The sequence below is a fragment of the Dysidea avara genome, chromosome 1 (assembly GCF_963678975.1).
Source record: "Dysidea avara chromosome 1, odDysAvar1.4, whole genome shotgun sequence".
Lineage (NCBI taxonomy): Eukaryota > Metazoa > Porifera > Demospongiae > Dictyoceratida > Dysideidae > Dysidea > Dysidea avara.
Window position 1 is genome coordinate 63,761,380 of NC_089272.1, and position 121,896 is coordinate 63,883,275.

General features: G+C 38.9%; 3 protein-coding genes and 4 long non-coding RNA genes across 8 annotated transcripts; 3 read left to right on the forward strand and 4 right to left on the reverse strand.

Moving 5' to 3' along the window:
• Positions 1 to 1,755: 1,755 nt before the first annotated feature.
• Positions 1,756 to 9,831, reverse strand: LOC136251607 (uncharacterized). The gene is made up of 3 exons (XR_010699129.1): positions 9,629 to 9,831; positions 9,540 to 9,572; positions 1,756 to 1,899 (listed from the first exon to the last, which is right to left on the reverse strand). It is a non-coding gene; the product is annotated as an uncharacterized lncRNA (long non-coding RNA).
• A 10,897-nt stretch (positions 9,832 to 20,728) lies between these two features.
• LOC136240789 (uncharacterized) lies at positions 20,729 to 22,724 on the reverse strand. The gene is made up of 5 exons (XM_066031838.1): positions 22,641 to 22,724; positions 21,910 to 22,141; positions 21,673 to 21,858; positions 21,493 to 21,612; positions 20,729 to 21,375 (listed from the first exon to the last, which is right to left on the reverse strand). Exons 2-5 carry the CDS (start codon positions 22,139 to 22,141, stop codon positions 20,729 to 20,731), a joined length of 1,185 nt encoding a protein of 394 aa, XP_065887910.1. The 5' UTR covers positions 22,641 to 22,724.
• An 8,596-nt stretch (positions 22,725 to 31,320) lies between these two features.
• On the forward strand, positions 31,321 to 36,763 carry LOC136251614 (uncharacterized). The gene is made up of 3 exons (XR_010699130.1): positions 31,321 to 33,024; positions 35,586 to 35,744; positions 36,135 to 36,763. It is a non-coding gene; the product is annotated as an uncharacterized lncRNA (long non-coding RNA).
• A 22,249-nt stretch (positions 36,764 to 59,012) lies between these two features.
• LOC136240808 (uncharacterized) lies at positions 59,013 to 61,148 on the reverse strand. The gene is made up of 2 exons (XR_010693982.1): positions 59,829 to 61,148; positions 59,013 to 59,411 (listed from the first exon to the last, which is right to left on the reverse strand). It is a non-coding gene; the product is annotated as an uncharacterized lncRNA (long non-coding RNA).
• Positions 61,149 to 61,703: 555 nt separating this feature from the next.
• Positions 61,704 to 96,274, forward strand: LOC136240800 (uncharacterized). 2 transcript variants are annotated; one of them, XM_066031848.1, is made up of 5 exons: positions 61,704 to 61,844; positions 76,759 to 77,242; positions 84,866 to 84,988; positions 85,695 to 85,994; positions 95,861 to 96,274. In XM_066031848.1, the coding sequence occupies exons 1-5, from the start codon at positions 61,800 to 61,802 to the stop codon at positions 96,148 to 96,150; spliced, it is 1,242 nt and encodes a 413-aa protein (XP_065887920.1). In that variant the 5' UTR covers positions 61,704 to 61,799; the 3' UTR covers positions 96,151 to 96,274. The 2 variants fall into 2 exon arrangements, with proteins under 2 accessions (XP_065887920.1, XP_065887931.1); XM_066031859.1 differs by lacking the exon at positions 84,866 to 84,988.
• A 10,296-nt stretch (positions 96,275 to 106,570) lies between these two features.
• Positions 106,571 to 117,328, forward strand: LOC136251634 (uncharacterized). The gene is made up of 3 exons (XM_066044092.1): positions 106,571 to 107,639; positions 107,704 to 107,802; positions 116,132 to 117,328. The coding sequence occupies exons 1-3, from the start codon at positions 106,599 to 106,601 to the stop codon at positions 117,122 to 117,124; spliced, it is 2,133 nt and encodes a 710-aa protein (XP_065900164.1). The 5' UTR covers positions 106,571 to 106,598; the 3' UTR covers positions 117,125 to 117,328.
• A 1,258-nt stretch (positions 117,329 to 118,586) lies between these two features.
• LOC136251728 (uncharacterized) lies at positions 118,587 to 119,846 on the reverse strand. The gene is made up of 3 exons (XR_010699178.1): positions 119,668 to 119,846; positions 119,471 to 119,606; positions 118,587 to 118,717 (listed from the first exon to the last, which is right to left on the reverse strand). It is a non-coding gene; the product is annotated as an uncharacterized lncRNA (long non-coding RNA).
• Positions 119,847 to 121,896: the final 2,050 nt, after the last annotated feature.

Below are 121,896 nucleotides of genomic sequence, written 5' to 3' on the forward strand. Positions count from 1 at the left end.
AAGTTGTTTTGTGATGTCTTGAAGGAGAATTGGCTAATCAGTGTGAATAGCGTTTAGTTACAACCACACTCCCTTCACCATTTTGCTCTAATTAGTGTACACTTAACACAGCCAATGTGGCCAACTATTACCAGGATGATCAATGTTGGCTGTTATACACAGTTGAAACAGATTCAGCGATCTAATTTTATAAACTGTTCAACGAATTGGAAACAATCAGATTGTTACTGTCACAGAACCTTATTATTCTGCACATACTGGCTAACATAATAGCTATACACAATTACACATGCAAACTTTGCTAGCAAGCTAGCTTGCAGATTTTGTCAAAGAAGTAAAGGACACTAACAAATTAAACTGGTAGTCAGGAGGCCGCACGTCCCTACCCAACTGTAGTTATGTAGCTAGTCATCTGGATAACAGGTTCCTACATGTGTGAGCCATTCTTCAGTACAGCCAAATAATTAATAATTAGCAGGTCCAATTCAATTAGTTAATACATGCTTAAGGAGTAGTTTATTGTATTGAGATGTTCCATTAGGTATCATTCTGGGAAAGAGGGAGAATTTGTAAATATCACAGGTCAGACAGAGGATTGAATGTACTTGTGGTAAAAGGATGATTTGGTCCAGTTGGTCACACCTCCAGTCCATAACGATGTGAATGTCATATCACATGTTATTGTATCATGTGATATTTGATAACATTGTATGTAGTTGTTTGGATCAGTGGTGACCTATAGAGTATAGAGATATATGTGGAGGATCGGTTGGAGTTCCATGTTCCATTGCATAATGGAGTGAATTACTATTATGCCAGGTGTTATGACAGTTGAACCTGTTAATCAGGACGCTTGAAAATGAAATAATCTGGACACAAAGTATCCCTTAGCATGTAAACTGACCTGGAAAGTCAGGACACCTTAATAATCAGGACACTTTTGGTTGGTCCCAAGGTGTTTGGGGCCCGTTAATGTGGACACTTGAGAATACCTATATATACATAATCCAGACATTTAGTTAAAGTCCCAAAGTACTGTACGTACTTAAAATTGACTAAATTTCCTATGATAGAAAAAAAATAATGTGATAGCTAGCTATGTTTTAGGATGTGTATGTTAGCTACATGCAGTGCTATTTCCATATTTAGCATATTTTCCACCCAACATCCTATACCACTTCACACACACGCACACCTATCTTGCTTACGCACCACAATTTCGTGTGCATGCATATAAATTGGTTATCTATACTTTTCAAGCAATATAATTTTTTTTTGTTTATACAGTGCTGCCTGAAAAATTTCAGCATAAAATTATTTTTATGCTAACCTCAGTAATTATAACATCAGACAGTTTTAATGAAATTGTAACATCTGTTGATTCAGAACAGCAGTGTTGTGTTGATAGAGATGTTTGAATTCCTTCTTGCATCACCAACCAATATATTTATCACACATTAATGAAAAATGTCATGTGGCATTACAGACACATACACATCCTACACGTGGCTAAGACTTTGCTTCTGTTGACAAGTGAACAGTTGAGACTCTAGAGTTGAGACACTAGAGCAGATCAGAGCAATATGAATGTTGGAGTTCCACTTAACACACTTCAACCATATTATAATATTACGTTCTGGTGTTATGTGGAAATGTCTTATAATCCCATTAGTGTTACTAATTAGCCCTCTAGTGCCTAACTGGTAAAGCAGATAAAAACAAACAAAAAAACCAACATAATTATTATATGGCATAATATAAACTTTTGAAAATAGCTGACAACAGTGTTCATTTATTTACGTAGCATGCAACTAGTTTCCACTGGAGTATCTTGAGGTGCATACATGAGCTGCTGGTTTTCAAAATTTTATTCATTTACAGGGTGACCTGTGTCCCTACCTATACAGTGACACATAGAAGATTTGTAAACATATCAAATTTGTTGCCTTGGCTGTGGAGAAAATGTTACTTCAATTCAATGCATTGTTCCTGTTGTTACTACTGATCGATTTTGGGCAGGGAGTTTGTAGGACCATAAATACCAGAAACACAACTTCGTGTGACCTTATGAATTTTTATTGGAGAGTATATAGGGGAACATGGCCTGTCTGAACCATGCCACTACAGAAAATGTGTACATTAGACCTACAAGATAGCACACTATATTATAAGAATAATATAAATATCTCTAATTGAACAGTCATTACAATCACAGTTGGGTCATTGTATCAACCACTTCAGAAATAGGATTTTAGAAAAAGGTCTGAGTGTTCACTGTATCAACATCATAATCAACATACCCAGGACCACACTGGATCTGTTAACAGGGCTGCCCAGAGAAATTAAGGAGCCCAGGGCAAAGAGTTAATGTGGGGCCCCTATATAATATTATCATGTTTTAATTTTATACACATGAATGGTCATGCCCAAGTCTGAACATTCCATATGCACACTTGGCATGCTCTATCTAGGGGGTCTGGGTCAAAAGCAGTGCAGTGAGATTGAATTTTAGGGGTATTTCAGGGACTCAATTTGTTTATATTCAAGAAGATTCATAAAGTTATAAATGTTAGTAGCTAATTACTGCAGCTATACAGCTATGTTTGTTTTGCTTTAAACTGCAAACTATGTGGTGTGTGTTTGTTTTTTCCCCTGCACAAAAATCATGCAGCACTATAGGTAGCTACAATAGCACTCTCTTAGTACATTCTGTATATATACAGGGACTGTGGTATTTTTTTCTATAAAGTCTCAGGTATAACGAAAGGTCATATTATGCATTAAAGTTTTTTGCAGTACATTTATCACATCATATTATGGCATCTACATAATTCAGCTATTTATCAGTAGTTAAGATGCATAGGATCTTTCATTGTACTTGTGCAAATTAAAAGCAACTTACAGTTTATTATTGTGGCACAAATTATTATCAAAGATTGTAGAAAACCAACATTTCAAGCATGTTATGATCACAATTGTTGCCACAATATAAGCTGCTCTCTTCATTTGTTTCATTAATTAGCCACAAGTGCAATGAAAGGTCCTATACATCTTAACTAGATCATGACTGATAAATAGCCGAATTAGATGCCATATAATATGGGATAAGATGAAGCTTACCTTTTGATTAAATGTATACGATCTTTTATTATACCTGTGACTTTGTGGAAAAAGTACTAACAGCTTGTGATTCGTTATTTTATAGTATTGCTCATGTTTATGTATGTGTACAGCATTGTACTACAGCATTGTACAGTTACATGAAATATTTTATTTTGATAGCTTCCTTGCCATGCCTGTACTGTGCTTTTTGCACATCAGTCATAGCACATGATGTCTCTGAAGTGTGTTTAATTGTGTGTTTTTGAACATTTTAATGTTTATTTGTGACCGGATTTCACATAACAAGGCTTCCACACACACAAAATCAAACTTACGTTTTTACCAGAAATGGATTGCTGGCCTAATACACTATTACATTCCACACTGTACTTCCTTCAGGACTGGCAAGTCTGGTTTCTGTGGCAGCTTTCTTCCGACCCTGTCAAAGCCACGAGTGGGAGATTGGCGCCATTGAATGGCCATGGCTTTGTGATAATGGTGCGTAGTGAGCTGGGACTTCACAGAGAGCTCACCAATAGTGCTCTCGGTCAATTTGGAGTGATTTGAGGGCCATGGAGAGCTCAAACTTGGCCTCTGGATTCCAATCGTCTTCTTACTCCATTTTATACCCGCATATTAAGACCACCATCCACCCCCACCCTCCCACCCTATTACTATCACCTGTGATATTATTACTCACTCGAGAAAAGCTGCCCAAAACAGGGCTGATTTTGGGTATCAGAAATGTATACACCCACTCAGTGATAGCTAGTAAATAGATGCATACTTGGTGCAAATTTTGTTTGCACGGCTGTAGGCACTGGGAAGTTATTACACAATGATTACTTAAAATCGCCATATCTCCTAACGAAGTTTTGTGCGTCGAAGCCGGGTTTTGTCAAATTCAGTCACATTTTCTCTTTTGTGACACTAACAACTAAAGATAGCAGAAATACAGTTTTCTGCTGAGTGTATCAGCACTATGGAGCTCCACCCACAATTGATTTATATTCCTTTATGATATCTATAGTTTTTAAAATTGAAGTGAAGTGTGGTATATAGGGGTAGTAAATACATTCCATAAATCCAGCAGCTATCTTCTCTTGGCATCACCAATGCTGAACACAAACACATACCTCTTAATACACTAACCACAAAAAGTGTATTAACCATTGAATTATAGACATTAAAGCCAAGAAAATATCATGTGAATGAACCAAATTGTCAAATGATACTTTTCTACTGTGACTGCTTAAAAAAGGCTACATATGTGTATTGTCTCAAATACAACATAGATATACCTCTTGTAGTATCCTGTGAGTATGCAAGATGTATGCTTAACAGTATTCTTAATTTTAGTTAGAACCCATAGAGTATATATATAGTAAGACCAGTGTAAAAATGCAATGTGTATTTGAGACAATAGTATCTTCATTGCCAAAAAACACAGACTATAATATAACACCAGTGGTGTAGCTACCATTGAGGCAACCAAGGCAGCAAAAATACTCAACAATCCAGGCTGAGCAGGTCTGAGTTTTGGTAGCCGAATTTTCTACTCAAACGTTACTAAACAGCATTACTGCACCACACATGATAGAATCTATGGTTGTAGTGTTGGAGCCCACAGTGACATGGTCTGGCATTGGTTGGACCACTTTTCAGCTACTTGAATTTGTATGAATAAAATCGAGATACTCCAATAGAGCAGTCATGTTCTCATTACACTGCCTTGGACTAAATCATCTACATTTATATTGTCTTTAAATTACTTTTCAAAAGTTCCAGTGAGTCAACTGCATGACATTGCATTGAGCTAATTGATCATGTGTATTATGTATTGGCAGTTACAATCAAAAAATAGCCTCCATGTGTCATGTATATTTTCAAAATTTTCCTTGGAGGAGCATACTCCCAGACACCCTAGTTTGATATGCTTAGCACATGCAGTTGAGCATCACATGAAAGAGATAATCTCTGACTTTATATCAGATCAATAAACAAGTATATGTGCATGACTATGACCTCTGTTTCAGTTAATGGATGGCTTGACCACTCAAAATATCTCCGGAGTAAGTCAGTTTTTGTGTTGAGTACAATTAAACTAGTCTAGTAATTGCAGCATGGTATACTCTAGCATTGTCTAAGCTGGAGCATTACTTGACATGTAGAAAAATGCTCAGAGTCTTCTAAAACAGTTTCTTCCATCCAACCAGAGAGTCAACCTGTAAATACTGTACCACCCATACTTGAAAGTGTTTGTGAGTCGGTTGAGTCAGAAGCAGGCCCTTTCAATTAGGTCAATGTATAAACTTTGCCTCGGTAAAAAATTTTTAAGAGACTTATGGTCTAGTGTTGGCGGGGGTTCAGTGGACACAATGCCTTGTCTATCTGGATGATGTGATTATTATTGGCTGGGATTTCGAGGAGCACCTGTATAACTTAAGCAGCGTCCTACAGAAGTTGAGAGAGGCTGGGTTACGTCTAAAACCAAGCAAATGCTCATTTTGTAGAGAATCAGTTTCCTACTTAGGACACATTGTGTCAAGAGAAGGGGTCACAACTGACCCTGCCAAGGTGACCAGCTGGCCTACTCCTAAGTCAGTTCAGGAAGTTCAGCAGTTTCTAGGTTTATCTTCATATTGTCGCAGGTTTGTCCGAAACTTTGTGGAAATTGCCCATCCTTTACATAGGCTGACAGAGCATGGTAGGAAATTTGCTTGGACATTGGAATGTGAAACAGATTTTGCCACACTTTAAAACCATTTAGCTAGTGCTCCAATCCTATCATTCCCAGATTTTTCTAAGCCATTTCTATTAGACACCGATGCCAGTTGAGGAGGGATTGGTGCAGTACTGTCTCAAATTAGTGAGGGAGAGGAGAAAGTCATAGCTTATGCAAGCAGAACACTGAGTAAAGCTGAATGAAAATACAGTGTTACCAGAAAGGAGCTATTGGCAGTTGTGACATTCACCAATCACTTTTGTCCTTACCACTTGGGCCGAAATTTTGCCCTATGGACAGACCACAGTTCCTGACCTGGTTGCACAACTTTAAAGAGCCAGATGGGCAGTTGGCACGGTGGATAGAGAAACTCCAAGAGTACAACTTTGCCATCATTCACCGACAAGGCAAGCGACACCAAAATGCTGACACACTATCAAGGAGACCAGATGACAAGGAATCAGGGAAATGCAACTCAGATGGTCTGGAACCACAAGTATCAGTGATAGCACTTTCTGGTGAACCAACAACTGCAGTTAGAGATAGCCACTTCAGAACAAAACAGTTAGACGATGATATAGTTGGTCCCATTTAAGGGCACTGGAAACAAGGAATAAGCCAGATGTGCAGACATTGAAAGGAAAACCAAGAGAAACTTACCTGCTTGCTCAACTGTGGGACCAGTTGGTTTTGAAGGAGGGGATTCTTCACTGGAAGTTTGAAGAAAATAATGGAAGAAACTCCTATATAATTTTGAGAATATTATGTTTATGGTTCTTTGAAAATCAGTTTTAGGCGCGGACGGGTGGAATTCAGCAACAATGAAGTGACTGCTCAATTGGAGTACTTTTTGTGATTTACTGACTGTTCTATTAGAGTATATCGATCTGTACTATGCACTATGTCCATTTCTTGCAGGTTTTCACAGATAAAATACAAATTACATCACTTAGATAGTTTGATTTAGAATACTTGTTGCAGCCCAATGGCATTATTTTACCTATGTATTTCTGAAATTTCACATTTCTCCAAAAAAGGATGCGGGCGGTGGGCCAGAAACATAATTACCAATTGGAGTGGCCTAAGCTACTAAGAATGATGTATAGCTGACATTATTATAGGAGTGCTACAAAGTGCTGGCTGAAAAGCTTCTAAAAGATCGATCTACTTTAATAAAACGTTCAAATACTCTAATAGAGCAGTCAGGTCATTTCAAGTTAACAATCTGCAGTTACTATCAGGGATTTAACTGGATGATTATCTACAACTCTGAAGCTTGTACATCTTATACTAGTGTATCTTCTTCAAGTCTTTGAGTATATTGATTGATATCATTATCTCAGTATGTAGCTATAGCTACAGTTTAAATACACTAACAGCCAATAATTGACAGCACTTGAATTATTACTACCAGTTTATATTATTATGAACTCTTGTTACTGCACATAGTTTTTCTAAGTTTTCTGTAACTACATAGATATATGGTTACAAAAACGATGTGTAAGATGGAATGCTTCATATAATGAATATTAATTAATTCTTGGCAAAACTCCTTATGAGCATCTTGAAAACTAAGTGACTAGCCACAGAAACAGAGAATTATTATGGAATAATAGGCTAGATACAAGAATAAAAAAAGAATAATAGGAGAAATTTTGAGAAATTCTGGAAAGCATAATAGGTAAAATTTTGAGCACATTAGGCTCAGGCCTAGTTAGTAGTACCCAGAAGTTTGAGGGAAGAAGTAATAGAGGAATCACATACAGGAAGTTTGAGTGGAGAAGATAAAACCCTAGCAAGAGTTAGAGAAAAGTTCTTTTGGCCGGGTTATTCAAGTGCAGTCAAGGAATGGTGTAAAACCTGTGTTAACTGTGCCACTAGAAAGGCCCCTCCTCAAAAACGTCGAGCCCAACTTAAAAAAAATATTGACAGGGTATCCTATGCAGAAGAGACATCATGGGACCATTCAATTAAGTACATTTTAGTTGCATCTGATTATTTTACCAGATGGGTTGAAGTCTATGCCATTCCTAATCAGGAAGCATTGACTGTAGCCAGAAAATTGGTTGACAACATGTTTTGTCATCTTGGCCTCCCTGAACAGCTTTACTCTGACATGGGGGCACAATTCGAGCCCAGGGTAGTCAAGGGGGTGTGTAACATGCTGCATATCAAAAAGACACATACCACACCTTACCACTCACAGAGCGATGGTCTGGTTGAATGGCCCAATTGCACAATTCAGACAACAGCCATTAATAGTTAGTCTGAAGACTGGGAATGTTATTTACCTAAAGTGTGCCTTGCATACAATACCAGCGGACGTGCATCAACTGGCTACACTCCATTTTATTTGATGTTTGGCCGCCAGCCATATATGCCATTGGATATCATTTATGGAACTCCACCTAACTACACCCAGAAGCACTGTCAGTATGCAGCAAAGTTAAGAACAACAATGGAAACTGCATATCACCTTGACAGGGAAGATATGCAGACTGCAGTTGTTCGGCAAAAGGAGCACTATGACCTCAAAGTGCATGGAGATAAGTTTACATTAGGCCAACTTGTGTGGTTGTGCAATCCTATGGAAATTCCAAGAAGCTGCTAGCTCCCTGGGTTGGACCATATAAAGTAATTAAATGCCTTTCAGACACTGTTTATAGAATTCAAGACACACAGGCAAGCAGGAGAAGACAAGTGGTACAATTTGATCGTCTTAAGCCCTGCCATCAAGAAGTTCAAATCCAAGAGAAAGAGAATCACCCACAAAAACAGGTCAACCCATTGTCACCTCCAGGTCAGAGTAAACTGCAACCCCCTGGCACAACACTACAACTTGTGGAAGATGATGACACTGGGCCTGCTCAAGAGGAAATTAACACACCTGAAATCTCAAATCAGAGACAGCATAGATAACCACAAAGATTGAACCGACAGAGACCTGCAAGATATGATGACTAGACATGGGACATGTCTCTTCCAAAGAGGGGGTAATGTAGAAATACCTGTAATAAGCTTAACTTGTATGAAATATATTGGATGTATCCACATAGCTAGTTATTAACACACACACACGCACGCATTTAATGTAATACGAAACCTGTAAAGAGGGACACAAATCACACAATAGATATAGTTTTGGAGTGTGTGTTGTAAAGAGTTGTTTGTTTGAGAACTACTGATATCAGTGCTGTCAGATCTGATAACGATAAGGCCCCTATTTGGTGATTATTAGTTTCTCATCCACCGCCCGTATCCTTCTTAGGCTACTGCATGGTAAGCCATTACTTACTCTGTGCATGGTCAGAAGAACACGTGATACCAAACCATCATAGTTTGCATTGAAACATGGCGGTATTTTTAAAATTAACGATACAGTACACTATACATATCCAGGTTTCCTTGGCAAATTACTGCAGTGGATTCTATTTTCGACAGTTTTGCAACATTCAACTGAAATCCCACTATGATGAAGTCGATAGAGCCCAATTACAACTGTTAACTTGTGAGAGGAAAGAAAAAGAAAATTTGGACATCAGTGTATTAATATTATAATGGCCTAATGATAATGCCCTCCCGCCAGCATAATAATTAGAAAGACTGGATGAGAAACTAATAATTACCAAATAGGGGCCTAACTAGCTATTGCTACAATATGACGCCAAACATTGGAATTGTCCGGAGTTAGGAACTGTCAACTGTAACTTACCTGTTGTTTAGAGCTCGATATCTTCTTTCCTGGCTGAAATATGAACAATTACAATATTTTCTCCATAGGCGCTTTAATATGTAACTTACTAAGTTACAGAGGCTCCAACTCTCACGCCCTAGGCGTGATTCTCACGATTTGGCCTTCAATCTCACGCTCTCACTCCCAACACTTGTATTCTCACGCCTACAAGCAATCCTCACTCCCCGAATTTTCCAATGCAGACTGCTTCACTCGAGCAAGGGGGTGACACACAGGCAAGATCAATTGCCCGTTAGTACCAAAGGTTGAGCGACTGTCGATTGCCATCATAAAATTTTAAATTTTGCGGGTTTAATGTTTACTAATACGCCGTTTATGTCGAGTTCATGTATGATGTGGACTCGTGTATGTGTCGACGTGACAAGTTATGCATGTCGACATGAGAAGTGATGTTGACATGAGAAGTCATGCATGTTGACATGAGAAGTCATGCATGTTGACATGAGAAGTCATGCATGTTGACATGAGAAGTCATGTTGATATAAAAATCATGTTGACATAAGACTACAAACAATCAACACCACATTAGTTAGTATATAATTGTACCTAATACTGTGATTCCCTTTTTTTTTCCTGGGTGCACACCAGCTGTGCTGACTGCCCAGTAATCATAAATAAATAAATAAATAAAGACTGAGACATGTCAACATGAGAAGTCATGTCATGTCGACATTAAAAGTCATGTCGTGTCAACATTAAAAGTCATGTCGACATAAGACTGAGACATGTTGGCAGGAAAAGTTATGTTGACATAAGAGGGAGTTATGTCGACATGAGTGATTGCCATGTCGACATGTAGGGGCTGGGAGACTGGGGCCGGATTGAATGGAATCCCCAGAATGGGATCTGGGACAATATACCCTAATTGAGCATTCATGTTTTATTGCAGTATTGGCCACAGCAGAGAGCCGCTTACCTATTGACATAAGGACTGTGTATCTTTCCACTGTAGCAGACTTACCTATAAGTGTCCATGGACTCTTCTGTACTGTTTATAGCTGGGTGTTGTCAGATAGTCAGTGGCGGATCTAGAAATTTTCAGAGGGGGTTTTAGATTCCACTCAACTTCAGCCTAGCTGAAAGTTGAAGACCAAAAAAAAAAAAGTCAACCTGCTATTGAACGCCATAATTGTGATTTCAAAGGCAAAAGTATGGAGTTTCGCCAGTAGAAAGTCCTTCTATATAACACACAATGTATGATTGTGCATGGCGATTTTATCACCCACACGATGGGGCGTGTGCTATTTCAGAGGGGGTTTCAGCTGAAACCATTGCAACCCCCCTGTATTCGCCACTGATAGTTTATACAGAAGTACTTAGACTACAGATATAGCTCTCTATTTTAAAAATAAATTTGCTGGGAGAATGCATTGTTGGTGTCATTTAACATACTGCCTGCACTATATGATGACACTTGCAAATAAAAATATTCTACCAGAACACTCTAATAGAGCAGTCATGTATAATTCTGGGTATGTTAGTACTTTACAGTTAATACATGAGAAGCAGTGAAATAAGTGTGTCCTTGTAATTGCATGTATCAAAAAGTCAATTAGTATTTGACATTCATGAACTTTCACTTATTACTCAAGACTGTAGCTGTATACATAGCATTTCTCAAGGTTTTAGGGGTAAGCAATCACAGCAGTAGAAATCTGGGGATATCTTCCCAAATACTGTCAACACTCTTGTATTCCATCTCTCCTTGCTGGCCTTACATTGAATGTACACTAACAACTACAAAGTGTTAGTATGTGAATGTACTGTATCAGTATCTGGAGTAATTATTAGTTTAATTAATCTTATGATGGATCTCACAAGAAAGATAATTGTGTGACATTGCCGAGACTGAGCTAAATTTATTTATTTATTTAGTAAAGCTTTTCAGTGCAAAAATGTACAGAGGGGTGTGCATGTATATATTACAGTGACAAAAAATTGCACTGATGGCACATTGGCATCCTGTGCCAGTGCCCAAAAATAAAAGTAATTATAATAATTAAAATTAGTTCTATTTACTTAAGAATTACAGTAAGTAAACCTATTAAATAAATTAGATTATAAGTTACTAATATAACTACAGGTAATCAAAGTTCATGACAGGTTGACTGTTGACACAACTGCCACAAGGACAAAGGTAATGGAATTTATGTGGGTAATCGGAACTGAAGTGTGTGATAAAATCAAGAGTACATAATATTTATATGGGGGAGAGTATCTAACTTGAATACATTCCCCAAACACCCTGGGTAAAGTAACAGCTCAGCATTTTGTGAGAACAAAGGCTTACCCTCATCAACATAAATCAACACCAATCAACAGTTCTCTATTTCCAGTGAAGGTGATGATTTGATGAAAGGTGAACTTTGGTGAACTTTAAACAGGGTTTTTGTATATACAGGCCATACTGAGAGTTAGATACTCTCCTCCATATACATATTATGTACTCTTGATAAAATGGTTCCAGAAAAAAGTTTTCAATCGTCTTTTAATAGTGTCTGCAGGTATTGATGATTGGCAGGGAGTTCCAAAGTCGACAAATTCAATAAAAATAAAAATGATGCTCTCTGTTGGTAAAGGATATGTTATGGTGTAGCTTGACTGAGTTAGATCTTGTAATACTCTTGGAGAAAGACACATAAGAATTGATGTCAAAGCTTGGGGTTGGATTTTTCAGACAGTTGATGTAAACATTATATCTGATATTTCAAAGGTATACATTAAGGGAAGTAAATTTAGGTTTATTAGCTGTGTTTTGTAATCTGAGGTGAAGTCGTATTTGGTTGCCCTACGTTGGAGCTGTTCATTTTAGAGATGTCCTTCAAAAGGTAAGGTCACCATACAGGTGCACAATACATAAGCTGTGATCTAACTAAGGATATATATAGCTTGACTGTAACTGATGGAACAATGGTTTTACTAAAAGTTCTTCGAACAAGTCCCAGGGTTTTATAAGCTTTCTTTAGGATGTAGTCATGATGTTCATTCCAATTAAGATTATCACTGATCAAAACACCCAGGTTTTTGTGTAAATGGGAGGAGTTTATAGGATTGCCATTGATGCTATATAAGTTGTAAATTTACATTTAAATGAGAGATGAGTACTTTTGGAGGAATGAAATGATAGAAGGGATGTTGTGCTCCAACTTGACAAGCAATTTAGATCGTGTTGTAGAAGTTGCATATCACTAGGTACTTTAATGTGTCTAAAGCATTTTGTGTCATCCGCAAACAAAAAAAACACTTTACTATGAGCAACGTAGGGGATATCATTCATGTAAACAATGAGGTCCAAGAATACTACCTTGAGGTACTCCTGATTCTACAGGAAGAAGATGGGAATTACAACCACTGATTGATACAAATTGAGATCTGTTAGTTACATATGCCAGAAACCACGCCCAAAGCTCACCGCCAATGTTAAATGTAGTAAGTTTGTGAAGAAGAGAATTTGCAGTGCTGGATTTCAGAAAGTAAGTTGAAGTTGAATGTGAAGAAGTCTATGATTTAAACCAAAGTCTGTTAGAGATGATGAATCACCTCCAGTGTTTTCTGTTAATGATGATGTACGAGATATTACCAATCAGAAATATTCTAGGAATTGTGTTTGATAAAAAGCTAAATTGGAGAGATCAGATATCTCGCGTATGTAACAAAAAATGTCTTATTATCTAATAGAAAATCGCTTTCAACTACCATCATTAAAATGCTTATTAACTCTCTTGTGATATCACATCTAGATTATGCACTCCCCGTGTGGCGACCACCACTCACACAGAATCTAGTAGATAGATTACAGCGCCTGCAGAACTGGGACATACATATAGTTTACTCTTTACGTAAGCTATCATGGCTACCAATTAAAAGTCATATTTGTTATTGTTGTCTCTGTGCTAAGCACCATTATCACTATTCTTAGGAGACAATGTTATTCCTCTAGATCCTCCTATCTTATTTGGTTCACTTCATAATCATAATACACAGCACCCTACAACTTATGCAAACACTGAAAGATGTCATTTAACAACTACACAATGATATTTTAGAATTCAAGCAATTAAATGGTGGAATCAATTATCTAACAAATTATTTATCAATACCTATCAAGAATTTACTTCCACTTTACATCACCATTTACTTACTGATTTTAAGACTATGTATGTACTGTGTATACTCCTATATGGAAGAATGGCTATGCCGAATATAGGAGTTTAAATTCAAATTCAAATTCAATTCAATTAGGCCAGGAAAACTTGATTGCTTGTTTCTCACCCCAGTCTAAAGCCCCCCCCCCCCCAACTTTCAAAAAGCAGAGGACAGAGCCCCCCCAACAAATGTGTTTTGCGACGTCATAAGACGTATCACATGATCAACACTGTATACGTTTGTAAGCGTGCTTACAGGGCTAATAGCTCAAGTATTTGTAATGCTGAATTGTAGCAATGCTTATTTACTTTACGACTATTTATCTAGCATTACTGTGATTAAAATTATTGGCTAAAACTGCCTCCAGATTCAATCTCATAGCACTTAATTTTCAAAATTTTTCTGACGGGGGCATGCCCCTAGAAGGAGTGCGCTTCATGCATTGTGCATGTATAGCCACAATAGCTATACTCAGCCCCCCCAACTTTTCATACCTTCCTCCACCACTGCATCCACAAAAACTAAGCCAGCCTTCTTAGCATCAAAAGAGAGAGACGTCTTATTTGTTAAGACAATATATAACATAATTACAGGGGTCTAGACTCAGGGGTACCATGCACTGGGTGGACAGTACAGGAGCTTACACTATTATATTACAATACAAAAACAATATTTATGGCATGCAGAAAAGTTCGGTTTAGGCAAACTGATAGATCCTAGTCTGGGAAGGCTCTAGAATTAAAAATCTTGTATGAGCAGGAGACAGCAATGCAAGCAGCCTGCTCAAACAGGGATCTTACAGTCTTCTTCATCATTTCACAAGTATTGGCCACTTGGGAAATTGTGTCTGGCATAAAGTGGCCTAAACAACTAATCTCAATGGAAATGACTGAGATTAACAGATAAGCCAGAAAGCTGAAGGTCATATTGTAAACAGCCATACAGATCTTCTGTTAAGTGTGCACGTGATTGATAACAGCAATAATGAAATTAGAGGCGGTGGGGTAAAAAGGGGTGCGGGCGGGGATGAGAAACAATTAATCAAGTTTGTCTGGCCTTATGTACATGTATTACATTTTATTCATCCTAATAATGTTAGTTTATCAGTTTTTGCGAGGAAGCGGGCGGCGCCAGACCATGCAGGCCCTAATTCTGGCAATTCGGGCGGGCGGTGTGAGACTGCACGCAACCACTTGCCAGTGCATGCATGCACTCTCGGAAGCAGATACTATAGCAGGGGCGGATCCAGGGGGGGGGGGGGCTTTGGGGGCTGAAGCTCCCCCCTTCATATTTAATCTTTACTTGATCAATATGCTGAGTATTATAATGAAATTTTGTCTTAGCATAATTATATGATCACTAATAATACAAATACTCATCAAACCACCTTATAAACGTCTTTCCAAGGTATTATCAGTGGATTTATGCTAAAATTTAGGCAACAAGGACCCGAATCAGCATTGGAGGTTTACAAGATCGAGATACTCTAATAGAGCAGTCAGCTAACTACTCTAATAGAACATTCACTGGAAACATGTAGTTGGTTCTGCTATGGAATTTTTCCAAATCTGCCTGCACCTATACATGCAATGAAGTGAATTGGTCTGTTTAAAGGACTTCATTCATCTACTTGTGTAGTTAATATGTATGACAATACTTAATTCAGGTTCACAATTTCCATTGAAAATGGTCTCAGATTCAATCTTGTATTGTTCAAATTTCAAAATTTTCCATTTTCAACATTATTATTCTAACATGCACCTATTCAGTGCTGAGCAATTGTGAGAGGGGTGCATCATGTACTTGGTTGTCTGTACCTACCCAAACTTTTCCATTAGCAAAATGCTTCAGAGAGCCATACCTATAATCTAAAGGCAGTATATAAAATATCTACAGGCAGAAAATATTATGAATTTTATGTGGAAATGTCTCCAAATTGCAGTGTTTTAGCATCTATTTTTCAAAATTTTCCTGGGGGGGCATGCCCCCAGACCCCCCTAGTTCCAGCTGCTGGGAAGTGTGCTTCACTACCTCTACCCAAGAGATTAGTACCTTGAGTTAGCCCCCCCCTTTTATAAATCCTAGATCCGCCCCTGCTATAGTCTAGGTATATAAACAGAGAGTAACGCTCTCTAGCCAAGCATCGGACGAAAATGGCAGAATATGGTGAAGAGCCGTCTTACATGGATGTATTCATCAGGTATTACCGTGACTTGGTTAGAGGCCTGCCAGCTAGTCGTATGCGGGAGGATTTCATTCATAGAGGACTACTGGGTGATGTGTCACTACTTGCTGACATAGATGCTGAGCGAACTGACCAGGCTAAGATACGAATCTTGCTAGAGTCGATCCGAAAAGGAGTGTCTATTTGCGTAAATAACTCGTTCCTGAAGTTCTTGGAAGCAGTATGCAAGATTACGGTACAGAAAGTAATAACAACAAGGATCAAAATGACACCTGACGCATTAGTTGCAGACGTAACAGCCATGCCAGGATAGATAATCCTGACCACATCACGATTGTGGCTACACATTAGTTGCGTTATTTGTACCTGCACCATTGACAGATCTTACAAATAGTAACAGCACAGGGCAGCTATGAGCTTTCTCACCTGACTGCATCACTATCACTCAGTATCAGTCACAGTGGGTGAGACAACTATGTCAGTAATGCAGTACAGTGGCCATAGCAATCACATGAGGTTGGGCTTTGGTCTCTGCAAAATCTTACATACTTAGCATGTCCATAGATAATATATACCTTACCCGGGATTGGAAACGGAGGCAATCAACACCTATCAACAAGTTCACTCAGCGTTGTAGTATCGCGAGTTTAGTGTAACGTAATTCCGTAATTCAGTCCGTGTTTTATAAAATGGCGAATGCTGGAACTCGTAAAAGAACTCGTGCTAGAAAGAAGAGCTCGAAGCGGAAGAGCGGAGAATCCGATGGAAATGACGATGCTGGTTCGTTGTCATTATAGCTAACAATAAACAACCAGCGCTGGTAGCAAAATTTGGGCATTTTTACAGCTTAAACATTCAATCACTGATGTGCCTGGCCTGGCCTTGTGTGCAAGTTATGTTGATGTAGCCATTCATTAGCTATACCCATAGATAATATATACCTTACTATGCTATACCATACCTGTCTTTTTCTTTCAATGCAGGTCCCAAAGCAAAAGATGCTTTTGTGGAAGCACTCAGAAGCGTATTGAATGATGATTCATTTAAAATAATGTCCTCAGAAGCAATTGAAGCAAGAAAAGCGGCACAGATTCTGTTGGACTGGTGTCTTGATGCTGCCAACAATAACTGTTTTACAACATTTGTTTTGAAATTGTCAGAAGACCTGAAACAGGCAATGAGCTCTTGTAAGAAGAAATCATGCAATCGTGAGAAACTTTGGAGAAACTTTTTTCTGTTGCGCTCTTCAGAGAAATTTCGAGAGGACTGGGTAAATTTTTTGGACTCCGCTAATGTGGCTGCTACACCTATCCTGTATCAGCATTTAACTGATATTTTGTTCAGGGGATACATTGGTGATCATGTGACAGGGTGTACAGCTGAAACCAAGGTTGATCCAGCACCAGCTGTAACAAAACGCGAAGGGAATGCTCTTCGTTATGCTGCTGGCTATGTTTGTAGACATTTACGTAAGAAAATCGAACGCAGTAAACATGAGCTTAAGGAAGAGATGGTATTGTGCCTGATGGCTTTAACAAAGGACACACCCGAAGAACATAGTGAATGTGGCAGTTCTGAAGAATGGACATTAGCACTAGATAGAGGTGGGCTATGGTATGTTAAAGAAACAACATTTATATTGTTTATTGCAATAGAAGAAGAAGTGAGAGAATGCCTAAAAATGTTACTTGGTAGCAACCCAGCAGCTGGAAAAAAAAAGAGGAGATTGTTGAAAAAGTTATCTCCAGTGATGATGTTGAATTTTATTGGCTGATTTCCACTGCAGATTTCGAGATTGGTGAGAAGGAGGTACATAGTGCACTTCTTAAGGAAATAGTGCAGCTTTATGTGACTATCCGTGGATTTTCATATGCGAGCTTTTAGATGGAGAAATTTAAGCAGTCAGCAAAAAAGAGTACACAGCAGTCAAAAAGCTTACGTAGAGACTTGTATGATAGCAGCTTATAGTATATTATATTATTAACATTTGCAATGCTATGCATAACACAACTTTATTTTGTGATTACAACAACACAGTAAATGATACAAGCAAAATATTAATTAATTGATAATAAAAATGGAATTTAAGGCAACAGCTTTTGCAGAAGTAATTCTAATACCATTTGTCGCCTAATGCTAGTCATATCACATTGACTAAAGTTGAAAGAAGTTTTGTTAGCCAGGCACTGAGCAATTCTGCATACAAACACACCACAGTCTGAATTATTTGTCTGTTGTGGAACACCTTGCGAAGTAGAACAATTCCATTCCGTGGTAGAGGCACAGTTGGATGATTTCTCTAAAATATATGATTTTAATGCTTCCAAACATGCTGGATTTGGTTCATGCAACGAGTCATAATAAACAATCTGTAGGTCAGCTGTGCTTATGCTTGCTAAACACCAGTGTGCTCCAAGGTGCACTGGAACCAACAACAACCTCTTGCTAAATAAATCAGTTTCCTTTGTCCACCGGCACACTGCCTGGGAACCAAAACGTACAAGCTTTGGATAGAAAAATGTGCTGTATACGTAGACATCTGTGTTGGCCTCAGCTACTAATTTCATGTAGCAGTTTATCACCTAGCAAAAGAAAATGGCAACACATAAAAAATAAGTACTACATCACGAATAGCCTTACTTGGTCATTTAACTATCCGGTATCTTTTAAAGTCCAGAAGTCATGACGTGTTAAAGTAATGGTACAACACCTTGATAATTCTTCCTCCGCAGGTCCTGGTCCTAGTGCCTCACTAATCATATCATCATCAGTAGAATGGGCCTTCTGCTCAAATGATATGTCCATTTCTGTCACATCATTTCTATCGTGACTGCCAGCAAGTGTATCCTTTTCATCCATTTCAACAATGTCTACTTCTGCAGAAGTTTGCTGATGCTTATGACTTTTCACCTGATCATTCGAGCAAGATTCATGGGAGGCTTCTGTCACATCTGATGTTGCTTTTTCATTAAGTACTGGTGCTGGCACATCATTACTGTTAGGGTTATCGCTTGAACTGGCAGGCATATCAACAGTAACAACTTTCTGTACAGGAATATCCAAATATTTTGAAGCTGTAAACAATACTTTTCTTGGAGCAAATGACTTTTTTTTAACCTTTTTGGCTGCCAGTAACTTCAATTTGCTTTTGAACACTCTTGGTGGCTTTATAAGCTTAGAATAAGATTTGTCCCTACATTTAGCCTTGCACCGTTTCTTAAGTGGCCTGCTCTCCTACTCTATATCTATAGACTGCTTCTTGCCACGGCAATTTCCTTTTGAAATGCTTCCACAAACAGAATTGATTACTTTCAGTGCCTGACTATTCTTACAAAAATCATTGACATTTGGGTTTTCATGTCTCCCTCCACGTTGCCTTTGGCAGCCAAAGTAATTTTCAAGAGGATCTTGACAAAGCCTCTCACTCAAGAAGATTTTAACTCCTGGTATGGTGAATATGTATTTAACCAGTTCCACAAATGATTTAACTAAAAAAGATTAATTGATAATTAAAATAATATATTATTACTGCATGCAAGACCTGTGACAGTGATGCCAAGACGAGTTTCCCTAGGCATTAACATCATTTCCTTTTGTTTTGGAGAAAATCCTTCCCTTTCATAGACACTTTTCTCCCAGTTCTCCAAGTAAGGCAAAAATTCTTCTTCAAGCCACTGCAGTGCATAAGCAAACAATAAAGTACAACATCTACTAAGTAGTTCTCTAAAATGGTCTACTGTCTACAAACAATGTCACACCCCAATGCATACATTATAATAATACCAATAACATACTTGCAAACGAAAATCCTTTTTAGAAGTGTAGGGATCTTTGAATGATTCCCTGCTGTGGTATCCAGTAACAGCATTGGATACGTTGAAGCAATCAAAAAACTTATCAATCATTTTAACAAACTTGACTGTTTCCTGTACTTCTTCACCATAATTCTCTTCAAGCGACTTAGCCACTGTCTCACTAAGAGCCTACACATGTATAATGCATTATACAGCATGCTAATCACATTCTTGTGAACTTACTTGTGCAGCTAAATCCACTCTCATCTTCGAAAACGTCGTTAAATAAACATGCTCGTACCTCAGCTTTTTCACTTGTCTAATAACTCCTCCTTGTTGGGGTACTGCTTGTGGTCCTCCTGTATCATCAAGGTAAAGTTGTTCTAAGTGCCCCCATGATATTTCTTTACCATTGCACTAAATGTAAAAGGAAAAATAACGTACTCTCATTGTAGCTATAGCTATCAACTTACCCATAATTTTCGTTTGTTACTGTTCCAGCTATTTCTAATTGTTTTTAGCAAATGAGGAGGATCAGATATGAAATGCAAGTCACGTGGTCCCTCTCGTGCAAAAGGGTTGGGTACTTTGTAGACCATTTCATCTTTGGCATTGTGGAGTTTCCACAATCGACGATTTGGTGATGCACCATCACACGTAATTCCTAAAACACGGAAGCCCATTCTCTCAAGCCTTGATATTGCCTCCCACACAGGGTCAAACATCAACTCTCCACTGAGGTTGTTACAAGCAAACTGCGCATATGGGTAGTTCAACTTCTGAAAAATGCCTCTCACCATTAGCACCAACATTGAACTTGCGAGTTGTTGTTCATGTTGTGTCTCACCTAAAGCATTCTCAAATTCAAGCAGTCTATTGTTAGTGTTGCCTAGATTGACAAAGCCGATTAAAGAACCCTGGTGTTTATCATATACAAGGTCAGTCTTGATATGAACTTCATCCATGACTAAGAAGACATATCTGTTAAGCTCGTTACTCAAAAAAGCAATGTCGTAAAGCTCTCAATCTGTTTCTGCAGAGAAGCCGATGGTAGTTGATGTATAGTGGGTGTAATCACGCAGTGTTCTTTGTGAAGGCAGTTTGATGCACCCTGTTTTCCGCAGTAGTTCATATGATTTTCCAGATAAATGTCTGAGATACAAGCTCCACTTAAAGACTAGTGGGTGCCACTTCATTGACCGAGAGTCCTTTATAGAGCATGCTGTTTGCTGTTGGTCCCAAAAAAGGCGTTGAAAAGATCCTTCTGGATACATAGAATGTACTTGCTTTGTGGTTGCATCCATCATAGCCTTCATATCATCATGCAGATCAACATTTAAGGTTACACCGTCTTGGGTAGCTGCAGTTGAAATCTTCTCTTGTAATCGACAAACACGAAGCTTTGCTTTTTTGCTCTCCTGGTGTAGATTTCTCAAGCGCTCATCTTTTTCAGACGCACTCAAATTCGCATAAGTTGTATGACTGCTGGGATGAGTCTTCTGATCTTTTCGACGACGTGACAGCATAGCTGATAGTGTTTTCTTGTATTTCTTACAACATATGCACAGCCTGGACTCTTCTGTACTGTTCATCAATATATCACACTCAACATGATAGATGGATAAGCTACCAGTCCTTGCGGTGTCCAGTGCTGCCACAGTGCTGGTTCCTACAAAAGTTATTCACATCAAAGTATCGTGAACACAACAAAGGTATGCACACATAAAACTTGTCATGCTCTATTGACTTTACATACAGTTAAATGTATGCAGAAAGGACAGCTTACTTGAATTATCTTTGAGTTCGCCATTCTGAATGTTTGGGAGCTTCAAGAATGCATCATCACAGTTGCCTTCGCAAACCTTGCTTGTACGTAGAATGTTGATAAAGTTTGATACATGTGAAACTACAGTAAACATAAAATTTCCATTGCATGTTTAATATCGTACAGCAATCCAACCAATACCTGAATTAAGAGATGTCGGAATGTCTTTCAAAAGAGCAGATGAGGGCTTCAGAGTTTCTCTTTTATAATTCACAATCCATGAGAAGTCTTCCTTAATGGCTAACGATCTTAAAACCTCAGTGCCAGACTCAAAATAACCCAGTTGGAATATTCTCAATTCTGCATTTTGGATTGTATCAATCCACCCTGTAAAAGGAACGATTTAGCTAAGCATCTGCACACACTGTGTCACTATACCTGAAGGAATGCCATTACACTGTTTCAGTCTACTGTGCAAAATATCCAAAGACCTGACTGGTGCATCAACAAATGAGCACAAAGGCAGAGACACTTGAAATGACAGTGGCAGAGACACCTTCAGCACTGACATATCTCTCAAAGGAATTGAAACTGGTAGCCTCTTAGGTTTAGGCTGCCAGTGTTTGTTACTATGAAGTCTAAGCTTTCTGTGACCTCTCCTATCATTCATCTGTAAAAAAATCCAGTGCAAACTATAGCTATATGCATAATAATAAAGCAACAGTTCTGAAAAGGAAATACTTGCATTCACTTGAAGATTCAAGGATTTCGCCTACATCAGTACAAGTCAGCAGCCTTAAAACTATCCTATTTTGTTTGTATACATATGAATTACAGGAAATACTTAAGAAAGAAAGTTAGTAGCCTTTAGAAAATGACCTGTAGGCCTCAAAACTTAATACCTCAAAATCGCTTGTTTCGCAGTTGCGCTGCAATTTGATGGCATAAACGGTAAAACTAAGGGTTTTAAGTTGCATGATTTTGTCCGCTAATGTCTCAGCTTTCAAACAGTGTAGTTTACATCGAAATATATCGCTCCCACACTGCTCTACGAACCCCAAAAGTCGAGGGTACGACTAAAAAGCCATTTTTTGCATAAACCGCGTCAAACGCTATTTGTTCAAAATTTTGACGATTGTATGCAAGTAATACAACAGTATTGTTCTTACCACCACGGTAAATCCTCTTCATGTTCACAACTAGTAGCTTATCTACCCGTTCTTTCCTTTCTTCCGTCGGCGAGGTGAACCTTACATATCAAAGCGAAAGTGTTAATTATTACAATGCTGACGGCTCGCGATTTTTGTATTGAAGTGTGTCCGGTTTCCAATCCCGGGTAAGGTATATGTTATCTATGGCATGTCCAACCATGTGCTCTAAAGACTCCTCTTCACCCACACTGATCATAAAGGCCTATTTATTTATTTATTTACCTATACTGTACAACTTCAGAAATGAAGAAAAATGTACAGACAAATCACAAAAAAAAAATAATAATAATAATTCAATACAATAAGTAAATTATAATTTAATTATAGATTTAAATACTTCAAGTGAATTAGAGTCTTTAGCTAGGTTAGGTAAATCATTCCAAAGTGAAATTGTTGCTGGAAAAAATGAGGACTGATATGAGGTCTTTGATGCTTGCAATGATAGGAGGTTAAAAGGATGATAATTTCTTGTACTGGAATATGTTGCAAAGTTAGTATACAAATCAAATGGGATATCAATTTCATTGTGGATAATTTTGTACATCATGGATAATCTTAATTTTAATCGTCTGCTTTCAAGTGATTCCCAGTCCAGCTGGTCCATAAGGTTAGTTACGCTAACAGTAGGGTCACGTGTGTATGTATTGGTCACAAACCGGGCTGCTCTTCGTTGTATCTGCTCTAACCGGGATATTAAGGTAGACTGCCAGGGTGCCCACACTGTTGCAGCATATTCGAGTTGGGAACGAATAAATACGGTGTATGCTAATTTCTTAGCATGGATTGAGGCACATGAGATATTACGTTTGAGAAATCCCAATGTTTTGTTGGCTTTAGCTGTTATGTAGTTGACATGCATGTTCCATTTTAGGTCTGATTGGATGATGACACCTAAGTACTTGCAACTGTCAACTTGGGACAAGGGAGAGTTATCCATGTAATAGGTTCTTGAGATAATATAAAGCTTACTTAGGGTTACACTCATGCTGTGACATTTATCTACGTTGAGTTTCATTTGCCATATCGAGGCCCATTCCATAAAGGAGTTAATGTCGCTTTGGAGTAAAATAGCATCTTCTGTACATTTAATTTGTCTGTATAATATGCAGTCATCAGCAAATAGTCTTATTGTGGAGTGTTTGATGACTTCTGGTAGATCATTTATGTATATTGAAAACAGTATGGGACCTAGGACTGTGCCTTGTGGAACTCCGGAAGTAACTGGAATTGGAGAAGAAATTGAGCCATCTATGATTACTTGTTGATGACGATTTGTTAGAAAAGATTTAATCCACTGATAAAATCTTTTCCTGCTTCAGCTATAACGATAGCACCTAGTTCCTAGTTCCTAGGAACTAGGTGTAGTGAATAGCGCCTAGTTCCTAGGAACTAGGCGCTATTCACTACTAGCTGGATATAGAATAGCGCCTAGTTCCTGCTTCAGCTATAACGATACATATCTGTAGTTCCGCTCAAGCTATAACGATACATATCTGTAGTTCCGCTCAAGCTATAACGATACATATCTGTAGTTCCATATCTGTAGTGAATAGCGCCTAGTTCCTGCTTCAGCTATAACGATAGCACCCGCAGGCTGACAGTGTCGTTTGACAGTTATACAGTGGTATAGCACAGTTCACTACAGATATGTACATGACAACATCGATGGCAGTAAACAAAATGGCTACTCAGTTTCCTATACAGTAGCATATCAGTTACTGCACTTAACTGAATGACAGGACAGCTACATTTGTAGCATGGTACAGTGACACATCAGCTGATCACTACCACTAAATGGCAGGACTTGCAGCAGCTGTGGCCACAGTTTAAGCACACTTCAGTTACACCGAGAGCATATGACTATACCTGCTAAGTGACCAGCACAGTGTAGTCAGTCATCAACTTGAGCGTTAGCACCAGACTATATTATTTGCTGTAGCTAGATGTGGCAGCGATGTTCAGTAGCACATGTACAGTACACAAATATCGGCTAAATCAATAACCAATAATCAAGATGACCAGCTGCGACTAGTACAGCTCACTTGCTGGGAACACCTTGACTAGAACTCCTAGCAATCAAAAAAAAAACAGACTAGAATATTCTATATCCAGCTAGTCAGGATGTGACAGATAAGCAGCACACTATAACAGCTATGGTGACCACTGAACAAACAACCGAGTGAGTCTAGATCTAGTAGCACTACTTCAGGCAACAAGACAAAGTTGTACTAAGGTAGTTGATCATTACCACATGCCAGCGGTATCATGCACTAGTTTATTGAAATCACACCAGGCATGGTTAACACACATACCTACACTATAAATAGAGATGTGAGATTGCCCTAAGCAATATCAGATTAGTGACACATAGACACATCAGACTGGGCTGTGCCTCAATTCTCCGGATACGGGGGACACGTCAATTATGATTGTGTCAAGAGTGCACAAATAGGTGAGTCAATATTACTCACTATGACTTCACTGCGAGCTGGGGACAGAGCGCAACTGCACATCAGCTAGATCATCACATGACTACAGTGCAAAAATCCAACAGGCCATGCAGCCACTAAAACGCACTTGCATACACACGTACATTATAGATTAATAACAAGCTATAGCTACGGCTACTGATACTGCCAACTTTGCACCACGCTGGTGACACACCTATAGCAAGCAGTCTTAGCATAAGTCATAACTATGACCGTAAAACTTCAATCAAACAAAGGCTGTAGTGTCAAGCAGCTAAGTATTGATGAAGCTGGGGTAGTCCGCTGACAGTGGATTGCTCGCCAGACCAGGGCATGACACTGATACAACATCACTCACTTAACGTTTTGAAATATATTCCTTTCTATACCGGCCAGTATCAACAACCAATAGCAATTTGCAGCTCCTAAACTGCGCTGCTGGCACGGTTTACATAGAGGTGGCCAGGTAGCCATGAATAGGCAGACACACGTGCCGCTAACGCTTAACAGTGCCTATCAAAGGCGACTCGGGACAAGACCTCATCTGGGCGATAGGAAAACCAAGCTCAAACATGATGATCATTTTTGACAAGGTTTAAACTACTCCAACTAGCCACTTAGAACCCCCTGCTACCCCATTATGGGCTTTCTTTGGGCTATGGAACTCTCGTCCAGATCGAGGGGTCCGACACTCTTGAAATCTCGTACGCTTCGTCATAAAATCACATTTGAAATCATGAAATCACACACTCAAAAGAAATCAGAAATCACACTTTTTGAAAATGAAAATCGTAAAACTCCGTATATTTCCGTAAATTACGGACGCATTGAATTACGCGATATTATTAATTGGAACATAACAGAAGTGATTTAAGGCCCGAATCACTTGATCTGGCACTGGTTCGGCTGCCAATCTTTAGAATTTTACAGCCCAAGCTGAGTCCACTAATGGTCAAAAGCTTCCATCACTGGAGCCATAGATTTTAGAGGCGCAAAATCTATGCTGGAGCCACACGAGTGATCTGAGAATCCATCTCGGAATCTTATTCAGTTTTAACTAGCAATTTAGGCTCTACTCGCAGCCACAAGTGACGGTACATCATAGTGACTGCATGGGTTAATGATGAAACGGGTAAACCATTTAGAAGGGCTGCAAACTATAAGCACACTTTTGCAAAGAAAGTAGTTCCCAGCATTAGCTTCAGGACAAATAATTATGCAGCTTGTCTAGAAAATATGTATGTCAGTACTGGTTAGTAACTAGCTACTAGGTGTAACTTTTCAAAGATTAGCTCACATAATATGATTCTGCTTGTTCAGCTGACCCACTAAACATATTTACATAACTCGCAAGCAAACATTTCATATAAAACAATCCTGGCATACACAATGAAGACCATGGATGTATCCAGATCAGTTGACTGTGTACTTAGGTGTTTCCTGCCACTGTGGTTGTTAGTCAATATGAAATGAGATCAGGGTTGTTATCAGAGAGCCATTCCAGTTTTCAATACCATTGTGAAGGAAGGGATGTGCACGTTACTGATGTTAGCAGAGATATTGTTTATGTCAACTTTCAGGTGTGATTTAATCTATTGTGTATTATAAAACTGGTATAGGTAATATATACAAGTAGCTATCTTTCTGCATATAGCTAAGTCAGCTTCATGCAGATTAAATACATCACATATTGATCAGATAAGGTTTATAAGTTCTGCTAAATTTTGCAGGTATGTTCATTGCTGGCAATGCATCATATTGGTTTGCATTATATTATTTGAAGAACTGATAATGCAGGATGCATTGGAGCTAACAGTGTATAGCACACAAATTTTACGGAGAACAATTACCTAATCAGTGACTTTATGGAAATACAATGCCAAAATGGTCCTCAGACACTATGCTCTTTGCTCGGAGGACATTATAGATTTTGTTTAGGTTTTATAATGTAGTTAAGTAGGTGTAGCTTGTAAGTAGTTTATTTTATTGTAATTAGTGTGGTAGTTTGTAATTTGCTAGTCTTTGTATTCTTTTGTGCTTAACTTTTCTGTGTACTTGTTTGTTATCTATTTTTGTAAATAATTTTACACCTTTTTCATTACCTAATCATTACTGATTGAGTCCAAGTCTATCTCCTACCAAAGATACTGTTTTAAATTCATCATAACTCAGTGATAAAAGTGTAACTGAAATCATGTGGACCCACTGATGACACGCAACCATGTAATAGTAACCAATTCCAATATACTTAATTAATCACATGTATCACCATCAGCTACTTTTATTATTATTATTGCTGGGCATGCCGATGTGCCAAGGGGACGTGAGTAATGCTCCAAGGAAAAAATACACAAGATAACAACAGTACTGCTTTATTATATCTACCGGTAAAGACGATACTCGACAATGCCTAACATTGCCTATACCATTTTTACTTTACAGCACAAGTATGTAGTAGCTTTTTGATAATGCATGCTTTCTGACTCAATCACTGAAGTTGGCAAATTATTCCAGTCGATCCCGGACAGCTCTTGGAAAGAAGGAATGCCGGTTCATGTAGCTAAGTACCTGGATGAAGTGGTAAGGGTAGTGGTGTCTAGTTGAACATTGTGTGGCTAAGAGGATAATGGTATTGATAGGCTGCAGATAAGTCGTGGATTGCCTCGTAAAAATGCCGGCGGCTAGCTATAACTAGGCCAGTGCGGCATTCCTTGATCCACGCCTATTATTTTTTTTACCCTTGTTAGAATATAACTTATGCACGAAGTTCTGGGACGGCTTCTATTCATTTTAGACAGCCTCTTTACACTGTTAGCTTGCCTGTTAATCATCAGCACTACCGTACGACCGCAACCACAAACCATCACCGCTACTGGTGCCTGGAATCATCTCAGCCAGACGGCTTTGGCCCCAGCATCTTTGCTCTAGTGAAGATATAACTTTTACCATCCAGTTTACTGATGACGAAGCTTCTGGACCTGTTCTAGCTCCATGAGAGTCAACAATGGTGAAATCACGGAAATCACGAAATCAAAATTGAAATCACGAAATCACAATTGAAATCATGAAATCACTAATGAAATCATTGATTTCAGAGAAATCATTGATTTCAGAGAAATCACTGTGATTTCGAAATCTCGTACGCCCTTCGAGAAAGTGGCGGACCCCCGGTCCAGATAGGCTCGAGTTAGCTGCAGGGGCCAAAAATCCTACATCGAGCCATACAGATTACAACAAAGGCTCGAAAACGCAATAGCAGCTACGTGCTTGTCACCGACCTGCGTTGAGAGGGGATCACGTGCACCTGATCACGTGATTAAACAACCTGACCACCTGCCAAAAAAATATAGTTAATAGAGATACTACCAGCATCTACTAAATGTAATTCGATGAATACTTAATACCACCAACAACCACAATACGTGATTCGATAAATATGTGCTAATCGTAGAAAACCAGCCTACTTACCGACACCCTGCTTGCCTCTTTGTTGATGGTGATGTTCTCTACTCTGAGGAAGGGACAACTCAAGGTGACCCACTTGGAATGCCATTTTATGCTCTAGCCACTGTACCTTTAATTAAGAAACTCACTGTACCTGTCACTCAGGTGTGGTATGCAGATGATGCTGCTGCCTGTGGTAAAATTTCTGCTCTTCGTATGTGGTGGGACCAAGTTTCCTCACTGGGCCCTAGCTTTGGTTACTTCCCTAATGCAAAGAAGACATGGCTTGTTACTAAGACTCAGTTTTGCTCTGTTGGTAAGGAATTGTTTCATGACACAGCTGTAAATGTTACATCTGATGGCAGGCCTCACCTTGGTGCCCCAGTTGGCACCTCTGAGTATGTGGAAAGATTTACTTTTGATAAGATTAGCCAGTGGGTTTCTGAAGTTAATACACTCTCCTTCATCGCTATCTCCCAACCTCATGCTGCTTATACATGTTTTACTCATGGACTATTTAGCCGTTGGCTGTATGTAACATGTACAGTCCCTGATACATCTTCTAGTTTCCAGTCACTCGAGAAAGCCTTATTGACAAAGTTTATTCCAGCCTTGACTGCCCTTGACCCTCCTGGTGCTCTTCAACATTCACTCTTTGCCCTTCCAACTAGATTTGGTGGTCTAGGCATTGTTGCACCTGATTCTTTATCATCTATTGAGTTTTCTGCTTCAATGTATGTCACAGCACCCTTACAATCACTCATTTTATCACAGAATTTTGGCTATACTGCCGATACTCGTTGTAGTCTGTACTCCCGTAAGCTTGAAATTAAACAATCCAAGACTATCAATTTGTCCACTCTTTCTAAGGAACTGTTCTCTAAGCTTACTCCCACTCTTCAGAGGGCTGTTACTTTAGCACAGGAAAAGGGTGCTTCTAGCTGGCTTACTGCCCTACCTGTGCAGGAACATGGTTTCTCCCTACACAAGACTGCCTTTCAAGATGCCCTTGCTTAGAGGTATGGCTGGATGCCCTCTCGTACACCTTCCCACTGTGCGTGTGGTACCAACTTTCTGTTGATCATGCCCTATCTTGTACAAAGGGTGGATTCCCTTCAATACGCCACAACGAAGTGAGGGATATCACAGCTGAATTGTTATCTGAAGTGTACCATGTTGTGGAGGTTGAGCCTCATCTGCAGCCTCTAAGTGATGAAAGATTTCAACAGAAGACTGCCAACACTCAGGATGGCGCACGCTTGGACATTGCCATGAATGGATTTTGGGGTGGTCGTTATGAAAAATGTTATACGGACGTCAGAGTTTTTAACCCATTTGCACCATCCAACAATGGAACCACCCTTCAGTCATGTTACAGGAAACACGAAATAACAAAGAAGAGATCGAGCTTATGAGTTGCGAATCCGTGAAGTGGAACACAGTTCTTTTACCCCTCTAGTGTTCTCTGCTTCCGGGGGAATGGGCCATGAAGCCAGTGTTTTTTACAAGCGATTGGCGAGTTTATTGTCTGACAAATGGAATGACCCTTATGCCGCAGTACTAGATGTAGATTGTCATTTTGTTTACTGCGTTCAGCAATCCAATGCATTAGAGGAGCACGATCTTCACAAGGTCGTTACATCAAAAGTTCTCCTGTGGCCTTGGTGCAATCAGAGACTCAGTTTTTGATTTAATTGTTTAACTGTTTATTTGTATGTTCTAATCTTATTTTCTTTATATCTTCAAAAAAAAAAAAAAAAAAACAGCCTCAGTGTCTCTCATCAACTCCACCGGCTATCGTTCATGGCATTTCCAGTGCGTACGTGGCTTGAAATTTAAAAGGAAGTATACGTTTTATGACGAATGTTGATTAAACACCCTGAGCTCTTGCTTGGGGTGTGAAAACGAGTTTACGTATTGATTCTGGACCAGACCCTATTTCGGAGTAGGCGCTTATAATCTCTAATCGATAAGCGCCGTGACAAAGAAAAAGCGGTCTGGCCACGCGAGACTATAATCAGGCATAGAACAGAACGGCCAAACTTTTAGATTATCTGTGGAATCATTTCACTGCCAATTTCACCTCCAACAACACCTGCTCTTTTTCATTTCTATGTCCATGCTTAAAGTGTTCAAAGATCCCTCACCAACCTAACTTCAACTCCCTTTAACTGTTAATTTCCCCCCCTTTTAAGTAATCTTAGACTAGTAAGTAAACTTTGTAGCTAATCACTCTACAATTTAGCTTCCGGCCACTGACACAGGATGTCAGTGGACCATCAGTGTGCTGTCATATGTCCCAATTCTATCATACCAACATCTGCAACTTGTATGTATGTAGGTATATGTACACTGTAAAGTTAATTATTATTATTATTATTAGAACCTCGCAGCAGGGCCGCCCAGAGAAATTAAGGGGCCCAGGGCAAAGAGTTAAAGTGGGGCCCTTCACCCAAGTTGTAAGTTGAAGACCAAAAAAAAAAAAAAAAAAAAGGTCACAACCTGCTGACAATGACAATAGCTACCCATCACCAACCACATCTCCTTATCTATAAGCTTGCTACACTGCTCCTCTGAAGAATACTGTGACTGCTCTATTAGAGTATATCGATCTTTTAAACAGGTATTCAGGGTGCCCTTCATGGGGCCTCCTGGGGCCCCTTTCAGGCTGGGGCCCGGGGCAAAATGCCCCAGTTGCCCCCCCCCTGTGGGCGGACCTGCCTCGCAGCCTTGTTCTGTGTGGGTCACTGACCGCGGACTGTAAAACGTAGCAACAAGTTGCCTTAGAAAACAGCTATAACAGGTTTTTCCTCAAGAGAATCCTTCAAGCACCCAACATTGATACCTCACAGTGGTGCCAAATATTCTATAGGATGGAAAATACAGTCTAAGACTCTTGTATATCGTTTTATAATAATTATTTTGTGTATGTGTTGTCCTGTTTGTAGCTAGCTGTTTGTTTTTGTAGTTGTATGTATGTATTGCAATGTCTCCTGCAAGAAAGAACAGCTTTAGCCGATTGTAAGGAGTTAAAAACATCTATCTCTAAAAATATCTATATGTATATCAATGTAATCCCCGACTACCACCGATATGGGCTGAGGTGGGAGAAGATGGGTATTTACATTACTGAAAATTACAATTCCCCACCTACTGGGGACATACTGGCAATGCTAACGCCACTCTAAATGAGAAAGTAGTTTCTGCCCGTGTCATGTTGAAGCACCTGCATTGCATGTCATTATTGCCATTATTTCTCCAATAATCACGTGGTGCTAGCTATTTGGAAAAATTTTTGATAAAACCTTTCATTTTATACCTAATAACAGTTAAAACCAAGAAAGAGTATTTCTAGAGGCTGCTATTTAGCAAAGAAGCTGATTTTGTGGCTTCAAGATTGAGATACTCTAATAGAGCAGTCACATATTTTAATAATGACTAATGGGAATAACCCTCCCGCCCGCACCAGATATTGAAAAAGTCAGGACGGGAAACTACAGTCTCATTTGGAGTGGCCTAACCCTGACCAAGTCTCGACTTGCAAACCCCGGGATACTGAGGCAAGGAGAAGATTTGCAGTCATGTGGTATTGGTCTAGCAATGAATTTGGTCAAGTGGATTGTAGTATGTACGTAGTAGCTAGCTTCAGAGACAGTAATTCCTAAAAACAAAAGGCACACGCCTTTGCTGCCTGAGTGAATTTCGTTAGCAAAGAAATCCCCAGTGTGTTGGGGGGGGGGATTAAATGATCAATTCTCCCACCATCTCCAACCTTTCCCCACCCCCAGCCCGTATCTGTGGTGTAATTTTTGATTACAGCAGTATGACACATGACCAACCTTATGTGATAATATTGTTTGGCTGAAAGATGAAATAAGTTATTAATGGCCATCACAGAAAATAAATTTGGTCACCCACTGAGGATATATACTGAAAATTGCAACAATCACTGACGTGTTTGCAAGTTTGCTACTTGTTTACTATTGTGCTATAACTATTAGTCCCTCCTAGTTTATGTATCTCCTAGCAACGAAAATTATTATGTCAACAATGTAGGTGAGAACCACAAAACAAGTCAACCAACATATTCCTAAATTGGTCATCAAGTAATTGGTGCTACCCTTCTTGAAGCCAGTGATATTTGATTACTCAGTATGCTGAATGAATAAATATGGCTATGTTACTACAAAGGATACACACTTTACTGTGTTATAAATTGCTCATGTTGTATGCACACTATTTAGCCTGCTGTCTCTTCCCTACCTGCTACATTCTGATCAGCCCAAAGAACCTACATTATGGAACTTTGTGACATTCCCAGAACCCTCTAAACCCCAGGAGACTTCTCAGTACTGCCAGCTTCAGGAAGATCGGACCCACGCTACTGAAGAAGCAGAAACTGACAAGAGTGATGAATTTGGTCAATTTTGGTGAACAATTCTAATTGCTCTCACTAGATATAAATGTATGTGTAATTCTGGTGCATGGAGTCTGAGGTTCATTATGCAAGGGTAAAGGGCACTGCTGTTTACCAGGAGTTTTTAAGTGTTGAAGGCACAAGGAGCGTGAAACTAATGGATTGAACCATACAGAAGATCTACAGTGCAACATTGCCTTATTTGGAACATCACAAATCCACAGGCCACCTGCTGGTGGCTTGGGTACATAAACAATTAGTAAGAAGCACTTACAATGCAACAGTTCATGTATTGATAACTAGGGAGATAGCGATGGAATTATATTGTGTGAGACAGCAACAAGAGGAGAAATGTTGCTAACCTAGCAAACAGGCTACAACTGTTGATCCACAACTAGTGCTGCTCTTTCACATTGCATGCATAGCTACTAGTGAATTTGTTTAATAAGTGTAATAACTACAGAAGCCCTTTAAGTATGCATTAAGGGTAACCTGTGTGGTTGGTGAAGTTTCAACACTATTAGGGTGCTCCATATAAGGTAATTTTGAATCTCCTTGCGCCTTTAGTGCTTATAAGCTCCTGTGTATAGGTAACAAAAACCCGGTTGTATGATCCAATCTCAGGCTTGTGTGATCCAATCTCAGGCTGGCCATCAACACCTGACCTCTGTTCCAATAGTGGCTTCACCATATTCAACACCAATTAATCCCAGTGGCGTAGCCAGGAAAAAAATTTTACCGAGGCAAAGTTTATACTTATGACTCAACTGATTCACAAATACTTTCAAGTTTGGGTGGCACAGCATTTGCAGGTTGACTCTATGGTTGGATGGGAAAAAAACTGTTTCAGAGTGTTTTTTCTACATGTCAAAAGTACTGAATGCTCCAGCTTTAGTTAATGGTTACAGTGTACCATGCTTCAATTATTATATAGACTAACTCAACACAAAAACCTGACTTAATTACTCCAGAGATATTTTGAATGATCAGGCTATCCATGGACTGCAATAGAGGTCATAGTCATGCACGCTATAATGTTATTGATCGGCTCATATTTAACTCAAATTATCTCTTTCATGTTGGGAGTATGAGGGCATGCTCCCTCAAGAACTTTTTTGAAAATATATGCTTTAAAATGGCATGTGGAAGCTATTTGTGACTGGATTTGCGAAAAGGTACCTCACAAAGTTTGACCCATTTTTTTAACTTTACAACTTCATAACTTTTTAATCATAACATATTATTGCCTGAATTACAGGGGCGGAGGAAGTAGCTGATATGAGGGGGGGCTTGGCTGACCCAGACTTAGTCTCTGGTTTGGTATGGTGAGACCAAAAAAAAAAAAAAAAAAGGTCGCAACCAGCTGACAATAGCTGCCCACCTCACCAGCTACGCATTCACAGCTGATAAATTACATAAAAATCCTTACATAGCTCGCTACAGACTGCCCTAATACTGTGACTGCTTTATTAGAGTATCTCGATCTTTATCGCGGTTTTCAGAACCACCAAGAAGGATAACTTCGGCGTGGTACCCCCCCCCCCTTTCCACTGCTTATGGGCCCTGAAATTTCCATGAGTGTAGCTACAGTGTCTGACTACATTTTGATGCAAAGAGCAACTTAATCAGTATAGGAAGTCAACAGCTATAACATTTTATTTGCTGATATGTAAAATGTGTGGAAAAGGTACCTTTTCACAAATCCGGTCACATTTTTTTGATTGTAACTGCTAATGCATGATACGATCAATTCAGTAACTCAATGCAATGCCATGCAGTTGACTCACTTGAACTTTTGAAAAGTAATTTAAAGACATTTTAACATGATTAGACCAAGCAGTGTAATGAGAAGAGTACATGCATGGCTATAATCTGTACTAATGCTCTATTAGAATAATATAATATTATTACGATGACTGCTCTATTAGAGTATCTCGATCTTTTTTATACAAATTCAAGTAGCTGAAAAGTGGTCCAGCCATTGCAGGACCTTGCCATCGTGGGCTCCGGCCCTGCTACGCTGCTACATCCATATAGATTCTATTATGTGTGATACAGTATTGAATGCTGTAGTAGTAACGTTTGAGTAGAAAATTCAGGGTGCCACTAAAAACTCAGGCCTGCTCAGCCTGAGTTGCTGATTTTTTACCGAGGCAGCTGCCTCGGTTGCCTCAATGGTAGCTACGCCACTGAATCCATGCCTTTAATCTCAGCCACTGTGTCACCAAAGGCTCCCTATAGCAAAATAAAAAATAAAAAATGCAAGGATTATGCAAACTAAGAACTTCGGTAAAGAAGTTGGTATGCTGGTTGAAGTCCGAGTACAACATGTGGTGAGTATAGTTTGAAAGTTGGTGGTGTACGTGTGTGGTTGTGTTGTGTGGGTCAGTAACACATACTGTGTTGGGACAATAGCAGGGTACTGGATTTGAAGAACTGGACCTGACACATACAGTACTTAGCTTGAATATATAACAATATTAACAATATATTATGCAGACACATTTCTACACACAGTCACACTATACGTACATAGATGTTGAATACTGGTAGTATGGTATACAATTCTTACAGGGTGTGTGAAGGAGACATTTAAGGCAGCAAGGTACAAAAATCAGCTATCATGTTTATTGCACCTGTTGTTAAACAACTCACCTGCTTGGAAGAAGAAAACTTATTGAAGACATGTTCTGGTTGGCTTGGCATTCTCCAAGAGACTCCACTGGAGTACAGGTTGGTATGACTTTGGCATGCTCACGCATTTGTTTGTGGATGTATTAGTATACAGTAAAGCTAGTCTTAGTAAACTCCAGCTGAATTAAAGCATAATAGACAACACCTCCATAATAAGGATGAAGTGATTTGGTCCTATATATCTAGCTCCATAAAATTCTTGGTCCCATTCCAGTGTCCATTATAAAGATGTTTCACTTGCAGTTTAAAAGACAGATTACTTGGAGACTTGTGATAGTACGCAATAGTCTAATCTAACAGTAGATATGTAGTAGTAGTTGGTTGTATGTAGCCATAGAGTGGAAGTGTTTGTTGACATGTTAGTATGACTATTAGCTACACGTTTTAATTTGCTATGTTACCATACTGTATCCCTTTCTGTATATGCAGGGTGGATATGTGTAACTGTTGCCAGATGAGTCTACGATCAATGGACAAATCATGGAAATGGTTATATGGGGTCATTTTTCAATTTTATGGAATCAGTGTAATATAAATAACTGTAGTATATCCATACTATTGTTGTGTTGTAAAGAGTTTCTATAAATAGAAACTACAGTATATCCATGCTATCATTGTGTTGTAAAGAGTTTCTATAAATAGAAACTACAGTATATCCATACTATCGTTGTGTTGTAAGAGTTTCTATAACTATAATAAGGCCCCTATTCGGTGATTATTAGTTTCTCATCCAGCCTTACTAATTATTATGATGCGGGCGGGAGGGTATTACCATTATGCCATTATTTTATAATATTAACACACTGATGTACAGACCTTGTCCAAATTGTCTTTCTTTCTTTCCTTTACCAGCTGATTCTACTTTTCGTGATCGCCAACTGTTTTTCGACAGTCAACTGAAAGCCTGCTTTGATGAAGTCGATAGAGCACGATTGCAACTGGCACTGCAGCAATTTGCTAACAGTTCTCCTGGTGATATATAGCGAATTGTAGCGTTCATCAACAAAAATTATAACAGTGTGGTATCACGTGTTCTTCTGAGCATGCGCAGAGTAAATAATGGCTTACCATGCGGTAGCTTACAGAAAATTGCATTGTCTTTGCAACAACCGGCCATGCGCGGTTTGAGCATGCGCGTGTTTTGTAGTCTCGTGCTCAGACCGCTTTTTTTCTTTTTGTGTGGGGGCGGAGAAAAAAAGGGTCTGGTGGATCTCCAATACATTTTTTGTGCAGCCGGATCTAAAACTTTTGGGGATCATTGATTAGTTGTGATGAATAGCAAAGGCTTGTTAACGAAGCGACAATAGTAAATACGGCGCGCGTACCCAAGGATGCAGCCTTGCCAAGCAAACACGCGCCGTGTTTCCTATTGTCGCTTCGTTAACAAGCCTTTGCTATTCATCACCACTAATCAACGATCCCCAAAAGTTGTAGGTCCGGCTGCACAAAAAATGTATTGGAGATCCACCAGACCCTTTTTTTCTCCGCCCCCACACAAAAAGAAAAAAAAGCGGTCTGGGCACGAGACTACGTGTTTTGAATAATAAAACGTGCGCAATACCGGGTGCCGTTCAATTCCGCGTCAGTTAAATCATTGCATAACCGGAATTATACACACTTTTACGGCAAGTATACCAGGAATGGTAGTACTAGTTAGCAAATACCAAAACCCTGTATTGCACGAATTTTATTATTCAAAACACGCGCATGCTCAAACCGCGCATGGCCGGTAGTTGCAAAGACAATGCAATTTTCTGTAAGAAGGATGCGGGCGGTGGATGAGAAACTAATAATCACCAAATAGGGGCCTAATTGTGGGTGGTTTGCATGAAGGTCTATGAAGTGTCGTGAAAGCGGTGATGTATGCACTGATGCTAACTGAACACTGAAATGAATGTCACAGTTTCACTGGCGAAGGGCTGGGAATTATACAGACGTGTACGAGTTATGTAGTAGTCAACTTGCCCAACAATTAGGTGGGGACTATTCTACGGAACGGAACGGAACGGAACGGAACGGAATGATGGACTAAACCACGGAACGGAACGCTTTCTCAAATTGAAGCTTGCAACTTACCATTGCTGAAACTTCCCTTATAAGTTAGCAGTGGCATCTCCAGTGGGTAATTAAACATAAGATAAAAAGAATTAACGGATCGATTGTGGGTTTTTGTTGGTTGTCATTAGTAACGAAGTATTATTGTGGGATGAGCTGTATCAGTGATGTTCATCCATACGGAAGGGAACTATTTAGACTTTAGAAAGCAGTCTGGGCCGGTCTTTCAAGTCATAAGTCAGTGTATAAATAAAGCAAGCAGGAAGATACTGGTAACAGGAAAGAGCCAGCTGAATTAAAACTTGAAGAATTTTGTGCAGTGTGTGAGGAGCAAATATTTTGGCAGACCGCAAGGAGGGTATATTCTGCAAACATCACTGAAGTGTATGCATGGAGTTATTTATATATTAACAGCTGGTGCAGTGGACTAATGCCGTATTCAATAGTGAGCTGATTTTATCTGTTGTGCAATTCAAGGATGTGTCTGACTGCTAGCCTTGAATCAGGCTAAATGCCAAACTCCAAGATCAGCCAAATCTCTATTATAAGCCGCATGTGAAACCATGCCCGTAGCCACCAGGCAAACGTGATTTGGACCAGGATGTGTGTGTAATTTCAATGTATCTAGTCAGACCTGAAATGGAACACTCACATTAATTACATACCACCTAAGAATCCTAGGATTTCTTAAGTGTAACATTTCACATGCTTTACTTCAAACAAAACAGGTTAAATTTGTTCGTCTATTTTCAAGTGATTCCCAGTCCAGCTGGTCCATGAAATTACAATGGGATCACATGTATTTGTTATAGTGCGGGCTGTCCTGTGTTGGATCTACTCTAGAGTTGAAATTTCAAGGTAGACTCACTGCCAATGTACTGACACTAGTACTGTTGTAGCATGTTTAAGTGGAGGACAAATGAAATAGTAATGCTAGATTATTTATGTATACAAATTTTTCATAATGAAATTGATATCCCATTTTGATTTGTACTTCCACTTTGCAACATATTCAAGAACAAGAAGCTACCACACTTAATCTCCAACCACTGTCATTAATTAACCAAGATCTCACTAGTCTGTAATTCACCTTACTGTAGTGATTTTATTGATTCATCTGTATGTTTCTTCATTTTCCTTTGAAGTTGTACCAAGAGTTCATAATAAGGTGGAGAGTGTCTAACTTGAATGCATTCACCAAACACCCTGCTTAAAGTAACACCTTGGCCTTATTTCAGAACAAAGGCTTTACCTTCTTCAGCAACACTAATCAACAGTTTTCTATCCCCCAGTAAAAGTGTTGATTTGATGAAAGGTGAACTTTACGCAGGGTGTTTGTACAGGCCATACTGAGAGTTAGACACTCTCCCCCATACAAATCAGTATTACGAACTCTTGGTTGTACAGTATAGGTAAACAAAGATAAGTTTCTCTCCCATCTTATTCTAGGATTTCTATTGACAAGGAAAATTCAATTATTTGTATACAGGCTCAAAATTGAGAAAATATAAAGAAAGTGAATTAATATTATACAGTCAGTTTGCTTTTGGATATTTAATGTCTCCAACCACAACAAAAATTCGATGAATCCATGTATCTCATCACTGGTCTTCTGAACATTCTGAAAGTGATACCTCACTCAATCAACCATATATTCTGTTTATTAGACTGAATAAAGTCATGATTACCTAAACAATCACTTAATTAATGTTTTATATATAATTATCCTATTCCATTTTCCTGGAGGTTCCACTGATAAAATGCAATTTCAGCAATGATAGCAGCTAGCCAAGCTGCAAGTTGATTCAGAAAGCATTCCATTCTGTAAAATAGACCCCATCCAGAATTCAACTCAGTACTCAGGCTGAGATATCTGACAATAGTCCACTACTCTGTTACTGAATCATTGATGTTCACACAATATAGCCTCCTTGAGGTATCTGAATGTTTGCTTCTCACACACTGCACAAAATTCCTTTAGATTCTGCTTAGACTGAGTTGATTCAGCTTGTCACTATACTTGTTTCCTTTGTAGTGCAGCTATACACATACTGATTTATGCCGATTAGAAAGGCTGGGCCTCAGACTGTACATTCTAAAGTCAAGTAAGTAAAAATAACTCACATACTAGTAAAAACAAGTCATGCATTAAGTTCCCTACTTGATATATCCGAAGATGAACACACTGAGTCAGCTATTCCCACAATTAGTACTTCGTTACTAATGACAACCAACAAGAACCCACAATCGATCCTTAAATTCGTTTTATCTTTCTTGGGGTACGTTTGATTACCTGCTGGAAGTGCCACTGATAACTTGTACAGCAATGGTAAGCTGCAAGCTTCAATCTGAGAAAGCATTCCGTTCCGCAGTTTAGTCCATCATTCCGTTCCGTTCCGTTCCGTTCCGTAGAATAGTCCCCACCAACAATTATTTCAACTGTATCCGAAAAGCTTGGCTAGCAATACTCCCTGGTCACACATACGATTACGCGGAGTCAGTGGAGGCATACTATGCCAGGCGAATTGGAATGGTCAAACAAATGGACTCACAATTAAATCAGTTGACAGCACAGTGTGTCCATTTATCACGTAAGCCAGATGACCTAGCCAACTTTTCATCAGAAGCCACAATTTGGGAATAGAGGCGGGCACCTGACACCTCGACGTCATGGCGGCAAGTTTGAATCTTCAAAGAGCACAAAAGCGATCTCATAAACTGACAAACAACTTTTAGCGAAATTAAATGTATAGATACATTGTGTAAAAAGCCCCTGATAGCCGCAGCCTTTTACAATACGACTTCATGGTTGAAAGAAAATCGCCCCAATGGGATGCGATGACGAAGAAAATGATGCACTTTTGAATAAATAATTTCATTAATGCATTGTAAATGGGTGGGCGATGGAACAAACTACTCCAACAATTCGCCTGACTTTTCGTGTGGTAGTTACTCATTATACCATAGTAAGGTATATATTATCTATGATTATACAAAGGTTACATGCCCCTGGTTTTCGAGGTAGAATTTTTTGGTAAGGCTGAGATTTCGCCAGGCGGATTTTAAAAGATTGCATAATCGATCCCTCATGTAAATGACTCACAGTAGTGTCGCGTGTTTATTATTTTGTGGGCGCGCGCTTTGTGCTTCTTGGCCTCGCGACTCACTATCGCGGACTGCGTGACCGTTGTTACATGATTTTCTTACAGAGGCATTAGCAAATCAAATTCGCTCGTATCACGAGATCTAGCGCGGCAAAAATGTCTGAGAGCGGGACCTCTAGTGGGACTGCTGTGTCAACTGAGCCAAACAGAGTGATTGTTAATGTAGTGCACCAGGACCACCTTTCGAACAGTGTCACTACCGTGAGTGGAGAAACAAGACCGGCTGCCTCTATGAATTCATCTGTGAGTACTCCTGTACAGGCTAATGGAATTCGTGGAAACTTACTGCCAGTTAGCAGTGGTATTGTGACACCAATTCTCTCCCAAAAAGGTTTGTCAGCATTATTACAGTCATACATCAGTAGTCAACTTTGCCAAGTCTCAAGAAACAGTCAGCCTATTTCAGTGTCAGCACGTACTTCAGCAGCAGTGACACAACCAAGATTTCAACTGTCTAGTACTAGTTCCCCCGGCACACAACTTGCAGGTGTCAATAATCCTTTGGTTACCAGCCATGTAAAATGTAGTGCTGCTACAAGTTGTAAAGTGAATTTCAATGTCAAGGTAATTAATCCAACTAAGAAAAAAGAATTTGAAATGTATGCTGAGAGAGGTGTCTAAGGATCATATTTCTACACCAACTTTACTACGTAAAGAACTCGTACAGCAGTTTGGAGAAAGCTTAGTGTCTACGACTCAGGACTTTGCAGTTGGATATTACAGGGGTTGTTGTAAGCTGAGCATATGCTCTCCTGCAGACATTGAAGAAGTCTGGAAGTGTGCTTGTAAAGGGGAGAACATTACACTTTGGTGTAATGGACCCAAGCAGACCAGAATTGAAATTGGTTCTGACAGTGATGAAGATGTACCAAAACAGAGAAAGAAGCAAAAGAGATGTGCATTAGATGAAAAAAACAGACGAGTAGAAAAACTTGTATCTTCTCTTCGAGAAAAGCATGGTGACACATTCACCAAGATTCAATACAGCTAGGTTGTGGGCCAAAATGGTAGATGTGGGAACTCAAAAGTACGTTTGTGATGTATAATATTTATGTATACAATTACAGTTAAACCTTCTTAATAGGACCACCTATATAGCTATGTGAGACTGTACTGTATAGCCTAAATATTTCAAGGGGGAATTTTTGTGATTTTGGTGGATACCAACAAAAATTTTATCCTTGAAATATTTAGACCTCCATAATTATAGTCTAATACATTTTGGCAATGTTTGCAATTCCATGAACTAGGTAACACTGCTCAACCTTGAAAAAGGTGCCCTTTGAAATATTTAGGCTATACAGTAAGTCTTGGCCTCAATAATGAGGTGACCTTATTGGAGGTTATCAAGCACATGTAAATTGTGTTAGGGGCTAGTATTGTATAGTCACAAGGTGGTCTTATTGAGGTGGTCACTGAATATGGTTCATTGTATATTCTATAGGTCTTTAGAAGAACCACCTGGGATACCTGCATTTTGTGGTCGTCACAAACAGTCAAGTTCTGAGCAAGCTCTAAGCAGTGCAATGGCAGAAGTAGCAAAGAATTTTGCACCAAAACCACAGAGACCATTGCCAACAAGTGATACTGATACCCCAGGGTCATCTACAGTGTCTCCTGGAAAGAATGCTAACTTGAGGGTCAGTTATCTTCAACAGCTGAAGGATTTGCATGGTCTCTATGATTGTCGTGCTATGAATGAGTCAGAATTCTTGGAGCAGAAAAAGCCAATATTGGAGCAGTTGACAAAGCTTAAGCCCTAGTGCTTTCTGCCAACAAAAACATTTTACACATGATTTTAAACTTTGAAATTGTTTTGTTAGTGTGTCACAGTATGTACTGGCTACTTGTACCCTGAGTATGTTATGTATTTTCTACAATTCTCAACTGATACAGACTGGAATGCCATCAGTAGCATGGTGAGTATGGAGAGTGATGTATCCACTAGCAAATCGTTTGCCTGCATGTACTGTTTCACCTCACCGAAGACACATTCTATGGGGTTATAGTCTGGTGAGTATGGTGGGAGAAATCTAACCAAAGCTCCAATGCTACAAATGGCATCAACAACATCATCGACATGATGAATTGATGCATTATCCATCACCACCACGGAATTTACGCTTCTTCCATCAAAAGGTCTAAGGATAGGCAGCAATTGTGTATTATTATTATTATTGGGGGTACAGGTAAGGAGGCAAAGCCTGTAAAAACCTGTATATATGAAATCCAGAAAAACATCACAATTTACTGTTCTCTCCGTAATGTACATGTCCTGAATACCTTCCATTGACAATATTCCAATGGCAGAATATCGCATACCTCTCAGCTGCAGCTGGTAGTCTTGTGGTGGTAGTCCTCTAATCCCATATCCAAAGAAACGAAGTGTACTTCTCAGACATGCCAACTCTCACGCATTAGGCGTGAGTCTCACTCTTTGGCTAGTAATCTCACGCTCTCACGCCTAACCCTCTGTTTCTCACTCTTTCAGCTTAGTTCTCACGCATTTCTCACACCTGATCTGCTTCGTAATTAGCCCTGTGCTTATTTTTGTACTTGGAACATGCGACGACCGTTTTTTTGGTCTTCACTACCAAAAATCTTGGAGCTGCACTTGAATCTGGTCCACATTGCTGGTAGTGTTTGAGGTCTCACTCCTAAAATTGTTCAGAGGTTGGCATCTCTGACTTCTCCTGTCACACCCAGTTTCATCAATCCATACTATCGTTGAAGGGTCAAATGCTGACATCTCAGCCACGTATTCAACACGTTTCACTTCTGATTGCTGCAATGCAATGTGAGTAATCAGTTGACGACTCAAACCCAGCTTTCTAATTGTACGACATATAGTCTAGTTCAGTGATACATCCACTACAATTCCACGCACTCTCTGCAACTCTGCCTGTAGCTCCCTCAGGATGGCACGAAATCAGCTCAAGTACTAATAGCTGATCATCATCACTTAACTTGCAATAACAACCATTACGCCTTTCAAATGGATGGACATGCCCTGTTACAAGAAATCTCTCAGCATACCGATGGACGGTTCTATCGCTGACGAATAGCATACGCGCTACTTCATCAGCAGGCTTTGCCAACATGACGTGTTGCCAAACAATTCGCCACCTCAAGTCTACTGAATAGGATACAGGCATGAGTAACTGCTTGCATGAATCAGCCAACTTTATAATTTTAAACTCAGTCTATAATGGCTTTCGATTGGTTACTTTTCACGTGATATCATTGACCTAAAAAACTTATTGACAACGGTCACGAAATCCGCGATATCAAGAGTTACTGAGGATTTTCTGTCCGTTCAAACATTGCGTACTGCGTCAGTGCCGGCTCCATGGATAATAATGCAGTACGCAATACACAATGTTCGAACGGACAGAAAATCCTCAGTAATAATCTCTTATTATTATTAACTCTTGGCGATATGAAATCACGGTAGACTAGATACACGTGATTTCACCAGTCACGTGACTATACTTCCCTCAAGCCACTGACTACAATTTTTTAAAATCCACAAACTCTCATTGGCCACCCTAGTACATTTGCATAGTTATGCTTTGAACAACCGTTTAAGCTGCTTTATTTTGAACTAAGACTCTTACGAGACAAGCACCTTTATATCAAACTACCAAGCTAGAATTTTATCTTATCGTAAACTTCCTTCCCCTCTTAGCATTCTACAAAGACCACCCGCTTTGTCGAAATGCCGTAGGCGGGGAAAGTTACGGCGCGTGGGAATTGTAGTAACCATCGCGAAACTTTTACGCCGGTTGTATTGCTAGACTGTCTACATGCTTGTATTTGTACAGTAAGATATTCTTATATACACAGTCAGTATCGCGAAACTTTAAGTTTTCCGCCGGTATACAGAGCAGAGAGCCATTTGCAAAACTTTTCCCACGCGTAACTTTCCCGCCTACGGTAAATTAATTATCGTGTCGCCGCTGGAAACCCCTTCCTAACCACAAATACACGCACGCCGCCGCTTAATTCAAGGTATTCTACAAACATAATTTTTATTTCAACACTTCAACATACTTTATTTATTTCACCAGTTCTCCAACTTAAAGTCATCGTAGAGACTAGCAGCCCACTAAAATAAAAACAAATTTGGGTAACATGACAAGGTAAGCAATAAATTTATTTCCACTGACCTTAACATTATACACACAGCTCCATACATTCTATTCTTCATTCTTGTGACCTAAGAACATGTCACCTGAGGAAGCTGTCAAAAGCAGAAATGCATTGTGACTAGTATTAAGTTCTTAGTTACCTGACTATTGACAATAATATTGTCAGAGTCTCCTGGAGTTCTGAACAACGTCACAGAGTTCCGTCTAGCTACCATCTTCTCTCTCACCAATTACCTCTTAACACATATCTTAACATACTACAGCATTGAAATTCAATAAACATTTTATTATTTAAAATTTTTTCTCTCCACCACACAAGTAGCATTATTGAAGACATGGATAGTAGTCTCCTGGATAAGTCTGCAGATATCATCGGTGAGATCCCCAAGAAGAAGCCTATACCCCCAAAGTCATTTGCCAAGGATGTTGTTGAACGCCTGGCAATAGTAACACCATCAGGTAGAGTCAATGCCGCCAAATTCTTAAGTTCCAATAAAACACAAGCGCAGTGCTGGGTCCTGTAAAGCAGTAAGGTAAATGGAAGTAACTTCATGACTGGGGTAGCTATCTTCATGAATTTTTATTTTGATGGACTGTAACTCCTAAACTACTTAAAGAAATAACTTTACATTTATATGTTGAAGATACACCAGGCTATGGAGATTATTTGTACCAAAGTGGTAGTTTCACTAGCTACTCTGGTTTTTACGATAGCTTATATTAGTTTGATTGAGGTTCTGGATACAAGGAACAGTGGTATTGCCCCTCAATATAGCTTTACCTAAAGCACATTCAAAGCTGCTCTTTAAATAGAAATCTCTACTCTAAATATTGCCCTTTAGCTTTGCTTGTTAAGCGCGTGATACATCGTCTCAACAACGTGATGGAAGACAGTGGCGTAGCTAGTCTCGTGTGCCAGACGGTTTGTGTGGGGGCGGCAAATAAACCGTCTGGTCACTGTTGCACACTTTCCGTGAACTCACTGGAATGCAATTAGATTACATTACGGCATTGTTTTGCGCCAAGGATGATGCAATAATCGTTCCAATCACCTCTTTGAGCAGACTAAGACAATAATTGTACTGGTAATGTCCTGGTGACATATTCGAAACATTGCTGAACGTCTTCCTCGACAATTCTGTCGTTTCACAAATCCGTAGCGAACCACGATCATTCTTATACGAACGCTTTTAAGAGCCCTGTACTAGGGAAACAAAGATCCTAAGCCCATGGCGTTGTTAAACTTTCGAAAAAGTGATCTGTAGCCGAGATTCAGTTCTTTATTACACTAAGAATTTGAATTATTAGTGGTTGTTTCGTCACAGAGTGCGCGAAGCGATCTGATTGGCTCTGCCAACATTCCGGCAGTGGTCCCGGAATGTGTGCAACAGTGACCAGACGGTTTATTTACCGCCCCCACACAAACCGTCTGGCACGCGAGACTATGGCGTAGCCAAGGGTGGGCATGGGCGGGCATTTGCCCAACCATCACAGTTTCTTGCCCAACCATCACAAACTTTTGCCCAACCATCACAGTAGCTTAAGATTCATGCGAGGATTCACAGCAACACACAAAATCACCCTACTTTGATACTGTAAAGCGTAAACATGTACCTCATTTCTTGAACCATGACTTCAGAAGGGATCGAGATAGATGGTATATCACGTGATCCATTACGCGGAAAATCCCTTGGGAAGTCCCTATAAAAGACGCACGTGCCACGCTCCTTGGCGCGGTTTAAATTCGAAATTTAAAATGGAGTCAAAGCGTGGTACACTACGGTCGTGGTACTGTATCTCTGAGTTACAGTGAGTGATAATTGTCAGTAGGATTCAGTGTGGATAGTGCTGGCAGCAAAAGATTTCGTTTCAGTGGATTTGTCAAGCGTATTTTTTTGGCAGGTTATATAGAGCCGGTACCGGTTACACTGTTTTGCCGGCTATTTTGCCGGCTATTTTGCCGGCTATTTTGCCGGCAGTGGAGGGTATAATACTTAGAATGTTACGTGTATTAAAAAAAAACTTGTACAAAAAACCTAAGAAAGCGAAAAAAACAGTTGTCTAAGCGAGGGTTCGAACCCGGGCATCCGTACTCATAAGCAATGTTTGTAACGATTATACCACCGGTGCTGCAGCTAGTCATATTATTTAGTTTCTACGTTATAAACATCCGACTGAAGTGAACAAGAGTGAAGAAGAAACCAAAGCTGAACCCTAGCCTACCCCTAACGCTAAGGAACTACTTTTCGCATCCCCTAAAGTTGAATGCTCGGGGCAACCTACTAGTGCCGGCACAATAGCCGTTAGTGTTTGCAAACCGGTACCGGCTAAATATACACTTCGTATTTTTTTGATAAGGAAAGTACCGTATAGCCTACCTTACTGCTGATGAAAGAAAACAGGAAAACGTGACTCTTCTAGATAACAATAATAGTATATGCAAATGGAGCTGGAAATGGAGAAAAGGTCAAGTCATTATAAAGCGTCACGTGCACAAATTGTACTGATTAACCGAGTTGTGGTTTACACCAGATTCATGCAAAATGTACATTGGCTGTTCTAAGTCTGGGACGAAGCTTTCTTGGCATGCTGATAATTGTGTTATAGATCATAAATTAGCGCCCCCGGCCTTCATTTGGGACCATGTGGCGTTTAATTGAAAAAGCATTTCATATCGCTGTGGTGGTTGGTCTGTAAACTATACTGCCAGTTGATTGTGTTAAATATGTGATGAACTGTTTACATTGTTGGTTCTTGTAGGTTCAGCAGTTTAATGTCACGTGATACTCAGCTACGGCGATCGTCGGTGGATGCCTGCCCTACAAGTTTAATAGATAGCATATAGCTAGTAAATGTTTGCATGCATGTAAGCAGCATTTATTTACACTATAGTATAGGTAGCTGTAGACCTTGTGTGCATACACTTTTTTATTTTTCTTTGATAATGTCTCACATGAAGGTGAGCGTGTTTCTTGTGTGTGTAGTTAAGTTGATGTTATGCCCAACCATCAAATATTGCCTGGCTACGCCCCTGATGGAAGAGTGGCACCCAGAGCATCCTGCTCTGTACGACCCTCCAGATCGTGAGGGCATCCAGGTGGGCGCCAATGAGCACCAACTTTGTAGTAATTCCTCGCTGGCGGCCAATGCGCACCAGTCGAGAGGGATTGGCGGGCTGGAAGCCAATGTACTCCAGTCGGCGGCTAATCCTATGGTGGCTGGGAACCACCCTACTACGGAGCCTGTGGTGGGCACCTCCTCGTCGTTCGACCCGAACAGCCTCTCGACTATTTGAAACAGCGTTTCCCCAAGTCACGTTACTTAGAATTAGGCACCATTCAGTCGGCGCTGCTGAAGTGTGCGGGACCTGTCACGGAAATATCGGTCCGGGTAAAATCGTAGTCTGGCGCCGCCCGCCCCTTCGCATAAAGTAAGGGTCTGGTGAAATACAGATACTAAATCATTTCTAGCGCCCAGATTCGGCGCTAGCCAATTAGTGCATGCCAATGACGTTCACACAGAAATCGCCTTGGCAACACAATACTTTTGTTCGAATTGAAGTGCAATCATCTTACGTAACAAGCATTACGTGCGCTGTCTAATTGAATTCCTTTTGAAATGATTAGGTATTTGTATTTCACCAGACCCTTACTTTTTGCGAAGGGGCGGGCGGCGCCAGACTAGTAAAATCGGTCCAGCCGGACCAATTTTGGATACCAAAACTGGTCCGGCTGGACCAAATTTGGTTGACCAAGTTTAGTCCGGCCTGCCTAAAATTGGTCCTGCCCAAACTTTGTTGGCCACATGCACCACCTGGACCAATTTTGGTTGGTCCGCGCGGGTGTACCCGGCATTGTGTGGACAGATCGGTCCGTGCTAAGTATATTGTGATGGATCACTGCAGCCGACTTAGCCTGGAAACTATAGAAATGAGTAGCGTAGTTTAATTTCCCGAGTTGATTTACGGAAAATGCATATAGTAGCTAGAAACTAAATTCCATGTCATATAGCTATATATGCAGCGATGAACACAGTCGCAAAATTAATGCTGTTTTAATTTAAAGCAGTGTGGTATGATAAAAGTCCTGCATTCTTCTTCTCCATGTCAATAGCTAGCTGGGAAGTAGAGGTTTTCTTCCACTCAAATGCATGGTCAATGCTGAATTCATGGTGGTCAATGTTGCATGCAAAAACACAGGTATCAAAATATTCTTCCCAAGTACGTTTTTATATGTTCAACCACTGTTTGAATGTGAAAACCTTTTCTTGTATTATTGATATAAATTACCAATTAATTTTTTTTAAATGTTCAATAAACTTCACAAGCATCATCAGCTCTGCAGTGTTTGGTTGAATCTTTCATCCAGCCTGTTTGTGTTGGTTATGACAAACAACTATAGAAACATGATGGAAATCACCAGCCTATACTGGATCACTTATACTTGAGGATGGTAAACAATATATAAAATCTATCATTAAAACATGTCTTATCTTCAACTTCTGCATATATAGCTCAGAATTTAATTTGTTAATTCTGACCCTTGGTCAGTTTTTTTATTAATCTGCATGGGAATACCCATGCATGCATTGTCATACCCATGCATGCATTGTCATAAACAGATACACATATTATTTCAGGGACTGATCCAGAGGGGTGGATGAGGTGGCTAGCCACCCACCATGCATGGCCTTGCAGCCACTCAGATATGCATTATTTAATAATGAATATTACTGATCATGAACACTCTTTTGTTATATCAATATGAACTAAATCCCTACATTGCATCAGATTCCAACGCTAGCTGGCTATAACCTTACAGTAGATGGTAGCAGTATACATGAATTTATCTATGATCATGGGCAGTATTAACTATCACCAGGCAGAGGACTTCTTGAAGGAAAATATGGGGTCTGCTTTAGGATTGAGCCAATTTTACTTTTATGTCTGCAGCAACTCACCCTAAGGCTGTGGAATAATGTGACTGCATGCCTCAAAATTTTAAGTTGGCTAAGTAGTAAAAAACATACTGAGAATATTATAGCTATAACCTTTATAAGGTGATGTTTCTTCCTGTGGGGCATGTCATTAGTAGGAGATGATAGTTCACATTTAGTTATTCAATGGAGTAAACCTAAACTATCATCTCCTACATATAATCACATATGACAGAGAGGAATGTGCAGTATGCACACATGTGAGTGTTACAGATGTATTGTTCTAACCATTAGTCATTAGTGTTAACTCATGATAAGACATTATATGTGCATAAGAGCACAGTACACATGCTACTGTGCATGCACTTCACTGTACAAGCCAAACAATAACAGTGTCAGCTTTTCCTGATGTATATAAATATATATTAAGACATTTAGGACTCTCAACTTAAAATCTGGGCCAGGCTGGGTATCCACCTACCTTCATTTATTTCTGGATCAGTGCCTGGTGATGAATGTTATAGGTGACTGCTCTATTAGAGTATCTCGATCTTAAGCACCTCCAATGCGGCTAGCTGATCCTGTGCTTGCAATGATCCGTGCCCTTGTTGGATAACCTTTTAAGCACAAATTCATGCAGTGATAATGCCTGCAATGCTCATTATTCGAGATTGATAAATGAGAATAGCTATAGCTAAGTCGGCTGCAGTGTTCCGTCACAAGCAATTTATAGCTATGCATCATTGGCTGCATGCGTTAGTGGTCCACCCGGACCCATTTTGGTCTACCAATATTGGCCGAGTGGTCAGGAGTGCATGTGGCCAACTAGGTTTGGGCCGGACCAATTTTGGTCAGGTCTGACCAATTTCGGATGCTAAAAATGGTCCGGGCGGACTAAATTCGGTCGACTGAAAATGGTCCGGCCGGACCGATTTTTGCCCCGGACCAAAATTTTCGTTACAGACCATTGTCATGTTTGTGGTCAGAGTTGTTAGACAACAACTTGTTGGAGGATGAAAGGGCTGTAATTGATGTGCTTGAGGCGGTCCAACGCACATTAGTGCTGTTGGGTAATGCAAATGAGCTTATCTCCCAGACGAGATGTGCTATACTCAAATGTGTGGACCACAATTTAGAGAAGTATGGTAAGGATCCTCCTAAGAACAATGGTGACCTCATTGGATCGAAGGAATTCTGTGCTCAGTTGAAGAGCCAGGTAGAATCAGATAAGGCCTTGTCCCAGGTGGTCACTTGGCCAATCACTACCAGCCCTATGACAAGTCTCGCCAGTCAACCCTGGGTCATAGCAGAAAACAGTTTTTCCGCCAAAGCCCTGTTGACAAGTGGGGGTCCCAACAGGACCACACCTTCTCCTCAAGCAAACAGTCCCAGAAACCAATCCCTCGACACCAACCCAGTGGGTCTGCCCACAATCTATTGGCCAAATTGGGGAATCTTAAACACTTCCTACACCACATGTGTCCCTGCAGGAGCTTGGATTGAGCATGAGCCTCCTTCCTCAACACGTTCAATGCCAGTGACAGGCAGGACAGCCCTGTTCCTAGAGAACTGGGGGCAACTAACCCAAGACCCATGGGTGTTGTCGACAGTTGCAGGGTATCAGCTGCCACTGAATTGCTGGCCAGAGAGACACAGCGCCGGATTCCCACAGAGTGGGAAGGAGCAAGACATGCTCCTAGAGGAAGTAGTGAAACTGGTAGATAAGGGTGCTGTCCACTGGATATCGGCACCCGAAGCCGATGTCACCAGTTTGCCATTCCCAAGAGTGGGGGGGGGGGGGCTTGAGGCTAATAATAGATTTAAGATTCCTCAATGCATTTATGACACCACCACATTTCAAGATGGAGGGATTATACATGCTACCCAGCATCATAAGTCACAAATGGACTATGGTAAAGTTGGACCTCAAGGATGCTTACCTGACAGTCCCTATTGCAAAGGAGTATTGGAGTCTCCTAGCCTTTCAAGTAAACTCGTACACCCTCATGCAGTTCCGCTGCCTGCCTTTTGGACTTTGTACTGCACCTTTTGTGTTTTCCAAGGTCACAAAGCCCATCGTACAGTTCCTGAAGCAGTTAGGTATACACCTTATTGTATATTTAGACGACCTTTTGCTCGCAGCCCCATCCAAAGATCTGCTGCTACAGAACCTCTCCACAGTAATTTGGTTGTTCATAAGCCTGGGGTTCCTGATAAGCATCCCAAAATCTGTCACAACCCCATCCCATTGCCTGGAGTTCCTCGGCTTCATGGTGGACACAGAATCCATGACCATTTCCTTGCCAATTCACAAGGTCCAGACGATACAGAAGGCAGCAGCGCAGCTCCTACACCAAGAGCCAATGATAGTGAAGGATCTGGCACAAATGATTGGGATGTTAGTAGCTACCAAGCCTGCAGTCCATACAGGAGCCCTGCACTACCATGCCCTTCAGGATCTGAAGATTCAGGCACTTTGTCGTCACCAATCCTATCAGAAACCTGCACAGCTCACCCAGGAAGCAGTCAGATCTCCAGTGGTGGATAGCATCCTTATCTCTACACTGCTCGAACCCAATAGTGAAACCAGAAGCTACCATAACAATAGAGTCCGATGCAGGTTGGGGGGCAACTTGCCAGGGAGTGATAACAGGGGGCAGGTGGACATCTTTAGAGGTATCAATTACTTGGAATTGAAGGCTGCGTTTCTGGCTTTACAATCCTTTCTCAAGGGCAGATCGAACATGGCGGTGTTAGTCAGATTGGACAACTGTACAGCTATAGCCTACCTCAACAAGATGGGCAGCCCAACGAGATCTCATCTTTGTCTTCTCTCAGAGATCTGGGAGTGGTGTCTGGAACGTCACATAATGCCACACGCAGAGTACTTGGCAGGGAAGGACAACATCATTGCCGATTGGGAGTCTCGCCACCATGACTCCAGCGACTGGCAACTTCTGCCATCTGTGTTCGAAGCCATCAACAATCTTCTTGGTCCATTCACCATAGATCTATATATATTCACCAGCAGGATGAATGCACAACTGCCAGTGTATTGCAGTTGGAAGCCAGACACTCAGGCAAGGATGGTGGATGCCTTTTCCATTTCATGGTCACAGGAATGCCCATACATGTTTCCCCCTTCAACATGATAGGCAGAACACTCCCAAAGATTTGTCAGGAGGAGTTGGAGTTTGCCTGCCTGATAGCTCCAGCCTGGCCTGCACAGGTATGGTATCCCCAGTTGCTGAAGATGTTAGTGAGGAACCCAGTCTTGCTTCCCTTGGAACAGGACCTCCTCCTAGACCCACTGTCGAACCCCCACCCTCTGGTTCTGGAGGGTTGCATGTTTCTGACCGTATGACCGGTCTCCGGCAAACCTAGGGATTTTCTAGCAGTCATCAAATTGTTGCTGCAGTCATGGATAGCAAATACCCACTTATCTTACAACTCAGCCTGGATTAATTAAGTGATGTGGCTGGTGTGCTCAACGACAAATATATCCATTTTCAGCATCTCTGAGTGACATAATGGAGTTTCTAGCAGACCAATATGATCTGGGTTTGCAATACCGCTCCATTAATACTTTACGTTCTGCACTTTCAACAACACATCCACAGGTAGATGAGGTCAATGTGGGGAGCCACCCATTAGTACAAAGGTTACTGAAGGGAATTTTTAACTCTCGACCACCTGCCCCGCGCTACAATGGAACATGGGATGTGTCCACGGTAGCGGAGTATCTTAGAAGCTGTTGCACAGACGAACTCTCCATCTTAGACCTGGGTAGGAAGGTAGTGACACTAATGGTCCTAGCAAATGCAGACGGGTGTTCTGACCTGGCTGCACTTAATTGACAGGGATTATTTGAGGTGGACTCCCTCTGGGGTTCAGTTCACAGTAGTTAGGTTGACTAAAACTCAAACCACTGGCCCACCTAGGACAGTTCATCATTTATCACTACCAGGTGACATTGAAGTGTGCCCAGTCTCATCGCTTCACTTGTATCTCTCAAAAACAGCAGAAAAAGTCTGTGATTTGAGCCAACCAAAACCAGTTATTCTCACCTCAAGAAAGCCCTTTAGAAGAGCGTGCCTGGGAACTCTGGGACATTGGATTAAGGACATCTTGAAGAAGTCCGGAATTGATACTGATCAGTTCTCTGCCCATTCTACTAGAAGCGCTAGCACTTCACAGGCTTGTGCCAAGGGTGTCCCGATGTCAGAGATCCTTAAGGTGGCCAACTGGTCTCCAGGAAGTACTTTTGAGCGATTCTATCGTAGAAGTCAGGGATCAACGGCATTCACTAGAGCTGTCCTGCAATCAGACCAGTCAACCAAGTATGTGCTTTAAACGTACCACTAGTTAGCACTGTTCCTTGTATCTGGAACCTTCGTAATACAATTCACAGATTCCTCGAGGACAAAGTCCGTAAGAGGAGGATAGATTGTATGAGGAGGTGGAGGATACAAGGAACAGTGCATTCCCACCCTTCTACATGCATACATGTGTATTCTTGTTTAATTCTTAATATACCCTCCCTTTCTCCATTTTCAGTTTTAAACTGCTGGAGTCCAGATGGTTACGGGAGTGGTGAGGAGGCAATCGACCAAGATCTGTCTTGACATAGTAGACTGTTGGTTTTCATGTATAGACTTGCTTAGACCTAATTTGTACTATTTAATTTGCGTCTTTCGTATAATCAATGTTTTAATTACTGTTGTTATGTTGTTTCATTTTGTATGGAGATGTCATTGCAGCACACACTTTCAGCAGTAGGTGTGCTGCCACCCAGTATACTTATCTGGTGTTGAATCTTCGCTGCATCTAAGGGCAATATTTAGAGTAGAGATTTCTATTTAAAGAGCAGCTTTGAATGTGGTGTAGGTAAAGCTATATTGAGGGGCAATACCACTAGTTAACACTGTTCCTTGCATCCTCCACCTCCTCATACAATCCATCCTCCTCTTACGGACTTTGTCCTCGAGGAATCTGTGAATTAAAGTAGTGTAACATGATTTCACTTGAAAAACGTCATGAATTTCTAGTCTCGCGTGCCAGACTGTTTGTGTGGGGGTAGTAAACAAACCGTCTTGTCACTGTTGCACACATTCCGTGACCACTGCCGGAAAGTTGACAGAGCCAATCAGATTGCTTTTGTGGACTTCATGACACCAATTATTCAAATTCTTAGTGTAATAAAGGACTGAATCTAGATTACAGGCTGATTTTACAAAAGTTTAACAATGCCATGGGCTTAGGATCTTTGTTTCCCTAGTACAGAGCTCATCAGGCCCGTACGCAGGAATTTCAAAAGGGGGGTTCTAAATTGAGGCGGTAGGCGATCCCAGATGCGGGGGTCTGGGGGCACAGTCCCCAGACGCTGAGAAAGGTTTGACATTCAATGTCCTGAGAATAGCCTCAAATTGTTTAAATGCAGAAATGCATGCACTGATTAAATAACTTCTCACACATTAGTGTTGACACAAATTCCACTCAACATGGGCCCATCACACACTAATACAAACAAGAGATTAATATATGGTTGTAGTGCATGTACACTCCAGCATTTCTAAGACTGCTCAGGGTCATTCATTTCAGCTATAAGCTAAACCTTACATTTCACCATTGTCCAAACATGGATGATATAACCACAATAAGGCCAATATGAAAACAACTGACGGACTCACACACTTGACACTTTTGAATTCATATCATTGGATGCAACAAGCCAGGCTTACTTGTGTTATAATTGTTGCTATAATTACAGTCTATCAGTCACAGTGTCCATCAAGTCTGGTGCTCATCATTGCTATTCCGGGCTCTTATTAGAAAATATTTAACAAATTATGATTGGAATTAATCGAAATAATATTAATAGTAGCTCTCAGTACAGTATGATCGAGGATGGCTCGATGGATAGCCTTATTAAGATACTGTAAGTAGAATAATAGAAGCCTTAGCGATAGAGAGAAAACCACTGTCTCTATTCATGCATCACAGGGGCGGATCCAGAGTTTGGAAAGAGGGGGGGCATCTTGCTGAAAAATGCAGTTGAAGACCAAAAAAAAAAAAAAAAGGTCACAACAATAATAACTAGTTATCCTTTACCAAATATATCACGTCTGTTATGTAAAATAAAATCCTATTTATAGCTTCATAGGTAAGCTACACTGCCTCATGAACATTGTGACTGCTTTATTAGAGTAATTGACTGTTCTATTAGAGTATCTCGATATTGTATGCAATTTCTTGAAGGGGGGGCATTTGCCCCAAATGCCCCATCCTGGATCCGCCATTGCATCATTAAAGCGGTTTCTACACATATATACACAGATAACCTCGAAGCGCTATGGTTAATACCGCTAGAAGCCACACGCGGTTCAGCTGGTAGAAGCCATGGAAGTCGTGTGATGAATGCTAGAACACAGATTATAGTTGAAAAGATCGTTTTACAGTAAAAATAAAATTTCCAGTTTAAAATAGGGGGTTCGGTCGAACCCCCCCCCGGGACCGGCCTGCTCATAAAAGCATTGGTAAAGGAATGATTATGGTTCGCTACAGATTTGTGAAACAGCGGAATTGTTGAGGAAGACTGTTTCAAATAAGTCACCCAAGGCATTGCCAGTACAATCTTTGCCTCAGTCTGCTCACAAAGGTGATTGGCACGATTATTACATCCATCCTTAGTGTACAATAATACCGTGATATGATCTAATGAGCATTATCCGAAATTATGTCAGACATAAAAATGGCCGCTCTGTAGTGGGAGGACTCTCGTAAAATTGTATGGGCGATTATAGGGAGAAAATTTTTGAACGGTAACATTTCAGCCAAGAAGGAAGATATCGAGCTCTAACCAGAAGGTATGGCTATAAGACATTACAATAAGTATGTACAAGCGATTTTTGGCTAACTATTAAAACAACACTAGATTCCTATTCTTTCAGCTAATTTATCCTGCTGATTAGAGCTTGGTATCTTCCTTTTTGGCTGAGATATTGCCGTTCAAAAAATTTCTCCCCATAGTTGCCCATACAAATTTTACAAGAGTCCCGAGAGGATTATAACTAGTCTTCATTGATCTGACATTATGTCAGATCAAAGTCAAAGTTGATTTGACATTGTATGGCAATGCTTAGCAGCATGCGTATTAAGTATGCCAAGTTGAGGCATACCCCTGAAAAAATTTTGGATTTTCAAAGCTTGGATGTGACACCCAAAACTCCTTCAGCAGCCATGCACTGTTACATTGTTAAACCACATACATAATAAATCTGTAATAATAACATTATGATGAAATTATCCAATGTGATGTTTTGTGACATGTATCTATATCAATTATGGTCAGTTATGGTTTTAACTGCAGGACATTTAAAACCCCTTTAGAAGCCAATAAAACAGTGTGTGAGCACATGGTAGAATAGTGCAGATTGCACTTCATTGAAAGGTGTTGGTCCCCAAGTCAGACAGCTTTTTTTTCCTTGAACCTTTTAGATAATATTACCTTTTTAAAAGCTGTTAGACTGCTCCCCTATTAGAGTCGCTGACTGATCTATTAGAGTATATCGATCTTTTTAGTGGAAATTGGTTGGCCATCCTTAACCGGTTCAGTACGTAATTGGGCGGTCTTTGAGCTAATTGGTCGGTAAACTTCCGATGGCTGACCATTATAATCCACTCTGCAAGAGTCCCCTACTACAGTGGCCATTTTTATGTCTGTGACATAATTTTGGATAAGGCTCATTGCATTCTAGGGGTGGGCAACACCATTCGATACAATTCCAAGTACTTTTGTCATGGTTCGATACCAATTACTGAGTACTTGAGATATTTGTGCTTATAGTAGCCAATTAGTGAACTTCACAGTGCTGAAAACGTCTCAATAAGACTGGTGAATTGAATAAAGCTTGCATTATAGTAAGTAATGGCTGAAATGTTTCATTTTGTAATGCTTGCATTCATAGTACATGGCCATTGCAGCTTTACCATGGAATATGTTAAACAAAATATCACGTGATCACCAAGAATTGAAATTTCTGATTCTTCATAAAAAGTACTCGATACCAAAGTATCGGACATTCTGGTATCGGTATCGATACTTTATTACTTGTATCGCCCACCCCTATTGCATTCCAGTGAGTTCATGGAAAGTGTGCAACAGTGACCAGACAATTTATTTACTGCCCCACACAAACTGTCTGGCACGCGAGACTTGTGAATTTCAATTTTGATGGGCCGTAACTCCTATATCACTTAACGAAATATTTGTGTTGAAGATACACCTGGTTATAGTGATTACCTGTATCAAAGTGGTAGTTTCTAGCTACTCTGGTTTTCACGCCAGCTCAGTTTGATTGAAGTAGTGTAGTGCGCATTGAAATTTCCTTGAAGCTTGAACCCACCCGAGGCAGTGCTACAAGATAGTTGGACTGTTTTGCTTTTCTGGAATGTTTCACAGTAAGACTGTAAATACAGTAAGACTGGTGGTGTTGCTAGCTTTGCGTCAAAAATTTACGAAGTTCATTTCAGTGTGACACAGGCAGACACTTTGTACCATATCTCCATAATGGCTACATTGAATCACTCATAATTTGGTATACATAGACTACATTAATGTATGTTGCTTGTAACCAAATTTAGTTGCAATCGATTTTGTTGATCATAAGTAATAAATGAGAATGCAAAATATTCAGAGTTACCTCTACTTATAATTATTATTACTAGGCCCGGGCACATACAACCAAGTACAATCACCATCAGGACAACCTACCAACAAAGCAGTGCATGACCAGTACAGTGTGTGTGTGTGTGTGTGTGTGTGTGTGTGTGTGTGTGTGTGTGTGTGTGTGTGTGTGTGTGTGTGTGTGTGTGTGTGTGTGTGTGTGTGTGTGTGTGTGTGTGTGTGTGTGTGTGTGCGTGTTGGCACATAAATGCAATTATAATCAGATGTTTAACCCTTAAAGGCGCATAAGCCACTATAGTGGCAATATAAAAAAACATGTGGAAAACGCATGATGTTTAACCAACAACTGTTTCATAACAGAAAGTGTTGTATACTTACAGATATCAATAATAAAACAGTTAGTACTGTTTCTCCTTGTGTTTCACGGTCATCTTCATGATGTTTTACTGAGTTGAAAATCTGTCCTCAATCGGCAATAATCGCCATCAGCTCACTCAAACGCTTCACTTGTGAAGTTGACAACAAGACGACTAATCTTGAGGGACTTGCTGAAAGTGACGCTGCTTGAACAGTGCCACAGTGGACCACATCAGCTTGTAGATCGACAGAAACACCTTCCACACAACTAGAGTCCACAGCGCTTACAGACCTCACAGAACTAGACTGTTTGTGACGACCACAAAATGCAGGTATCCCAGGTGGTTCTTCTAAAGACCTATAGAATATACAATGATCCATATTCAGTGACCACCTCAATAAGACCACCTTGTAACTATACAATACTAGCCCCTAACACAATTTACATGTGCTTGATAACCTCCAATAAGGTCACCTCATTATTGAGGCCAAGACTTACTGTATAGCCTAAATATTTCAAAGGGCACCTTTTTCAAGGTTGAGCAGTGTTACCTAGTTCATGGAATTGCAAACATTGCCAAAATGTATTAGACTATAATTATGGAGGTCTAAATATTTCAAGGATAAAATTTTTGTTGGTACCCACCAAAATCACAAAAATTCCCCCTTGAAATATTTAGGCTATACAGTACAGTCTCACATAGCTATATAGGTGGTCCTATTAAGAAGGTTTAACTGTAATTGTATACATAAATATTATACATCACAAACGTACTTGTGAGTTCCCACATCTACCATTTCGGCCCACAACCTAGCTGTATTGAATCTTGGTGAATGTGTCACCATGCTTTTCTCGAAGAGAAGATGCAAGTTTTTCTACTCGTCTGTTTTTTTCATCTAATGCACATCTCTTTTGCTTCTTTCTCTGTTTTGGTACATCTTCATCACTGTCAGAACCAATTTCAATTCTGGTCTGCTTGGGTCCATTACACCAAAGTGTAATGTTCTCCCCTTTACAAGCACACTTCCAGACTTCTTCAATGTCTGCAGGAGAGCATATGCTCAGCTTACAACAACCCCTGTAATATCCAACTGCAAAGTCCTGAGCCGTAGACACTAAGCTTTCTCCAAACTGCTGTACGAGTTCTTTACGTAGTAAAGTTGGTGTAGAAATATGATCCTTAGACACCTCTCTCAGCATACGTTTCAAATTCTTTTTTCTTAGTTGGATTAATTACCTTGACATTGAAATTCACTTTACGACTTGTAGCAGCACTACATTTTACATGGCTGGTAACCAAAGGATTATTGACACCTGCAAGTTGTGTGCCGGGGGAACTAGTACTAGACAGTTGAAATCTTGGTTGTGTCACTGCTGCTGAAGTACGTGCTGACACTAAAATAGAGCAGTTTCAAAACCATGGTAACCAAAAATTACGCAATGGACCACACCCAAGTCGCCATGTTTTTGTACCAGACTGCTTGATGTTGCAAGTTGAATTCCTCGCTAAATTCATGTCAAGACTTATTAATACATAAGTAAAATAGATGCCAGTGATAGAATAAAGTATGTAGGTGAGTTATTAGGCATTAAAAGATACGTACTGCCTCCCAACAGGGCAGTTTCGTAGGAAAGAGAAATGCGTAAAAATGGATTTGGCCAAATTGTGACCTATTCACCGCCCCAAGGTGGTTACAACTAGGGGAAACTTGAAGTATAGGTCTTTATCCAGCACCACAGCAGCGTACAGCCACATCCAGCTATCCCAGGATTAGCCAGAGCTCCTGAAAGGCACGAGACCGGTAATGGCGTACTGCCAAACTGTGATAAAACGCCAGCAAAAGAAGACTCTTAGTGGTGCATTTTGCTAGAGTTAAGTTTTATTGTCGAAGTCAACCATCAGTTAAAGTTTAGCAGTCTTGTTTTGGTGTCTGCTTTTTCACACGAAGTGGGAATCCCAGCACATGAACGATTCTGGCTAGCTCGGGGATAGCTGGATGTGGCTGTACGATGCTGTGGTGCTGGATAAAGACCTATACTTCAAGTTTCCCCTAGTTTTAGCCACCTTGGGGCGGTGAATAGATCACAATTTGGCCAAATCCATTTTTACGCATTTCTCTTTCCTACGAAACTGCCCTGTTGGGAGGCAGTACGCATCTTTTAATGCCTAATAACTCACCTACATACTTTATTCTATCACTGGCATCTATTTTACTTACGTATTAATAAGTCTTGACATGAATTTAGCGAGGAATTCAACTTGCAACATCAAGCAGTCTGGTACAAAAACATGGCAATTTGGGTGTGGTCCATTGCATAATTTTTGGTTACCATGGTTTTGAAACTGCTCTATAGGCTGACTGTTTCTTAAGACTTGGCAAAGTTGACTACTGATGTAGGACTGTAATAATGCCGACAAACCTTCTTGGGAGAGAAGTGGTGTCACAATACTACTGCTAACTGGCAGTAAGTTTCCACGAATTCCATTAGCCTGTACAGGAGTACTCACAGACGAATTCATAGAGACAGCCGGTCTTGTTTCTCCACTCACGGTAGTGACACTGTTCGAAAGGTGGTCCTGGTGCACTACATTAACAATCACTCTATTTGGCTCAGTTGACACAGCAGTCCCACTAGAGGTCCCGCTCTCAGACATTTTTTGCCGCGCTAGATCTCGTGATACGAGCGAAAATCATGTGACAACGGTCACGCAATCCGCGATATCATTCAACTGGGATCAAAGCGATGATGGAAAGCGCGACGAATAAAGTGGTTGCTATTATAAAAAAGGTATGTTTTATTGTGTGCATGTGTTAACCATGCGTAACTACGTACTTTATAGTGCACGAGGTTTAATTTATAGGTTAGTGGTGAATAAAATAGAATCATATGATTAAAAGATACAAGTTAATCACTATAATTATTTTGTGTTTGTAAGGGTAGTGTCTAATAGTTGTTACATCTGTTCAAGTAAAATACACCATAAACAGAGGATTTAATTCGTACTGGCTATTTGTTCGGTTCCGAACGCCGATTTCACCAGGCTATTCGTCCGGTTCGGATCGCGTGGTCCTGTTCGTCCGGTACTATTCGTCCGACAGTGTCCGGCATTGAAGCTGGTAGACGGAACGAACCCGACCCTAACCCTAACGTGACGCGTCACATTAGGGTTAGGGTCGGGTTCAGCTTTGGTTTCTTCTTCACTGGGTATTCTTCTTATATAGGTTTCTTCTTGAATGACATATATAAGATAGAAACTAAGAGAAGTGGGTAGCTGGGAGCCACGTAACACAGGGGTTACGATCCTTGCCTCACACACTGGAGGTCCCGGGTTCGATTCCCCGACAGGTCATAACTTTTTTTTCGCTTGAGGACTCTTTTTTGTCTAAGTTTTTATTCACGTGAACCGAGCCGGACGAATAGCTTGGTAAAATCAGCATCTGGAACCGGACGAATAGCCTCTACCTATTTAATTTCCATTTTAATAGGAAGGGGAGAGTTCTCATCACAGTCAACTCCATTTAATTTAGCTCTGACAAAGTGAGACCTTAGATTGCGATTTTTCCTAAATGTGAGGAATGGAAATGGGATAACATTATTTTTAAAGCAATTGGTCCGTTGTATGTTCGGCCAGTACTTTTTAATGATTCCCATAACCTTAGGTGCTACTTTAGAGAACCTTGTAATGAAGGCTATTCTGTTAGAAATTCCAACCTTGCAATGTGACCTAAGCTCTTGAGATCTACTTGAGAACTTAACTCTATTCATTTGCTGATGAATGACTCTATGTGAGTACCCTCTCTTTAATAGATTGATTCGCATTGGTATCCTGATTCGCATTGGTATTGGCAGGAGCTGGTCGGTTCAGAACCTCTAAAAACTTTTGTCTCACTGTTTCGTTCGAAGTGATACTGTCCAAAAAGCTGAGAACTGCTGACTCTTCCATCACATTGTTGAGACGATGTATCACGTGCTTAACAAGCAAAGCTAAAGGGCAATATTTAGAGTAGAGATTTCTATTTAAAGAGCAGCTTTAAATGTGCTGTAGGTAAAGCTTTATTGAGGGGCAATACCACTAGTTAGCACTGTTCCTTGCATCCAGAACCTCAATCAAACTAAGCTATCGTAAAAACCAGAGTAGCTAGTGAAACTATCACTTTGGTACAAATAATCTCCATAGCCTGGTGTATCTTCAACATATAAATGTAAAGTTATTTCTTTAAATAGTATAGGAGTTACAGCCCATCAAAATAAAAATTCATGAAGATAGCTACCCCAGTCACAAAGTTACTTCCATTTACCTTACTGCTTTACAGGACCCAGCACTGAAATTGCTCTTGAGTTTATTGCGCTTGTGTTTTATTGTGTCTGTACTGGTGCTGCCATGCACCGGCACCGCTGTTTTTTTGTATATATATATTAGTATAGCGGCACAACCAAAAACTGTGCACTTTTTCATAAAACCATGAAACTTTCCACATAAAATAGTACTCCTCAATACATGTATTTTTAGATATAGTGCCATTGCTGATTTGACCTTTGATGACCTTTACAATCATTTTTGTACAGAAAATTGATCATTTTTGTCTTTAAATCCCTGAGGCAGTAATTGACTTGTTAAATATTGTACCAAAATAAAGATCTTGTTGATAGAAACAACTTGGTTTTTATTTGAAGTCAATAGGTGAATTCATTACAAAGTTATGATCATTTTTACTAGCTGAAATCTGATAAATTTACGTGCCCTTGAGGTGTGAATTACTTGTGGGCAGATAATTATGCAGAAATTTATCAGATTTTGCAGCTAGTAAAAATGATCATAACTTTGTAATGAATTCACCTATTGACTTCAAATAAAAACCAAGTTGTTTCTATCGACAAGATCTTTATTTTGGTACCATGTTTTAACAAGTTAATTAATGCCTCAGGGAGTTAAAAACAAAAATGATTAATTTTTGGTACAAAAATAGCCGTAAAGGTCACCAAAGGTCAACTTAGCGATGGCACTATATCTAAAAATGCATGTCATGAGGAGAACTGTTTATATGGAAAGTTTCATGGTTTTATGAAAAAGTGCACAATATTGCCATGCCCTGCAATTTATCATGGATCAACAAGGAGTGACATGGCTAGTGATGATTTCCTTACACTGGGACCAAGGGATTCATCAGCATGCAGTGACAATAACAAGATGGAAATTATAGCTGCATTGTGTAGATAAACCGGTCTTCCAATTGAGCCAGCTAAAATAGTTGACCTGGTGACAACAATCACCTTCTTGGGTATGGAACTGGATTCAAATAAAGGCTTCTTGAAGACTAACTATGTGATTTCAAAGTCCATCTACAGGTTTGGTGTAAAAGGAAGACTTGTATGAAGCAGGAATCGCTGTCTCTCCTTGGGCTACTTAACCATGTATGTATGGCAGTTTGGGTGGGGTGATCTTACCTATGCAGACTAATTGATGAGTCCACCAAGGCTAAGCAGCCAGCATTTTGAAATGGTGGCATTGATTCGCAGAAACATGGATAAGAGTTTCAATGCTGTCCCCACCAAACTCCAGCAGCTGTCATAACGTTGGACGCATTGGGATCATGGGGATGTGGTCTGGAATGATTTCAACTACCCTGGAATAACTATCTTAGGCACTTGCACATCTCCATCAAGGAACTTACACAAATTGTGATTACGGCAGCCTTGTGGGACAAGAAGTGGTGTGGCCATGCAATCAGCAATGGTCAGCAGGACCAGTCACAACAGCGAAGCAATGCACCTCATGTGGTGCTTATCATTTACCATGCAAAAACAGCCAAGCTGTAAAAAAGGGCAGAGCTCAATATAACGGTCAGTCACTGGTCAATATCCAGACATATGCATCACATGACTACTCATAATTGAATTCCACCATTCAAAAATGGTCGCTCAAAAACATGTCGTGACAGGATAGTGTTTTGTGATGTTTTGGGATATATTCTATCCAAGAGATTTAAAAAAACTATAGTATGCTTATATGCCTTGATGATGTGTCTTGATGATGTATAGCATATGCAAATAGGCACTGCATGACTTTCAGTGACTTACACAAACTTTATGCTATAGTTATAACACAGCAGGAGAAGAATGTCTTAGGTATTGACAGAGTCCAATTGCAAAAACAAGTGTCATTAACTAAGACTTTTCACTAAGAAGATATAATTTGCTTATGTGGGTCACATTTTACTGACTGCATTTTGGTTAGTGTTGATTACAGTTCTGGTTGAACAGGTTTGTCTGTGTTACGATTTCCATGCTATTTGCAAGGTGAAGCTCAAGCCTTTCTTCAGTTAATTGTAGTGTCATAGTGACTCCGTGAGTGGTTGTGACTACTATGTAAATGTTCCTGTGACTTGTTCACTTTAAAAAAAACGTCACAGAGTTACTTGCAGCATACATGGAGAAGTGTTAAAACAGAACAGTACCAACAGTAGAGGAAAGACCTGTGTTAGGTGAATTGTTGTGCAGTTGGTGTAATGGGCCTTATGCAAAATGCTTGAAGTCATATAAGTACTCGTACACTAAGCGGATATTTACCGCTACACATCTGTGTCATGTCCGTGTCATCGCTGCAACACGCTTTACGTGGGGTCAACTTTGTACAGAGAGCATTGAGAGCTTTGTGAGGTAAGCGCTTTGTAACGGCTGTGCAGTTTTCTCCTTTCAATATTGTATTGCGCGTGAGGTACTTAATCGTATGCACCCGTGAAAGCGGCGCTATTATGTTTGTAAAGTGATTTGTTGTAATAGCGTGCATTAATTAGAATTTAGCAAAGCGAAGTTAATCTTCATTATTTTTTCAGTGTATTGCCATGGCTACAGCTCTAAGTCTAAGAAGCCAGAAAGAATGCTTGTGCAAGAACTAAGGTTGATTTTGGCACAGAATAATTTACCAACCAATGGGGAAAAAGCTGAACTAGTGGAAAGGTTGGTATTTGTGTCTGCGTGATACGTATATGTAATGATTTTGTATGTAGGGTATATGAACACAGTTTAATGGGTCAGGGGAGACAAGCTTTGGAAAGGCCAGATACTTGACTGAATGTAGCTCAAGGCTGTGTATTAAAGCCAATTGCCGAAGTATTTAAAGATTTTCCAAACTTCACGAGCCAAATGCTTGTAGATTATTTTATTTACATGAAAGAAGAAGATGGGCTGGAACGCCAAGACTGGAAAAATCTGACTTCCTCCGGATACCGACTGTTTAAGGAAGGACATGTACAGCAGTTAAAAGTTTCTTCACAGGAACCTTTTGTTGTTAAAGCAATTTGCCTTCCTGAAATGAAGAAAGACCGCGAATATAGTACCACTGTCATTTTACAACAAGAACCAGCAAGTGTTTTGGAAGCCAGCTGCACTTGCCCAGCGGGTAAGGGACCCTGGGGTAGCTGCAAACATCTGGCAGCATTGTGTTACTGCTTAGAAGATTTTGTGATCAACTGCTATTCAGCTTGATGAAGCCAGCTGTACTTCTGTTTTGCAAAAATGGAACCAACCAAAGAAGAAACGCCTTGACAGTAAGATGGTAGAAGATATTTCATTTGAATCAGCAGTTTTTGGGAAGGAGAGAAAAAGAAAAGAGAGAAAATTTTTCGATCCAAGACCACCATCAATGAGGAAGACATCTCAAGATGAACTGGATGAGTTACGTGATAGCCTAAAGACACTACCATATACATGTGGGTTTACAGAACTTTTGGCTCCACAGTGTACTAGTGCTGATTCTAACATAACATCACTGCCACTAACTCCAAGGAGTGTACGAGCCCGTGTACAGGCTGAGCTTTGTCAAACACCGCTACCTCCTCCACTTAACGTCATTGTTGGTTTTGGTGAAACATTTTTGAAAGGTATTACACGTACAGTTACTCAGAAAGAGCTAGTTGAAACCAAAACTAGGAAACAGGCTGTGTCATTGCGCTGGCATGAGGAGCATTTTGGGCGATTAACTGCATCTAATTTTGGTAGAGTATTGTTACGCAAGTCTGCATTTGACAAACTAGGGTGTGACCTTCTTCACTCAAAGGATCTTTCCAATGTTGCAGCTATAGGATGGGGAAGAGAACACGAACATGTTGCTTTTGATCAGTACGCTGCTATCCTACCGCAGCGCCACAGAAATTTGAAACTTCGTAAGGCTGGATTTTATATAGGAGAACCTGGTTATTTGGGTGCCAGTCCAGATGGAGTATTGTTCAGTAGTTCCAGAAGAGAGGTTGGTATTTTAGAGATCAAGTGCCCCTATTCAGCCAGTAATTTAACTGTACTGGAGGCTTGCCAACACTGTCAAAATTTTTATCTTACCTGCAATGAAGATGGCTCTTTTGCTATGGACAAATCTCACAACTACTATTATCAAATACAGGGTGCAATGGCCATTACACAGACAACTTTTGTGGCTTTGTAGTATGGACCCCCAAGTCGATGGAAATATTAAATGTAGAGTTTGATAAACAGCTGTGGGAGGATGAATGCCTACCTCGGTTACGTAGCTTTTATCAAGAGTTTATGCTACCAGCATTTCTCTACTAGATCACCAGTCTAAGCAGCTGCTTATGTGAACCATCATACAACTGTATTGATATTGTAAGTATATACAATGGTTTTTTAGACAAATTATTGTTCATCATGTTCTATATCATTTACAAGTATTGGTAAAAAGTTTGTTAGCATGGCACATACAAAAAAAGATCTGGTTTATTTGGTTATGCATGGTATTAGGAACATTGTGCAATATGTGGTATGTCTTTATCCAACAAATTGCTCTTTCTACATGTATACGTACTGAAGCTATTCTTCTTGTGGTAGTTCATTCCTCTTCTGTCAACTGCCCAGTTTCGTTTAACATAGGTGGTACATTTAATGTGACACCAGGTGGCAATATATCACTGATTGTAAACCCACGATCTGCCATAATGGAATCACCTGGCTCTAATAGTTTTAAAACTCCACATTCCATAGTCAGTTTCTTATCTGAAATGTTGCCCCATATAAATCTGACACAAATGAAATAGAGCCAGATGGAGTAATGGCTATGAGACTTTTAAGTGTATTGTAGTTTTAGTAACTGGAAAAGGTTAATTGTTGAGCTGATGGGTTTGATGGCATCTGGATATAAATTTCAGTAGCATCTATTATACATCTAGTACTTGGATACAAGTTCTCAAACTGGTAAGGCATAAAACGATCTATGACTTGTCTACTTGGCCATGTAGGAACTTCCTTAAACTTAGCATACATAAAATTTATCCAGCTGGTTATAATATGTGACACTGTTGATTGTGATATTTGAAATCGGTTAGCTAAATCTTGCTCAAATAAACCAGCCTTGATGCAACACAAAGTCAAAAAAAATTCATTCATTGGTGAAAGAGACCTACGTCGTCCTTCTATGCAACCATCCTTCCAAACTTTTGTTGTATATTGTAGATTCACTGCAGCAGGCCCAAGAAACTGAAAACAGACTAAAAAACACGCAAAAGATGGAAAACCTGTATAAAAACTAATGGCCTTGCCATCATCTTTAATTTGATCAATTGAAAAGGGTACAGCTATATTAGTGACATCTTCAGTCATCACAGAAACATGTTTTTTGGTATAGGTGAACTCATCAGCTTGTACTCCAACACTCTCCTTCTGAAATACTTGATCTGTAGCATCAGATTGACACTCTGTCTGAGTGGCAACATTGGCTGTAAAATATTCATTGACAGTTTGCATTGAAGCATTGCACAAAAAGGAATTAAAATTAGTATTCGTACCCTCATTATAGCATATGGGGGAAACTTGAACTCCAGCAGAGAAACAGACTTTCTTAGTTGTGACATTTGTAGGTATATTTCTGGCAGGTTCTAAAGTTTCTTGATGTTGAAAATTCGGAACATCAGCAGGCTCAGCAGTAACATTTTGAGATGTATTGCTGGCAGATTCTAAAGTTTCTTGATGTTGAAAATTCGGAACATTGGCAGGCTCAGCAGTAACATTTTGAGATGTGTTGCTGGCAGATTCTAAAGTTTCTTGATGTTGAAAATTTGGAACATCGGCAGGCTCAGCAGTAACATTTTGAGATGTGTTGCTGGCAGATTCTAAAGTTCCTTGATGTTGAAAATTCTGAACATCGGCATGCAGGTTCAGCAGTAACATTTTGAGATGTGTTGCTGGCAGATTCTAAAGTTTCTTGGTGTCAAAAATCTGAGAATCACAGGCCACACTAGCATTAGTAGTAGCTTTAGTGGTGGTGACATTTTGAGGTATACCGATGGCAGATTCATTTTCTTTATTAGCAACACTCCGAACACGCTTTTTCTGCTTTAAACAGGGCTCTGGTCTACTTCGTGGTGGGGGCCTAGGTGGCTTTGTCCAAGCGAAAATGGTCGGAACATCATCATCTCCATTCTTTTTGCCCCCAACAAAATGCCTGCTGCACACCCGTGAATTTGTATTCACAGGAGTATTCTGTCGCTTGATCTTCACTAACCATTTCTTCAATAAAGCGGGATGATTCAACAGAAGTGCATAAAAAGACACTCCTATACAGCTGGGCGTTCCTGAGCGGCTTTTACAATTCGGAACGATGCAATGATGGACCATTACAGCAGCCTGTAAGAGAACACAAATCATCCTAATTAATGCACGCTATTACAACAAGTCACTTTACAAACATAATAGCGCCGCTTTCACGGATGCATACGATTAAGTACCTCACGCGCAATACAATATTGAAAGGAGAAAACTGCATAGCCGTTACAAAGCGCTTACCTCACAAAGCTCTCAATGCTCTCTGTACAAAGTTGACCCCACGTAAAGCGTGTCGCGGCAATGACACGGACATGACACAGATGTGTAGCGGTAAATATCCGCTTAGTGTACGAGTACTTATATGGCTTCAAGCGTTTTGCATAAGGCCCATTGTTTTTGCTGCATTTGGTTTTTGTGAAAGGTGATGAGTAAACACCTTTAGTTACTGGATGGTATGGTAATGATTGCCCAGAAAATAACTACCATAGTTCCATTAAACTCGAAGTATGGTTTACTGGTATCAAGAGTACATAATAATAGAAGAGCCCTACTATATTATTATGTACTCTTGCTGGTATATATAATTTATTTGTTAAATACTTTGTCACTGCTGTGAGAGATATATGTAACAGCCCACTTTGTTTACTTGATATATATAGCTAATTAATAATCTGTATTATGTGTCATTCCATGTCAAATCAACCAGGAATTTAGAGTCACCTCTCAGATTTTTGACGAAGCTTGTTGTGTCTGTAGTACCTGTGGTGCTTATCACTCGTGCAAATTTTTCGCCCCATACACCACATAGTTTCTGATTTATGATCTCAAATATTTTGAATATTTTATGAAAAATTGGCTCATCTGTAGATACAAAATCAATCGTAACTTCGCACTGTGTAAATATTTTAAACACAATTTTCACTGATGGAAGACTGTTGATTGACCTTTCCAGTGACACCTAAATTATGGGATATCTACTTAATTATGATTTGAAAGTACTTTATTGAAAACTTTAATCCTTTATATTTCAAAACATGCTGCTTGAAATTCTTCCAATTTTTTGATAAATACTGATTGGGTCATGATCTATGTTTGATGAAATTTTTGTGGTGAGAACAAAATGGGCTCAAGAGATATAATGAATTATGTTGATGTTTGCAGTGGAATTTTGTAGTCTATTATTGCTGTATGGGAGTGTACACCTCCAATAATCACTCACAACAAGGCCATGACAAGTTTGTCTTACAGAGTGAAGGTGTCTAGGTACAGTGCAACCTGTATTAGTGACCACCTGTATTGAAAACCCATCTATGCGCTGCAGTTCTTTAATTGGATATTAATGTATAGCAACAAAGCATCAATTTTTTCTAGCAAATCTAGAAATGGTCCTTATTAGACAGGTGGACTTTAAATTAGAGATCTAACCACCATGTATCCATATAACATAGCATGTGAATGTTACATCATCTCTTTAGAAATACCTTCTTTATTAAGTTGAATCCCACTGTAATGGACTTAAGTTGCGTATGTGGCTGCATATAGTTACGTATACAACAGAATTCCTCAAAAAGGATACCAGGACACCTTGATAACCAGGACACCTGTTTATAATCCCACTCTAGTGGTACAATCTATCTATCTATCTATCTATATATATAAAGCTGAAAAGCTGTCTGTCTGTCTGTCTGTCTGTCTGTCTGACGGTCACGCTGCTTACTCACCAGACTTGGCCCGAATCGACATAGTCTGTGCTGATAATGAAGCGCTCATCATCCGCCTACTCTAAGATTGTTATCACGAGTTCACGCGTGCTTCCGTTCGGTCTCTACAGCGCGTAGAAGGCCAAGGTGTAGAGAAAACTTGAGCAACATTCCTTTGAAAACCACAGCACATACTGTTCAAGTGGTAGAACGCCTGACTAGCGTGTAAGAGGTCGTGGGTTCAAATCCACGTGTTGACAGATTTTTTTCTTTCTACTCAGTACCTTTTTGTGAACACCTTTTTAAAACACGACTTTTAGCTCATCATATCTTGGCATGCAAAGCACGTATCGAGGCGGGACTTTAGCGAAATTAAACGCCCATCATCTGGCAACTCGAGTGTTGTTGTAGCAAATCAATACGTACTTTTGTTCGCTCTTTATAGGGCGATGAAGGCACTGGTGTAGGGAAGGATCACTGAAAAGTTGAGCTACATTCCTGTCAAAACCACTGATAAACAACTGTGGCGATTTGTGCACCTCCCTTAACCCCAAGTTATTATAACCAGCCAGGGTTCAATCCCAGCCTAGGTCATAACTTTTTTTTTCACTTTTGGGACCCTTTTGATGCACCTTTTTGCTCTATCTGTTCCATGCAAGTCTTCATCTACAAACTCTTATGATCAGTTTTTCAGCACTGGCACTGAATTACCTCACATAATAGGGACTCTTATAGCACTTTTGGGACAGGGCAGACAAATGCCAACATATTTGTCCATCTGTGTGTTGGTCCAGTGTGTTGTATTAGAGTAGGTAAAAGCTTCTTTCACCAGTATCCAGAATATCTACATCTTTGTTTTAAGCACATAGGTGTGCACTGACATGAAAAACTGTTTGTTCAGACTTACCTCAATACTGCTGTAGTAATAGGCAGCTTGCATGATTGAACAAATACTACTGTGCATCTGAAAAATGATAATACTGGAACCATGCAGATCCATAGTTTACACCGAGGAACTGCATCTGACCTGGCACAACTGTTTCACTATCCTGCTTACATGCTTTCACTCTAAAGATTCATACATTACCTTATTGGTCAATTACACTGCAGGTGTTTCAAAACTGGGTTTTTGTATGGCAAGAAGTATATGTGTCACTGCAACATCAGAACTGAAAGTGCATAGGACAAGTTCTGAACTTTTGCTTGCCATGCAGTAACTATAACTGCAAATTGTGTTGACTTTAAATTATGCTCAAGTTCATTTCTCTTTGTGACAGTCGGTAAGGTAAACATCAAAATGTAGAAACTGAAACTGTACCATGTGTACATAACCTGTATGTAATGTAGGGTATACTGTATACAATTGCCTTAGCTCGCATGCAGTTTAACTAATTAGCTAGCCTTGCATGCATGCTTCACTATAAATTATTATGTACTGCATAAGGATCATGTACTTTAAAGCACTATCGACATACATGCTACACAGCAAATATAGGACACTAATATTTATGCTTGGTTCCCAATATATTAATTATTGTTGCATTAGTTCTCATGTAAAGCAGCAAAGGTTTCGTTTGTTCTATACAGCACGTTGAAGTCACTGGTAGGGAAGATGCACTGAATAATTAAACTACATTCCTGTCAAAACCACAAACAATAAACTTTAGTGTTTTGCATCATTAATGACATAAGAAAACCTCATGCTCTTTAAAAAATGTGACATCACCATGTACCCTACATAGCTACATTAGCAGTGCTGGTGTTTAATGCTTAGTCCCTCTTCGTGGCATTAAAATGTTTAATGTGGAGATGGTCCTGCACATAGGGCAGGTACCAATGCTAGTAATATATATAGACCAAGACACTTCTCTGGCTTCTGTGATGTGAGCACTTTATTTTTATGGTCCTAAGAATGGAGAGGTTTTACCGTATACTGTACATGCATTACTTGCACCTTATTGTGTGAAATTAATTACTAAATTACTTACATTAATGACCACTTTGAAGATCAAGTCATACATTCATATACATACTCATGCAGGAGGTAAACATGTTGACCACATTTTCATCTGTATTTAACATCTGCCTGTACTGATCTCCAAAGCATGAATGCAAAATACTTTGAAAAACCATTTAGTAATAACAGTACCATAAATCACACATTGAGGTGCTTCATAATATAAAAACCTCTTGGTACAAGTAATGCATCTACTATATACGGTGTATTCTTTGGACCATAGATAAAGTCTTTATTTTTTGAGAAACCACAGACTTGTCTTGGGTCCAATTGTATGTAGAATTATAAAGTGAGATCATGAACACATAAGGTGTCCGTGTATCCTTTTCGAGGAGGTCTGTTGTACCTATGCAGCCATGTACATAACTTGAATAGTGTGGAGTGGGGCTAAGTATGTAAGTGCACTATGGTGGGATTTGACTTAATAAAGTATTTTCAAAGGGATGGTACAACATTCACATGTTTATGGATGCATGGTGATCTCATTTAAAACCCACCTGTCTAATAAGGACCATTTTTGGATTTGCTAGAAAGGGTTAATGCTTTGGTGCTATACATTAATATCCAATTAGATAAACTGCAGATAGGTGGTCTTTCAATACAGGTTACACTGTACCTTGACACCTTCACTCTGTAAGACAAACTTGTCATGGCCTTGTTGTGAGTGATTATTGGAGGTGTACACTCCCATACAGCAATAATAGACTACAAAATTCCACTGCATACACAACATAATTCATTATATCTCTTGAGCCCATTGTGGTCCCACCACAAAATTTCATCAAACATAGATCATGACCCAATCAGTATTCAAAAAAAATTTTGAAGAATTTCAAGTAGCGTTTTTTTGAAATATAAAGGATTAAAGTTTTCAATAAAGTACTTTCAAACCATAATTAAGTAGATATCCCATATTTTAGGTGTCACTGGAAAGGTCAAATCAACAGTCTTCCATCAGTGAAAATTGTGTTTAAAAATATTTACACAATGCGAAGTTACGACTGATTTTGTATCTACAGATGAACCAAATTTTCATGAAATATTCAAAATATTTGTGGTTGTAAATCAGAAACTATGTGGTGTATGGAGCTAAAAATTTGCACGAGTGATAAGCACCACAGGTACTACAAATACACCAAGTTTCGTCAAAATCTGAGAGGTGACCCTAAATTCCTGGTTGATTTGACATGGAATGACCCATTTGACAAATTACTGTTTGTTTCTAAGAGAAATTCATAACTGTGTAGTGAGGGGTCCGCAACGTAGCAAAAATGCATACGAGATTCGGAATCTTTACACATTCACGAAAGATTCAGGGATTCAGATAGGATTCAGCTAAGATTCGGTCAAGATCAGGGATTCCAGTCAAGATTCAGGGATTGCAGTCAAGATTCAGGGATTCTGAACATTCACAATTTCACTGAATCAGTAGCTAGCTATCCTATCTAACTTGCCCCTGACGTTGTTACCTGTAGCTATAGCAATAATAAAACACTATACAATTATACTGGTAGCTTAATTGTTTTGCTTGAGTTTACTGCTGAGATATAGCTGTTTTGTAACTATAGCTAAGCATCATAAACCATAAACCTTTTTGCATGCAATAAAGCTGTAAGGCAGTAATTTAGATTCAGACAGTCATAGAACTGCATATACAGCACGCTCTATGCAAGATTGCAAGCGTCATCTATATAAGGCTATAAATTATTATATGCAATTAATAAGTATTATATTATTTATTAAAGCTTTTCAGTGCAGGAAGGTACATTGTAGGAAGGTGTGCATGTATTACAGACAAATAATTGAAATGAAAATGTACAGATGGTACACTGACGTTACCCAAAACAAAAGTAGTTATGATGATTAAATTATACTAGCTATACATTGTAAACCAGCCAATAAACGCACATGGCCACACTTATTTAGTAAGTACAAAAATAATAAATCTAGGTCCATGCTACTTTTCTTTGTGAGAGTACATGTACATAGAAATAAATAAGTTGTTAATTACACTTTGTTGACTTACAATTTGAATTACAATTGTTACAAAACCACTTTTGTCCTAGTACAATATTGCTGTCTTCACTTTCGATACACTGCAAATGAAACCATTCTTTACAGCCCTTTTTGGAACACTGCACCATTTCCTTTCCATCATTTGGTGATCTACAATAACAGTACATTTCAATTTTTACAATTTTAGGTTGAAATACCCTCCTCTTTCTAACGCTTGGAAATATATAGATCCATTTTCTTGGCCTCAAGGCATTTAAATAAATGTTCTCTTAACAATCCTTGATTATATACGACTGATGATGGATCTTGTCCATGTGTAATACTAGTTATGTAGGCAGCTGCAAAAAGACCGCAACCATTATCACCGGCCTGTTTATTAACATTAGCAATGCTGACAGTGAAATATTTCTTCTTTGTAAATGTCAATTGTGATAATAGCAGTTTAGTATGCTCATGTAGAAAGGATTACTTGGAGTCATACAGAGTGATATCAGTATCACCAGTGCCTACACTAGATGCAACAACCCAATGGTTATGGTTTATTAACAATATCTGCAGTGATGGCAACCCTGTGGGCATTGGTTCCATTTTTCGTAAATCTTGCTTTAAAGTGTCATGTAACGAATGGATGTGGGGAAACTGGGACCTCAATAGAAACTGCACTAGCAAGGTACTAGCAAGGTACTAACTTTAGAAGGTGCTGGATAGCTGCACTCAGCCACCAGTGGTGTAAAAAATCCTTGATGAAGTAAGAAAACGGCCATGCGGGCAGGAATGAGAAACTAATAATTAAGTTTATGTGGCCTTAATACGGCTGTCTAAATAGCTACATCAAAAGCTACGTTGAATGCTACATAGCTACATCTGGACGTACATCATCGTACATCATACAGACCTTTTGATTTGTAATAAATTGCAACATTAGGTGAGAAAGTCCCAAAGCTAACTGATGAAGAGAGTGACGAGCTTCAAAGCTGATTAGCTATGACATCTGCAAGTATTTTGTTTGATCACATGATTAGTATCCTGGAGAATCCAAAGTTTTACTGGATTTAAGAGACAAAAGATTCAGCAAGATTCAGTAAAGACTTGGGCAAAGGCTGTACGAAATTCTGTTGCGTTGCGGACCCCTCGCTGTGTAGACTGTGCTATAATACTACAGTGCCTTGATTCATATTAAGATGTAAGGAGTTATTGCATTTATTTAATATTAATGCCACTATTCCAATAATAGCCACTATTAGCCAGATAAGTGAATATGTTCTGATAAATAAAACAATTTTTATGCCCATATTCTGGCCAAGTTTCTTGGGGGCTCTGCAATACTGCTAACTGTAACTACACTATAATGTACGTACACTGTATTTGTTAAACATGTTTGCATGTATGTACACAAAATAAGTATGCTGTGTTCTCATAGTCTAGAACTCTCCTACTTTTTGTCTTGATTAATATGGCATTTCCTTGGAAAATTCCTTGGAAGAAAAAATCTATGCCTATGAAATGTAATATCTGTGATAAATCACACACAAAACTCAAGTATCTGCCATGTAACCATTGTTATTGTGAAGGATATCTTCAGAGAATTACAATACCAACAATCTGGTGTCCTGGATGTGGCAAAATGGCAGCAGTTCCAATTAGAGTGGTGAAGAAGTTTAACCTCTGGGATAATGTAATAAAGCAAGAAACACCAACAGATGATGAGATTAAGGAAGAACATCCTACACGTCAATGTGGTTGTGGAAAAGCTGCCACATCATGTTGTCCTGACCATTGTGGGACACTTTGTTGTGGGACACTTTGGTCTACTTGCATTGTCAACCATAATTACATGATACCGGTACCACCATGTTGTTTTCAAGATGTTTTTCTGGTTGCACCAATGTTTACTACATGTGAAAGTAAGTTTTTGATGACAGTGTAATGAATGTGCATAATGCATTAGCTATATACATATAAGGCAACTTTCAATAGCTTTCAAATATTTCCAGTGGAAGGCTGGATCCATCATGTAAGACACCTTTAACTGGTTTTTCCCATCACGATTATTTATGCAGATAAACTTTTCAAGAGGTTTAAAGCATCTACACATATCATACAGTACGATAGCACTGTATATTAGGGATCATGAAGGTTTGGGCTTTTCTGGCCAAAAATATCACCTAAAACCAGCCTCACAGTGCCTTCGCAGTATTGGTGAGGTATAACCAAGCTCAAAAGTTACTTCAATACGACCTGAAATACTTCCATAAAGTTGCTACTAAATTTAAAAATATATATTTAGTGGAATTTTCGACTGACTGACTGACTGACTGACTGACTGACTGACTGACTGACTGACTGACTGACTGACTGACTGACTGACTGACTGACTGACTGACTGACTGACTGACTGACTGACTGACTGACTGACTGACTGACTGACTGACTGACTGACTGACTGACTGACTGACTGACTGACTGACTGACTGACTGACTGACTGACTGACTGACTGACTGACTGACTGACTGACTGACTGACTGACTGATGCCTTCAGACAAGCGTAACTCAATAACGGTCAAAGTTCAGGTCAGGTCAACCACCTGATTAATTACTTCCTTTAACAAATAGCATTAAAAACAAGTACGTATAAAGAAGAATTAGGAGTTTTAAGTTCGATTAGGGATCATAGAAAAACAAGTTGATGTTTTGCTACTTCTAAAAACCAGCCGCTGCAGCTAGTTAACTTATCAGGAATTAATCAGCTATGTTATTAATATAGGTTTCAATGATACATCAATTAATTAAGTTACTATAATTTGGGATTTTGGAATTTATGAAATTTTGTGATTACTTGCTATTCCTGGTAGTCTCCGGGACCTGTACTGTTGTTTTTCAGTTGTTAAAGGCCTGTAAACTGTAAAACATTCTCAAAGTCTGAGGAAAGTCGTCACATCCATATTTCAGACCAACCGAAAGTTTATGTGTGTGGAAGTTTTTTACAGACTTCATGTAGCTTTCAATTCATGTAATAATACATGTTGGCTGCTTTTAATAATGATTTTGCTCATGTGGGTGTATACGTAGGTAAACACACACACACACACACACACACACACACACACACACACACACACACACACACACACACACACTTTTTTTACGAAAGCAATTTTAGTAAATCAGGCACACACCTGGTTTAAACAAGAAATCACTTACAGGCGGTGGATATACACTGTAGAATTTCTTTCAAAATTTATGAAACTTGATTTTTGTGTGCCAGCCTGCCACTTGCAAGGCTGGAGGCCAAACGAAGCAGTGCATGGCCACCATTTTACGCCACAATAACAAACTCACCAGTGGCATGTGCCTTTTGGATTCCAACAAGTGTGTGCTTTCTGAACCTTGTTTTTCTATCATGAACCACGATAGTGGGTTCATAATAGGGACCTCCCATGTTTTTTGCAAAAACTCATGACCTATTTTCGTGTCCATGACCTATTTTTGATTTCGTTTTCGGATGGAAACAGCCCAAACCGTGCCGTTTCATCTTGCCAAAATACCATTACGCATGAGAAGCCATACAAGATCATGCTCAGAGTTCGGTTTTTTGGTGTGCACTGCTTGTGGCTAATGGAATCTGTCTTTATTAAACTCAGTATAGGCCAGGAAGCTTAATCTGTGCTGAAGACTTTGTTGCAAGGTGGTTTTTTTCGCTCCGTGATTATTGTACGTGGGCGAGTTATCCAGATTAAATACTCTAATAGAGCAGTCATGTAAATACTCTAATAATGCAGTCAAGTGAATAACAACAATCCTTGCACTGAATTTGACAGTTATTAAAGGCACCAGTAATGTGAATTCTAGCTCATATTAGGAGACTCTCAGTCTGTATGCAGATTACAATTTGATCAGTTTCATGTGTGTTCTGGAATGTTGACGGCATTACTATGCAGAATGCAAAATTACACTATTCACAACAGTCTTCATTATCAAGAAAAGAAATCCATAATCCATTATAATGGATTAATAAAAAGTACACAAACTAGATGAATAAAAAAATGGAAATTTTAAAATAGGAATAGGATCGCTGAAAAAAGCCACAAAACAAGAAGGGATCGCTGGGGTGGTAATGTAAACCACAAATCCCTATTTTGACTCGTTTCAAAATGACAGAGCATGTAACTAAAGGTTTATGACAGAGAGTCAAAATAGGGATTTGTGGTTTACATTACCACCCTAGCGATCCCTTCTTATTTTGTGGCTTTTTTCAGTGATCCCTATTCCTATTTTATAATTTCCAATTTTTTATTCATCTAGTTTATCTTCAATCAGTCGTCTTTAATGCAATGAAACCATATTGAGGTGTTAATTTTCCCTATCAACACTATTGCTTTTTCCTTTGTTTCTACCATATCCATTGAGTCCAAATAGAGATCTCTGTGTGTTTATCATGCTGGCTTGTTTGATTTTTGTTTGTTTCATTTTATTCCGCAGTATTTATTTCCCATATTATAATTTAAAAAAATCATTTTTATGCTAGTGTTTTTAAGGAACTTTCAAAGGGGGATTCTTTGAAACGTGACATGCAGCTTTAAATTGTGGAGTTTATGATACTAGTATTTTAAAAAATTGTTAGCTATTTTAAAAATGAAGTAGGGATCTATGCAATAAAAGTAGTGAAACAAGAGATGAATGATGATATTACAGCATAGCTCGGTGGGAAAGTCCCTACTTTGGCATTGAGCAAATTATACGTAGTTAATGTGCCAAAGTAGGGACTTTCCCATCAGGCTATGCCGTAATACCATCATTCATCTCTTGTTTCACTACTTTTTATTGCATAGATCCCTACTTCATTTTTAAATTAACAATTTTTAAAATACTAGTTTAGTTTTTTGTTGTAGCACAGCTAGCTAGTTACAGCTTATTAAAGTACATACTGTGCCAAAATTGAAAGCACATAGGCCCGTAGTAGCGTGCATGCATAGCTTACTTTTGATCATAGTAGCAGTGGCACTCAGATCTATGACCTATGACTACAGATATCTGGACAGCTCAGCATAACACAAAAAGCTATATTAGCTTCACTGTTCACTGTGTCACCTCTTCGTGAGAACTTGCAAGTTACTGTGTATCAACAAAGGAACTACCAGGAGAGCATGCAGCTACTAATATTAGCACTGCAATTCAACAGATGTTGAGTGACTGGAACATCAACAATGAAAAAGTAGTGGCTGTAGTTACTGACAATGCCAAAAATATGGTAAATGCAATCAGTGATCTGGATTTGTTCAACTTCCCTTGTATTGGCCACACGTTGTGAAGAAAGCATTTGATGTGCCAAAAGTCCACACAGCACTTGCTCAAGTTGGAAAACTAGTGGCACATTTTCATAGCTCACCAAAATCTATGTCAAAATTAAGAGAGAAGCAAAAGCTTTTGGGCTTACCTGAACACCAGTTGATAAATGACTGCATCACAAGATGGGGTAGCACATACGAAATGTTAAAGAGGTTCTTAGAGCAACAACAAGCTATTTGTGCTATGCTGTTGGAAGATGGAGATAATAGATCACTCATGCCTTCTACAAATGAAATTGCTACCATGGAGGAATTTGTTAAAATTTTTAGTGGAGAATTATACCCAACTATTGGTGTGGTATTCCCAATACTAAACCATGTTACTAGTTACAGACAGCAACAATAAAGATGTTACATAGAAAATTAAAGAAAAAATAAAGCAAGATTTGATAACCAGATACCAAGGTGATGAAATTGACTTCATGTATCCATGTACTTGGATCCCAGATTCAAACAGCTTCTGATGCTTACAGAACGACAAAAAAAGGCGGTGCAAAGTGCAGTCAAGGTTGAGCTAACATCTACAAAATTACAAGAAAGGGAAGATAACCTAGAGACAAAACAAACAGCAACTCAGTCTGAATCTACCACACGCTCTTGTGCTGAACAATTAGAGGAACCACAACCTAAGCGTACAAAGTTAGAGAAGTTTTTGATGGTGCTTTTAGACCAAGAGCAGGAGAAAATGGTACTGCTTCAGAGGTTGCTGAAACAGAACTACAAAAGTACGAACTTGAGGAACCAGTTGGTTTAGAAAACAAGCAACCTTTATTATAGTGGAAGGAACGCGAGTCATTATACAAATATCTCACCTTACTTGCCAAAGAGTTTTTGTGCATCAAAGCCACTAGCGTACCTAGTGAGCAACTTTTCGGTGCTGCTGGAAACTTGGTTCTGAGAAAAGAGCTCGTTTAACATCCAACAATATTGACAAATTCATTTTCCTATATGAAAACAAAACTGCATAAACTGTCTACCAGGGGCGTAGCCAGACTTTGGGTGATGCCAGGGCCTAGCTATAAGCTAAAGACCAAACCTACTGACAAAATCTCCAAGAGCGTAGCCAGGATTTTCTTAAAGGGGGTTCGGATTTCAAGTGGAATGTTCTTGGGGGAAGGCCTGGGTGCTTCCTCCTAGACCACGTCTGAACGAAAATGACGCATACACAAAATGTGCCCTTAGGCAGTAACATTAAAAGGTGCTGTTTGTGCATCTAGCTGGCTAAAACCTACACACTACTGTTTATGCAGCTTATAGAAACTATAAACCTATTGTAGCAAATATACTTCACTTCCAGACAGCCAACCTCAAATTTTATAGCACAATGGAACCCTCCACACTCGAGTCCCTTAGTAGACTTGCTTGTACTCCAATGTATTCGAGACATCATGTGCCAGCAACATGTGACAAATAAACCAACCATTCATCAGATAAATATACATCAACCATTCACAGTTTGTGCTCACCTGACACATGTATAACACGACCACTCAAGTTTATCGCAGCTGCTGCCTTGTAATATGTCTGCTTGAACCAATCAACATTCTTTCACCATTTCCACCATGCATCACATGTGCTACTGGATCATGTGTTGCAATAGATCTCAATGATTTGCAGTAGTTCAGCATTTAATGCAATGCGACCCTCAAGAGTAGTACAGATGAACGCTAGTGTGCAAGTAGCTATCGGAGAGCTCCAGGGCTGTAAGAATTGATGTGATTTTTAGTTTTAAAATATTCTGCCTCTGAAGGGGGGGGGGGGGGGGAGGGGGGGGTTTGTCCAAACCCCTCCCCCACATTAGGGTTTCCAATGTAAAAATTCAACATCTTCAAAATAATTTGCTAACTGCTGTTACATGTTGGACTAACTCTCACTTGAATACAGCTGCAGTGGCAATAAATTCCATTGCCTTCTTGGGGTAGATATCAATCAAAATATCTGCAAAATCCGAGATTATGAGCTATAACTCTCAGAAGCCTTGATCCTTTATCAAAATACTGGAGTTCAACCTTCCTCTGTGAGTAAACCTTCACCTAAAAGCATTGGTAGTTTGAATGGTGAGGTAGGTTTCCAGTAGCTGCATCATTTGAGCACAATTTTGGGCTCCAAAAATGGGTTTTCGTCTGCAGACACCAAACGAATGATAGCCCAAACTTCCTCACACCACAGTAGTAACCATCCATCGACAAAGAAGTCACATACGAAGTATGGTTAAGGTTAGACATCTCTAACCATCTGGGTGAGCACGATATAAGGCAAAATTTACTGGAAATCACACCTTCCCCGCATAACTTGTCCACCCAACTGCTTAAAAATAGATATCTCGGTGTAAAACGACTGTATGATCCATAAAGTGTAACTAATAGTGAGGTTATCGTCATTGCAATTCAGTTACTAAAGCACTTAGCCAATATTCTATCAGGCTCATGTGACTAGGATTGGATGTGGTCAGTAATGATACACTGCTTAGATTTATTTATTAATTATTACCGGGCATGTAATCTTTGTATTGAGGGATAAAATCACAGTTGTAACACTGCACAAGACATCTAGTGTTTAAATGGCAAATTTTATTTTTTTAAGGAAAAAAACACGCGAGCTTAATTGTAATTTCTTTAGCGCCATTTGATTTAATTTTATGATTCCTTACGATGATAACCTCACTTCTAGCTGTACTTTATGGATCATAAAGTTGCTTTACGCCGAGATAATTAGCTGGGTGGATAAGTCGAGCAGTTAAGGTGTAATTTCCGGCAATTTTTGCCTTATATCGTGCTCACCCAGATGGTTAGAGATGTCTAACCTTAACATTACTTTGTATGTCACTTCTTTGTCGATGGATGGTTACTACTGTGGTGTGAGGAAGTTTGGTTCATTTGGTGTCCGTAGACGAAAACCCATTTTTGGAGCCCAAAATTGTGCTCAAATGATGCAGCTACAGGAAACCTACCTCACCATTCAAACTACCAATGCTTCTAGGTGAAGGTTTACTCACAGAGGAAGGTTGAACTCCAGTATTTCGATAAAGGATCAAGGCTTCTGTGAGTTACAGCTCGTTATCTCAGGTTTTGCAGATATTTCTTATAAATAAGGAGGTGTAGTTGATCTCCCCCCCACCAACTACACCTCCTTATTTATAACTAGCTACATACGTAGCTTGCTACACTGCTTCTCTGAATACTGAGACTGATTTATCTCCATCTGACTGCTCTATTAGAGTATCTTGAAATATTGATGCCCGGACCCAGGCCTGGGTGGCACGGGTTCTGGCTACGCCCCTGCTGTCTACCATGTAGTGGTAGTGGTCATGGTCGTGGTGGTGGTGGTGGTCGTCGTCATCCTAGCCGTCCCCTGCCATCCTATACGTTGGTGCTATAGCATGTATTAACAAGCGGTTTGCCACATTTTTCAATACGGACATGCCCACTTTTCGAGATAAACACTCTACAGCGAAGCTTACCTCTGTAGATGTTTAGTAAAATGTTGTAAACAGTCTGTAAAATGATGTAGCAGCTTTAAAATACTTGTAAAATCGCTAAATTGAACTTTTCCGTGATACCCTTAGGACTTGCCCATTCATGTTAACAAATGTAGTCACAATGTTAGCTGCTGCTGTCCCATAATCGAATTTCACAAGTTGGTCTATATAATGAATTCGGTGGTCGGTCTCGTATTGGTTTGGGTGATTAATCGCCTGCAGGCTCTTAGCCTGCATTGGCATGGTACATATCAGTTGTATCACGTGCCCTCGTGATTTGCCTGATATGTGCACCCACACTCTTGGGCCTGACGGCCCTCGAGCTGGGTGTACATATCAGGCAAATCACTCGGGTACACGATACAACTATTACATAATGATGGTATTGCAACATAGTTATGTGGGAAAATCTCTACTTTACCATTGGATATTCCAATGTTTGGATTTTCTTAAAGCTACCATAATTTGCTTTATTTTTTTCATGCAAAAATTTTCATGATAAAATTTTTCGTGTAAAATAAATGTTTTCGTATGATTTACAATCAGATTTACATGAATGACTGCACTATTAGATCTTTTGCAAATTTTTGTGTAAGAAATCTTCATATAATTTTTTTTGCATATGAAATTATCTTCCATCACTTAGCTAAAACCCTACTTCATTTTTTAATTGATAATTTTAATATATGTTTGTTAACTACAGAGGCCATGTCTACACAAAAAGGAGAGTATTTTTACCGGTTTGTGAGACAGCCTCCAGATCACCTGTTCTGCAAAAACTGCCATCTACACAGTAAATTCAAATGGATCAATTCAACCTCCATAGGTAAATTTAAACTACAAACTTTTTTGTTAAAATGACCATCTAAAAGTAGTTATAACTAGGGTTGGCTTTTGGACTAAATCAGTCAAAATAACTAGGGTAGGTCAATATAACTGTTCACTTAGGATGTTGAAATAACATATTTGGGCAATTTCAGTGTGTATGGTCAAGTCTACTATGGCACAGATTAGATGACCAGCTACATGGTTAAATTTACAGTACACTGACCGTTGTAACATTTGTGTTACATCCCACACTCAAAAGTGAACATGGAGAACATAGGTTTTATATACAATTTGAAAACTCTATAAGATCAAGTATGTTTAAAGTATTAAGATGCAGTATGTATGTAACAATTATTGTGAATATGTGTCACAGATAGATTAATGTATGTTATTACTAATGATGACTGACTTGTTAATTAATGTAAACAAATAATTATTTTGTGACGTGAGTTAATTTTACCACAGATGGTTAAAACAACCATGATGGCATGGTTATTTCAAACACTTGGCTAGGGGTTGAAGAGACTTTAGGGCATCTGGGTAATATGACTATATCTTACAAAGTTAAAATAACCAAGTACATCCTTGGGTCATTACTACCAAAAAATCGGTTGTTTGAATTGCAGGTAAAACAACCCTAAAATTTGGGTTATTTGTACCTATGTGAATTTACAGTGTACTCAACCAAAATGTCTGCTTAACAGTGTGTTGTGGATGCTATCTCTATAAATCATGTTGGGACCCACCGTGCCGTGTGCGATGTCCTATGTATCACAGTATACTGCTGGATGCTGTTCCTAACGAAAAGGCTGATAAAGAAATTGAGGATCTGCGTGTGATTTCTCCCAACATGGAGAGAGGCTGCAAGTGGCAAGGTGGAGTAACTGAAGTCTACAGTCACCAGAGTAGCTGTGGTTATCAAGAAGTACAGTGTCCCAGAGGATGTGGTAGATCTGCACTAAAACAACACCTTGCAGATCATCTTCAGAATGAGTTTACTCGCTGTAAGTTATGATAATTGAATTGCTTTTGTCATGGCTACAGGGTAAATTAGTATGGGAATAACTTGGTGTGTATATAGGCTGATCTTCATGCCTTTGATACTTTCAATAGCAATAGATTTACAGCTACAACCAAACAATTGTGATTGAGATACTTTGTTATTGTGGGATAAAAAAGTGTAGAAAAAATGTCGAAAAAAGTTACCTGAGTTCGAACTAGAGACCTCCACACCTAACACCCGCATCCTTGTTGTATGTAATAGTTGCAATACACCCATGAGGTTTGTATGCGGCCCGAGGATGGAGTTGTTTACAAATCAGATACAAACCAAATGGGTGTGTTCTAACTGATTTGTGGTATGGGGTGTGCGCAGATCAAAGGAGCCCATTTTTAACATGAAAGGAGCAAGAACGCAAGGCTAATATTGGCTACCGCTGAGCGCTGTGTACAAGGAACGATTTTACTCACTGATTACTGTCTTGATGCCAGTGGCATATCTAGACTTTCCCTATTGGTGGGGCACAGCTTGGGCACTGTATATGCTCTGAAGGCAGGGGCATGCCCCCCAGAAAAATTTTGAATTGCAAAATGGCATCTGAGCTAAAAAAAAACATGCTTTTAGATTTTCATGAAGTAGTTTATTTATATGTTTAACCTGTTCAGATTGTACAGTAACACTAACAACATTAGAACAAGACAACACTAGAGTAGCTACACCTACACACCTGTATACATGATGAAACGCTACAACTGAATCTTACAAGAATCTATAGATATGACGATTATAAACTACAAGAACACTAGGAAGACATATCCTTATCAATATCACCAACAACAGGAAATTTAGTGATTTGATCAATGCTCAATTGGTGGGCATTAATTAGAATCAGCATAATTATTGGCTTCATGACAGCTCAATACTAATAGTTTGGTGAGTAATTTAGTATAGAATAAGTTTCACTTGTTAGATAATGCAATGACCCATGAAAAGCTGGTGATTGTGGGTTTAGTAGTCTTCAGTTTGGTAGGGCACTAGCCAAATTTAGCAGGGCCTAGGCCCTGCAAAGCCCTGCTGTAGATACGCCACTGCTTGATGCATATGGTTAGTTAATTCATTGTTAGCTAGTTTATTCATTGGTAATGCGTTTGTTATGCACGAGCGCGAGGTGCTAGCTATCGTTGATGCCAATCACTCCAGCCATTGTACTTCGCATCATTTAGACGGGTGTAGCTGAAGTGTCTGATATTCATTGTTGAGGGTGCAGCGCTGTAGTAGCCTTGGTTAGCTTAATTTGTTGGCGAACAAGCATGTGGTATAGATGCCGACTCAGCCCAGCGTTGTACTGCTTCCCATTCATTCAGACAAGTGCAGTATTGTGCGTTCATTCGTGCCAGAGTGATTTACCTCAGTGTCAGTCCTTGATATTATTAGCCTTGCTTTGTGACTTCCTGTGTTGGTGGTTTCGTTTGAAGTCTTTGAACTAATTAGTGGCCAGACTGTGTGGCCAAAAGGAGGTACTTAGCCATGTTACAATTATTTGTAAAACTGGTTTACAACTGATTTTTATTATTAGGACATGACTAAAGCACGGAACGGACTGCGAAAATGACTGAAAACATTTTTTGGCCATAGAAATTCACTGTATAGCTGCTAGAAAGAATATAACACGCAACAACGACCTGAAACAAACCTCTGAACTGCTCTGAACATGATGTCGAAGTGTGCTCAAGCCGATATTAAGCCCTGCGCTTAAAGATAGTCTGAAATTACATTCAGTTTGTGTTTAATTAAAAGCGCACTTTCCGTTTCGCATGTGTAAACAAGACAAGACACAAGCTTTAAGCCTGTCAAGACACTATGTTACTTTGAATTCATGGTCTGGTTAATTGCTGCAATTAGTTTGATGGCTGATCTTCAGTTTTACAGGTGACAACTCGTGACAGGTAGGCTTCGTGGAGGCCACTTTGCATTTAATCAGCTGACAAGGCACTGGCTACTACAAATACAGTCTGTGTTATTTTGTTTGTTTAAACTGTAGCTATCCGACAACTTCACTGCGCTGTCACAGGCGCTCACACTGAAAGACTGGCACTTTGTAAATTATCCCAGGGCTTAATGGCAGCTCGAGCACACGTTTAGAGGTTTGTTGTTACGTGTTATATTTTTTGTAGCAGCGATTTAGTGAGTTTCCATGGCAAAAAAACGTTTCAGGGAAGTTCCTTCCAGTCCGTTTGTGAGTCCGTTTTCCCAGTCCGTTCCGTGTTTTAGTCATGTCCTTATTATTAACACTTTACAGTGACCAGCACTGAAGGTTTGACAGCAACATGTGCTGCAGCCTTTGGATTACCTAACCTGATTTCAAGGACTTAGAATTAATGACTTGACTTAGTGGCTGATAAGGTGTAACAGAAAAGGGGCCAAGGTAAGGAAAAAAATCCCTCCAACCCCAGGATTCGAACTACAGGTCACCCAATGTCTAGTCGGGGCCACACTCAGTCTTCCTCCAGGAGGGATGGACTTTCTTCCTTAAATTTGTAACACTGGCGGCAGCCTTTGATTTTCCCACACACCATACTACAATGATCTGTTGTATTCTGTTACCCAAGCCACCTGCAAATTAATGTGCTTCAAAAAACCTTTTGTCTATCTAATTGTCAAGCAATATTTAATTTTCTGCTAATTGCTAATTAGTTCATTTAATTATTATTGCTATTGGTTACCTAAAAATCTATGTTTTTTAGAATTCATGATAGAATAATATACATGTTACTGTCTCTAGGGAAATAGTCTTATTGTGTATTTGAAAATACAAAGAAATGTTGGTTTTAAGAAGTTAGTGTGTTGTACTGCAACAATGGTTACAACTACGCCTGCAAATTTTTCACACTTGATTTCTTTTAGTATGGAAATGCCCTCCACCTTCAATAGTCTGCATACCAAATTTGAGCAAATCACTACAAAATATGATCCTTCAAAAATCGGCTCAATTTGTAGGTTTTTGTCTTTTTTTTGTGCCCTTGCAAAATTAAAGATGCAATAAACACGTTATCTGATTGCCTTTAAATTTGACACTTTCAAGAAGGTTTTAAATGCGAATTTTGGTACCAGTTTTAGTTCAATATGATTAGCACTTGTGGAGTTATTTACAATTATTCGCAAAAATTACATCTATGATACCTACAGGGTTAACCAGTAATAGAAAAAACTGAAAGTCGTTGGGTAGTTGAGTCAACTATTGGACCTGAGACCTTTTGTGGGTTGGAGTTAGGCGAGGCCATGATGCAAACCAATTGAGCTATATTGTAACGTTTAACTACAGTACATGTATTTCAGCAACTTTCTGTTGTTCTGTGGCTAAGTAACACTAATTGATGTACTAGATTCTTTAGGACAGTGATTATAATGAAACTCCCCTCCACCCTTAGTTGTAGTATTCCCTGTAAATAGTAGTTATGTAGTTGTAGCATTAGTTATAAACAGTGTTTGTGTAGTTTAAATAATTGTGGGATTTAATGATCCATCATTTAACAATTCTGTACTATGTGTATGATCTAATAGTATCATAACCGTATTACAGTAGTCACCTATGTAATAACTTGAGAGAACTTTCACCTATACAAGTCAGTGTTCAACTATGTTGCAAAGACAGTTCAGCTATTCACCCTGTAAAGAGTTCACCTACGTCACTAGTCATTTTGTAGAGACTTCAGCTGCAAACGAATCACTCTGTAGAGAGTTCATGATTAGTTTCAATACAAGTCACCATGTAGAGAGTTCGGTTGTGTTACAATTCACCCAGTAGAGAGTTCAACTTCAGAAAGCCACTCTATTCAGAGTCCGTTACAAACTAAATCACCCTGTAGAGAATTCAGCTACATTGCAAATCTCTTACACACAGAATTCAGCTATATGTTGCAAGTCACCTTGTAGAAGTTTCACCATGGTTAAAAGTCACCCTGTAGAGAATCCAGCTACAAAAAAAAGTACCTGTAGAGGGTTTAGCTGTGTTAGTATACGTACAGTATAGTTTGAGGCAAATGGAACACTACCAAGTTGTAGACACACTAAGCCGGTACATTGTTAACACTCCAGCTGTGACTGCCATGTATTTTTCCATCACACACAAGTAAGTCTGTAGGCTCTGTGTGGTATTTTTTTTGTGGCACAGTAATACTAAGTACTAATTTATAAGGACCAATGGAAACACTTTTGGACATGTTTCTACCCTATAATCTATGCTGTTTGAAGACGTTTTATTGAAGTTTTAGTATCTCTTCGAGTGAAACACCTTTATCAAAGCCATTAACTTTGTCTCACTGGGGACTGCAAGACCCCAGATAGAAACTTACTTTTATGTGCAAACTCCTCACCTACAGTTCCATTTTGACAACTTTATATAAAATGTTAGCAGAGCCATCTAATCAAGAGTGATTTGTGCGAAAAATTTGCAATTCAAAGGGCATGATCCTTTTTGAAGTTGAGTACATTTTGCTTTCAGTCACAATGACCAGAGGACCTTACAATCAATATTTTTATGTTTTGTAGTGTATGACATACACATTCATGAAGTGTTGTATAATATTATAATTTCATTCTTGTCACTGGTAAAGTGTGCCATATGCTTGTGGATCCACGATATTAAATCACAGTAGAAGTGTTTATATCCCTACTGTGCTAGAAAATTCCAAATTCTTTGTGCACTTGTTTGTTAACTTTTTTTGTAAATAATTATTATCTAATCCAAAGCAGCCAAGCTGTAAAAAAAGTGTGCGGCCCTCAAAAAGGCTATGGTGAAAAAAGATGTGAAATCCAAGGTGGCGGCCAAGAAATGGCTGTGATGGTAGGTTAATGGTAAAAATTTTAATAACGACAATTCAGGTGAATTTTTGTGCCGCTTGGTCCACCTTGGATTTCACATCTTTTTTCACCATAGCCTTTTTGAGGGCCGCATACTTTTTTTACAGCTTGGCTGTTTTGGATTAGATTTCATTTCTTTTTGTATTTGTATATCCCAAAGCCGGCCTATGGCTGGCTTTGGGACTTTTTTAACTTATCTTTTTTTCTTTACCACAGGAAGAAGAAAAGATGAAGTAGATGTACTTTAAATATTTTATCAGTAAATGTACAAATTATATATATAATACATATATTGATTACAGAAATCTCCATGGTGGTTTCTTTTTAACTGAACACTCTACAAGGTAACTTCTTCTAGCTGATCTCTCTACAGGGTGATTTGTTTGTAGCTGAATTCTGTACAGGTGATTTGTTTGCAGCTGAGCTCTTTACAGAATAGTTTCTTTGTAGTTAGTGTTGTTTTAGTTCTAAGGAACTAGAACTAAATCTAGTTTTAGTACAGCAATTTAATTCTAGTTCTAGTACACTAGAACTAAACTAAAATTGTGGTCTATTTTAGTTCTAAAACTAAAACTAAACTAAAATTCTTTCAAGTTTTGGTTCAAAAACTAGAACTAAACCAAAACCTTTAAAACTTTTAGTTCAAGAACTAGAATTAACTAAAAGGTTTCTCAAGCAATCCTACATAAAAGGGTGTTGTACACTATAACCACTTAACACTTTTCTTTGAAGATGGTGATGCCTGCAAATGCCTGCAAATGCCTGCAAATGCTACCATAAACATTGTCAGAGGAGGTTGGACATGCGCACATGAGTGCATATATTTTGTGTTGAAAGTTTAACCAAGTGTTCACGAAAGTTTTCACAAATACCATTCGAGAGTGCACTTCAAGTTTAGTCTATTCAGCCGGTCAACCCCATTCAATCCCACTACTCCAGGCACGTAAATTGATCTTGAAATCTACAGGATCACGTGTGTAAGCATTCGCTGGGTGGAATCCATGTGTAATACTATAGGAACGCCATATGTACGTGTATTTAAACACAATGATTGTCGAAGAAAGCAATGTGCATGCTAACAAAGCCTCTCAGAGTATTGAAAAAGAAGAGCGGATGCCGCTAGTTTGGCCTTACAGAGAATCAAAAAGAGAATTAGAAACTCACACACCCGCCTTGCAATAAGAATTTGCTGTTCGTCTTAAGAAGCACAAGGTGGATATTGCTAAACATTTCTTCTATCACTTACTCATTGTCATATATAAGAATTACACAATTAACAGAAATAAATTTCAGAAGTGCTTGTATCGTGTCCAACCTCCTCTGAAACATTGCTATTCAGCATTAATTCTGCCTATTTAGGTTATTTAAGCTCAGTTCTATTAGAGCTTTTGTACATTTGTGCACAATGGTAAGTGGAATAGTGCTGAACATCAAAACACCAAATCTAAAGTTTCTGTAAGTCTAGGGGGTACTACCAAGGTTAGTATATGTGAAGATATCTAACACTAAAACTAACACTAACTAAAATGAAACTAATACTAACTAAATTACAGAAATATGGGGTACCAGAACTAATACTAACTAAAACTTTGGTGGAATTGGGGTACTAGAACTAATACTAACTAAAACTTTGGTAGAATTGGGATACTAGAACTAAAACTAACTAAAACTATGACAGAATAGGAGTACTAGAACTAGAACTAAACCAAAATGAATTTGCTGTACTAAAACAACACTAAGTAGCTGAACTCTCTACAAGGTAACTTCTTCCAACCGATCTTTCTACAGGGCAATTTGTTTGTGGCAGAATTTTCTACAGGGTGATTTCTTTGCAGCTGAACTCTCTACATGGTGGTTTCTTTGTAGCTGAACTCTCTACAAGGTAACTTCTTCCAACTGATCTTTCTACAGGGCAATTTGTTTATGGCAGAATTTTATACAGGGTGATTTCTTTGCAGCTGAACTCTCTACATGGTGGTTTCTTTGTAGCTGAACTCTCTACAAGGTAACTTCTTCTAGCTGATCTCTCTACAGGGTGATTTGTTTGTAGCTGAACGATCTACAAGGTAACTTCTTCAAGCTGATCTCTCTACAGGGTGATTTGTTTTATTCTGTACAGGTGATTTGTTTGCAGCTGAGCTCTTTACAGAATGGTTTCTTTGTAGCTGAACTCTCTAAAACGTAACTTCTTCTAGCTGATCTCTCTACACGGCGATTTGTTTGTAGCTGAACTCTCTACATGGTGATTTCTTTGTAACTGAACTTTCTACAAGGGGATTTCTTCTAGCTGATCTTTCTACAGGGTGATTTGTTTGAAGCTGAACTCTCTAAATGATGGTTTCTTTGTAGCTGAACTCTCTACAAGTTAACTTCTTCTAGCTGATCTCTCTACAGGGTGATTTGTTTGTAGCTGAACTATCTACACGATAACTTCTTCTTGCTGATCTCTCTACAGGGTGATTTGTTTGTAGCTGAATTCTGTATAGGTGATTTGTTTGCAGCTAAGCTCTTTACAGAATAGTTTCTTTGCAGCTGAACTCTCTACAAGGTAACTTCTTCTAGCTGATGTCTTTACAGGGTCACTAGTTTGTAGCTGAATTCTCTACATGGTGGTTTCTTTGTAACTGAACTCTCTACAAGGTAACTTCTTCTAGCTGATCTTTCTACAGGGTGATTTGTTTGTTGCTGAATTCTGTACAGGTGATTTGTTTGCTGCTGAGCTCTTTACTTTGTAGCTGAACTCTCTACAAGTTAACTTCTTCTAGCTGATCTCTCTACAGGGTGATTTGTTTGTAGCTGAACTATCTACACGATAACTTCTTCTTGCTGATCTCTCTACAGGGTGATTTGTTTGTAGCTGAATTCTGTATAGGTGATTTGTTTGCAGCTAAGCTCTTTACAGAATAGTTTCTTTGCAGCTGAACTCTCTACAAGGTAACTTCTTCTAGCTGATGTCTTTACAGGGTCACTAGTTTGTAGCTGAATTCTCTACATGGTGGTTTCTTTGTAACTGAACTCTCTACAAGGTAACTTCTTCTAGCTGATCTTTCTACAGGGTGATTTGTTTGTTGCTGAATTCTGTACAGGTGATTTGTTTGCTGCTGAGCTCTTTACTTTGTAGCTGAACTCTCTACAAGGTAACTTCTTCTAGCTGATGTCTCTACAAGGTCACTAGTTTGTAGCTGAGCTCTCTACATGGTGGTTTCTTTGTAACTGAACTCTCTACTAGGTGACTTCTTCTAGGTGATCTTTCTACAGGGTGATTTGTTTGAAGCTGAACTCTCTACAAGGTAACTTCTTCTAGCTGATCTCTCTACAGGGAGATTTGTTTGTAGCTGAACTCTCTACATGATGGTTTCTTTGTAGCTGAACTCTCTGCAAGGTAACTTCTTCTATTGATCTCTCTACATGGTAGTTTCTTTGTAGCTGAACTCTACAAGGTGATTTCTTCTAGCTGAACTATCTCTTTCCATAGTTGCATGAACTCCTTACAAGGTAACTTCTTCTAGCTGATCTCTCTACAGGGTGACTTGTGTGTAGCTGATCTCTTGGATTCTCTTCAGGGTGACTGCTCTATTAGAGTATCTCGATCTCGCACTTTCTGCACCAAGTTGGATTTTGTGTTATAACTCTGTGGCTTTAAGTCTGATTCTTCTACACCATTGATGAGCCTTCTAAGATGATTACTCCATCTGTACAACGATTTTCAAAACATTACCCCAAGCGGTTTATCTGGTAGGCGTGGCAAGCAGTCGTTTTTTTTATTAGCTAATCTCGATTGCATAATTGTTACACACTGTTGGTTTTTTCGTTGTATCTTCCTGGTTTTTAGCTGGATTTCTTTCAAACCACAAAAGGTTTGAGGTTCAATAGTTAACCTATTCACCCACCGATTTTCAGCTTCTTCCCATACGCGGTTTACCCTGTAGGCGTGACAACATATTGGTGTTATTTTTCGTGAATAATCGCTCATAACTCTTTGCCTGTTTATCGTATTCCAGCCAAAGTTGGTACCGAGATGTGCCTTTATACCCCCCTTCTGTGTGCCACATTTCAAGGCAATCGGATATGGCGTTCGCGTTTTATAACAGTTTTTGTAAGTGTGCGACAAGAGGAAGAAAAATAAGAAGAAAAAAACAAACTAAGCCAATTTTTGAAGTCGCATATCTCGGGAACGCGTGAAGCGATTTCGCCCAAATTTGGAATGTGGAGTGCTGAAGTTGGAGGGCATGTCCACATCAAAAATCGTCTTGTTTCATCAAGGAAGCACAGAGCTACGGAGGTGCGAAAATTGCGTTTTCTTTCTTCCTGTCAATATACTCACGGGTATTACGCGCCGGCTTCTTGGACCGCATGACACACTACCGTGTGTCTTGATGACTGGTGAATCCATGCACACCACATCTGAAATGGCGCCACGCACCCCAGTTATATCAATTATCGTCTGATAAATGAAGTATCCATTACACTTCATTGTCAGCTATGTTCAACTTGTTACACAGCAGTATGAATCAAGAACTGTTTGAAAAGCACCGCACTGAACTGCTGCTATCTTGGCTGATTAGCTCACTTAATTTCTGCTGAAATTCTGGTTATAGTAAACATTTACAATTTCATAGATCTACCAATAGAAATGCTAGATTGTTCTAGAACATTCTATGTACAGGTATGTTCTATTAGAAGTCCTCAAAAATGTGCACTCTATTAGAGTATTACAATAATATTGCCAAATATTGAACTAAAACATGCATTTATAAGTCTGTCTTCAGTAATCATCATTGTGGCTGTTTAATTTTTTGTTGCTGTTGTTGTTCTGAGCACATGTTATTAAATCCTTCTTTGAATCCACCAGGCTTGCATGAGGCTTATGCACAAGTGTGTCACCTAGTTATACATAGCACGATTCAGCTTGCCCGGCGTATTGTACCATTTCATGAGAGCACCTATGGTAATTCGCTTTAATGTACTTTTATGTATAGATTAATTTACAAAGCTTTTGATTTGCTATAGCTAAAAGACCAACAGAAAGCCAACTGCTTGATCATGTGGTGACTGACATTGCAGCTCAGTGGAAAGATCTTGGAACAAAACTCTTGTCAAAATCTACTGAACTTGACAACATTGAACGCAATCATCCTCAAGATGTCAGAATATGCTGCAGAGAAATGCTGAGAAGTTGGCTGAAACAAGACAATGAAGCTAGTTGGGCCAAACTGATAGCAGCCTTGAGAGCACCAGGCCTTACGCAAAATGTGCTGGCAAATAAGTTAGAGATGCAGTTTGTCAAGTCCGCTATGTAGCTTTACAGCTGATAAAACCTTTTACTGCTTACTTTAGTTACAGTATATACCATTGCACGTAGTTGATATTGTGTTCATATCTTTAGAGTGAAACCATTATAAGAACAATATTCCAAGGAAAAGAGTGGACAAGAGTTGAGAGAATACTATAGCAAAATAGTTCGTATCTCTTATCCAGACTGCCCTTGAGGACTAAACATATTTAAAGTACAGCATCAGTTCAACAAAACTGTATTCAAAATGTAAGCTGATCAAATTCCCATTACTCTTAATGCAATAGATATTGCAGGTCACTTAATGGACTATATAGGCTAGTAGACTGGTAGATTGCTTCTTGCCTTGCGTTAGAGCTGTATATACTGAATTTATGATTGACAATACTAACTATATGGACATTAGTGTGAGTTTAGCTCAGCAAAGCACATCTAGCCATGATAATTTACAAGATTCAAACTGACTTTAACTTCACAAAATGACTCTATAGGCAATTATTATGCACTACAATTGGCAAATCCTTCTTACACAAGCAATTAAAACACACATTTTACCAACACTTTGACAATTAAACTTTCCCAATTATGCAAACACACTATACACCACATACACACACTAATACACCAGTACGAGACATTATATTACACACTGTCAGTATGATGATGAGGTAGCAGTCATTTCTTCACTTGTAGTCCTACTCCACTGATCACAAGGAACAACACTACCCAGGATAGTGATATGGTGTACCCTAGGTAGACTGGCTGATCCCTTAACCCCCATCCTATAGGGAAGAAGTCAAATGTTGACTCCTACTTTTATATATACTGAAATCTCTTTATAACAGACACATTTGAAGCTGCCTAACTACCTGGCCAAGGGATAATACACAATCGAAAACTTTGAATTTAAAGGAAGATGGAAATCCCTAGACAATAGCTGGGGCCTAGATCCAATGGTTTAGATGCTCTGTATTATGTCAAAAGCCTGGGGTGTATGTATAAAGCATTGTTCCTTGTTTGTATGTAATATCAACACAAGGGATCCCTGACCCTGTACCACATGATCAGGGACAGGAATGTTGCCAAACACACTACACGCATAATAAACTTACCTCTAATTAAAAAAAAAAACAGATCTCAGACCCTTAGCCGGAACAGGTATGTACTGGTAATATTTTACTAATAATTCTCAGAGCTGATGGAAGACTCTGTAATGGTTACAGCACACCTGCAACACAATGTTGATAAGACGTTACTACTGGTATACACTACCATGAATTGTGTGACCATCAAGAAAATGACAAGGTACATATTTTGGCTAGGCCTGCAACTAGACATAACGAATTTTATCAAAGTTTTACAAGGGTTGAAAATTGCATGGCTATAATATAATGGGAAAAAGTTAGGAGCTATGAAGGTTTTCAAATTTATGTGTCCGTATGTCCAGTCAGTTATAACCACACACACACAGTCATACTTCCAACATACAGGATGGAATAGAACACACCAATGGTGACCTCCAGAGCAGTAGCCTCTGAATCTAGTAATGATGACACCATCAGACCTAGTAACAACATCTCATAATGGTGGGGTGGTTGATGGTGAGATGTCCACTCACCAAAACTAATCCCAACCATCCCTTGTGCTACGACCAGGGACAGTGCTAATCCAAGGTTACCTTCTCGTGGTAACTAACAAATACACAATCTCACAATATTGCATGTATTAGTGCTGTTAGCAGGTGCACCTGAAACCCAACAGCATTTACTGCTAGTATGTAGTTGTTAAGCACCTTGGCTTAGTAATACATGTATACTGGGGCATATGCATTGTGCAGCATGGAAATCTAACAGTTGCTACAAAGCAATGTGCAATCTAATCATAAAACTTTTTCTCGCTAGTTACCAGTGGATAGCATCACACGTATAGCTAACTATATTATGTATCTATGCCCCTTGAAAATAACTTGTTATTTAGGTATAATACAGTTTAACTATGCACCACTGCACTTAATTATGAATGTGTACAGATATTAGGGATATACTTATATCAAACACAAATGTAATGAAGAAAACACCACTACACTCTGGATGATTTATATGATGAAGAATGCTGTTGTCTGAGCTAATATTATCTCTGTTACGTTCACCCCTGTGCTCACAAGATGGATGACAGTTTGTTAAATTGTATTGTCCTTACCTGCCACCCATGTGTGGTCGATGACACCTTCCTTACGTTCTGTTATCAGTTGTGAGGCAGTCAAAGTCATTAACAATAAATGACCACACTGAAATTTGTCAAAGAAAAGACAGTAAATTAACTAAATACTTGCAAGTCAAATGGTCACTGTAGTGAAGAACACCATCTTTCTTTACCATCCTACACTAGAGTACTTTCTACTACACCAGCAATAAATTCTAATATGTGACCGGATTTGTGAAAAAGGATCTTCCACACACATCCATTTTATCAACTTTGACAATTCATTACTTCAGATTTGAAAAGTTATTTACTTGAACTTTGTTCGGTATAGTGAGCGCCAACATAGGTTAATAGATGGCAGGTTTGTATCTTTCTTGAACACTAAGTTATGGTCTTCCAAATCATAAAATTGGATGTGTGTGGAAGATCCCTTTTCGCAAATCCGGTCACCAGTACTTGTAATGGCTACAATTTACTCCATGACCTTACACACACCGATGCCTTCTTTATTTTACATTTACTTGTATAATTCAACTAGGATCTTCATATATACTTTGGATCAAAGAAAGACTCAGAAGTACAAGACACACTTTAACTTGCAAAGCAGACATTAGAAAATGCCACTCAGCATATTAAAGAATTGTACAGCGCACAACACAGGAACTACAGTATGAATATATCCATAGCTTCACTCTACACTTATAAACACTGACACTAGACGATTCATTTCACCAATTCAAGTGATATGTTAAACCAGCTCTTTGTGTCTTTGGAAATTTCACATTTACTATATAAAATAGTAAAACTACGTACTACAGATATGTGAAATGTCTTTGCAAGCCAAAAATCCTGGTAGTTGTGAGGTAATTGTATAAATGGAGAAATGTACATAAACTTTACTTGGGCCATAGGCCCTTTCTCTTTATCGTAGTTAACAAAGTAGTCATAAAGTACCCAAATCTTGTGTATAAAGCTAATCATGTAATACTACATATCACTCAACTTACGCTGTGAACAATGCAGTTGAGACTCTGTCAAAGAAAGTAATATTAGGTTCACCATAAACATACCTCTTCACCTAAAATGAATGCACAATAAGGTCATGTCTTGTATGGTAAATAAGTACATTAGCCATTAGTGTCACATTAAGAACAAGTCTATTGCCCAACAATCATATTAACCACTGATTGAACAGCCTGACGTCATGGTGTATCTTCAGTTAGTTTATCTGTACTCTTATATGTTCATCAAGTGAAGGTGTATTTTCTATTAGAGTAATTGTTGAACAACACTGTATATGAAAGGGCCTCAGTTATCCAAACTGTTTGCTTATCTGAACAATCTCCTAATCTACTAGCTTATGTCAACTAAGCTACTATATGTTGTTACAAGTCTAAATACATCTATACAGTTCATAATGTTAATAGTAGGGCAGCTTAATGGCAAATTTTGAATGGATGTGAACATTCTGGACAAAAGCACCAAACTTTCCCCAAATGTTGTGTACCCTATCACCTTTCAATTTTTGATAAGAACCACACCACACATATATGGCTTCCCATTATTTGTGCATTTAATGTACTTGATGTAATGAACCAAGTGAACGTGAAGTCAGACAAAATGAACATGTGTCTCCCATGCGTTTTCCCATTATAGTGTCAATATTATATTACACAATGGCAAAAATAAATCAGTTAGAGTAAAGTAGCCACACATATGGTTGTCATTGACAACACACATAGTTACCACTGACAACTACTTTTTACTTGTGGCCAGTTGTGGGGTTGAGATTTTAAATACTTTCTAAGGTAAATGGCTTAATTATCTGTATGTTAATATTAAGTTCATTTAGTGTTGTCAAATAAACAGATACGTATAGTAGAACTAAAGTTTTAAATATGGATTGGAGTATGTGTCTGATCTGTCAGCAAAAGACAAAGGAACCATTGAAATGTCCACTGAATGCAAAAGGAGACAAGGACCTGTCAGTACCATACAGCTCATTTCTCACTAATGTTAGTGCTTTCAGAGCACTTGGAACATTGCCAGTTGTCCTAAAATTCAGTAATGATATTACAACTGAAGAACTAGTGCAAAACCAAGCAGCATAGCATAAATCTTGTTTAGCAATGAGAAATTAAAGAGAGTTTCCCAAATGCAAGCTAAGGAAGGTTCTGTAGGAAGCAGTATTTCAAGTGTGAAGTCCCATCGACGCCGGTCAACAGATAAAATGACTTGTTTGTTCTGCCAACAAGATGATGGACATCTACATGAGTTTAGAACACTGAAAGCAGACCAGAATATACGACAGATGGCTGTTGACTTGCAAGACATATAGTTGATAGCTTTGGGCCTCATGTTCATTCGATCACACCGCGAAAGAAATTTTCCACTGTATATTGAAAGCCTGAAAGCACTGGCCTCATGGTTCTTTGCTTTAGATCACCACAATTATGCACGGTGGATTCCAGCACATATCCAAGACATGGAAAATCTACCTACTCAAATTCTTAAAGAGTTTGAAAAGCATGGCCACTGGGTCATTCACAAAACCACCAACAGATTCTCAGCTATCCCAATAGACCAAGCCCACGAACAAAACAATGAACTAGTTAAGAGTTCAGGGGGTGCAAATGGCCTCACTGAAAACCCTTCAGCTTTTAAGAAGTGGATGATGTCAGGACCAGAGCAAGCAAGATTACTGAAAGAATTTGAAAAGGCTTACACTGTGAAATGAAGCAAATCAGATAGTTGCTATCACCATGAAGAAGGGTTCTCTCACCAAAAAGAGTTCAAAGAGCAAACTAGTAGCCTGGTTCAGGTCATCAGTGATTTAGGAAATCCTTTCCTTTATGAAAGTGATGAGCTAATATCCTTAGACACCCGTGATGTTTTGGATGAATCTGTGGTGAAGACAGTATGAACAGTGAACACTTTAGGCAAGGAACAATTCACCAACTATCATAAAGAAGTTTTATTGATTGTACATGTTCCATCCATGACCCAATTAAGAAGAATTCCTTACCTTTATTCAGCTGTAAACAACCTCACATTAAAGCAAAGCAAACTGAAATGGTTTCGTTGCTAAAAAAATAATGAAGTTTCTCATCTGTTTGTTGCAATGCAGCATTGTATCAGTGACATGAGGACATTTTTCTGTCACGAGAACCATCCATTTCCTCCTTCACTATCAGATAGTGGGAAAATACGTTTGGGAAAGAAATCTGACCTACTTGACATTGTTGCCACGGATGGACAAAATAACCCTCCTGCTTTCTTTGATGTGAAATTACTTGATGGAGCAGCTGTAGTCCACTTACTTCCCACAACTAATGTTATATCATTTGATGAGTACGCTGATCAAGTCTTCATTCCACACATTTTAAAACAACTAGAAAATTGTAAACAAGTTGATATTGTATGGGACACATACATCTCCAACAGCATAAAAGCTTCAGTCAGAGAAAAGTGTGGTAAAGGCGTTCGGAGAAAGGGTGCTGGTAACAACAAATACTTCCAGCAAAGTGGATGGATTTTTTGCAAAATTCCAACAATAAACAAGAATTGTTTTTATTCCTTTCTAATAAGGTTGCTACTATGAATTGTCCTGAAGAGAAAGAAATTGTTATTACATCATACTGCAGCCATTTTCCATGTTAGTGAAAGATCAATGACAACATGAAGAAGCTGACACAAGGCTGGTTATCCATTTGCGAGAAGCTCTTATGAATGGCCACACCAATTTTTATGTCCGCACTGTTGATACAGCAATTTTAATTGGCAAGTTCCACTGTTTTGTAGCTTTCTGTCAAAGCCTTAATATTTGAGTGGCCTTTGGTGCTGGCAAACACTTTACTTACTATCACATAAATACCATCTACAAAGTAACAACAGCAGAAAGATCAATTTGTACAGCAAGTATAATTACACTAAAACGGTTGTAACTTATGAATGCACAATATATACGGAGTTGAATTATGCACCACTGTGTTCACAATGAATAAGGATAAATCATTTTTCTTCACTACATACAAAGATGAATCAGTAAAGAAAGATTGATTGCATACTATACAGTGCATCGCTTTGACAAAGGTGGCTATGTAATGCTTCAATAAATGTTTATCAACATGGCGTGTTGTAACAGTGTGATTGATGTAAACAACAAGAGGTCTACTACAATGAAACAAGGATTTTCAAACTCCTCTTGAGTAGGCAGATAAGATGATATCCATGCAGGTTTTTTTCCATTAGACCCTTTCTTCACAAAGAACAAAGCATTTTATAAATTTATGGAATAATATGCAAGTATTTTCCCATGGAAATGAATCCCTTATACTGTAAAATTTAGGTTTTCATGATTATGTTTAGGTTTTTGTAGATCTGATTGCAAATGTGTGTGAGGGAAGAATTGCTATTTTATGACATTCAAATAGAATATTTAACTACTTTCATAGAACTGTAACAAAACTTAAGATCATTGCAACACCATCTTATACTACTGTCAGTATATAAATGGAAGCTATATAACCAGGCAAAGAAACAGGTTTTGGTGAAGTCGGAGATGTTGCTGCATAAAGAAGGTCCTGGCCTACTCTTGTGTGCCATACTGTTAAGAGTTTGGCCACTTGTGACAAGACACAAGACACATGTACCAATTAACAGTTACAAGGGAAAACAACAATGACTACTTACATTGGTTCATGAAAGAGCTTCAGAAATTGTTTTTCCACAGTAGTGCTAAGAAATTGCACAAGCTTGGAATCCTTGGTATTGTGACCTGACGGGGTACATAGGATGAGAATGATAATAGTAGACAAGATGTGAAATATGTATAATGTGTACACATGGACTATATGCATCTTTCAGTCCTATGAATTATATCAATACACACACCTGGAACTTGGAAGCACATGCATGCAAATATATACACACACACGCACACTACACACACGCACACTACAGTCACACATACACAGATCACCTATAGTGTCAACTCACCAGAAAACCAATGGGATTAAGACTCATGGCAGTAACTTCCCAGTCAAGATACAACTATATTTAATAGTTGTTTAGGTTACAACCAGTACAATGACAATATGTCATCATTTGAGTTTGCGGTGAAACTTGAGTATGTTATGGCTACACAAGACATCACACTGAAATATGAGGTTTACTATGAATCTATCTAAGTGTGAGCTTTAGGTCAATAATAACTGCTGTAGTAAATACTCTATTATCCTATATATCCTCATTTAAATTATCAGCAGTTTGACTGTTCTTTTAAGTGTAGGTGTACATTATATTAGAGTATTTGAACAGATAAACCACAACTCAGTAAATTTATGACTTTATCATTTAACATTTGTCTGAGACCATTGGGTCTGAATAACTGAGGGTTTATTGTAATAAGATGTGGAACATGCACTCAGTAGGGGCTCCTTTATAATACCATCCCAGGGTGTTCACTGGGATGTGACAACACAACAACGTTAATGTACAATAATATTTTTCAGTGGCATGTGTATACTTAAATAATTATTAAGTATTGCCATACGTAGCTATTGACTGTACAAGTAGATGAATCGGTTATTAATGAAGGCCTTTTATAGACCAATGCACTTCACTGTATGTATGTATTATTTGGAGTGGTGTATAGACCTCCTGTATCACCTGTGAGCTACTGTACTTAGAAGAAATTCGTAACTCATTACGCTGTGCTGTTAACCATAATATACCAGTGATTATTTGTGGTGATTTTAACCTGCCAAACATTGACTGGACAACAGTTTCTCCTTCACCCTGTACACCTGTTGCAACAGCTTTTTGTGACATTATATCTGACTGTTTTCTTTCTCAATTGGTCACATTTACTACCCATAAAGACCACATCTTAGATTTAGTGTTAACTACTCATCCAGATCTTATTTCCTCCATCAGTTCATGTGATAGTTTACCAGATACCGATCATAATGCTATTTTTTTTTCAGTGACTATAGTACCACCTTCATCATCAAATAATACGAGGTTTTTGTACAACTATAAAGGTATAGATTTAATTCTGTATTCTCCAGAACTCCATGGAATGTTATTGATCATGGTAATGACATTGAATTATCCTGGTTATGTGAAAAGATCTTTTTCTTTCAGCTATCGACTCAACTATTCCAAAAACAAAGTGGAAATCAAGAATAATTAAACATTGATTTAGTACATCTACCATCAATCTTATACATAAAATACGCAAGCTATATTGCTTTATGTGTAAACACCCTACACCTGCTAACAAACTACGGTACCACACCGTTAGCAACTTAATACGTATGTTTACCAGATCTGATACTTAAAAAGGGCCTTAGACCTTTCTCAGTCTCCAAACATCAAGAAATTCTGGAGCTAGGTAAATTCAGTAAAGCATCACCGTACATGCCTGCCACCTCTTCAGTTAGATAATACTATTGTTACTGATGATTGTACTAAAGCTGAATGTTCAACAAATATTTTTATTTAGTTTTCACCAATGAAGATACTGCATACTTGAAGGCATTGGAGAGTTCCTCAACGTTTTTATCCTCAATCATTCAGTCAGTTAATTTTACACCACATAACTCCTAAACTACTATACTTAAACTATCTGCTGAATTTATTAGTGGTCTGTTAAGTCAACTATTTAATCAGTCCATGTCATCTGGAACCTTTCCCAAAGACTGGACAATGTTCCTATCTACAAGAAAGGTGAGCATTGCTTCGTAAAAAAACTACCGACCGATTAGCTTGACATCCATCATAGTCAAAGTAATGGAGAAAGTTATTTGCAAACGGTTGATATCTGCTCTAGAAAAGACTGGACGTATCAGTGATAATCAATTTGGTTTTTGTGCAAATCATTCTACGGTTACCCTACTATTGTCTATACATGATTGGAGCTCATGTCTAGAACGTCGTAGCACCACTCATTGTGTGTTCTTGGACTTTGCCAAGGCATTTGACTCAGTGCCACATGAACATCTTCTTTTGAAATTTCATTGCCTAGGCATCACTGGTCAGCTATTACAGTGGCTTCAATCTTTTTTAACTTGCCGGTTTCAATGAGTGACCATCAACGGCAACTATTCTGACTGGCTCCCAGTTAGATCAGGAGTACCACAGGGATCTGTACTTGGTCCTCTTTTGTTCCTATTGTATGTTGAAGATTTGCAAACTGTGGTAAGAAATGCAACTCTTTGCTGATAATGTTGCCTTATATAGAAAAGTTACAAGTCCTGCTGATTGTTTGCTGCTGCAGAAAGACCTTGACAACATCTACTCTTGGACTATCAAGTGGCAACTTCGTCTAAATGCATCGAAGTGCTTAGCATTTTTAATTTCAAATAAGAAGAAATTAATCACTTTCATGTACAAAATCAACACCACTTCTATCTCATGGAATTCAATTGTTAAATATCTTGGGGTTCATATCAAGTCTAACTTATCATGGTCTCATCATTGTAAAATTGTCTCTGCTAAGGCCAAAAGAACACTTAATTTTTTGCGTCATAGTTTGTGGGGAGCTACCACTACTGCAAAATCTGTTGCATACAAATCATTGATTAGACTGTCAAGTGTGGAGCCCACACACTGCTTATGACATCTCTACATTAGAAAATGTACAACATCGTGCTAGATGGGCATGTGGAAGCTGGTGGAATCCTGCTTCTAGGAGGTGGAATAAATCCTCTGATGATTGTGTTGATATGCTACATTGGCCTAAACTTACTGATCGCCGTAACTATCTATCTGTATCAACACTATATGACATCTTCAATAAGAGAACATCCCTGAACTTTTCTGATTATTACCATCATAGCACGTCTGCTACAAGAGTTCACGATCTAACAATTGTACCTTTATGATCTACCATCAACAGCTACTTGGTTCTCATTTTTTTGTGAATACTGTATTCCTGTGGAACAAAGTGTTTATTGATATACTGAGTATCAAATCTGTGAACTCTTTTCGTCGTGCCCTTTATTGTCTGTTTTGTACTTAGCGTTTCTTGTAATTGTATTATAGTTATGTTTTGTACTGTTCCTGTTCTGTGTCTTGTTATGTATGTATATTGAGGGAAGCACCCTTGTAGGCATGCCTTTTGGTGCCACCCTGTCATTTTGACAAATGAGATAAATAAACATTCACGTGAGGTTGTGGACGTCTTAAAATTTATTGAATCACGTGTTCAGATTCAGCCACACCTGGTTCGTTTTTTATGCGAAGAGAATGGCTTCCGGCGGTGATTTTCAAGGTCTAGTGCTGAAGGGAGTAACGCAACTTGAGCGTGATGAACTGGGGCGCGGGGCTTACGGGAGAGTTTACGCTGTCAACTATTATGGAACGATCTGTGCCGCCAAAGAGGTCCACTCCATTCTGGTCGAAGGAGTTGGACAAGTACAAATGCAGCGAACCATCGAGTCGTTTATGAGGGAGTGTCGTCAATGCAGTACTCTACGTCATCCAAACGTCATACAGTTCCTAGGTGTATACTATCCCTCTGTTGCGGGTGTACAAGGAAGGATGCAGCTACCAGTAATGGTTATGGAGATGATGGCGGATAGCTTGACCTCACTGGTGGATAAACACGAGAAGATTCCTGTCCATATAAAATTTTCAATTGTCCATGATATCTCCCTTGGCCTGTGCTACCTTCACAACCATGATCCTCCCATTGTTCACCGAGACCTCTCCCCTAACAACATCTTATTGACGGCACATCATGTAGCAAAGATCAGTGATCTTGGAGTGGCCAAGGTGATAAAGGCTGATAGTAGAAAGACAATGACTAAAGCTCCAGGAACTGTTGATTTTATGCCACCTGAGAGTTTAGCAAACACTCCACTTTACGGTCCTCCCATGGACATATTTTCTTTTGCAGGAATAATTCTCCACACATTTAACCAACAATGGCCTAGGCCATCTGAGCTGGTCCAGTATGATCATAAAACTAGAAGGAGGGTAGCATTGTCTGAGGTAGAGCGTCGTCAACAGTACTTGGATAAATTGAGAGGAGATACTGAAGTATTGAGGCTACTAGTGGAGGAGTGTCTGGATGATGATCCTGCTGTGAGGCCGACCATAGAAGCTGTCTGTGAGAGGATCAAGAAAATTTTCATACCAAAGGAGTCCCTACTAGACATTATCACTCTACACCACCAAGTGGAGCAATTGAGAACGGAAAGTGAGCAGAAGGATATTGCAAATGAGCTGCAGAGAAGGACAATAAATGAAAAGGATAGAGAGATTGATCAGTTGTATCAACAGCTGGTAAGTGTTACTACCAGACATGTATTGCTACTAAAACTGGCATCACCATATTATATTGTCTTAGTCCTCTACAAGGAGTATACCAATACAAGTAGACAGTCAACTTAACAGAGTAACTATAGGAAGAGAAAGGCCAACAGCAGAATCATCAAAATTGAAAATAGTAAGTTACTAATTTAGTACTGTAGCATAAAAATGTCTTCTGTGTACGTGTGTGTGCGTGCATGAGCGTACGTGTTTGTGTGTGTACATTATGTGTGTGTTTGTATGTGTATGTGCGTGTGTGCATGTGTGTGGGTGACAGCTAATTTTTGGTATTGTGTCAAGAAAATCCATCTTACTATATATTTCCATTGAGTATCATGAGTTGTTAACTTATCACAATAACAACAAAAACTACACTATCTATGGTTAATAGTTTTCTCCTTCAAGCAATGTTGGGGCAATTACTTTTTAAAAGTAACTCGTTACACATTACATAATTACTTGTAACTGAACTATTTACGTAGTTACAGTTACATATTACCCATATAATAAAGTAACTATAATAATATTACATATTATATTACTTTGTGTCCACAGCCTTAAGCTGTCACATGTGAAACTACCACCTTATCACGTGACATGATTGCGCTGTTGGACAATGTGTAAATCTTGGTTATAAGTAGGAAGCTGGTGAATAAGCTTCATTCAGTAGGCTTCGCTACTTCGTTGTTGCTAGGCGTTACTCAGTGGATTACTAACGAGATTAGTAACTTCATTACTTGTAGTAATAATATTATGTAATATTACACTCGTTACAGTAACTTCATTACTTAGGTAAGGCATTACATTTGTAAGTAAAGTAACCTGAGTTATATTACCTGTTTTTATGGCGTATTTCATTATATTACTTAGTTATCACAAAAGTAATAGTTATTACGTAACGCATTACATAAGTAATGCATTACCCCCAACATTGCCTTCAGATGCACTACATGCTAACTGTATGAAAAATAGTCAGGCCCGGCCTTAAGTTTAGGGGTAGTAGGCAACCCCCAGAGCTTAAAAAACAGTCAGGTTTCATAATTACTGCTATAGATTTGTTTGCTATTCATACAGCCAATGGCATTCACACTTCCTTCTATGTAGCCATCTACCTTCTATTATAAGCTGTCCATCTGTCTGCATTCTTTTTCGTGGTGCCACAAACTCAGCAACCGAAGCACATACTTTAAGCTCTCATCATCTGGCAATTCCAAGTTTGTTGCTACATGTAGATTGCTATGTGCTATCATTTGTACTACCGAGCATTGAAAGTGTTTGTGTTGAGGGAAACTTTAGCTACTGTAGCATTCCTACAGACAACAGCTCTAGATAGCACAGAAAGTTCAAAGGACTAGGGTTCAATCCAACTTTTTTCCCCTCAGTTTTACCTTTTTGTGATATCTTTTTTCATGTGTCAGATATTGGTGACACTTACTCACCAATCTGAGCATGTATCAGCATGATTCAGGAGCAAAATGATCTAGCTGTGTATACCTCACAAAATTTATTGCAAACTTCTACACACATGCTTTCCTTTGTCTGCTACAGTGTGTTGATGGCCATGATGTACATAGTTCCATTGCAAACCACAGGGCAACCAGTTCAGCTGGCACAGCGCCTCCTGTGATTAGTGTTGGGCATGGGTTCAAATCCCACCATAGAGTTGTTTTAATTTTCAATACCTTTTTGGTGGATGCTTTTTCTCTATTTTTTGTACTCATCGTTGCCATTCATATAGCTACTTTGGCTTTTGTCTCTGTAGCTCCACATGACCAAGGAATCATCTTGTATTTTCAGCATCCAATCAACATACCTAAAATGTTGTTTACTCTGTAAATAAAAGTTAACATCATTGACCGTTACGGGAGGTAAAGGGGGGCGATGGGTCACGTGCACCATGCAGCATTATTATTTATAGCTATGCATGTGCGCACTCAACTCGAGGCACAGACGAGAGCATTGGAGTCGCAGATTCTGTCCAGCTCTATCAGTTGAATAGCAGCCCATCATGCCAAAAACACCCACCCACCCACCCACCCATGTGGACATACATGCATACACCCGGTAACCCAGGAATAACAAGGCGCAGTGAAGCTGCTTGACCAGAATGATGTTCGCTACTTAATAGTTATGGTGATGAGATCACGTCATTAATGCAGAATGCTGTGCACTAAGCACTTCACTCAGCCACGTTCTGGGCTGTCCAATATTTTCCCAAATTAGGCCAATCATGCACCTGAGCTTGGGTATAAGCTTGGCTAATACAATAAGATGTTAAATGTACATACACAAATTAAAAACCTGGATGTGCACCTATGCTAATTTTGCTGAAACCTTTGCTTGCAGTAGCTACTGTGAATGATATTGTCATGAATACTTTTTTCACAAATTCTTTTCTTTTTTTGACCATGTTGCATGTGCCTGTGTGAAAGGACAAATACTACTAGTGTCTCAAAATTTGCACATCGTGGTATTTAGTGTACATACCATTCTGCTGTTGAGTTAATATAATCAGCATGTTCACATCATTAAAATTACTTGCATGATGGCATTTATGTATATACAGAAAATTAAAAGCAACTCCACCATGCACACTACACTTAAAGACATGATCTATAGTTGTGACCAGATTTGCAAAAAGTACTTTTTTCACACACAAAATTTGACCCATTTTTTGACAAGCTTCATAATTTTTTTTTTAACATTGATATAATTGCCTGAAATTTTCCATGAGTGTAGCTAAATTATCTGGCTGCATTTTGAAACTATAAGAACAAGTTAATCAGTTTAAGGAGTCAAGTGTTACATCATTTTGTTTGCTGGCATGTAAAATATGTGAAAAGGTACCTTTTCGCAAAACTGGTCACATTTAATGCTTATTCTCATTATGTTAGTTTGCAATTGATCGGCGAGTCTTAGCGAGCCTCCCCCAGGTATTGCTTGCTTCAATCATATGTCTGACTGGTCTGACCATTCTCAAAGTTTCACAGAAAGCCTCTCTGTTTACTAGTTAATGTGGAATTTGAATGCATGTAGAGCAAAGGGCAGGTATGGGAAAGCCTACTGCATGTTTGTCGGTTTGGGTGTCCTTAAGTTCTACTAGAGTAACATCTTCTCATTCATTTTCTTGATGTTAACTACTTGCCTACATTTTAAAAATAATTAACCTGGGACCTGGGTGCCAGAAAGCATGCGTCACTATGCATCTTGTTCAAATGTATATGCAGTAACTCTGCTGCAAATACTGATAACTAACGTATACATACAAATTTATTTCTTCAGGAACTGAATACAGAATTGTTACATGTGCCTGCATGATAGGACAGGTACTACTAGCACAACATAGTTTGCATTATTTACTTTAGCTTAGTTCACCCTAAATGTTACTACACATACATAACAAGACACAGAACAGGAACAGTACAAAACATAACTATAACACAATTACAAGAAACACTAAGTACAAAACAGACAATAAAGGGCACGACAAAAAGAGTTCACAGATTTGATACTCAGTATATCAATAAACACTTTGTTCCACAGGAATACAGTATTCACAAAAAAATGAGAACCAAGTAGCTGTTGATGGTAGATCATAAAGGTACAATTGTTAGATCATGAACTCTTGTAGCAGACGTGTTATGATGGTAATAATCAGAAAAGTTCAGGGATGTTCTCTTATTGAAGATGTCATATAGTGTTGATACAGATAGATAGTTACAGCAATCAGTAAGTTTAGGCCAATGTAGCATATCAACACAATCATCAGAGGATTTATTCCACCTCCTAGAAGCAGGATTCCACCAGCTTCCACATGCCCATCTAGCACGATGTTGTACATTTTCTAATGTAGAGATGTCATAAGCAGTGTGTGGGCTCCACACTTGACAGGCATACTCAAGTAAAGGTCTAATCAATGATTTGTATGCAACAGATTTTGCAGTAGTGGTAGCTCCCCACAAACTATGATGCAAAAAATTAAGTGTTCTTTTGGCCTTAGCAGAGACAATTTTACAATGATGAGACCATGATAAGTTAGACTTGATATGAACCCCAAGATATTTAACAATTGAATTCCATGAGATAGAAGTGGTGTTGATTTTGTACATGAAAGTGATTAATTTCTTCTTATTTGAAATTAAAAATGCTAAGCACTTCGATTCATTTAGACGAAGTTGCCAATTGATAGTCCAAGAGTAGATGTTGTCAAGGTCTTTCTGCAGCAGCAAACAATCAGCAGGACTTGTAACTTTTCTATATAAGGCAACATCATCAGCAAAGAGTTGCATTTCTTACCACAGTTTGCAAATCTTCAACATACAATAGGAACAAAAGAGGACCAAGTACAGATCCCTGTGGTACTCCTGATCTAACTGGGAGCCAGTCAGAATAGTTGCCGTTGATGGTCACTCATTGAAATCGGCAAGTTAAAAAAGATTGAAGCCACTGTAATAGCTGACCAGTGATGCCTAGGCAATGAAATTTCAAAAGAAGATGTTCATGTGGCACTGAGTCAAATGCCTTGGCAAAGTCCAAGAACACACAATGTGAACACCACAATTAATAATTAATTAATTAATTTAATGTTATGTTATTGTGTTTAATGCAGAATCTATAGTTGTTCTGTGTGCCAATTCATACAAGTCCAGGAGAGATGTTGATTTCTTAGTGTCTATTTGTACTGTGATCAACACTATATACTATAGCTACTTAAAAATTAAAAATTTCAAAAGGAAGTAAGGGTTAATATAAGGCATGCTACATAAAGTAAGGAAACAAGCTTAAAAATGGAACAGCTGAAATGAGAAATGATGCAACAGTAAAAAGTAAGGAAACAAGACTATTTTCTAAAATGAGACACACTTTATGCCTACTTTTGACTAGAAATGAGACCATCAAATTAGCCAAAAGTAGGGATTAAAGTGTGTCTCATTTTAGAAAGTAGTCGTCTAATATTGCTTCCTTACTTTTTACTGCTGGATCATTTCTCATTTCAGCTGTTACATTTTTAAGCTTGTTTCCTTACTTTATGTAGCATGCCTTATATCAACCCCTACTTCCTTTTGAAATTTTAACTTTTTAAAATAGCTAGTTTGTTTACTTTTTTGTGTAGCTAGCTATATTATACTCTTTTTGCTTTCCACATAGTATAAATATCACTTGAAGCAGTTATCTTTTACTTTTGTACACAATAAGTGCCACTAAAATAATTATCGTTTCTTTTTTCTTTTTAAAGCTATGATTTTACAGTGGAACATTGCTGGAGAGTCCACCATTAAGAGTGAAACCCTTGCTTTTAGAAGTCTGGATCCCAAGGTGGATCCACCCCTCAAAGACATTATTAGCTAACTACCTCACAAAAAAAGCTAAACTGGTAACTACCCAGCATTAATAAATGCCAGAGACAACTCCTTGGGTACTACACCCATTCACCATCATCTTACGCACACATATTAACACTTCGATTCGTTAAAATCACATGTTTGGGTTGTGGTACACGCCGTAACTATTAAGCGGCACAACTATTAATTATCCTTTGAAAAGAATATAAGTTTAATCGAAGGTTAAACAGTGTTAACTTGAAGGCCATAGCAACATTAGTCTATGGGACAAGGTTAAACACTATGCAGGAAAGGTGTCAGTAAACAACTGACAATAGGGTTAGCTTGATCACTATGCATTGTGGTATGCATTAGAAGGTATCAACAACAGGTTTGAGGTGGTAGCAAATATAGCATCCTACCTGTTCTAGATCATTCTATGCTATAGCAGGGTAGCAGTGGCAGCTAAGGAGCAGCAGTATCACTAATTGTTTGCGGTGCTGGAAACGTTTTATCCCATCCAAAGGTCCTCCCCATTTCTTTCTTTCCACTAACTCATAGTATCAAACTATGGCTGGTTAGTGTGACGTGGGTTGCGCTGTAGCATATCAGTTAAGAGGGACCATATAGGGAATCTGGTGTGGGCAAGTTGGCATACCACCAAATATATACCAGCCAGAACCTTATCATAGATGTTGGGGTACACATTTACCATGACCCAATCTTGGAGGGTTGCGTGATCTCACATGACAAATTAAGGGTCAGGTCTTAAGGCTACAGCGCTCCAGCCCATTCTCCCTATCTCGATGTCTTATTGTATATGGTCATTGGTACACACTGGTATACAGAGGTACACCTGGGAACAAGTTAACCATAGATAATATACCCCCTGGATTGGAAGCTAGTAAGCGCCACTGGTTAAGACTGGTTTTGCACCCCATTCAATACAAAGACAAGTTTCTCTGGGCGAAACAAGACTCACCGCTGGTAAAAGGTTCTTTCTCAAGATGTTTTGGAAGCAAAAAGCGAGTTCAAGGCAAATTGGCTCTTTATTTTGCGAACGGTAGGAATGCGAGATGTGATGGTTTGGACACATTCAATGAAAACACCGAAACCATGTATGCTATACCATTTGCACCCAGACCAGTCCACCCAGACCAGTCCACAGAGCATTATTTGATGACTTCGTACTATAAATTGTGTATAGGCTTGAGCCAATTATGCTTTGAAAATAGCCTATTATTCTTTTGAGCAGTGCTCAGAAATTCAGCCTATTATACTCAAAATTATGCATTCAAAATCAAGATTATGCTCTAGAGTTGGCTGTTTTATTAGAGTATATCAGTCTTTCCTGACTGTTGTATTAGAGTAAGTGCTGCTCTATTAGAGTATCTCGATCTTTTTCCGTGAAGTGTAAATAATCAGCCAAGAAACAATTAAACATAATAACATTGCACATTTTCTTGATATTAAATGCAGTATTAAGGCATAGTGTGTTCATGTTTTGTTGTATTTTGGTGCATTCATTGTGCATTTAATTAAAAATCTTGAAAATTGTCCTATTTGCTAGCATAATGCTTGATGCTTTTGCTAACCTATTATGCTTGAAATTATGCCGGCTTAATTGGCACAAGCCTAATTGTGTAGCGATACTGTTTAGAATCACAGAGAGAATGTGCTTCCCATTTTGCCAAAAAATACCTTCTCAACAACCTGCCAAAGAAGTTATGGGAAGACGTATTATTTAGCCGAGGCCATTCTTTATAGCATAGTTAACCTTGTGATATTTTCTTTTTCTACCTACAGCACTTGGTTTAGCCAAGACTGAGCTTCCCCCAAAGCATGTAATCATAGATAATATATACCTCCGGACACGTGTCCGGTGGTATATATTATCTATGATGTAATCCACCATTGTAAGACTTCTAACCAAAAGTGACGCGAAATGGTCAAACTTACCAAAACAGTTATCATAACAACACCACAAGTCATTCTCGTTACAAAATAAAGTCGTTTATGGCATGGTTCGGCTATAATAGGATTAAAGTTGTTGAGGCACGAAACCAGCTTAAGGACACTGGTTCGTGTACAAAGTCTATGGGCGCGCAGCGCAGTTCCCAATCCAGGGGGGTATATTATCTATGGAAGAACAAGAAGCGAATGAATGATGAAAAGCAAACAGCATGGTGCAGTGGACAGAACATAATGGAAACAACAGATTCGTCACTACCTCAGCTGTCTGAAATTTCTGGAGCCATGCACCTAGCACTACCGGGTCTTACAGCAGGCAGGCAGACGAAATGTAGATCAATTTTGAAATTTTTAAACTCACTGTACATCGAAACATTCGACTTTTCGCTTCGTTTAACCAAGGTACAGCATCATTATAACAGTACTAATGCATTCCAGGTGGGTTTTTCAGGTAAAACCATAGATAATATATACCTCCGGACACGGAGGTATATATTATCTATGGTAAAACGTATTGCAAGGCCATTTTTAAGGTGCGAAAATCCACAAAACCATATGATTTCTTACCAACCCCTCATACAGTACTATCATACAGTATGATACACTACTTATGAATAGGTGTATACCAAATTAGCCATGGTTTGTTATAGTTTGGCTGTTTGCCCATTTGCTTTTAGGTGTATCCTTCCTGTCCCACCCTGTGGTTTAGTACAAGTTGTCCTGATTGTATTGTTCATAATAAAACAATCAAGCAGCTCAATGACATACAGGGTATATAGCAACTAGTTCTTCATTTGTAAATGTCCCAAGCCGACAAATTGGCATATAGTGCTAGGAAGAGCTCTACAAAGTTAAATGTATTATTGTGTTTTTATACCAGTATGCATAGGATAGAATTAAAGCCACAAAAACAGCAGCCATAGCTCCATACACACATATAACTAGTGGAGCTAGATAAAGTCGTGTGGTCCATGCTGTTGCACAACAAACATATAAATGTGCATAAGTCCCTATAATGGCAATGCAGTGCATATACTTTATTGTTTTCTACCATTTAAAGATGTTCCCAAGTTTGTAGGGTCCCCAGGATACTAAGGCCACCCCTGACAATAGTACATGTGAAGTAGAATATTGGTATTTCAAAAATTACTACTTGATTTATTATCACCTCAGGAGGCACCTCCATTAATGCCAGCACTTACCAGTGACAAGTACCACATTAAATGGACTCAACTGGCCAATCTTCCTGCTCCAATGTATAGTCCATATGTAACAGTACAAGACAAGAAGGTATATGTTGCTGGTGGGGGTAGTCCAGTTTATGATGCTTTACATCAAGTATATGTCTATGATGTCAACACTGACCACTGGGGTCAGTTACCTCCCTCAGGTCACTATTATGGTATTCCTCACATCATCGGTGGCAAATTAGCCATTATTGGAGGACGTCTATCTGCAACAAAAGAGAAAACCAATAAAATTTCTACTTTTGATGAAGCTGTTCAAAGTTGGACATCTTATTATCCTGACCTTTGCTCAGTTAGGAGCAAACCAGGGGTGGTTACTCATCTGGAGCATGTTATTGTTGCTGGTGGAGGATTAGATGATACTATACTAGCTCAAAATGACATCGAACTCCTCAATTGGGTAGAGAACTCTCACTGGAAGAAGGTGTCTATTAATCTTCCTGAGCCAATGTACGGCTTTACACCTGTTATTACTGATGATCATTATGTCATTGTGGGTTACTGTTGTGCTGACCAATGCAGAGACAAAAATGCCTACAAAATACCAGTCGATGATATCACAAGATCACAACAACAAGCCAATAGCACACCTACAAAGTGGATTACAATGACTGCTGTCACTCACTTGGCTGCAGCAGTGGTCTCCAGCACATCCACATCAATGGTAGTTGGTGGACAGGATCAAAGTGGTAAAATACCAACATCAGATATTGATTTATATGATGACCTTAGCAAGTCATGGAGGAAGATTTCATCCTTATCTTCTGCTAGATCAGCAGTAGCTATAGCAAAAGTCAACAACAATGCCATTATCGTTATTGGAGGACGTACTAAAGGAGGGAGTATAGCTAATGCTAACTCATCCAGTCTGACTACAGTTGAACTGGGACAAGCTGAATTTATAGAGTATGGACTGTAGCCCATAATATTGCTATTTCTTGGTATGAATTCGTACATTTAAAACAATTGTAACTAAAGGATTTATTATTTGTACTGTTACTAATCTTACACTGAACTGGAGTAACTAAAGTGGATGTTATAGTTATATCACAGTATTACTGTTATAACTCACAGAAAGAATATAAACACACAAATAATTGTACATAATAATTATTAGTCTGTAGTTGGGATAAATTGTCTATTGATTAATATCTGGTTAATATCATCCAGTGGATTGGGTAGAGAATTCCACAATTCGATGGTAAAAGGTAGAAAATAATCTAAATATGCATCAGTGCTGGTTGTGTCCGTGGCTACATGATGGAAGGGGTGTGAGATGTCAACAAGACCATGTAATGCTTTGTAAACATTACCAGTTTTAAGGAATTATTTACTTTGAAGCAATAATAAATGGCCACTTTTGGTGTAGCATGGTAGTTACACTACTTTGATAAGAGAAGTCATTTGTGATGAAACAAGCAACACTGCATTGAACCTTTTCTATTTTGGCCAGTGTTTCTGGTATTGAAGGACTCTGTAGCAGTATATTCTAGAATAGATCTTACTAAGAATATATATAAATAATTCACTAATGCTGAACTTTTATACGCTTTGAAAAGCATAGTTGGCTAAAGCTATCAAAAGTGCTCCCAAATTCAAATCTAGGAGGTCTATTTTTAAAATCTTTCTCAGAAGATATTCAACTAGAGTCTTAAAAAGTTCATTCATTGAGCTATACCAAACAAAGTTATGCAAATGAATATAATTTGTGTACTAGAATTGGCATTCTTCCCTCTTAGTGGAATAAACACTGAAACTTCTTGTCTCCCCCCCAAGAATGTCTCCTAGATCCACCTATGCAGAAACATGCCCCCTATTTAATGAAATAGTCCTAGTTGTCTTAATGTGAATTAGTGAAAAGTATAAAAGTGTTGCTGTAGAACATCTAGCTGGGATGTATCAACACACATTTATTCATGTACAAAATAAAAAAGACCACTGAATTAGATTATCTTTCAACAAAAAATTGTTCATGTTTTGCATGTCATATTGACTACATATTGAGCTGTTGTTATGAAATATGATTGTAAATCATATATTTACACTTATCAACCACACCGTCAAGTAGTTTCCATTAATCTATTATTGCTGGTTTGTTCAGTAGATTATGTTTGATATCAGGTACCATTCACCATCCATGAAATAAACAGTTTAATATTAGTGTATATACTTTTCACATTGATACCTCTCACCTCAGCAAACTCTAATGTAGACATGGTACGTATAACAGGTTGAGCTCCATATAACTTTACCTCTGAAAGATGACCTCTCTATTGCAGCAATCAACCAAAATTTTTTATTATAAAGTGTCTGTTATATATGTTCCACTTATAGATCTGCTATTGTTGTTGTGTGTTAATTGTTTCACAGTCCAGTCTAGTCCTCATCTATGTAAATGATATCACAGAATCCATTGCTATGATTATAGTACTATGTCGACAACATTTTGATATGCACTGAAGCCAGTACCATCTGCCTTCTAAATGATCAGTCTTCTTACTTTGGTAAATACCTGGAAAAACAATGAAGTTCAATCCATCTAAATGTATCCACAAGAAAAAAGACCTACACAAAGTACTGTTATTAAATTAGCTAAATACCTGGGAGTAGTGATGGATGAACACTTATACATATAACTTGGAAGTAACATGTTAATATTATTTGTATAGCAAAGCCAAGTAAAAGCCAACTATTGCAAAAATTGTCAGTTGATGACATTGAAACATTGAAAGTGTGACTGTTTATTAGAGTAGTTACTGCACTTTTAGAGTATCTTGATCTTACCTCAAAATTCAATTTCACTGACTTATTTGCCAGACTTTCTTCACAATGTACAGTTTATAACTGTAAAGTGCATTTACAATTGTTGTCTTCTATTTGCCTATTGGCTTTCTGTACTTTTGAATACAGTGTGAATGCATGATTCCTGTTTCTGGTGTCAATATAGTCCTGTAAGTCCAAGGGGGGCAAAGAAGAGCCACCTCCCCTTGTACCCACTCAGAGATCCACTTATGTGTTTTGTGATCCAACAAAAGTATGACTATACAGTAAGACATGCAGCCAACTGCTCAACAGTAGTTGGTCATGGGAACCACTGCTCATAGGCATAGCCAAGTGTGGGCATGTGCAGGCATTTGGCCAACCATCACAATTTCTTTCCCAACCATCACAAACTTTTGCCCAACCATCACAAGTAGCTTATGATTCATGTGAGGATTCACAGCAGCACACAAAACAACCCTACTTTAATAGTGTAAATGTGTACCTCATTTGTTAACCATGACTTTGAACAAGGCCAGGGATCGAGAGATAGAGGGTGTATCACATGATCCATTAGGCAGAAAATCCCTTGTCCTATAATTACACTTCATGTAGAGCATGTGCCACAGATCTCCAATGACCTATTAGAATTATTTGCATGAGTAGGTTTGGTCACTAGATGTTTGGTGACCCGTGACTAACCTCCTCTGTTGTCAACCAGTAGTAAAGCCAGAGCCCCTCGTATATGCTACCATTAGAAATGACTTTTGATAAAATGGAAGTATTATTAGCACTGGACCATATGATTGGCACTGCACATGACAAGTTCCATATAGGTAGATAATTTAACATGTCTATATCTTACAGGAACATGTAGCTATACAGTTAGACATGCGCACAACTACAATGAACAAGTAAACATAAGACATCACAATCACACACCAGAATCTAAGTGATAAAAATGTTATCGGACAATCTATTCTACCACTATGAGCAGCATGTCAAGTTGCATAAATGTAGACTGGCTAAAGTTCTAGTGGAATAAAATTAATCACTTATGGTATAATAGTTTGTCCAACACAGATTTGGTAACTTCAATGCTTTTCCAGCTCAAAATATCACCCTAAAACCAGTCTCATTTTCCCTTCATGACAGCTTTGCAACATTGGCTAGGCACAGCCAAGCTCAAAAATGTCTTTAGACTAACCCCAAACTCTTCCAACAAATTTCTATAGCATTTAAATTTTTTTCTATTCAACAGAATTTTACATTGACTGACTGACAGCCAAGCATAATTTGACATATGGGCCTGATTTTGCCAACCACAGTACATACAATACATGCATCATGGACTTGCCTTTGTCCTCCTTTGTGTTCCAGTTCTCTTTGCTGACAACGAAAGGTGTCAATTCACACTATATAACGTGATATGGTTTAACTGTGGCTGTGTTAGCTTATCGCCGGTATTTTCCATAGCAATATGATTGATATAGTTGAGATACTTCTCACGCTGTTCTTTGTTTGCAACGCCATGTAATGTGAAAAGCATAGCTGAGAATGAAGCGTAATGGCTACCTCCCTTTTTGCTACATAATTGATAGTTGGGGCATGTGTCCAGGCGTATGGTTTTCTAAGTGCCCTTCTTCCTTTGATGTAGTATGTGCGTGGGTTCACCAATCATAATTATGTTAGTCCTACATTTAATCCCTATACTTCAGTTAGTTCAGTCTATACAGTAGTGAACAAGAGAGGTTGCCTATATGCTGCAGTGGACATTTAATCCCTAATTCAGTCATGGTTATAGACTGAATGAAGTATAGGGATTAAATGTCCACTAGTATATATATATCTGCAGATGTATAGGCAACCTCTCTTCTTCTTTCACTACTTTTTAGCAATTCCCTTGTTTCTTTACTTTTTTGATCCCTAATCCAACTTTAAAATTTTTCATTTTTCCTTCTACTTGTATGTATATATCTCTGTCACTTGTGCATCTGTACCACACAAACACAGTTCTGTGCAAGGTAAATCATTGCAATAGCACTAGCATTTTAGCATGGAGTAGTTACTTGTAAGCCTGTCAAAAACATCTTGGCTAGATCTTTGTCATCTTCTGGATAAGAATCACTCCATCGATAATGGAAATATTTGGATTACTTAAAGATGGTAATCATTCTGTCACTGGAAAGGAAATTTACATTGGATTAACAGTTAGATAACAGTGGATACTAATTTTCAAGATCATGTATCAATTTTAACTTGTTGGTGCATGTCTATCTGGTGCATAAAATTGCTCTTGGTGATCATGGTGAATTCATTGTTTATGTAAAAAGGAAACTTCCCTTTTAGGAGAGAGCTAATTCCAATTACTTTTAAAATGAAAAATTCATCTAGTGCTAATTATACTAAACATACGTAAGCATATTAGCAAAAAAATGGGCTCACAAGTTGACTGCCTTTAAGCGACTGCTCTATTAGAGTATCTAAATTTTTAGCTGTTTTAGGTTTGAACAGCTTTAGTAGAAGTCATATTATACTTTGCACCAGTTATACCCCAAGTAATCCAGAATATTTTTCACTATAAATTCTTCCTGAATTATTGCAGTATAATAGGCGTTCTTCTATTCCCTTTGTAAATACTTTCAATTGTTCATGATTAATTGTCTCACCTCTAATGAAGAGGTGTAAAAATGTCACTAGAGAATTTGTTGAGTTCATTTATTAAACATTTATGTCAAATTTAACTTGATACATTAGAATTTTCTTATTTTATTAGCTGTCACTTTGAAATTTAAAAATGCTGACCTTGCAGGGATCTGTGCAAATGTAAACATTGATTTTCAGATTCCTCATGCTCTAAGCTTTCTAAAAATGTATAGATTTGCAAATCCCCATAAACTTTGAGCGAAAGTATATTTTTTGACATAGTGA

Bases quoted from the DNA above. Each gene is read 5' to 3' on its own strand.
- LOC136251634 (XM_066044092.1), top strand. From the start codon at position 106,599: ATGGCTTCCGGCGGTGATTTTCAAGGTCTAGTGCTGAAGGGAGTAACG. The intron at 107,640-107,703 runs GTAAGTGTTACT...ATATTGTCTTAG, and splicing joins ATCAGTTGTATCAACAGCTG to TCCTCTACAAGGAGTATACC. The intron at 107,803-116,131 runs GTAAGTTACTAA...TTATCACCTCAG, and splicing joins AATCATCAAAATTGAAAATA to GAGGCACCTCCATTAATGCC.
- LOC136240800 (XM_066031848.1), top strand. From the start codon at position 61,800: ATGATGGAAAGCGCGACGAATAAAGTGGTTGCTATTATAAAAAAG. The intron at 77,243-84,865 runs GTAAGTTTTTGA...TGTTAACTACAG, and splicing joins AATGTTTACTACATGTGAAA to AGGCCATGTCTACACAAAAA. The intron at 84,989-85,694 runs GTAAATTTAAAC...TCTGCTTAACAG, and splicing joins GATCAATTCAACCTCCATAG to TGTGTTGTGGATGCTATCTC.
- LOC136240789 (XM_066031838.1), bottom strand. From the start codon at position 22,141: ATGAATGATAGGAGAGGTCACAGAAAGCTTAGACTTCATAGTAACAAA. The intron at 21,859-21,909 runs GTATAGTGACAC...TTCCTTTTACAG, and splicing joins GTGTAATGGCATTCCTTCAG to GGTGGATTGATACAATCCAA. The intron at 21,613-21,672 runs GTATTGGTTGGA...TGTTTACTGTAG, and splicing joins TCCGACATCTCTTAATTCAG to TTTCACATGTATCAAACTTT.